Source organism: Triturus cristatus, chromosome 1_2 (genome assembly GCF_964204655.1).
Source record: "Triturus cristatus chromosome 1_2, aTriCri1.1, whole genome shotgun sequence".
NCBI lineage: Eukaryota > Metazoa > Chordata > Amphibia > Caudata > Salamandridae > Triturus > Triturus cristatus.
In genome coordinates this window covers 731,977,358-732,121,536 of record NC_140580.1, presented here as the reverse complement: position 1 = coordinate 732,121,536, position 144,179 = coordinate 731,977,358, and positions in this window count along the sequence as shown.

Below are 144,179 nucleotides of genomic sequence, written 5' to 3'. Positions count from 1 at the left end.
AATCGCTCCCTCCTCCGTCGTTAACTCCGGCACCACTCTATTGACACGCTCTTTTTTGTCCAACCAAGCTAACAGTTTCCCGGCCTTGTCCCCAACATCATACAGACGGCCCTGCTGCTCCCTGCCAAGGGTCCTGGCAGCATTCTCCACCAAATCCCTGTACTCCGACTGCTTCAAACTCAGATTATGCAGCATGTCCGCTTCCACCCCCTCCTCTAGGGTCTTTTCTAAAGCTGCAATCTCATCCTCAATCTGCACCACCTCGGCGTCCGTCCGTCCGTCGCTTGGCGGCCACCACCAGTGAGAGGGCCTCCCCTCTCAAAACGGTCTTAAACGCCTCCCATAGAGACACCGCCGAATCTACCGAATCCTGATTGTCCCGGAAATAGTGATCAACTGCCTTCAGCAGTGCCCTGCGCGTCTTGGGGTCACGAAAGTACCAGGGGTTAATAGGAGCAACCCTACCCCCTCCCACCCGGCCAATATCAAAGCGGACCCACACCGGGGAAATCTTGCCATTATTGATGTAGTGGTGACAGAGGAAAGCAAGGTACTGAATGTCTCTTAGGCAATGGTTTAATTAAGCCTGGTTTAGTACCAGGACCAGAGGCCGAAAGGATTTGGGCCACAACAGTTGTGTTGACCAGAGCATGTGCTGCATGTCAGTCTTAGGGAAAGACTGGGACCATTCACAATTTACAGAGACCAGGACAATGTAGTCCGCAGATAAGGGAAGACTCTGACAAGGCACTGGCACCAGCATGTACTGGCCCTGCTCCAGGCAAAGAGTGAGATACCCGGAACCAGACCAGCTGTTGGAGTCTGAGTCATTGGCAGAGCTGCAAGGTTAGCGGCTGACGAACCTATCCAGAGTAATTCCCAAGGCATAGATTAAGTGACCTTCATTTGTGGGACTTTGGAAGGAGGCCCAGCAGCAGATCAACAAAGGCGTGGTTTGAAGACACTGTGTTGGCTGGGAGGATGGCCTACTATATAAGAAGCTAGTGAGCTGGTGAATCCTAAGCCGGGTGCTAGCAAGATGCTAGGGGTTCCACTGTGTCACTGACCATCAAGTGTCCTTAATACGATGCTTGGGCATCAGAAAATCCTAGCAGAGGTTAGATCATCTGTTCATTAGGCTGGGCATGTGCAGAGATGTGAAGAGATTATGTAGAACCTGTCCTACTTGTCAGTTAAATATTAAGTCTGAAAGTAAGAACAAGACAAGATAAGCGCCTCTATCAATTCTCAAAATTCCATTTCAGTGGGTAGAAATAAGCCTTGTTGATCAATTTGCCCCAACCTCAGCATCAGTCAACAAGTATATCTTTGGGTGGATCGTCACCCCAGGTATCCTGAGGTGGTACTTTAAAGAGCATATGCAATGGGGGTAGGTAGGGCTCTCCTAGGGATCTTTTCTTTGGTTTGACTTTCTGAGGCAGTGATTTTTTGGTCAAGGAACCAATTCCATTTACTCTTATATGAGGAAGATGCTGGAGGAAGCTGGAGTAACACACTACTTCTCCATAGCTTACCATCCACAAACCAAAGGGTTAGTGGAGAACGTTAAATAAGACCGTTAAGAGCATGATAGTAACTCTACCAGAGGCCCACAGGAGGAAGATGGATCTTCTCCTGACATGTCTCTTATTCACTTACCAGGAGATTCCACAGAAAAGAGTGGGGTTCAGTCCGTTCAAACTTCGGTTTGGGCACCCAGTATGGGGCCGACTTACCTCAAGTCCTGAGTCACCTTAGAAGAAAGTGGTGGACTACTTGACTGGTCTCAGGAAGTTGATGGTGCAATACATGAGTCAGGAGAAGCAAACCCATCAGACTAGCCAAGAGCTGATAAAAGAATGGATGACCAGAAATCAACGCTATTTGCCCATTTGCTATTGAGCTTTGGAGGATAAATAGAGCGGGCCATATAGGATAGTGCAGAATGTATCTGAGGTGAACTGCTTACCTGACACAGGTGCCTCAAGAGAACCCAGGAGGGTGTTCCATGTGAACTGCTGAAGTCTTACCTCCAGAGAGATTACACAATAAACATCATGCTATCACAGACAAAGTTGAGGAAGGCAGTGAGCCTCTTCCTGATTTGTTCCAAAGTTGCACGAGGGATAGATGTGTGGAAGGGATACGTCTCAGCAGCAGAGAAAATTGATAGAATTCTTGGGATGATTTTCCCATCTGTTCTCGCTTACTCCAGGGTTGGCACATGTATGTTTCATGAAACTGACACAAGATAGTCTTCCTATCAAGAGTAAGACTTATCACATTCACAATTTGCACAATTTTACTTGCTCTTTGATGGACTGCTTCATTTGCACTTTGATGGACTGCTTCATTCATTGTCTTCAGGTAGTTTAAAACGGATAAGCAAATCTTCAATACATTACTGTGGTCTGCTATCACATTTGAAAAAATCTGTATATCATTTTTGGATGTCAAAATATATTTTTGTATCTTAAGTTAAAAAAAAGTTGCAATGAGTAATTTTGATTTCAGAAACTTGGGGTGAAAACTATGGAACCAAGTGCAAATTTAGTATTGGGAAAACATATTGGGGGGATCATTACTGCGATTTCACCAGCACTACGGTAACTATATGCATATATATCTATACTGTATCATTTTCGCGAAGCACAGATTGAAATGGATGTGAATACTAAGACTTATTTCATGTCTGTCCAAGTATCAGATTGCATCAAGGCAGGGGTGGTCAAGATGTTGGACTTGGTTGTGATTGAGCATTTGTGTAACCCTTAGGCCAGTCCAGTAGGGTTAATGACTATGCAAGGCTCCACAGACTTCCTCATTTGTGTAGACTAACATGGCCTTGAAAAAGTCACCAAAACTTGTGCACATCTGATCCCCATATCCGATGAGCTTGTGGACCAGCTGGGTTCTGCAAAGTACTTGACTTTCTTTGATCTGACCAGCAGATGCTGGCAGATCATGTTAGCATGAAATGCCAAGCAGAGCACCAGGGTAGTTATTCCAGCTTAATGTAATACCCTATGGGTTTCAAAATGCTCCTGCCTCTTTGCAGCACCTGTAGAACCTTGTTCTCGTTGGGTAAGAAGAATCCTGTATAGCCAACCTGGATGATATTGTGGCATTCACCAATTCATAAGAGGCACACCAGAGACCCCTAGAAAAGGTGTTGGTCTGGATATAGGGGCAAAGCTTACCATCAAGGCAACCAAGAGCTAGGTAAGGCAGTCCAATATAGTCTACACTGGGTATCAGTTGGGTCCCGGGAAGATTCTCCCACTAGATGGAAAGATCAATTTTGTGTTGGAGTGGGAAGTGCCTACTAGCCATATTGAAGTGAGAGCCTTCATAGAACTCACAGGTTACTACAAGAACTTTATAGCTAGCAGGGGACCACAGTGGCCCATTTGACAGCATTGACATCCAAGAAGTTGACATAGAAGGTCATTTGAACTGAAGAGTGTCAAAAGGCTTTTGAGGAACTGAAAACACTACGGGCCCGATTCACAGAACTAACTTAAGACAAAATCCTAAACTTACTACCATTTTCGTATTCACAGAAGGCACTTACTCATTTTGGTATTCACAGAAGACACTTACTCATTTCGGTATTCACAGAAGTTAGGAGTCCTAACTTTAGGACCCCTAAATGCCTTCTGTGAAAGTCTTAAAATTAGGATTTTTCTCAGTTTAGGAGTCCTAAAGTTAGGACTCCTAACTTTACTACTACTAAACTGAGAAAAATCCTAATTTTAAGGCTTTCGGTATTCACAGAAGGCGTTTAGGAGTCCTAAAGTTAGGAGTCCCAACTTTACTACTACTAAATTGAGAAAAATCCTAATTTTAAGGCTTTCGGTATTCACAGAAGGCATTTAGGAGTCCTAAAGTTAGGAGTCCTAACTATACTACTACAAAACTGAGAAAAATCCTAATTTTAAGACTTTCGGTATTCACAGAAGGCATTTAGGAGTCCTAAAGTTAGGACTCCTAACTTCTGTGAATACCGAAATGAGTAAGTGCCTTCTGTGAATACCAAAATTCGTAAGTGCCTTCTGTGAATACCAAAATGGTAGTACGTTTAGGATTTTGTCTTGTTAGTTCTGTGAATCGGGCCCTAAGGAACGCACCTGCATTGAAGGTTCTTGACTACAGACAACCCTTCACTGTACAGACAGATGACTCAGACAAAAGAGTTGGAGTGGAAGTGGCTGTGCTCAATGTCAAGAGGAGAGAATATCCAGTGCCCTTTTTTAGCTGTAGTGGAAAAACAACATTGTCAGTGATTGAGAAGTTCCACCCATATCTGTTTGGTACTAAGTTTGTGGTGCAGACAGAAAACATACCACCAATGGACGTATGGCAATGAAGGGTGAGAATCCCAAGTTGATGAGTTGGCCATTCTCATTGGAAGGCCTAAACTACGCAGTAGAGCATAATGATGAAATGAAGTACGAGAATGCCGATGGTTTTTCCCGCTGGTTGTGCAGCTCCGATGACCGGAATTCTTCAACTCCAACAGTGGAGTAAGTGTTGGGGTATCATGCTCTGTCTGGTGGTCGAGTGAAGTAATGCATCAACTCAAAGGATCTGGGTTTGAGCTCAATATCACAGATTTGAGTTATGAAGAGAATAATACAATGAGTACCAGTGAGTAACAGTAAACATCTCCTATTTCTGTGCCAAGACACACACATTATGTTATCCTTTGACAAATTATTTAACTTCTTTCAATGAGAGTATTTTTTAATTTGTGTATTCCATGAAGACCTTGCCACAAAATGTATATTTTATATTTAAGGATATGAGTGAAGAAAAGTTACCCCTGGAGAAAACACTTTAGGTTGGACATGGGAAGTGACAAGCAACAGTCCACCAGACACACAATGCAGGAGACTCAGACATAGAGACTTGAGTCCACAACGCTTCAAAAGATTACTCCTTCAATTTACCAGAGACTGTTCCCTGGTCCAAGACGCATTTCCTTAACCAAGACGACAGTTGCCACTAGCATGCACTGGTTTTCAATGGATCACTGGAAGGGAGGGGGAAGTGGTTCCAATGATAATGACCATATCTGTAACGGTTTGAGCTCTACCTCTGTTAATGTACCATGTACGAATTCCTTAGTGCTGATTGTTCAGTTGTATAAAATAAAAAATAAACTCCCCCCCCCAAAAAAAAAGAGTGGAGAAAAGTTGTACTTTTAGACATATTTTGTCCTGAACATTCATTTAAATTGCTACCCGTTTACAAAATAATATACAAAAGATAAACAGTTCCACCATTGTATTATTATATATATTATAGCAATCGGTGAACAATAACGATCAGCCAATTCCTTGTCCTTATTGCCTTCATGCAGGTCGCCGGTGATTTTCCCCTGTCTTACCATACACCAAATCTAGTTATATTAAAGCGTGTTGAAGGGCTATGCTTTAGTCCTTGTAAATGCTTTTTGAACATTGCCTGTGAATGCATGCTTCAAGATGCATGGATATCTTGCAATGGGTATTCTATTTAAGGAAACCAAGTCCAATGTTGCCACTGATGTGCATGCATGCATCAGTATGCAATGTGACAAGTGTCATAGAAATCTGCTCTCTTACTCTATACAGATGCAAGTCGTGAATCACTTTCTATACATTTACTGTAGGTTTTGGACTGTTTTGGATACCACCCTTTCTCTTTGAACAAGACGAATAAAAAACTTGCACATAATTCCCCCCGTTTATTGCAGCAGGGCAAGCAAAAAACCGATGGACTTGAATATATATCAGAGTAATAAAAAATCTACCTACTCTGTGCCAGTTCAAACAAGTGAACTCAGTGTCACCATAAACTAAGGACAAGGTCCTTAGTTTATAGTAACAGTCCCTAGTTTATGGTAACAGTGAATGTGTCTGAGCAGCTCTGGTATTTCCTATAATTACAGTTCACTTAGCTAGTTACGACACCGAAGTATCCAATCTTAAATATTTTGATTAAATGTTTATGGTCCTGAGTAGACAGGATTGGAGAAAGAAATGGTGGGAGATCTGTTGGGATGGCCCTTGGTACTATCATTCCATATCTGACTGCCATTGAGAGATGTAAATAAGCGGTCATAGTATGTAGCTAGTTAGGACCTGCAATTGTGGGCTAGATTATAGTTTTCCGATTAGCCAGCAGTATGTGGGAGATCACGTCAGTTATTCCTTGCCTGTTCAGTTATCGATGGGCAGTGAATGGGCTGGTAAGGTACTTGGTGATGGACAAGACTTGTAGCAGATATGTCTTGTGTGAGTGTAAGAGGATTAAGTAGTACAAGGAAGTTATTCTGCAGCCTAAATGAACTATATTAGACTGCTGACCGCTTTGTAATATATTATTATTAGTGTTGCTAGAAAAGTTGTATATGAATTGACATTACTTTATAATACCTAGGCAAGCAATAAGCCTTCCCTATCATCCACAGGCATTAACCAGAAGAATGTATGACATTACAACGCAAACATTTACAACGCATGTCTTTACAACGCAGTTTTTACATCGCAACATCCATTACAACGCATGTTTTTACAACGCATGCCATCACAACGCATTTTTAGAAACTACATTTACAATGCATTCCATTACAACGCATACCATTACAACACATTCCATTACAACACATTCCATTACATCGCATATTACTTTTGGTGCAACAGTAGTGTAGTGTTGGAAGGTGTAGGGGTAAAAATGACTATTCCCACTCCAGTGAATGCAACAGTAGGGTAAGTGTTGGATAGTGAAGGGGTAAAAATTACTATTCCCCATTACTTACCTTATAATGCGTTGTAATGGCATGCGTTGTAATGATATGCGTTGTAATGACATGCGTTGTAGTGACATGCGATGTAATGGCTGCGTTGTAATGGCATACGATATAAAGGATGTTGCTTTGTAATGACTGCGTTTTAAAGGTAGTGCGTAGTAATGACTGTGTTGCAAAGGTTGTTTCCCTAACCAGAATAGTGTTTTATCTTTGACGTTGAACTGCAGTCTTGTTTATGGATACTAAACCAAGCATTTTCTATATATCGACGATGTTCATATTACTGTAAGGGTTCAAAACTTGATTTAAAAAGTCCTGCATGATGACTCTCACCTTTCCAGCTAGGTGGCTGTTGTCCACTTTCGCCATTCTTGTTTCTTTTTAAAACAGTCTACTGTATTTTAGCTGTGCCTTCCCATGTCCTCTATTTTTTCTACACTTTAGATTTTGCTGCTGCTGTTTAGGACCTCTCTTCTACCACCTTCATATAGGCTCTCCGCATGTGGGAATCTATAGCCTCCGGCCTGGTCTTCAAAGCCACCAAAGAATTTTCTTTACTCCATTTGTCTGAGTAGTACCTCATAGTAAAGCAACATTTTCTTGCCCCAGACAGATTCTCAGCCTCATTGTTACTTGCTCCTTGCATCCATATTCCCTAATGATGCTATGATATTACCCAACACATTTTTTTCTTGTCCGTTTTTGATTCATTATGTTGACCAGAACAAGGAGAAAAAGGGAGAAATAACATGTTCACGATTAGGGGTTAGGCTACAGGATGGATCTGAGGAAAACAAAAATTTCCATGCCCTCCTCTGTTTATATTTAGTGTTCTAATTTAATCCTGGGTCTTATGCTATGTACTCATTTAGCCTTCTACCAGTGGAAGGTGAGTGAAACCATCTGGATTCCTGGTTGAAATACCCTGCACTCACAGAGTCTTCATTATCCCCTTATGTCCATGGCTCCACCTCCCTTCCCCTCCCCCTCGCCTAATTTGGCTCTGTCACAGGTCCAGTCATACCTCCACTAGCCTGCTCTGTCACTTGCACTGTAGAACCATAGTCTTTGATTATGCTATGCTGTGGTAAAAATCCTCTTCACGTTGAGTACTCTGTTGGCCATAAGTAGAAGAAAGAGGAAACAATAACATGCATCACATAAGGTGAGCCAAGAATGGATACTTGGATTGAGTCTGAAAAGGTATCTTGATGTCCTCTTCCCTTTAAAATTCACCATTCTGATTTACATATGTGTCTCATACCCTCTAAGCATTGAGCCTTTATCAAGTGCAAGGGAGTGGAGAAAGACACCATCTGGATGTTCCACTGGAATTTTATAACCGCTTTGCCTTTCTATGTCCCAGAGTACCCCAAAAAGAGCTGATTGTCTACCTGATGGTCTTTTTTACGATTGATGTAAAAGCTACTCTTCTGGGGTGCAAGCGATGGAGTCTCTTCTCCTATTTCGAGGGATAAGGTTGACCAAAGAACATCGGAAGAGTGATTTACTGTCTAAAGTGAAAGGGAGTCACAACGTTTGATAGAAAGGCTGCTCTAGTCTTCAGCACTACTTTGTCAGAAAGAAGGTGGTATAGGTGGCTGGACTGAAACAGCCTAAATCTCACTCATGCGATGAGCTGAGATGATCGCAATGAGAAATACTGTGTTCAATATCAGGTGACATAGGGATTCCGTGCAACAGGTCTAAAGAATACATATAAGGAAAATAAGGGACAAATCAAGGTTTCACGGTGGCATCGCAAAGGGTTTAGGAGGAAACATGTGGATCATACCTTTGAAAATCTCATCGCAACTGGTAATTTGAACCAGGGTGGATTGTCTGGCAAATGTAAAAAGGTCAAAGTGGTAACAAGTAACCTTTAACAGTGCCCACAGCAACTCTTTGCTTGGCCCAAAAAAAAAACAATAACACATTTGACAGTTTGGCCTGCAATTGGTCCGTGTTACTGGTGCTACACAAAGCCACAAATTTGTCCCAGTTTCTGGTGTAAATAGTTTTTGTCAAAGGCAGCCTGTCTGTCAGGATGACATCCTCTACTTTGGGAGGTAGATGCAGTCAACTGCTGCTGCTCAGTCTCCACGTTTAGAGGTGTAGATTGCCTAGGCACAGGTGCAAGACCCTGCCCTGTTGCTGTGACAGAAGATCCTCCCAAAGAAACAGGCTGATTGGAGGACATATGCGAATGCCCAGATGTTTTGGGTACCACACTCCCCTGGCCCAATCCAGAGCTGCTGGCATGACGTTGGCCTGGTTGATCCTAATCTTCTACAGAACTTGTGGCAAACAAGAGTCCTGTGCTCCACTCAAGTCCAAATGTGTCTCAGAGAGAGAGCCTCCTTGGCAACTCCCACATACAAAATTGTTGACATTCCATGTTCTCAGCTGTGGCAAATAGATTGAGCCAGGGTTCTCCCCATTGCTGGAAGATGTCATACACCATCTGCTGGTGTAGCTGCCATTCATGATCCACTAGGCGTCACCGGCTAAGCTTTTGTGCCCTAGAATTTAAAGATCCTGCCAGTTCATTCACAATCAGGGAAGTGCTCAGGCGATTCAGCCAGGTCCAGAGAAGCAGGCCTTGCCTGGTACAGAGTCCAATACCCCACCCCACCCTGCCTGATGCAATACCTAAAGGCAGTGGTGTTGTCCATGAGTACCTGAACCAGCTTCCCCTTGATGAGTGGCAGGTTGATGTAGGGGTAGGCCTTTTCCGGAGGTGATCTTGACCTCTCCCAGCCAACCTCCCAAACCCAGCTGTGACATGTCTGTCACCACCATAAGCTCTGGACTGACTGCAGCGAGCCCGCCTTAACCAGCTAGTAATTTAGGTTTGCGAATACCTAAGGGCTACTGGTGAGGCTGAAAGGGAGAACAGCAAACTGAAAATGATTGTGGCCTACCTTGTATCACAGGTAGCGCATGTGGGCCTACAGAACAGGGATATGGAAATAGGTATCCTGTAGGACTAATGCCACCAACCGCTCTCCTGTATCTAGGACAGATAAAACCTAGGTCAATGTGATCTTCTTGCATTTGTCCTTCTGGAGGAAGAAATTGAGAGGCTGAAGATCTAAAATAGGATGAAGGACTCTGCCATTTTTCAGTTCTTGGAAATACTGTGAGTAACACCCATTTCCGATCTCTGAGGCCAGAACTCTCTCTGTGATTTCTCTCCAAAAAAGCCTGAACTTTCTGTGGCAAAATGGACAAATTGTCCTTTGAAAGCTGTTGTAATGTGGGAAGAAGTCATAGCTGGATGAAATGGAATGGCAGGTTATAGCCTTTTTGGACTATCTGCAAGACCAACCTGTTGGATATTATGGCTCGCCACCTATGATGAAAATGGCTGATCCTGCCTCACACAGGGTGGTTGAATGCCTCCAAGAGCAAACTAAAGAAGCTTGTTGGCTGCTGCTAGAAGTGCTGTGTTTACGGTCCATGTGAGGCTGGACTACAAAAGACTGGCATGCCTGCTGTTGCGGTGGTGGGCCTTGACCATACCTGTAGGCAAAACCTTAAGCAATGCTTTGAAATGAGCAAACATATTGGTGATAATGCCTTGCCGTGTGGAGAGACCAAGTGAGTGTGAGGAAGCTCTACTTTTTTAAAAATAAATGTATCAAGGACCAAACCCTTTATGCCGAAAACCGGTTTCAGAATACAACATGAAAATTAACACAAAAAGTTCTGTGGGTCTTATTTACACCGTGGTCAGTAGCATATGTAGACATGTAAACACTCAAGACAACACTTTATGACGTTAACACAAAAGAAAATTTCACAGGCCTTGTCGTTTTTACAAAACTATATTCTCCTTAACATGTAAGAACACTTTTTGCTAGTCAAGACGGCTCAGTGCTCAAAAGTGCAAATGTTATGGCAATAGATCAAAAGTTTACAGAATCAGGATGAAAATGTATTCCAAGTGTTACAAATCTACACATGCTGATTCCTTGCAAGTTCAATGCTTCATATTAAACAATCCCTGAGCACTCTTTTTTTTAAAACCTTTATTTCTTCAAGAGTCTGGACACAGCTATTCAGCCGACAACCCGGAGGTTCGGCAGCTTCGATAGAGAAGGACAAAGAAGCGTCCACATTGCATTAAAGGAGCAGTGAAAAGATTCCATTTTTAAATAAACACAAACACACAACAAACCCCAGCAAGGCAAAAACACTGGATGCCCATGGTGAAAGCCCCCCAGGGGAGGCCGGACCCCGATCATCTAACAGTCACAGTACTGTGATAAGAGGAAGAAGGGGGACAGCAGAGGCCCAAGAAGTAAATTAATCATCACATCTTATATACTGAGCTGGAAAGAATGTCAAGAAGAAAGCTGTTCCTCGGGGGGATCCAAATCAGGGGCAAGACATATTCCCCCCCTGCATTGACTCCACCGCCCCCAGACGGCGCGCCACCCCCGAGGGCGGCCCCCAGCGCAACACGCTGTCCTCTCCCCGAGCACACCCCAATCCACACCCTCCCTCCACGCGGTCAACGCGGGGGGCCCCGCGGAGCCCCACAACCGCGCGACACCCCCCCCAGCGACCACGCCACCCAGAGCCACCCACTGGGCCTGCGCCGCACCGCGATCCGCGGGCCCCCAGACACCCAGGAGACAACACCGCGCCCCCGGCTGCACAGCAACGCCCGCCACCTCCCCCACCACCACACGGACTCCCCCCCAGAACCCCGCGACGACACCACACTCCCAGACGACACGCAGGAAAGCACCCACCACACCACACCCCCCCCCACACAGGCCCCCCCCAGAGAATCCCACACGAACCAGCCCTGGCCCCACCACATACACCCGACGCAGCACCCTGAGCCGCACCAGTCCCAGACGCGACGGGACCGCAACCCCCCCCGGGAGAGGAAACAGCAGACCGCCAACCCCCGCCACCCAACCCGAGTCCATCCCCAGTCCACTGGCCCCGCAGCCCCAGAAGCGCATCCGCCCGGACGTCCATCAACTTCCTGTAGATGAGCGAGACCGTGCTCCCAGGCACACGGCCACCAAGGATCCGGTCCCCCAAAGGAGAAGACCCAGGCACCCTCCCACCCCCCACCAGGACCGACCGGAGGGCACGACGCACCCGAACACAGCGGAAAAACTCGGAAGTCCCCAGCTCACACTCCCCCCGCAACTCTTCAAAGGACTTCACCCACCCCCCAATCAGCACATCTCCGACCCTGGAGACGCCGACCAGGTCCCATTCACCAAAACCCCCTGTATGCCAAAGCCCACCCAATCCTCCAGACCCAAACAGCGGGGCAGCGAGGGCGAGCCCACCCCTCCAGCCCAGCGAGCCAGCCGCCACCCTCCACACACGCACCGCCACCCCAGTGGGCCCCGCGAGGGACGAGCCCAAGGACCGCGAGCACAACGCCCCGCGACAGCTACCACCACGCAGCAACCACCCATCCATGGCAAAACCAGGGCTGAGGGCAGGGCCATAGAGACCATGATTAATCGCGCTCAGCTGGGTGGCCCAATAGTAGCGTCGGATGTCTGGAAGCGCAATACCCCCATCATACCATGGAAGCATCAACTTAGCGATTGCTATTCGCGGCCGCCCGTCCCACAACAACGTTCGTTGGAGGCTTTCGATCTCCCGAAAGTATTTGGCCGGTACCCAATCCAGAGTATTCTGCAGTGCGTAGAGGAACCGGGGAAGAGACATCATTTTGAACAATGCAGCGCGCCCAACGAGGGAGAGCGGCAGCCTCCGCCAGCCCTCTACATCCCGCCGCAGGCGCGCCAGGGGGGGAGCAGGTTCCTCTCATACCGCAAAGCGGAGTCCGTGGAGATAAAGATCCCCAGATACACGAAGCCCTGCTGAGCGATCTGGATTGAACAAGTTCGCGGGATCGGTGGAACCTCGCCACTCAGAACATATAAATACGATTTACTCCAGTTGATGACGAGACCCGAATTCCTACCGAAAGATGTAAGAACGTCACAGACCACTATCAGGGATTTCTTGGGCGAGGCAAGATACAACAGGATGTCGTCAGCATATAGCGAAATGCGGTCCTCGTGTTCGGGCGACCATCTAAGTCCCCGTATATCCGGGTTCCAGCGTATCCACGCCGCCAGTGGCTCAAGGGCAAGGGCGAACAACAATGGCGACAGGGGGCAACCTTGTCGAGTGCCCCTCCCAAGCTGAAACGGAGTCGACGCCCGACCATTTACCACCACACTCGCAAGGGGTCCCTCATACAGCAACCTCACCCAGCCCACAAAGCCACGGCCAAAGCCGAACCTGGCCAGCACAGCCCACAAACACGCCCACTCCACCGCACCAAAGGCCATCGCGGCATCGAGAGACGCCACAACGGCTGGTCCACACAGCGTGCCCGCCCCGGCGACCACGCCATGAAGGCGCCGAAGGTCCAACGCGGTGCCACGATGCGGAACAAAACCGGATTGATCAGGGTGGACCAGGTCCCCAAGCACCCCGATAAATCGGGCCGCAAGGACCCCAGCCAGAATCCTCGGCTCGGCGCCAAGAAGTGAGATAGGCCCACACGAGGCACACCCATCTCGGGGTCCACCCTCCCCGTGCACAACAACAACCGTCGCCAGTCGCTGATCCAACGGGAGGGTCCCACTCCCCCGCGCCTCCATGAACACGGCGCGCAGGTGAGGGGCAACCCCATCCGGAAACAGCCCACACAGGCCAACCGGTAAGCCACTCGGGCCCGAGGCACCGCCCGAGTCCAGCGCGCGGACAGCCCCCGCCACCCCATCGACCGCCACGTCTCCACCCAAATCGCCCCCATCCACATCGGAAAGACAGGGCAAAGCGACACCACGCAAGAGGCCACGCGAGTCCCCGGGCGGCCCACCCGACACCGAGGCACAAACCACAAAGAAACAGTCCGCGAAGCACCGCACAATCCTCTCAGGTTCCACAATCACCTCTCCCCCCTCTCCCGTCAACTCCGGCACTACTCTATTAACCCGTTCTTTTTTGTCCAGCCAAGCTAGGAGTTTCCCGGCCTTGTCACCAACATCATACAAACAGCCCTGCTGTTCCCTACTGAGGGTCTTAGCAGCATTCATCACCAGGTCCTTATACTCGGCTTGCTTCAAGCTCAGCTCATGCAGTGAGGCCTCTGTAACCTCTTCCTCTAGCGCTCCCTCCAAAGCCACGATCTCCTCCTCAACCTGCATAACCTCGCCATCTCTCCGCCGCTTGGCCGCCACTACAAGGGAGAGGGCTTCCCCTCGCAGCACGGTCTTAAATGCTTCCCACAGCGACACTGCCGAGTCCACGGATCCCTGATTATCCTTGAAATTTTTTGTAACTGTCTTCACCAGTGCGCTGCGCATCTTGGGGTCTCGAAAGTACCAAGGGTTAATAGGAGCCACTCTTCCCCTTCCCTCACGGCCAACATCCAGCCTGACCCACACTGGCGAATGGTCCGATATACCACGCGCCATGTGCCTGGCCTCGGACACCATTGAGGCATGCGCAGCCAGAGTGAGTAGGTAATCAATCCTAGAGAGGCTACCATGCGCTCCGGAGAGGAAGGTGTATTGGCGCTGTGTGGGGTGCCGGAGCCTCCAGCAGTCTATCAGGCCAAGAGTGTCAAGAAAGTCTGGAAGCCACTTCTGTGCCCCCCCTGTGTCTCTGGGCGGGTATCTAACCAGCAGCCCAGAGCCGACAGCATTGAAGTCACCCCCCACCACAAGCATACCCCCCGGGAGATCCAGCAAGGCCCTACCCAGATCTGTAAACGTGGAGGCCTGCAGGGCCGGCTGGACATAAACCGAAACCAAAACCAAAGTTCTTCCTTCCCACCGCCCCACCACCGCCACAAACCTCCCCCTATCGTCAACAATGGTGGAGTCCACCTCAAATGGTAGCGAGGCTCTGACTAGGATGCCCACACCCCTGGACCCAGAGGAAAATCCCGAATGTGCTATGAGTTTATAACCCTTCCTATTAAGAGCATAGCACGTGTTACCTATAAGGTGCGTCTCCTGCAGTAGGGCGACATCAGACAATGACCGTTTCAGGAATTGCAAAACAATCCCGCGCTTAATGCGATCCCCCAAACCATTAACATTCCAGCTAATAACACTTAAACCCCTACCCCCCATCCCCAAACGTAAGGAGGCCCACCCCACACCCGAAGAGCCACCATGGAACAGTCCTGAAAATAATCAATACGCCTTGCAGAAACAAACCCCCCAACAACAAACCCAAAATCCCAACTATCCTCCCCACCCTGCACCCCTGCTGCAGCTTACAAAGCCCCCCCAACTTGCAGTATGCCTGTCGCCCTACCAAACCCAAAATCTATAAAAAGTACCCTAAGGGAGGAAAGAGCTCCCCTCGTCCTCCCACAACCCTCCGTATTTACTGCATTCTGTTCAAGTCATTAACTAGAGTCAGATCGAGTCAGTCCGGTTCCGAAGACATCAACCTTGTTCATCCCGGCCACTGTCCCCGTCTGCGGCAGTGTCCTCTTCCGTCCGTCGTCGGGGCAGAGCGTCCAGCCATTCATCGGCCATGACAGGCGACTCAAAAAAGAATGTTCGGTCTTCGTACACCACACGTAGTCTGGCAGGGAAGAGCATGGCATATCTCAGTTCCCTCTCCCGAAGCCGCCTCTTCACCCCCAGGAAGCCCTGCCTCTGCCTCTGCACCTGCTGGGTGAAGTCAGGATAGAAATTCACCGAAGCGTTCTGGAAGGGGACCGGGCCCGTCACCCTCGATGCTTGCAGGATAGCGTCCCGATCTCGAAAATGAAAGAGCCGGGCGACAATCGGCCTCGGTGGGGCTCCCACCTTGGGCCTACCACCCGGCACTCTATGGGCCCTCTCAACTGCGAAAAACTTTCCAAGACCCTTAGGCTGCAGATGATTAAGCACCAAGTCCTCCACTAGCAGGTCTACAGAAGTCTCGTCCGAGGACTCCGGGACCCCGATAACGCGCACGTTGTTGCGCCTGGCCTGGCTCTCAAAGTCCTCCAGCCGACGGGCGGCGAGATCACTCGCGGTCCGCAACTTACGGACCTCGGTCTGTAGTTCCGAGACATCATCAGCGAGGCCCGTGGTCTTGAGGTCCAGGGTTTTAACTCGTTCGTTCGTTTTGCCCAAATCCGCGCGGATCAGATTAACGTCCACCAAGATGGCATCCACTTTGTGCGCCAGGGCATCAAACTGTCTCCCAATCGAAGTCTGCAGCCCTTCGAGCGCGCCCATGACATCCTGGAGCGAGAGCTCCGGGGCCAAGGGTGAGGCAGTCTTCTGTGCATCCGGCGACTGGCTCGGTCCACCCGGTGACCCCTTCTGCTGGGCGTAGCGGTCCATATTATTGGCCTGAGTATAGGCTCCCCGCCTGGTGGCCTTAGGCTTCAGCCGATCCACCTCTGCTTTGCCCGACATGGTTGGCTCAAGCAGGTCGGTTCAAACAAGACGACCCTCCTCCAGCGAAAGGAGGCAGGAGTGCGCAGTCCAAATGATAATAAAGCAGCCGGGAGCACTCCCTGGGCAGGGCCAACAAAGGGCGAGAAAGTGAAAGGATGAGGACCTCCGTACGGTAGTTCACACCTCGCCTGGCCGCTGTTGTTCAATTAGAGGTCGGGCATCCTGCCAACTCTAGCCCCTGGCATCCCTCGGAGATAGGCCTCAATCTTCCGCCATGCATAACTCCGGTTCCCGGTGGGCGATCCGACCGCGGGTGGCATCAATCGCCTCCCTGACAAGTCATATGCACGATGCCATGCATGCAAACAGGATTAGAGACAGAATAGTCGACGGAGGGCACGAGGGTCTCGGGAGCTCAAAGCTCACGCGGCCATCTTGGTCAAGCGCTAGGCTCCTCCTGCCCTGAGCACTCTTGATGTTTCAGTCCTTTCCTATGATTTTAAGCGTCTCATCAGGGCGCAAATTGCACCATCTATCTCATGTATCTAAGGGAATAAAAAAAAGACCTGTCAGACACTCCTTCACTGCTGTGCTCTGTTAAAGCAAAACATCCCAATCTATGTGTATGACCTACCTCCAACTTTGTGATAGGTACACTTCAAAATGGAGGTGCCCTCCGTGCCACAGTGATCATTCGCCGGATCCAAAACTGAAAAAGATAAGATACACAAAAATGGCAGTCAGTGCTCGTCCAAATTGGTGGCCAAGTTGTGTACACACTCAATGGCGAGAAATGATCTTCCAGTTTCGACCCTATTCTAAGCCAATGGCTGTTGAGTTGTATCACTAAAGATGTGTTTTGCCTGTCTGCTGAGGTAAATGGGTAACTTATGCAGTCCATAGTAAATAAGACACATTGTCTTTTTTCCATCTGGTGTCATCCACAACATATTGAACTCAAGGACACGTTTTTCACATGTTTTCAAAACCATGCACCCAAGCCTCATACAGACAGTTTTCAACAGCAAAGGCCATGACATCAAAATTGTAACTGCATGTCCACAGTCTAATGTTTGGCATACCTACCAATTTACAAGTCAATTTCACTTTGTGAAGAGGGAGCAGGTCCTTGGAGAGGGCGGTGTGAGAAGTTGGCCTGATGTATGATGTCACTAGTTCTAGTGTACACCTTATATCAGTCAAAACAACCCTTATAATGATTGGTTGTAAAGTCAACCTTATAGACCAGCTATCCTAGTGGTAGCATGGACAAGAGCAGTCTTAGGCTAAACTCTGAATGGCATGTGAAGCCAGCTGTGATACCATACATAATCCCTTGAATACCAAATGAAAGGACACCACAACAGATATATATATAAAATAAAGTGTATTTATTCTAGTCAAACCCTCAGCACTCTTTATGAGATTCGAGGTAAGTACAACACAGTCTTATTTAAGCATACATTAAGTCACACAGGTAAGTAATACAGTTAGGCCCTAGGGGCCACGCAAACCATATACTAAAGAAGTGGTATAAGGACCACTGTCACGGAAATAGGATAGGCCTAGACCTAGGGAATCGCTGGGGCTACACTATACTACCAACAGTTAGGAAGTGGGAGGCCCACGGGATTCAGGTGCAGAGTGGAAACACTCACGCGTAATGCGTAAAAGTCGATAGAATTACTAGCAGTTAGAAATTAACAGTTTAAGGACATTTCTGAAGCAGCTAGAGAGTCGAGACTCGGAAACTAGACCCTAGGATAGTCACTACCCTTGTGAGCACCGAAGTACCCAAGTTACCTAGCCCACAGGCCGCGGGTGCATAGGTGTGAACTTGCGTCGGGTTTCGTTGTGGACTTCTATGGATGCCTGAAGGAAAGTTGCTGACAGGCAGTCAGTGAAGAGTGTCCGGTGGATCCCAAGGCTGGGATCAAGAAGAGAGGATACCTGCAAGCAGAAGGGACAGAGTCAAGGTCACTAGCCAGTGACCACGTGGAACCAGGAAGGAACCAGGCGATGTCGTGAAGATTGCAGGTGAAGGGTGAAGCTTGTCGCTGCAGCCACGGGTACCAGGAGACGTCGAGGACGACCAGGACCAGGAGGCGAGCTGTCCCACGAAGGCTCTTGCTGTCGGTGGCGTCGAAGTCGAACTAGGACTCACCAAGCCTTGGCAAGCGGAACCCACGAAGAACAGAGGACTTGCTTCTGGTGCAGACCAGGAAGGTCTGGGGTGCTTCTCTTTTGCAAAGAAGCGGGAGCCAGTCTGGAGGAGCCAAACCAGCAGTGAAGATTTCAAGGTGTGTCGTCACAAAGGCCGCTAGCCAACGGGCAAGCAACCGGACAGACGCGGCAAGCAGGAAAATGCAGAAGGGCCCCACGCAGGTCTCGTGGAGTGTGGGGGGCTGATCTTCGGTGCAGATGGTGTTTGGGGTTGGGGCTTCTCAATCCCCGGTGCACAACTTCGAGGGTGCCTCAGAAGCTGCGCTGGAAGATACTCGCCACTTTTCCCAGGTAGCCGGTCCCACGTCTCTCGTCGCCTCCACGGATCTCAGCTCGGCTGTGGATGTGGATCAGGGTCGGAGAAGTCTGGAAGTCAAGGCTCTGGTCGGGCTCTGCAGTCAGTCCCTCGTAGAACTTCAGCAAAGCAAAGGGTAAGTCTCTTGATGGTGCCTGTTTGCACAGGGTAGCCACTCCTTGGCCACAAGGGAGATTCTTCAGTCTTCTTCTTTCGTCGAATGTCGAAGGTCCAGAGTTTCTGTTCAAGTTGCAGGTTCAGGATAATCTAATCTCCTGAGGCCCAGCTACCACACTTATACTAATCTGGGGGGCTGGGTTGCCTGCTAGGTCACGCCTTATGGGTGGGACCTGGGAGGGGGGTGGTTACACCCCCTTCCCTTTATCCAGTTTCGCGCCAGGACTGGGGCTGGTGTGCCCCAGCACCAGTTTGAACTGGACTATGCATGGGACACCTTGTGTGCCCCAGGCATGTCTCATTCCTTTCAGCCCTCCCTGCCCCAATACACTAAAGTCTGTCTGGGGAGGTGCTAGCACCTCCCCAAGCAGGAAACCTATTGTCCAAGCCTCCCTTGCCGGGATCACTCCTAGCAGCAGGAGGTCAGACTTGTGTCTGTGGCAACAGCATCCACTTTGTGATGCTGAGGCTTTGGTTAGAGTTAAACAGCAAAGTAGGATTTTAACATGTCTCTCCCTCTAGAAGGGGGGAATAATATCCTCATCACCAGAAATGGTATGGGGGTATTATTCCAAAGTGTTAGACACCTTACACGACATGTTTTGATAAAGCCAAACCATAGTTACCATAACCGTTTAAGATTATAAGGCACTTTAAGAGTATATGGTAGGCTACATCATAGAACAGCTATAAGGACATGGTTATGAAAGCTGCAGACAGGCTCGGCTCATGCTAGAGCACCATCTCACATGTTACCAAGCCCTCTGCCTCCAGGATTGTTAAGGCCTGCCATAGGAGTGGCTGATAGGTACACATGTGTCTATTTTAAGGGTAGATATAGGTATACTATATCTAAGCAAGGGGTGATTACACGACCTTGCCCCAGCTGAGTGATCAGCCAGTTGTGTCTGATTGGAAGGCCGGACCAGGGGTGGCATAATACATGCTGCAGCCCCTGGAAGGCCTAGGGTACACCTATGCCCTGGGTACCTAGGGTACACTGTACAGGGTCCAATAAGGTGATCCTTACCAATTGGGAATGTACCTAGGGTACATGGAGTCCATTTTAAAGAGAGAGCAGACAGCCTGAGACCCTGAATGGCAGGATCTCAGGCCAACTAAGTCAAAAAACCAGCTAGACACTAGGCAAAAAGTTGGGGGTAACCATAGTCAGATATCCACCTTCCTACACAACCCCCCCCCCCCCCAAACGAAAGGAGATAAGGCTGGCCTTGACAAGGTAAGCCTCTATTGCCTAAGTGGCCATATAAGGAAGAACCAGCACTGGCATGGTTCACTCCTGTCTCATGGTCCACTAAGCAATCCCTCACCCTAAAGGTATCATAGGGTCTCCACCATAGGGAATCTCCACCTTTGGTGTGTCTTTGCAAAGTAAAAGGCTAGTGTTGAGATGGAGTACTGAAGTGAGTGTCCTCAAAGTGAGGCCTCAGCTTCCTCCAATCATCCTCCACCATGGATGCCTTTCTTTCTTTCACTGAGTTGCACTGTGCTCTCAGGGTCAGCCTCTGGCTACCTAAAGCTGGAGGCTGGGTCCCTTTTGTGGGCTTACTGGAGGGACAGGTCAGGTTTGGGGCCCTAAGGTCCCATGTTTGCCTGTGCCCAACAGAATCCCTCTGGGGGAGGTCACTAACTACTAACTACCTGTAAAGGAGATCCCTCAGGAATGTTTTTAACCATCACCTGACTAGGGCTACTAGCCAGGCAATCCTCATTCTTTTGATGGGGGGGTTCTTGTGGACAGGGGCCCTCTTGGGGTCCACTGGCCTCCCTGACCTCTGCAGCCCTGGGCTGACTGAGGCAGGGTAGAGAGAGGTAGGCTACCTGCACCAGACTGGGTCCCACCTTGGAAGGGGCCACTGACATCAGAGGCTCTGCCAGGCCAGGCCTGGCTACCTCTGGGGCAGTTCCTTCACAAGGGGTGAGGTCAGATCCCTGAGGAGGCTGACCTTTTCCTAATGTCTGGGGAGAGGGAGACTTTTCTTCCTCCCCACTACTCTCTGTTTGTGTGGAGTGATCCATAGTTTCAGGCTTCACTACACCTATGTCAGTCTGAGTATGGGCTGAGACCATTACAGCCTTGCCAACCTTTTCAGGGAGGCACTCAGTTTGGGTTTGAGCTGTGACTGTCACAGCTCTGCCAGTCTCTACAGGGAAGTCTGTCTTGGCCTGGGCTGTGGCTACCACTGCCCTTCCAACCTTTTCAGGGAGGAAATCTACTTGGACAGGGGTTGTGGCTGGCACAACCCCACTACCCTTTTGTGAAAGGCCTGCCATTTTAGAATGGGTGTCTTGTTCAACTACAGCCCAAGCTGAGAGTTCTAAGTCATTCCCCAGTAAGCAGTCCACAGGCAAGGTTGGAGATACTGCCACCAATGTGAGAAGTTGGCCTGATGTATGATGTCACTAGTTCTAGTGTACACCTTATATCAGTCCAAACAACCCTTATGGTGATTGGTTGTAAAGTCAACCTTATAGACCAGCTATCCTAGTGGTAGCATGGACAAGAGCAGTCTTAGGCTAAACTCTGAATGGCATGTGAAGCCAGCTGTGATACCATATATAATCCCTTGAATACCAAATGAAAGGACACCACAACAGATATATATATATAAAATAAAGTGTATTTATTCTAGTCAAACCCTCAGCACTCTTTATGAGATTCGAGGTAAGTACAACACAGTCTTATTTAAGCATACATTAAGTCACACAGGTAAGTAATACAGTTAGGCCCTAGGGGCCACGCAAACCATATACTAAAGAAGTGGTATAAGGACCACTGTCACGGAAATAGGATAGGCCTAGGCCTAGGGAATCGCTGGGGCTACCCTATACTACTAACAGTTAGGAAGTGGGAGGCCCACGGGATTCAGGTGCAGAGTGGAAACACGCACGCGTAATGGGTAAAAGTCGATAGAATTACTAGCAGTTAGAAATTAACAGTTTAAGGACACTTCTGAAGCAGCTAGAGAGTCGAGACTCGGAAACTAGACCCTAGGATAGTCACTACCCTTGTGAGCACCGAAGTACCCAAGTTACCTAGCCCACAGGCTGCGGGTGCATAGGTGTGAACTTGCGTCGGGTTTCGTCGTGGACTTCTATGGATGCCTGAAGGAAAGTTGCTGACAGGCAGTCAGTGAAGAGTGTCCGGTGGATCCCAAGGCTGGGATCAAGAAGAGAGGATACCTGCAAGCAGAAGGGACAGAGTCAAGGTCACTAGCCAGTGACCAGGTGGAACCAGGAAGGAACCAGGCGATGTCGTGAAGATTGCAGGTGAAGGGTGAAGCTTGTCGCTGCAGCCACGGGTACCAGGAGACGTCGAGGACGACCAGGACCAGGAGGCGAGCTGTCCCACGAAGGCTCTTGCTGTCGGCGGCGTCGAAGTTGAACTAGAACTCACCAAGCCTTGGCAAGCGGAACCCACGAAGAACGGAGGACTTGCTTCTGGTGCAGACCAGGAAGGTCTGGGGTGCTTCTCTTTTGCAAAGAAGTGGGAGCCAGTTTGGAGGAGCCAAACCAGCAGTGAAGATTTCAAGGTGTGCCGTCACAAAGGCCGCTAGCCAACGGGCAAGCAACCGGACAGACGCGGCAAGCAGGAAAATGCAGAAGGGCCCCACGCAGGACTCGTGGAGTGTGGGGGGCTGATCTTCGGTGCAGATGGTGCTTGGGGTTGGGGCTTCTCAATCCCCGGTGCACAACTTCGAGGGTGCCTCAGAAGCTGCACTGGAAGATACTCGCCACTTTTCCCATGTAGCCGGTCCCACGTCTCTCGTCGCCTCCACGGATCTCAGCTCGGCTGTGGATGTGGGTCAGGGTCGGAGAAGTCTGGAAATCAAGGCTCTGGTCGGGCTCTGCAGTCGGTCCCTCGTAGAACTTCAGCAAAGCAAAGGGTAAGTCTCTTGATGGTGCCTGTTTGCACAGGGTAGCCACTCCTTGGCCACAAGGGAGATTCTTCAGTCTTCTTCTTTCGTCGAATGTCGAAGGTCCAGAGTTTCTGTTCAAGTTGCAGGTTCAGGATAATCTAATCTCCTGAGGCCCAGCTACCACACTTATACTAATCTGGGGGGCTGGGTTGCCTGCTAGGTCACGCCTTATGGGTGGGACCTGGGAGGGGGGTGGTTACACCCCCTTCCCTTTGTCCAGTTTCGCGCCAGGACTGGGGCTGGTGTGCCCCAGCACCGGTTTGAACTGGACTATGCATGGGACACCTTGTGTGCCCCAGGCATGTCTCATTCCTTTCAGCCCTCCGTGCCCCAATACACTAAAGTCTGTCTGGGGAGGTGCTAGCACCTCCCCAAGCAGGAAACCTATTGTCCAAGCCTCCCTTGCCGGGATCACTCCCAGCAGCAGGAGGTCAGACTTGTGTCTGTGGCAGCAGCATCCATTTTGTGATGCTGAGGCTTTGGTTAGAGTTAAATAGCAAAGTAGGATTTTAACATGTCTCTCCCTCTAGAAGGGGGGAATAATATCCTCATCACCAGAAATGGTATGGGGGTATTATTCCAAAGTGTTAGACACCTTACACGACATGTTTTGATAAAGCCAAACCATAGTTACCATAACCGTTTAAGATTATAAGGCACTTTAAGAGTATATGGTAGGCTATATCATAGAACAGCTATAATTACATGGTTCCGAAAGCTGCAGACAGGCTCAGCTCATGCTAGAGCACCATCTCACCTGTTACCAAGCACTCTGCCTCCACGATTGTTAAGGCCTGCCATAGGAGTGGCTGATAGGTACACATGTGTCTATTTTAAGGGTAGATATAGGTATACTATATCTAAGCAAGGGGTGATTACACGACCTTGCCCCAGCTGAGTGATCAGCCAGTTGTATCTGATTGGAAGGCCAGACCAGGGGTGGCATAATACATGCTGCAGCCCCTGGGAGGCCTAGGGTACACCTATGCCCTGGGTACCTAGGGTACACTGTACAGGGTCCAATAAGGTGATCCTTACCAATTGGGAATGTACCTAGGGTACATGGAGTCCATTTTAAAGAGAGAGCAGACAGCCTGAGACCCTGAATGGCAGGATCTCAGGCCAACTAAGTCGAAAAACCAGCTAGACACTAGGCAAAAAGTTGGGGGTAACCATAGTCAGATATCCACCTTCCTACAGGCGGGGCCTTGTGTCAATAGCTACCTAGGAGGTTATCTGCCGTCACCAAGCCCCTCCAAAAAGAAAACCAGAGAGTCAATTAGTCTGTCTCCAATGTCTAGGGTGTTTTCATGCCTTTAATGGCAATCGGCTATTTTCTTCTTTCGAAAACGAGCTGGAAGTCCACTGTTTACAGTAGTTTTCAGCTTGTTTGCTTTGCCACTGTTTGATTGCAGATCCTCACCGGACGACCTTGTGAAGGGAGCTGAAATCATGTGACACACAGTGGCACTGTGTGAGTTGACAGGTCTGGTATGGTGTGTGTAAGGAAATGCTGTTTTTGTATGGTTACCCCCAAAGTTTTGGACTGATGGTGATGGTATTAATACTTTGGGAGTGCACTGAGGCATGCTAACCAGGCCTCTGTGCCAGTTTCCTGACCTTGACATTTGTACAGTTGATTGGCTTATATCCAATTGGCATAAGCTAACAGGGCCTGTAGGTCAGAGGGTAACCCCAGAGACTGCATCACTGGTTGTGGCACTTTTGGTGTAACAAAAGTAAAACATGGCTGCCAGTCTGCCAATGTAGACTGGAGGGGCAGTTTTAAACTGCTAATTCAACTTTGCCTTTTAAAGCAATGGTAAAGCCCAATCCTCCTTGTTTTAATATATGTAAGTCACCCCATGTTATGATTAACAAGCCCTAAGGCTGGGTGCTGTATATTAGAAAGAGGAGCATGTACTCTTACATGTTCCAGCAGTAAAAATCTGCAATTGTCATTTTTGACATGCGAAAAATGCGTGTAGCCCCATTGGCAAGTGCAGAGTTACAAGCTGGCACCTCAGCCTTGCTAACTTCTGACTAGGACTACTAATGTTGATACTGTACTGTATCAAATAATGTGTTACATTAAGCCCAACTGGATGCCCAAGTCTGGATTAATGTAACTTGTTGCTGTGTGCAACTTTTGCAAAGTTGCCATTTTGTTGCCCAATGTCTCCTGTGCCTGTTTAAGGTTGCACACAGGGTCTGTCCCAAAGACAGCCTTCTGCCTCCCTGGGGAGGTGTGCAAACGACTTACAGGAAAGGACACAATAGAAGCCTGCATGTGTTAGCTCTCCTGGCAGGAAGCCACAACGGTGTTGGCCCAGAAGATGAGCTTCAAAGGGGAAGCTGTCTTTGAAGGGCAAATACCAAACACTTGGGAGAGGGCAAATAGCAAACATTATTATATAGGTAGACAGGCTGGCATTAGGGACAGACAGGGTAAACCAACTGACAAACAAGTTTTTCAGGTGCGTTGACTGCACCTGATGTACCTCCTGGTGACTACCAAAGGAAAAGATTGGGGAGAGGAGTTGACCTAAAGGCTAGGGCAGTCAACCTCAAATATGGGAAACCGAGTTCAAGTCTCTGCAAGGACGCGCAACATCCTGTGATTCTGAGCAAATCACTTTATCTCCCCGTGCCTAACAAAAATGAATGTGTCCTCATGTAATACAACTGGTGCTCGTGTAAAGCGCTCCCATGCCCTTTACCTTTGGGTCAAGTTTGCGCTATATAAAACTCTTTTTAAAAAAAAGTGACTGTGCCTGCTGTGTCCTGCTCATGGAGAAGTCGACTCTTGGGCCCAGCTGAAGCAAGAGACTCCAAGAGTCACTTGGCTGACCTTCTGTTTGCAGCATAGGGCCACAACAGCTGAAGAAGCCTACTACATAAAACCGTTTTTACCCAAAATTGCCTCTTACATAAGTGAATCAATAGACTTTATTAATTGTGTGGACGGAATTGAGTCTGATTCTGACAAACGCATCTAAGTCACATGTGACATTGAATCTTTATACCCAAATATTCCCCAAGAGGCCCTGTTTAAAATGCTAGCACTGCCACGGTTCCTCTATTTACTCCCAAATTGCCCATACGCTATCCCTGACTCATACTTTAACAGTATAGAAGCGGAGGTTCGGACACTGTTGTGGCATGGCGGGACACCACGTATTGCCCTAGGAAAATTGACGAAGGGGTGGTATGACGGGGCATCGCACTTCCGGACTTACGTCTTTACTATTGGGCATCACAATTGGTAGCAATTAACCACTGACTTTACAGTCCCCCGTCGAACCCGGCGTACGGACTAGAGCGATACCAGACTGGGCGTGAGGGGTATCTGGGAGCCCTATACATCAGACCCCTTAAGGGGAGATAACTGGGGCCAATGGCTCATACGACCTCCATTTGGCACTCAACTGCCAAACGCCTGGGCTGGCAGGGAAAATTGACAAAAGCAACGCCTCTATGGTCATCTCAGCAGCTAGGCCAACTATGCTATCAAACAGGGTTTGATAGTAGGGATACGATAGGGATCTCTACTGTAGGGGATCTTCTACGGAAAGGGAAAATATTTACTTTTAATTACTTTTAAAGACTTGCAGGTTAAGCACGTACTGGCATCTAGGGAGGTTTTTCGATATTTACAAATTCGACATGCGCTTAATATAGCTCTCAGGGATCTGACGACTATACCAGACGCGTCTCCTTTGGAGGATCGACTCCTGTCTGAACCTCTCCTGACCAAGGCCATTTCCCTTACGTATCATAAGCTATGTAACAACTTACCAGACCCCTTCCTGACCCTTAGAGATAAATGGCAATTAGACTTGGGACAACTCGAAGATGAGGACTGGCAAACTGCCCTGATGTCCCCTAGAGAGGCTGCTATTAACCATCGCTTTCGACTGATCCAACTGAAGGTTCTACACAGAACATACCTCACTGGGGTGACGTTAGCTAAGATAGGGACTAGGCATGATGCACTTTGCCTGCGTGGCTGTAACCAAATTGCCACATTTTATCATATACTGAGGGACTGCCCTTTCATACGCCACATATGGGAGCAAGCTACGAACAAGATGCAAGATGCACTGGGGAAACCACTTGTATTGACACCTTCATTGGGGATCCTGAACATTTGGGAAGCGACTGATCTCACGGACATAGAGCAACAATTCACCACTCTGGGATACACCTTGGTTAAAAAAGCCATTGCTATGAAATGGGGAGCCGCAGACAGACCGTTGCTGATAGGATGGGTGGCGGAAAAGGCTTGATGTATGGTAGCTGAAAAAGAGGTCCACAAAACCAGAGGATGCCCTAAAAAGTGGGACAAAAAATGGGGTGCCTGTAATGTCTACCGGGGGGAATTGTGCATCTCGCCAACAGTGGAATTGGAAATGTCACAAAGGAGGACCACTGAAATGTAATGTCTGATTGTAATGTTGCATACAATACTGCTTTTTCCTTTTTCAGAATTGTACAATGTATATCGCAATAACTTGCAAGTGACGATTGTTATGTTGTCAATAAAATTATTATTCTAAAAATATATATATATTCCCCAAGAACGTTCCCTCAATACTATGAAGAATACTCTAGAATCAGACAGCGCTGGGCAGATTCCCACAGAATTAATCCTACAACTCACAGAGATAGCCCTCACTGGGAACTATATTATTTTCAGGAAGGAGTCTTGTTTTTTAAAGGGCATAGCCATGGGGGCCTGCTTTACCCCTTGATATAGTGAATTTGGTAGTAGAGGAATTTGAGACTAAGATCACATGTCTGGGTAACCCATACAGATCCAGCATTATAATATGGGGACGGTACATTAATGATGTTATGAGAGGAGATTGGCTATCTTGGCGGCAAAACATTAAAATGGTCAGATATTTACTTCATTGTATTATAAACCTACTGAGAAAAATTCTCTAAGTACCATCCCAGTGCACTAAGAGACAATTTGCCTTTTAGGATCAGTAGGATATGTACCCACAGAAATGATTATTTCAAAGAGGCTGAACTAATAAGCAACAAATTGTTAGAAAGGCAATATCCTAGGAAGGTGGTGCAGAGAGCCCTCAAATGGGCTTCATATTGCCCTTGAGAATTCTTGTTGACTCCTAAAAAAAGGTCAGACAATAATGAGAGAATGATTATGCATCCACAAACAGCCATGCTAGCAACACTATACAAGAAACAATCAAAAGACACTGAAAGGCAGATTTACTAACTTCTGCTGTGACAGCTTTCTGGAGGAAAGGCAGGGCAGAGAAGAGAGCACGTCAAAAGGAAGCAGACCCCTAACTTAAACTTCAAAGACTCAGACTCAAAATCACATTTGGTGTCTAAAAAAGAACGATAAGAAGGGGAGTTCGAGGCCCCTCAAAATTGTCAACTGTCAAGCAACCAGTAGGTCTGTGCGAGGAGGAGAAGCTCTGCAGGACTTCTTCCTTTGACCTTTGATCAGCATTTCATCTGGTCAACGGGAGTATAGTATGGGAAAAGTTGTTGCGTATGAATATTCCAGTTGCATTGTAGGCAGTGTTAAAAGAACTACAACTACACCGAGAGAACTGGGCCAAGGTTGAGTTGGATTTAACTGGTGCCCTGCCAAGGAAAGGCCCAATTAATTATGGCTTGCAACAGGGTTGCGTTCTTGCCCCCACATTTTTTGCTCTATATCTGGCTGATTTACCATGTATCTTAAAAAATAAACACTCTTTCTCCCCTAAATTTGGGGGACACCACACACTGTGTTTATTGTATGCAGATGGCCTCATCATTCTTGGTGTGACTCATGAGAGACTTCAAAGAAAACTGAAAGCTTTTAATACATATTGCAAGGCAAATGATCTAATATTAAACAGATAGAAAACAAATATTTTGGTTATCTTGGTATGCTGCTTAACAAAAAATTGCACTGAAAAATTTACGTAGACTCTTCAAGAATTCGAGCACTTACATCTGTGGAAGGCTCAGAGAAACTTTAAAGGGGCTCTGGTGGGCCGTTATTTACACTGGTGATCACTGCCTATAAGGCTATGTGTTGGAAGGCGTTCCCCGGGGAGGCTGCGGAATGTGTTCCTGACCACCCTGAGGCCCACCTTTCCCAGAGTTAGGCCGAGCAAGAGTAGGGAGGCCCTTCCTGGAAGGGTCTCGCACCTAGGATCGCACACGCTACGCTTCTCTCTTCTTCGGATAGAGGGACACCACACAGTAAATCGTTGTAAGATAATACGCTTTTATCGGTGGTTATCAGGGATCAGGGATCTTTATGATCCGGCAGGCAGGTGCAGAATTAATGCCACAAGCGGTAGCGATCTTATGATGGAGGGAAAAAGGGGTAGCGGGACAGTCTTTCAATCAGTGTCTCTTGCGATCTCTGCCGATTCTCTTGGAGGAGCGGGCCGCGAGTCACTCAGCAGGCACCGGAGGGTCTTAGTTCAGGGAGCCGCGACGGCGTCAGCAGGGCTCAGGTGGTTCAGAGTTTGGGGAGCCGCGACCGCGTCAGCAGGGCTCAGATGGTTCAGAGTTCGGGGAGCCGCGACAGCGTCAGCAGGGCTCAGATGGTTCGGAGTTCGGGGAGCCGCGACAGCGTCAGCAGGGCTCAGATGGTTCAGAGTTCGGGGAGCCGCGACAGCGTCCGCAGGGCTCAGGTGGTTCGGAGTTCGGGTAGCGATCTTCTGTTCGGGGAGCGATCGAGCCGCGACCAAGTCCGCAGGCTCTCGTCAGTCCAGGTCTTCTCTGCCTCTCGTCCCCTCAGCACCCCTTGTTATACTCCCCCTCCTCTTTGAAGTCCGGAGTCCTCGCGGAGAGGGGTCTGGTCCTGGGGGGCGGTGTGTTGGGGTTTCCTGTCGCTCGGCCCCTTGATCTGTTCAGGTGTGTCCGGGAGGGACTCCAGACGCCCAGCAGGAGAGGCGCCTGCTCACCGGGGGCCTGGTGGTCGATCGAAACCTCCCTCGGGGAAGAGACCAGAGGTGTCACAGGGTCGGCGCCTCTCGGTCTGGTTTGGGGGGGGGGGGATTTCGTTCTCCCTCGGCCGGGCATGCGTGTTGGGGATCTGGTCGGCCCTCGGGATGTTGGTCCACGGGAGCCGGGAGGCCGTGCCCACGAGGTTCGGCGTGATTGTGGTGTAACTTGCTGGTCGGGAGGGCCCACGCCACGAGGCCGGTCTCACACGTGCCCCCCCCAGCTGAAAGGCGGGGAGAACTACCCATCCACTTGGGAGTTCTCCTCGCTGAAGCGGAAGAATCGGGACAGGCCGTCCGCGTTGGCGTGGTCAGTCCCGGGGCGATGTTCCACAGTGAAATCCATCCCCTGGAGAGAGATGGACCAGCGTAGCAGCTTGGGGTTTTCCCCTCGCATCTGCATCAACCACCGCAGGGGTCGATGATCTGTTTGTACTCGGAAGTGTGTTCCGAACAGGTAGGGCCGTAGCTTTTTGAGGGCCCAGACTACTGCGAACGTCTCTCGTTCAATTGTGCTCCACCGCTGTTCCAGGGGCAGTAACCTTCGGCTGATGAAGGCTATGGGCTGATCTATGCCTTTGTCGTCGTACTGTGAGAGGACTGCCCCGATGCCGTGTTCCGAGGCGTCCGTCTGGACCACAAACTCCTGGGCGTAGTCGGGTGCTTTGAGCACTGGAGCCGCGCACATTGCGGCCTTTAGGGTGTCGAACGCCTTCTGGCAGGAGGGAGTCCAGTGTATTTTCTTGGGGTGTTTTTTTGAGGTTAGTTCTGTGAGAGGGCCTGCGATGCTGCCATAGTTTTTAATAAACCTTCGGTAGTAGCCGGTGAGGCCCAGGAAGGCTCGGACTTCCGTTTGGGTTGTAGGGGGTTCCCAGGACAAGATGGCGTCGATCTTCGGCTGGAGGGGGGCGACCTGCCCACTCCCCACCTGGTGCCCCAGATAGGTTACGGAGCCGTGCCCAATTTGACATTTGCTAGCTTTGACGGTGAGGCCGGCTCGGCGCAGAGCCAGCAGGACTTGACGGAGGTGCTGGAGGTGCTCGGTCCATTGGGAGCTGAAGACCGCTATGTCGTCGAGGTATGCTGCGCTGAACCCCTCTAGTCCGGATAGGACCCTGTTCACCAGCCGCTGGAAGGTGGCCGGGGCATTTTTCATTCCGAACGGCATCACCCTAAAGCGGTAGTGCCCATCCGGGGTGGAGAAGGCGGAGCGCTCCTTGGCTCCCTCGGTGAGGGCAATCTGCCAGTACCCACTGGTCAGGTCGAAGGTGCTGAGGTAGCGGGCGGCCCCAAGGCGGTCAATGAGTTCGTCGGCACGGGGGATAGGGTGAGCGTCTGCTCGGGTGACCGAATTGAGGCCTCGGTAGTCCACGCAAAACCTCAGCTCGGGGGCAACACCCGGGGTAGTCGCTTTCGGAACCAGGACTACCGGGCTGGCCCAGGGGCTGTCGGAGGGTTCAATCACCCCGAGGTCTAACATCTTTGCCACCTCGGTCTGGATGCAGGTCCGGACCCGATCGGGGACCCGGTAGGCCCGATGTCTCACTGGCGGGCTGTCTCCGGTGTCCACGTCATGGACACACCAGCTGGTGACCCCGGGGGTCAGGGAGAAGAGATCCGCGAACTGCCCTAGTAGCTGGCGGCAGTCGTCGGTCTGTTGGGCCGTGAGGGCGGTCGACAGTCTCACTCCCTCCACGGATCCATCGGTTTCCTTTGCCCCCAGGGGGTCTGGAAGGGGCTCGGTGTCTTCTTCGGCCCCATCGTCAGTGGCCAGGAGTAGACTTAATTCGGTCCGTACAAAGTGGGGCTTGAGGCGGTTCACGTGGAGAACCCGGAGGGGGTTCCGCGGGGACTGCACATCGATGAGATATGTGACTTGGCTCTTCCGCTCGACCACCTTGAAGGGCCCAGTCCATTTATCTTGGAGAGCGCAGGGTCTCACCGGGGCCATGACCCAGACTTGTTGGCCCGGCTGAAACTCGACCAGCGTAGCATTCTGGTCATACCAGCACTTCATTTCTTCTTGACTGGCCTCGAGGTTTGCTTCTGCGAGTTCCCTGAATTTTCGGGTCTGGTTGCGGAGCGCCAAGATGTATCGGAACACGTCCGGAGGGGTCCCCCGGGGAGTTGTTTCCCACCCCTCCTTGACCAGGCTCAGGGGTCCTCGGACTGGGGGGGCCGTATAATAGTTCGAATGGGCTGAATCCCAGGGATTTTTGGGGAACCTCCCGGTAGGCGAACAGGAGACATGGGAGGAGGACGTCCCACCTCCGGCGTAGGGGTTCCTCGAAGCCCATGATCATTCCTTTCAGCGTTTTGTTAAGGCGCTCGACTAGTCCGTTTCCTTGGGGGTGGTACGGGGTGGTGAATTTGTACGATACTCCGCACTGCTGCCAGAGGGATTTCATATAACGGGAGATAAAGTTCGTACCCCGGTCACTCACGACTTCGCGGGGGAACCCCATGCGGGAGAAGATCCCCAGCAAGGCCCGGCCCACCACGGGGGCCGTCACGGTGCGGAGAGGGATGGCCTCGGGGTAACGGGTGGCATGATCCACTAGGACGAGGATGAACCGGTGGCCCTGGGCGGTCTTGGGGTCCAGCGGTCCCACAATGTCGATTCCTACCCGCTCAAAAGGGGTACTGACGACGGGGAAGGGCTGTAGCGGAGCCTTGCGCTTGCCCCCACTCTTTCCGCTGGCCTGGCACGTGGGGCTGGACTTGCAGTGGGCCTCCACATTTGCTCGCATCTTGGGCCAATAGAAGTGGGTGACGAGCCGTTGGTAGGTCTTATCTTGGCCTAAGTGTCCGGCCAGGGGTACATCATGGGCCAGGCCCAGGAGGAGACTTCGGAAGCGTAGGGGTACCACTAGTACCCGGGCCGATCCCAACTCGGCCGACTTCTGTTCGCTGTACAGGAGGCCGTCCTCCCAGTATACCCAGTGGGTGCCAGTCTGGTCGCCTGCTGCTTGGGCCTCGGCCTGTTGTCGGGGTCCGATGAGGGACGGGCAGGTGGATTGTTCTTGGCAGAATTCTTCACGGGAGGGGCCCCCTTCGCAGGGCCACTGGGCCAGTTCTGGCAGGTCCTCGAGGTGGGTCAGGGTTTCGGGGTCGGCAGGCACTGACCCTTCGTCGGGAGCGGTCGGCTCGTCCAGAAGGGGCTCGTTGGCCTCTGGTGGTGTATTCTGGATCTCGGGGGTGGTGGCGGTGTCTAGCGGCATGGGCTCTTCCCCCTCGGAGGGAGGCGCCCGGAGACTCATTGAGCTCGTGGTGGCGCATACCCACTCGGGGAGGCCCATCATCTCGAGGTGGGCTCTTCGTTCCACTTGTCCCCACGGGGAGTTCTCAAGGTCGTTGCCCAGGAGGCAGTCCACGGGCTGGGAGGTTCGGACCGCCACCTTTAACTTGCCGGTGACTCCCCCCCATTCGAAGGGGACTAGGGCCATCCGACAGAGGCTCTCGGAATTGTCTGAGGAGAGGACGGGGCAAAAGGCGCCAGGCAGGATCTGATCCTCGGAGATCAGGTGACAATGAACCGCCGTGACACTCGCCCCCGTGTCCCGGAGGCCCTCGATGCGGTGACCGTTGACCGTCACCTGCTGTCGGTACTTCTTCGTGTTGGCGGGCAGGGACGTTCCGGGGACCATCTCTCGATCCCCTAGGGAGACCAAGGCAATGGCGGCTGGTTCCCATTCTTCGGAGTCTTCTATCTCTTCCCCCAGGGCTACGGAGGCCATCTGTCGAGTCGGCGGGGTTGTTGTGGTGGACCGCTGGTACAGGGGACACTGGGGGTCGCTGGCATAGTGTCCGGTCTGTTGGGAGCGGAAGCAAGTGATCCTCACTCGGGGCCCCGGCCTCCCTGGTGGCCCGGTGCTGGCCGGAGGGGGAGCTGAAAAGGGCGGAGATTGTCCTCTGGGAGGGCTGAGCGGGGATCCCCCCGGAATCTCCCTTTGCCGGCCTTTATTCCCTCCGCCCCTCTGGCGGGGGGGTCCCTGACTGTGGCGACCGGAGTCCCCCACGGGGCCCCGGGAGGCCCGGGTGTTCACCCATCGGTCAGCCTCGACGGCCAGTTTTCGAGGGTCTGTGAGTTTGCTGTCCAGGAGATGCTGGCGCAGCTCTACGAAGCAATTCGCGGACAAGGGATCCCATGCGATTAGGTCGAACAGCTCCTCGAAGGTGGAGACCTTGCTGCCCTTGATCCATCCGTCCAAGGCCCGGCTGTAGAAGTTCACGTACTCCACCCAGGTGGTACCGGGTATCTTTTTGCAGTCTCTAAACCGTTGCCGGTACATTTCAGGGGTGAGCCCATATCTGGCTACTAGAGCCTCTTTCATGTGACTGTAGGAGTTCATTATGGTGGAGGGCAGGTCCAGCAGGGTATCTCTCCCCTCGCTCAGGAACCGGCCCCACAGCCAGGCCCCCCAGTCCTTCTGCGGGACTCGGTGGGAGGTCATGGCGACTTCGTAGGCCTTGAACCATTGCTGAATATCGTCGTTCTTATAGTATTCTTTCACCACATCCTTGGGGATGTGGACCTTTGATCCCACGGTGGAGGAGATGGGTTGGGTTTCTGAGGGTCGGGCCATCGCCTTCTTAGCCTTGAGCTCGATTTCTTTTAGGCTACGTTCGTGCTCTGGTTGGAGTTTTTTTTCGTCGTGTTCTCTCTGTCGTTTCTTTTCCTCTAGTTCTCCTTGTAGGCGTAACTGTTCCACCGCCAGTTTTTTCTCCGCCAGCTTTAGCTCTCCTTTGAATTTTAATTTTGCTAGTTCTAGTTCGTGGTTGCGATCTCTTTCTCGGTCCGCTAGTTCCTCTGGGGATAGGCCCCTCTCGGGGGCGCCGTTCCTCCCCGGGTTGCTTCGTGGTTCGTTGGGAGGTTCTCCTTCTGTTTGTGTCCGGGGAGTTTCTGCCTCGATCCAGGTTTTTAATGCCCCCTGGAAGTCCTCTTTCGTGCTTAGTCCGGTGGTAGCGATTCCAAAGTCTTTGCAAAATTGTTTCAGTTCTCGGTGTGTATACGATTCTAACTGGTCTTTTTGGAATGCCGTGCTCGGTTTGGTGCCTGCGGCACCTAGGGAAATTTCTCCTTCCATTCTTCTTGGTAGTGCGTACGTCGTCTACTGCACGATCTCTAGGTGTTGGCTCGGATCCCACCGCTGCCACCAAATGTTGGAAGGCGTTCCCCGGGGAGGCTGCGGAATGTGTTCCTGACCACCCTGAGGCCCACCTTTCCCAGAGTTAGGCCGAGCAAGAGTAGGGAGGCCCTTCCTGGAAGGGTCTCGCACCTAGGATCGCACATGCTACGCTTCTCTCTTCTTCGGATAGAGGGACACCACACAGTAAATCGTTGTAAGATAATACGCTTTTATCGGTGGTTATCAGGGATCTTTATGATCCGGCAGGCAGGTGCAGAATTAATGCCACAAGCGGTAGCGATCTTATGATGGAGGGAAAAAGGGGTAGCGGGACAGTCTTTCAATCAGTGTCTCTGCGAGGTATCCGGCGCCCAGCTCTCAATCCTCGAGCTGAGGAGATGTTGCTTCTCTCGGCGATCTCTGCCGATTCTCTTGGAGGAGCGGGCCGCGAGTCACTCAGCAGGCACCGGAGGGTCTTAGTTCAGGGAGCCGCGACGGCGTCAGCAGGGCTCAGGTGGTTCAGAGTTCGGGGAGCCGCGACCGCGTCAGCAGGGCTCAGATGGTTCAGAGTTCGGGGAGCCGCGACAGCGTCAGCAGGGCTCAGATGGTTCGGAGTTCGGGGAGCCGCGACAGCGTCAGCAGGGCTCAGATGGTTCAGAGTTCAGGGAGCCGCGACAGCGTCCGCAGGGCTCAGGTGGTTCGGAGTTTGGGTAGCGATCTTCTGTTTGGGGAGCGATCGAGCCGCAACGAAGTCCGCAGGCTCTCGTCAGTCCAGGTCTTCTCTGCCTCTCGTCCCCTCAGCACCCCTTGTTATACTCCCCCTCCTCTTTGAAGTCCGGAGTCCTCGCGGAGAGGGGTCTGGTCCCGGGGGGCGGTGTGTTGGGGTTTCCTGTCGCTCGGCCCCTTGATCTGTTCAGGTGTGTCCGGGAGGGACTCCAGATGCCCAGCAGGAGAGGCGCCCGCTCACCGGGGGCCTGGTGGTCGATCGAAACCTCCCTCGGGGAAGAGACCAGAGGTGTCACAGGGTCGGTGCCTCTCGGTCTGGTTTGGGGGGGGGTTTCGTTCTCTCTCGGCCGGGCATGCGTGTTGGGGATCTGGTCGGCCCTCGGGATGTTGGTCCACGAGAGCCGGGAGGCCGTGCCCACGAGGTTCGGCGTGATTGTGGTGTAACTTGCTGGTCGGGAGGGCCCACGCCACGAGGCCGGTCTCACACTATGGTTCCCACAAAAATGTTATACAGGCAGAGATTATCAGTTTGGGATTGAGATATGATTGGTACAAAATGAAGGGCAATTACCTTGAAAATCTGTAAGGCCTCCTTTTATCGACCATAGTGCAAGCAATCCGTGGTTTAACTTCCTCAAACAGTACAACTGCATATTTCATTTTTCGCTTCTGGCATTGATTGCAAATGTGTTCGAAAATAAAAGTATCAAAGTTGTGCGTGAAGGTAATCTGCCAGCGCGAGCTTTGTTGGGCAAGATACTTGAGGGGTCTCCTCAATGGTCTAGCCATCTTGCCAAAGGCAGAAGATTTTAAAACTTCTCCTCCTATACATTACACCAAAAAGGAATGATAGGAAAAATGTGCAATTAAATCCAGGGCCAGAGATTTGAGCTATCTCAACTTAAAGTGTTCCATTCAGTGGTTAAGAAACTCTTGGCAGGGCTGTACACCCTTCGCATTTCTTTCAGGGGTATTGAATCCAGTATGGCTAGAGAGCTCCTGAAATTTCAGATAGGATGACATCATACTCCTAGTTGACGGGAAGTGTTTGATAGATAAAGATCATAACTGCAGCTGTAGATTAAATATGAAAGCTACTAGTGTGCACATTTTAATCGATTTATTATACTTCATAGGAATTAGGCGTACATTCATAAGACCAGTTTTAATCAAGTATGGTGTAAAGGCGATATTGGAAGTATTAAGATTTTTATATGATAAGCAATTTTTAGATGTAACTTGTGCAATGGGTACGTTTTTAGCAGCTTTGATCAGATTAAGAAGTATGGGGAGTAGTATTGACTTGTGAAATTGTATTTTAATTAATGGTTTTAAATTTGAAGCTATGCGTAGTTTTGCTCATACTGTTTTTTTTGTGTTCAAATATTTTATTGTATTTGGATAAAAAGAAGTACAGTTTCAAATACAGCAGCGATACATAAAAATCAGAAATTGATGCATACAAGTTTCCATGGAAGTTTTTATTTTTTGTGTTTTATTTTCTCTGGTTTAACAGACTATTGTTTACATAAACTTGACTTTTTACTACTACTACTACTATTACTTGCTACCACCTGGAGTCAATATCAGTAACAGTTTGCATATCACAATATGTATTTTGATCCTCAATGTGTACCCCATACATAGAAAAACAGTTTTGCCCAAGGCGTACACTTTGGAGTTACAGTACCAGCACAAGGGTTCATTTATCTAGGCCTGTACATCTTGTGGCTGGATCTAAGTGTGTGGGCGTTCAGGGAGAGAGCCCTGTCTCCCACAGCCCCTTGGGCTGGCATTGAATAGCAGGGTTAGCCCGTCTTCCATTCATCTTGCTCATGCTGCTGTGAATCTCCCAGATCCCAGTCCATATATCAGCATGTAGCTGGCTTAGCAGCACGGCTTGTTGTCCCTCTTTTGTTATCGTGTGCATGTGAACGCCATTATCCCGTGACAATAAGGCACCTGCGTCAAGTATTTCCAAAAAAAGGAAAAATTCACTGTCCAATTTTGCAAAACCCAACCGCTCGTATATCAGAGCAAAAAACAAAACCCGCTAGCTGGCTTTCACGTAAATCATCAATTCCCATTCATTTTAATTTATATTTTTTAATATAGCTATCACATTGACTTACACCGCCACTAAAAAAAGTGTAATTTATAGCGCGAAGTTCATTCTGTAAACCGTAAAATGTTATGGGCATATCGGCTATTCTTACAAATGGCAAACACAAAAACATGCCAACGCAGCTGCCACTGTTATCCCATGAACTTTTACTTCCACTAAAAAGTCACATTCAAAATTTACTGTTTCATCTCCGAGACGTAAATCTGACACTGCTGCTACCTATGCGTTCAGCTCCGGGTTGCCGGAGAAAAAAAACCTGAAGTAACCTTTGCTGCGTTATTTATTGTTACTTCCCAGCACCATGGAAAATGAACTTTAAAAACTTCTGCTCCGATGGCAAAGGCGGACACAGAGAGAACCCGGGAATCAGCGGATCCATTGTGTGGTGCTGACAGAGGGATACTGTTACAACACACTTTAGCTGCCAACTTGCTGCAGTCACTCCATCCATCACGGTGGGCCGTTGGATCACGCGCCAGTGAAGCTCAGCCTGGCGTGTTATTTTAGACTGAGAGGACGGTGAGATAAACGGGGCATGAACCGGCCCCCTGGCAGGGGGTCGACCTCTGGCGCCCTCATTAAAGTGCCAATCAAAGAGAGTAATGGAAGGAGGCATGAAGGCCTGGCGCTGAGGCCTGCTGTTGCTCCGAGGCCTATCGACTACCTCGAGGCCTATCTACCGCTGCAGCTATGGAACCTGCCGCTGTACTCGGGCCCACTCCGGCTTATTTCATGCCTGTTGCTTTCTCGTGCGGATTGCTCCTTTCTCAAGCCTGCAGCTGGACCAACAGGCCTATTGATTCTCTCTCAAGCTGTTGCGGCCCTGGGTCTGCTGCCACTGTACTCTCCTCATACCTACCGCTGCTCTTTCAGGGGCATATCAGCAACAGACGGCGATAAATATCGTAAAGCGCGCTCTTAGCGCTTTCATATTTATCGCCGCCTATCGCTGGAATTTATCGCCCGGATAACGCGTTATCAACAACGCGTTTCTACAGGGCGATAAATAATCCAGCAAAAGCGGCGTTATGCGGGAATATCGCTGGAAATCCATATTAATATTATTATCGCCTGTCTTGATAATATGCCCCAAGATTCCTTCGCGGAAGAGAAATTGTTGCGATTTTTGGGCCTCTCCACCGTAGGAAGTTATCGAAATAAATGTTACATTAGACAAACTAAGGGGCATATCAGCAACAACCAGCGATAATTATCACTAAGCGCACTTTGCGCTAGGATAATTATCGCCGGCTAGCATGGATTTTTATCGCTGAGATAGCGTGCTATTAGCAACGCTTATCTCAAAAGCGATAAAAATCCTAGCGCTAACTGCCAAACGTGAGATTATCGCTGGAAACCCAGCGATAATCCCACGAAGTTTGGCGATAGCTTGCTGATAGGGCCTCACATACTTAGCCATGATATCCACCTTACATAGGATATCATGGCTAAGTCAGTTTCAAAGCAGGCGTAAGGAAAGTAGCGATAACAGAGGTTATCGCTACTTTTCTTGTCGCTATGCTGCTTTGCGTGAGGCTTGATAATAGGAGAAATGTCGCTTAGCGACATTTCTCCCGTTATCCTGGGGAGGAACGCCCACTTTGCATCTCATTAGAGATGCAACGATGGGCGTTAGGAATTCAGGCGCTAAGGCAAGGTTTCACGCGATAGCGTGACCTTGCTAATATAGCAATAAAATTATTGCCACTTTTCAGCCGAAAACGGCCGCAAAAGCGGCGATAATTTTATATCACCGCCTTGTAGATATGCCCCTAAACCCCGAGGCAGATTCGCAGCTGCTTATAGGTAAGTTTCATGGTGGCTTGGAAAATGGTTTCCACTGCTGCTCCTTATAGCCTTGGCGACAGGTGTGCTGATACAGAGGGGAATATTTATGAGCCCTTTGCGCTGCCGCGGTGTAACTTTTTCTGACGCTGCAGCGGCATAAAAAATTTGCCACGTTGCGCCATATTTATAAAGTGGCGCATCTAAGCAGATGTGCCACTTTGTAGAGCCTGCTCTACATTATACCTGTGTCAGGTATAATGTATGCAGGGTGGGCGTTACCCCGTAAAAAGGGTCGTAGAAGTTACGCCACTTCTAGGATATCACTGCATCAAAATCTTACGCCTGCCTCACAGCAGGCATAACACTGACGCAGGCGCCTTTAACATGGGACTTGTCCATGTGTAATGACCCATTGCTGGAGTATCGTCACTCCAGCAATGCACACATGAAGGCCGCGACCTGGCTGCGACCGAACCCAACGCACTTTGGCTCCAACTTTTGCAAACCCTCCAATCCACAGGAACTGCGCTAAACTATAATTCGGACAAACTTGACCTCCAAGTCGACCTTCTAAACTCACTTGCTGTGTACACTGCAGGGATTATTCCTGAGAGGAAAGAAAGAAAGAAAGGGAGAAGAACAATCTCTCAGAACGTGGAGAGTGCCTGGGCCAGAGTACAGGAACGGACAGTCGGCGGGACTGTTTACGTTGCCCTCACACACCCCCTAGAGGGTGTCATGCGTCATCATTGGGTGCTACTCCTCGTTTGGCTGGCGCTGCAATGCCCAATGGGTCCCCCGAAGAGTCGCTTTAGTGGAGATCTTTTACGAGGCTGCCGTTTCATGAATGCAAGTGAGGTGGCTAGTGACGTGGGGTGTAGAATGCAGGCTAAAACTGGGTATCATTGGGTAAAAAACACATTGTGGACACTTGTGATACAAACAAACAAACTTACATATGACGCATATTGGTGCCCCCAATTATTCATACCTCAAAAGATGCTTGTGACAGTAGGTACGAAAGCAATTGGTTAGTGATTAGGCAATATCGAGTTTTTTGCAGTGCGCCTCTTGACACCGCGCTCACACACAAACGTGTGGTGTCAGTTTTCAATGTGCAGTGCTATAGGGTCCAGAAAATGCATTGGAGCTAAAGTCATCGTGCTTACCTAGAGTTTGTCGGACTCCAGCATCATCAGGTGATGTGGAAGTGCCACGTTGTATGCGTGCTATCTGAAAGTTTACATCACAGTTAACATTGTGTCAATAATTGCAAAGAGAAAAGAAAGCGTTGGTCGGCCTGAAAGCCGACTCCTCGTGTACTCACAGTTTTGGCGTGCGGACAGCCCGTCTGCACCTACCCTGCATCTGAGTCCCCGGAATAGTCATCCCCGGGGGGCTGCCGCTTTTTAAGACTCGTTCTCTCCACAAGAGGCTAGAGCGCTAAACCGTCAGTCTGACGGTACTGCACATGTGCAGCGGCCATCTTGTAGTGGTCGGGGACATCGAGTCTGCTGGTTTGTGCATTGGGGAAAAGAGAGTAAAAGAAAGTATGAAAAAAGATAGTTTAAAGCCTCATATAAGTTAACCCCAGGGTACTACTAGGACAGCAAAGAGAGGGGGGGTTGATGTAATATGTATTATAAGGCGAGCCTTAATGATATATTGTAGGTCAAGTATGTATAAGATGTATTCAAGCAAATGTGGCTATTGGGGTGAGTAGGTCACACAAAAGGGTATCAACGGCTGGTCAGATGGAGCCCCCGGGCCAAATGGCCTTCCTCAGGCCCTGTACAAGGTGGACATCGAGTTGTGGGCCAAACATCCGGCACCCCTATTCTCCTACTGTTGGTCTAGTCAGCATACCCCAGAGTCTTGGCGTGGAGCCATCATCCATCTAATCTTTAAAGGGGGTAGGAGATCTGGCCCTAAAAACTATAGGATGATAGCCCTTTTGGACATTGAATCCAAATATTACGCGAGCCTGTTGTTAGAAAAGCTGTCGTCTTGGGCCACTGACAGTCACCTCTTACCCTTTAATCAGACTGGCTTTGTGGCAAAATCAGGGACCACAACAAACCTGCTTGCAGTCTCAGTACTGACGGAGAAAGCATCGACCACAAGAATGCCACTCCATTGGTGCTCTGTTGACCCTAAGGCGGCCTTCGACCGTGTGCCCAGGGGTCTTCTATGGCTTAAACTGCAGAAATAGGGGATCCCTCCTGCCCTCCTAAAGGCCATAAGTATAACATTGAGTGACGGATCCCACATTTCAAGGAAAATACAAACATCCTGTGGTGTAAAACAAGGGTGTGTGTTGGCACCCCTTCTTCTTAGCCTTTTCATCTCAGATTTACCACAGTCACTTGATGAAGTTAATTCCCACCCTCCAAAACTTGGCGGTATCTGCGTCAGCAATGTGTGATACGCAGACAATCTTGTCCTGCTTAGCCACACAAGGGTCGACTTGCAGAGGTTTCTTGACCAGCTGCTGCACTACACAACTTGCAACGAGCTGGAATTAAATCTATCAAAGACAAAGACAATTACCTTTGGGAAAAGGAAGCTGCAAAGTGGTGGGTGGCAATTCAACGGCAAAAACATTGAAAGCAACACCTTTTACAAATATCTGGGGGTTTGTATGGACTCAAGGGGCACTTTCTCCAAAAAGAAGGTAGTGGTCGGGGCAAAGGCTCTATCAATTGAAGTAGCACTAACAAAGCTTACAAGTCAGTTATGGAGCCCAAGTCTGCCCCCTCTTCTAACCATCATGAAAGCTAAAACCTCCAATTATTTATCCTATGGCCAGGAGATTTGCTGGGGAAAAACTCCTGTCTGGTGAACAAGATAATAACAAGAATCATCAAGCGAGTATGGATTCTACCAAAATCCTCATCCCCAGCTCAGATAAGACTTGAGTTCGGCCTTTTAGACCATTGAGGGGTTGGGGCAGGCACTTTTCTCAAGCTGTGCAACAAACCGTGCATTTCAAGCAAAGGAAGCCTGGGGGCTGTGCTGTGGCAAGAAAGATCAACCAGCCAAGTGGGACGAAAACACCGCTGCCACCTCGAACACTCATTGCAAATGCTGTCCCAGTAGGCCCTCAAAACGTACATTAAGAAAAGAGTCCGGTCCTGGTCTTTTCACTCTGATAGAGCACAAAGGGCAAAACGCAAACACGCCAGGATGGTTCTATCAGGGTTCAAGCCAGGGACCGTGGTGTCATATCTATCGTGCACCTATGCAGTAGCATGGAAAAAAAGATATTTGGCCTTCGGGATGGGTGAATGGCCTTTCTTGCTCCATATCCCAGATTGGCGCCGCTCAAACGACAATACAATGTGCAGGGGGTGTGGGTGTACTTCAGATTCGATTGAGCACGCGGCGTCTGTTTGCCCTGTCCTACTTAACGATCGAAGGATGCTGCTATGTGGCGAATGGAACAAACTTGGTGTTCGCTCTTGCCGCCAAGCCATCTTAACAGCCATGAACCCAGAGAACCCAATGCTCAATATCCGGTTCACTAAGTTCATCAAAGAGCGGGAAAAAGGTTAACGCAGTGGGAGTGCCAGTAATCAAATCTCCATCTCATTGCACTAGGTCGCTTCCCACTTAATATGCAGTTGTCGCCCCCTCTTCTCTGGACCAACTTGTTAGCGACCTTGTGTTGGTATACTGGCTGCTCACTTCACTTCATGGCCCGAGTTCCGCCGAGACTCCAGAGTCCCTTTCCTTCTCTATGCAGAGACCAGCCTCCTTTTAGATAGAGCCTTAAAGTGAGCAGATCTGAGAGTTGGACTTCTTTGGACTTGTGTCTTGTCCGTTTCTTTTACTGTGTTTTAACGAAATGGCCCCTTTTTAGTAATTAAGTTATTCTGTGCCTTTTGACACATATTTTATGCAGAAAACGCATGCAGTTCGGAAAATTATGAAAAATCAAATACGGTAGGTACCCCCTTGGCTTTATGTAATTATGCACCGTCAAACATTTTAACTTTTGCATCACAAATCTCTTTTTATAACATTTTATTATCAGAGTGTTTTTCTATTGTAAAGATTTTAATTAATCGAACAATAAAGTCTTCACCATTCTGGTGTCAAGGCAATCACTTCATCGCTGGAGTAGCGTCTCTTTTGCGACACACTCCAGCAATGCATCATTGCTGTGTCTACAGATACGTCAGAAATACTGACGTATCTGTAAATCCTTGCAACATGGAGCGCCGTACAGTAAATACGGCGCATCCATTGTGTTGCAAGGAGGGCTCACTGAAAAGTGTTGCATCGCTGTTTTCACACAGCGATGCAAGACTTTTCATAAATGAGGCCCTGAGTGTGGAAGCTCCTTCAGCACTGTCAACCAGTCCCTGAGATGGCGACCTCCTCTGGCCTGTGGTTTCAGTCTTGCCTTGCTTCCTGTGATTGGATCCCCACATCCATGAAGGTAGTCCCAGAAGCATTATTCCTCTCTAGCAAAAAATATATAATTGGGACCAGGCAACCCACAAATATGTTACAGAAGAAATTGTGGTAGTCGCTGTTCAGTTATGACCCTAATCCTGTTCAAGGATGCCTTATTGCGTAGCTCAGCAATGTTCCGTATTCTACTGAATGGTGTGCTGTGACGCAGTTTAATTGAAATACAATCCACTAAGCCCTGTTGTGCAGTTCACTCATGCCTTCTGGTGCAACTCAATTGGGTGCCACATTCAGCAGGTCTAGACAGTTACAATACAGCAAAAGCACATTGGCCCTTATTACGAGTTAAGGACTACATTCTGATCCCTGGCCAAACACATTCAAGCAGGGATCGATACTTACGAGTTGTGTGATAATGAACAGACCCTTGCAATTTTCCTGTGTTAAATTCTGGCAGGTCAAACCTGCTGAAATTTGTCATGGGAAAAGACACAAAAATAAAGGCAAAACATGAAAACATGCTGTGTTAAAAAATGATTCCCCATATTATGCCTCATTTTCCTGTTGAAAACTCAGAATTGGTGGTATTTACCACACTTGTTAAATACCTCACTTTGGGGTAGTGATATTGACCACATGTGGTGATATTATGCATGCCACTGCTTTGTTGTTCTGGAATTTCAGCTTCGTATATCCTGTGATGGAATTAAATCACATCTGTGTTCCAAGTTATTCAGATGCCCCATAACCACTGTTGATGCAGAAATGTTCAAAATATACTCGTCCAACCGCATCCTGCTTTTTTCATTATTCAGTAAAAATGACACAATTGGCAACCAGCAGCCCACAAGTAACATTAGAACTGCTGAATATTTCAGAAATGTTCTGTTTCATCAAGCAAAATCAGCTAGGCCTGGGAGGTCTATTTGGAAACAGAACTTTAGCATCTAGCCAGTGAACCTAGTGAATTAGTAGAGGAGGCTAAACCCTGGAGTACTGCTGGTCGTTTGTGGTGATCCAGCGGGTTACCAGCTAAAGATACACACAATCCACATACTCACCTGGGCCCATAAAAATTCATACATGAGCTAGTAAGTACCGCTGGGGTCAATTTATTGTGAATAATACCTGCTAGTTGAATTTACCTTACCAACTCTAACCAACCCTATCGTCCGTATATATTTTCTTCTGGTCAATAGACCTAGTTGTTAGCATTGTAGGTGAAACGTAATTAAAAGAAAAATACTTTAAATGACCACAGACTCAGGAGAGTTTTAAATGTTTATCTAGTAAATTTCATGTGAACCAAAAAATACAAAGTACAACTCGAACACTGTTTTCTTCAAGGAGGAAAATCAAATTAAGTCAGAAACTTCAAACTAAGTTATAATGATGACAGTACCTGAAAAGGGAGAAACAGAGAGAGCAGTACAATGACATACTACACAGAATTATAGTTACCTAGGATGGTGTGGAAACCAACCCCTTGGCCTAGGAGCTGGAATGGGTCCCCTGGGACAGGTCAGGAGACAAAGGTTCAGGACAGGATTCAGGACAGGATACTCTCTGATACTCTCTTCCTACTCGATTCTTCCGCGATCTTCTTCTAGCTCTTTACCTAACTCCCTCCTCGATTCTTCTGCAAAGTTCTTCTAATTATGCTTTGGCTCTAAGTTCTGAAGTTCAGTTCTGCTTTAGGATCTGCTCAATTCTCAGACAGCATCTCGGTCTCTCAGCATCACTGCATCTCGAGCTCGTGCATCTGCATCTGACAGTCTAACTAACTAAACTACCTCAATTATACTTTTCTAATGTAAAACACCACCCCTAATTGTTTCAACTTTATGAAACTCCTAATTCTGATTGGGGAAGCAAGGGATGGGATGATCATCACACCATGCTAAGTTTTAATATTTTGCTAAAGCTTATTGTTCTATGCTCCCGCCCATCAATTTATTTTTCCCAAGCTTTATTTCCCACCCGTATTCACATCTTAATCAATACAATGTATGCAATTTGGTGTAAAATCCTTTCCGTTCACAGGACATCATACTGGTTCCCAGGGTATGTTGCTGTTTTTATTTGGATGGCATTCAAGGCTTTGCATTGCGGCTCCTGGCTTGTTACTACTTCGCATGTGAAATAATCACATGGTGCACAAGCTTCAGTCCCACTCGGAGGCCCAAATACGAACTAATAGAGAGGTCAAAGAAAAAGAATATTGAAATCAAAAATAAACTATTTCACTGTATACCACCTATCTCTACTCTAATCCCATTTACTTATGAAAATCTTTCGCATTAGCATTTTAGTAAACTTGCATGGTTTAGTTTCAGCAAAGCATGTGCATTATCATGTGGGTTTCAAGCAGCCATTTTGAAAGCAACTGCGCAGCTGCAAAGATTTCCCTCTAAGCGATAGTACGTCATACTACGTAGATGCAGTAGACGCATGCGCAATACAGAATCCCGCGTTTAGCAGCCATATTTAGTGTCACTCGGGTTACTTGTTAGTAAAACACATAGGCAAGCTTCCCCTAGATTTAAATGTACGAACTGTAGTGCAGATTAGTATTTACAAAATACAATTATTATGGTGTTATGAGTTATTTGAGAGGATTGCATCCGAGCAAGTCTCTTTTATACAAGTCCTTGATCCATCAATCCCCTCGCTGATGGCATTTAATGCCATCACTAATTTCCCACCACCGAATCAGATGCCAACTTTAACACATCTCAATTCCTTCTTCAATCTTTCCAATTCTTTCTTTTTGTTATTGAACTGTAAATTCTTCATCTTTTTATATAGATCTCCTTTCATTTCCTCTAACTGTATCTCATTGTATTTTCTCTTCTTTCCCTTTTCGTTTACTGTATATCTCTTTCTTTTCTTGCAACATTTGAACCATGTTATTATTGCTAAAACTAATAGTGTTATTCCTAATATTGGTAGTATTATTTGACCTATTATACTATTACCTATGTTAGAAAACCAACCCCCTATGGTAGTAATACTATTTGTTAACTTCTTCCATACACTGTCAACTTCCAGTGGTTTCAAATCTTCCTCCAATTTCGTAATATTTTTAATATATTCTCCAATTTCGACACTTTTATCAGGAATGTAAGTGCAACAATGTTGCGCTTTCAGCAATTTACAGACTCTACCCTCTTTTGCCAATAATATATCAAGAGCAAGTCTATTTCGCAAAACCATAGATCTAATCATTAAGAACCCTCCAGCAGTATCAGTCGATATACGGTCAACCACTGTAGATAACTGACCAATTCTACGTGAGTTTAGAATTACTCCCACTGAAGGTATCATTGCAGTGAATAAATCACCTACTATTTCTGAAAATTAGCTCTCTTCATACGGGTTAGTTCCTTTGCGTCTTCATTGCTTCCAGTGATTTTCTTCACATGGTACACCTTTGGGAATACTATTCCAAAATAGCAACTCCTGTACCAATGATCAGGCAGCCTGAAATATGCTTTGTCCCCACATACGTAATAAATTCCAGGAAATACTGGATCTGTTCCACCTTTTAGTCCCCATCCCCCAATTACTAAAAAATTATGATCACAATCACTGGAACCAATAAATGCATTGTTATAGTCAGCATTTAATCTATGGAGGCAGATCTTCCCTTTCTTTTCAAAGTCCAGGGACATAGCAGTCTGAGTCTTGCCAGTTGTTTAAATATTTTCCTTCTCAGCCCACTGAGGTATCTGAGGTTTCGGTTCAGAAGCCCTTCTTTGGAAGTCCTGTCTCCTTTGCTCAATAAATTCTAAAATATATTTTCTTCTTCGCGTAATTTACGTGTTAAATTGTGCTTGTGTGCTTCAGCTATATCTATTGTTTTCATAGTTAGAAAATATTCTCCCATAAACTGTGCATCCTTAGTACTAAGAACTGGGTTCATGTTCTTTCGCATAGGAACCTCAGAAAAAATCACATCTATATTAGAATAATAATATTGTAAATTTCCTGTTCTATAAAACAAACTTGCTAAACTACTACAAGAAATACCATAGGTTAAGGGAATATGGTGATATGTTACACCTTCTGCTACTGATGCTGGTAATTTCATACACACATAACAATCACTAACTTCCATGGTGTCCATTGCATTAATACATTTGTGAATACATTTAAAGCAGTGTCATTATTCGTCACAGTGTGGTGTACATCTAACTCATCTGGTGCTCCTAAATCTACTCTATCTCATTCAGTCTTAGACTCATTTGGTGCTTCTAATACTACTCTATCTCCTTTAATGTTAGCTAACCTTTCATGCATGCTTGTGTTATTCTTTTCTTTTGTAACATCAAATAAGGAATGGCTACTGTTATTACTAACCAAATTCTAAGCACTAAAAATATACTACATATGCATACTCTACAACATCTTTGTATACAAGTTTGTTTCTGTTTTCCAGCAGCCCTATCATCAGCCATCTTGGGCTAAGAAGATTTCTCTTCTTTATTTCGAATTAATTTGAAATATACATTTCTTAGGGAATTTTCAGGTTGGTCTCACTTCTTCGGCAATCTGTTCTGCATTTATTTCTTCATCACTTTCTTCATTTAAATCTAAATTCTCGAAATCTTCAAGAATTACATAGGTCCATTCAGGACCCTTGACATTATTGTTCAATACTTTTAATCTTTGACTTCGTTGCTTGGGCTTTTCAGCAAATGTCCCAGACTGACTAGAAATTCCGTTTACTTGATCAGGATCTTCATTAATTGTTTTGAAATGATACTTTAACCTTTTCACACCACCCAGCCAGTTATCACCTCTTCTGACCCTTTTGCTTGTACTGCACTGTCACTGTCTTCGAGTGTTTTTTTATTTTCATTAAGTTGTGGCACAATTTGATCGTTTTCATTTTCAGAAACCCTCTCTGTCTGACCCTGTCCTTGGCTTATTTTTGCAATGTCCTTTTCTGCCTGGATGCGTTCTTCTTCCCTGGATTGACCCTGTTCAGGTTTTATTTCGTTTTTCTCTTCTTTTTCTACCTGAACTTGTTCTTCTTTTCCTGTCTGGTCCTGCTCAGGTCTTACTGCACTTTGGTTTTCTGCAGCCTGAACATGTTCTTCTAGACCTATCTGTCCCTCCTCAGACTCGTGAATGGTTTCATCCACCTCTGTCTGAGTAGATTGTTCTTTCCTTGTCTGATCCTCCTCAGGATCTCCAACAATTGTATTTTCACCTTCCTGAGCTTGTTCTTCTATACCTATCTGGTCCTCACTATTCTCCTGTCTTGCTAACCTGGTTTGGCTTCTTGTTCTCACAATTACTTCAGGTATGTCAACCACTGGTATCCAGTCATCCTGACTTGTGCTCGGTTGTTCTCAGTCAGCTACTTCACGACCTGATATTCTAGCTCCTTCAGCTGCACAACCTTATGCAGCCTCAACTGCTTGAGTCAGTTGGGGTCCTTTCTCATCAGGTGCTGGTACTCTCTTAGTGTGGCTTGCATGAATCCAATTTGGCAAGCCTGCACATTTCACTGCTGTTGTTGTAACTAATATAACCTGATGTGGTTTTCCCCACCTAGGTGCTAGGCACGACTCTCAAGTGTGATCCTTCACCACCACCCAGTCACCAGGATTCAGATCATGTGCTTGATTCGGCTGACTGGCAACTGCGTCTTCTCCAATTTGGTGTGAGATAGAACGCACTAGGTCAGTCAGTTCTTTGCAATAGTCCAATACCAAGTCATCAGATATATTCAACAGTTTGTGTCCTGGTATACATGCCTGCCTCATTGCTCTTCCTATGAGTATTTCATGGGGACTCAACCCTGTATTCCTGTCAGGAATGCTTCTAAGCCCCATCAGTACAAGAGGTAAAGCATCAGGCCACTCCAGTGGGGTGGATGCACATACCTTTGCCAGTCTCGTTTTTATAGTGCCATTCATTTGTTCTACCACTCCAGAAGCCTCTGGGCGATATGCACAGTGCAGTTTTTGTTCAATTTTAAATGCTTCACAGATTAGTCGAATTATATCATTATTGAAATGAGACCCTCTATCTGATTCCAAAGTTACTGGAAAACCGAACCGTGGAATCAGTTCTTTCAAAATTAGTTTGGCAACTGTTATACTGTCATTTCTTCTAATAGGGTATGCTTCCACCCACCGTGAAAATAAACAAACTATGACAGGTTTGTACTTCAAACCTCTGCAAAGTGGTAATTGAATAAAATCTAATTGTAGCCTTATAAATGGACCTTCTACTTTTCCAATTTTTCCTGTACTGACCAATGTTTTTCGACCTGGATTCATTTGTTGACAAATTAAGCATCTCTGGCATAGACTCCCTGCTACACTCCTAAACCTTGGGTTAAACCAATCCTGTCTAAAGAGTCTGATTATGGCATCCCTGCCTATGTGGGTGTCTCCGTGATACATCCTAGCAAATTGTGAAAGCATCCTGTCTGGCATTACTGGCCTGCCATCTAGGTAAACCCACACATCATCTTGTGACCTTTTTTCGCATCCTTCTTTCACCCATTCTTCCTTTTCTCTCAATTCTACCTCCTCTTGTAGTTGTCTTACTTCTTCCCATGTTTCCAATCCTGAGAGTAGCATACGTTGGCAGCTGATTCCACTTGTTTCAATTTTCTTGTTTACCGACAAATGATTTCTGGCACAGTATTGGGCAACCTGGTCAGCATACTTATTACCAGCTGTCACATAGTCATCTCCTGACTGATGTGCGGCACACTTGACCACTGCCACTTTTTTTGGCAATTGTATTGCTTCAAGCAGTTCTTTTACGAATTTTCCATTTTTAATTGGGGATCCTGAAGAAGTCAAGAAATCCCTCGGCATCCAGAGCTGGCCAAAATCATGCACAACCACGTAACCATACGTCTATCAGTCAAAATGGTTACTTTCCACTTTCCCCCAATTTTACATGCTTTAATCAAAGCCACTAATTTGGCTACTTGTGCAGATTTGACTCTTGGTAAATAGGATGCTTCAACTATTCCAGCCAATGTACACACAGCGTGAGCAGCACAGAGGGGCATATTTACAACGAGGCAATAAAAAATGATCGCCGCTTTAGCGGCCGTTTTCGGCCGAAAAGCGGCGATAATTTTATCGCTATATTAGCAAGGTCACGCTAACGCGTGAAACCTTGCTTTAGCGTGGGGATTTCTAACGCCCAGCTTTGCATCTCTAATGAGATGCAAAGTGGGCGTTCCTGACCTGACATGATAGGAGAAATGTCGCTAGGCGACATTTCTCCTATCATCAAACCCCACGCTATGAAGCATAGCGTCAGGAAAAGTAGCGATAACATCTGTTATCGCTACTTTCCTAACACCTGCTTCAGGACTGACTTAGCCATGATATCCTATGGAAGGTGGATATCATGGCTAAGTTTGTGAGTCCCTATCAACTAGCTAACGTGAGATTATCGCTGGGTTTCCAGCGATAATCTCACGTTAGCCAGTTAGCGCTAGGATTTTTATCGCCGATGAGATAAGCGTTGCTAATAGCACGCTATCTCAGCGATAAAAATCGGCGCTAGCCGGCGATAGTTATCCGAGCCCTAAGTGCGCTCAGCGATAATTATCGCCGGTAGTTGTTGATATGCCCCTTAGTCCTCCCTCCTAATGGTGCATACACGAGCTGTCTACAAATAGCTCATGTTCAGCATTCTTCAAGGGTTCTTCCTGTATGTCTGGACGGGTTTTGGTGCAAAGTTCAGTCACATCCAAACAGTCGTGCTCGACTTCATCTCTCACCTCTTCTCCGTATACATCTGGCAACAATGTAGCTGGGTTAAGAACAGTACACCCGACTATTGTCACAGTTTCAGCACCTAATATGATTCTTTCATACTTAGTCATCCGACAGGGGTAAGATATTGAGCTCGAGTTCTTGTCAACAGAATCTCAACTGAATGTGGAACATGCACCTTTACCGAATGTCCCATCACAATTGACTCGCTTTGTTCTAGACTTGTGTAGGTTCCAGCTACTGCTTTTAAACAACCAGGTAAAGCTGAGGCTACAGGGTCCCAAGTAGCAGAAAAATATACTACTGGTCGTTGCATCAAACCATGTCTCTGGGTTAAAACTGAAAGTGCACAACTGTTCCTTTCACAACAAAACAGTGCAAATTCTTTCGAGTAATCTGGCATACCTAAGGCAGGAGCTTCACACAGACACTTCCGTAATTTTACAAATGCTTCCATACTTTCATCATCCCATTCTATTGAATCTTTTGCTTGTTTCTTGGTCATGTGTATTAGGGGTTTGGCTCACAAGGAAAACCCTACAATCCACTGCCTACAGTATCCCACAACTCCAAGGAACATTCTTATTTCTCTCTGGGTTTCAGGCAATTTCATTTGTCTTATCATTTCTATTCTTTCGGGGGTCCCTTTCCTCACTCCACATTCTATTTGATGTCCAAGATATTTGACTCCAGGTCTGCAAAACTGCAATTTTTCAGGGGACTCTTTATGTCCACTATTAGCCAAATGATTTAACAAGGCAATTGAATCAGTAATACAGTCATCTCTTGTTTTTGACACGACCAATGGGTCATCGATATACTGCACCAGGACTGACTTCCTAGGCAGCACTAAAGTTTCAAGACACTTTTTCAAAATTTGGTTAAAAATTGGAGGACTTTCAGTACACCCTTGAGGAACACGATTCCAAACGAAAATACGATCCTCAAATTTGAAAGAAAACAAATACTGGCTATCAGGATGCAACGGAATGGAGAAGAAAGCGTGGCATAAATCAATTACAGTAAACCATCCTGCCTTCCATGGTATCTGGTACAAAATTATTGCTGGGTTAGGCACTACAGGGCAACATGGTACAACAATTTTGTTGATTTTTCGTGAATCTCGAACCACTCTATATTTCCCATTGGGTTTCTTAATGCCGATTATAGGTGAGTTGCATGGACTGCTCATTATTTCTTTTAGAATGCCTTGTTCAATCATTCAATCAATTTCTGCTGCAACACCAGCTTTAACATCGGGACTCATTTTATATTGTCGAGTTTTCGGATAGACTGCACCTTCCTTCACGGTTACCTTTACTGGATGTACATTTGCCATTAGCCCTACTTCTTTTCCTGTAAAATCCCACACATCTGGATTTACTGTCACTTTGACCTCATCTGGTAAATCGCCTTTTGTCATCAAAGAATACATCTTGTCTACTTCTGTGCCTTGTTTAGCTTGCATGATTTTATAGACTCCGTCTTCATCTGGGGTTCGAATTGCAACACCGTCCGGAGTCAAAAATATTGTGCAGTTCATTTTGCACAGTTGATCTCTGCCTAATACATTTACGAGACTGGAGTCACAAACCACGAATTTGTGCATTTCCCTGAAATTGCCAATGCGTAACTCCATAGGTTCTGTAATAGAAGTTCTAATCTGTGTGTTTGAAACGCCCACTACTTGGATTGCCTCTCCCGAGAGGGGTAGGTTTGGAATGTCTGCTGTTCTCACAGTAGAACGGGTAGCACCAGTGTCCAACAAAAAGGTAATTTATTTTCCTTATACTTTACCACCAATGTATGGACCTATCTGATCTACCGGTAAGGATGCGCCAAGTACGCACTCCTTTTCCTCCCCCCTCAGGCACCGTCATTGGTCACTGTCATCGAAATAAATATCATGTAAAAGACATTGTGACGTTACAGAATTTTTCTTACCACTTCCTCCTTGAAATCCGGTGTCCGTACTGTACTTGGCCTGGTTCACACAATTTGGCTTAGGGGAAGGTGACAACTGACTCTGTAGATTTACAACCTGCTGCGGTTGGCTCATTATCACCTCATTGTGCGTCTGTGGATTTAAATTTTAATTTGGGCCATTATTATTCTGAATGTTTTTACACTCGTTTTTCCAATGCCCCAAATTTTTCACACCCATGACAGGGAAACTTTTTCTTCGCCTCCTCTCTACTCATTCTTACCTTTAGTTTTCCCCCATTATTTTCACTTTGGCCTTGCCCTTTTCCTTGATTTCCTGTCTGACTATTTAGTTGGAGTTCCTGCTGTTCTGCTAGTTTTACTTGGGCCCACATCACCTTCTCTTCTAACTTTTTCCGTCTATTGTCAATTTCGTCTCCGCAGTACTTTGCGTATTTAAGTATATCGTCTATCGGGCTTGCTTGCCAACACAACATGTGTTGCCAAATCATATCTCCAATTTCTGGGTTTAACCCTGTCACAAATCGATACACAAAATGTCCCATATCTTTATCTCCGATATTCTCAAATCCACTATACTGCTTAAACACTTGCAGCAGTCGTTCATAATAAGTATGTACCGACTCATTTCTATGCTGGGTCGTTCTGTCTATCTTTATCCAATCTGTTTCTTTCAGAGGAATTTTCCTTTTCAAGAAAGTGATCACCTGGTGATATTTCTTCATTACCTCTTCTGAAGGGGCTCCTGTTTTCGCATCTCTCGGGTATTCCTCACTAGGCCAATCAACAGTAATTTTACATTCTGTCCACAATTCAGCAGGTACCACTATGTCAAATAAGCCGTCCAAATCTTTTAACTATACTTTAGAAACCTTCACAAATCTTTCAACTTACCTATACCATTCAACTGGCTTTTCTCTTAGCTTCGGGAAATCATTAGTAAATGATAAAATATCCTGTCTGGTCCATGGGACATGTACATATCCTCCTCCTGGTACCTCTCTCATTGGACACAATCTTTCTACCTTCCCTGTTCTCTTTCAACAAAAATTCAGAAGTTGTTCGATTGACATATGCTTCTTCCGTGTTTTTTCATCCATCTAGCTTTCCATTTGTCTAGATCACCCCATTTTTGTAAAATAGTCATTAATTCTTTAATTTGTAATTTTCTTCCGGACACATTCATTTTTTCTAAGTCCTTATCACTGAATTCTGCTTTGTATGGTTTCTGTAATACCTTGGATTTCCCTATTTCGATTCCCATTTCGGAGGCTAGATCTGTCAATTTCTCATGGAATACTCTTGTATTTCTAGTGATACTTCTACAAATGGACAGTAACTCTTCTTCACTGTAAGTATTTAGCCTGTCTAGTCCCACAATTCCAGCTATCATTTCTTCCAATTCCACTTTTAATTTCTAAATATCTAACATTTTCAGTGGCTGTTTTGGCTTGTCTATTCCCTGTGCCCACCTTTCTATTTCTTCTGGTGATACTATTGTGGCACTCTTGACTCCTGTTGAAGTCTCTATTTGTACTTCCTTTGAACTACTAGGTGTAACTCTTCTCGGGGTTTCATTTATCTGTCCTCTTATTGGTAAATCCATTAATGATATCACTGACTCACATTCACCGCCTTGGTCATCAATTATTATTTTCTCTTTTCTGGGTTCAATTACAGGTGTGGACATCTCTGGAGGTTTGAGGCAGATCACCTTATCCCCATACAATGGAACAACCGGACCTATAGTCACTGGTATAGTTAATGCATCGGGATGGGTACTCAATTGGGTTATTTTCTGTATTCATTTTTCTCTGTTCTTATTTATTGCATCTCTTACTTTTTCCTGAAGTGCCCTTCCATTCGTTGGGTCATGTATAACTTGTGGAACCAATGGCGTTCCCAAAACCGGGGCACTAGGAATAGTTCTACTGGCTTCATCTTGGTATGGCGGAGGGTTTTTCATTAAAATATCCTCCAAAAAATCAGCTTCTAATTCTCCACTACACCTGTCATCGTTAAATGTTTGGTTTTCTCAGTGCACTTGCCTCCTGACTGTTCCTCAGCCATCAGTACAGGATATAATCCTTCAGCCACCATCACTTGTCTCCATTGTTTCATCTGACTATCTCTTGTTTCGCGCGGCAGTCTAGGATAAAATCCTCCAAGGTTTCTGCTACTTCTGGATCTATCATGCTCAAATGCTTCAGTTTCCCATTCTTCTAATGCCTCATACTGAGTTAATCTAGGTCTGGGCTCTAATTCATTCATTCTTAATCTCAGATTATACAGAATTCTTCCATTAAACGTACTATGTTCTGGGAAAGCTAGCACTCCATCACTTTTCGTATATTCTATCCAATTGTCCAACCATACACAAGTACGATAGCCTCTTTCCATCATCATGTATGATGCAGGCGTTTTAGGGGGAGGGATAAGAATTCCCTCTCTAGTCTTAATAGGTTTATCCTTTTTAAAATATTTTAAAATTTTCTGCATAAATGTCATCTTCCAATTTTCTCCGTACATTTTTGTTGTCGATCATTTATATATACTGGGCTCTGTCAAATCCTAAATACCTTCTGTCTGGGCGATTCCCTATTAAAGTTGGATCATGTTTCCACATGCGAAATCCACTATCAATAATTATTATGGCTTCTATTTTTCTAAACAATCAAATGTTCGCTTTAACTTTAATAATTGACCAATACCAGCGCGGCTTCTATTCTTCCAACCAATCAAATTCCGTCTCAAATGTTCGCTTTTACTTTAATAATTGACCAATACCAGCACGGCTTCTATTCTTCCAACCAATCAAATTCTGTCTCACGCTATGCGTTTAGCCAATTCTAGCGCGGCTTTCTGTGACATCTGTATAACTCCTTACTACTGACCCCTCCTTTACAAATTTCGTGACAGTCACACACCCGCTGTTCCAACCAATCCCAGCGCGGCCCTCTGTGACGTCAGTGCAGCACTCGCAACTGACCCCTCCTTTACAAGGTAACACGAATGAGTTCTTTTCTTACAATTTACATGCAAATTTCATTAAATGACAACATAGAAACATTCGCTACTGTGTTTTCTTCTGCTAAAATCAGAAAATCGATGTACATTTGCTGCGAGTAAAACTTTTCCGCTTACTCTTCACACACTGCGAGTAAAACATTTCTGCTTAGCGAAGTCCTTGCTATCAATCACTCTCACTTATATACAAATTAATCCCTAAATCAGCACTGTCAGCCTTGCATAGCTTTTCAGCACTACCTTTAGCAAACGAGTAACCTCACTGCAGTGTGGTTTCCATTTACCACCCGCTATTCAATATTCCCGGGAATTTCCAGACAACATAGAACAAGATACAAAACGGGTTTGTTAATACATAATTAATCATTCAAATCTCAGTATTTAGACCTAACTAGCTAAAACTAACCGTAGCTCTGCTACCAGAAAAACTGATCCAGCGGGTTACCAGCTAAAGATACACACAATCCACATACTCACCTGGACCCATAAACATTAATTAATAAGCTAGTAAGTACCGCTGGGGTCAATTTATTGTGAATAATACCTGCAAGATGAATTTACCTAACCAACTCTTACCAACCCTTCTGTCTGTATATATTTTCCTCTGGTCAATGGACCTAATTGTTAGCATTGTAGGTGAAACGTCATTAAAAGAAAAATACTTTAAATGACCACAGACTTGGGATAGTTTTAAATGTTTATCTAGTAAATTTCATGTGAACCAAAGAATGCAAAGTACAACTCGAACACCGTTTTCTGCAAGGAGGAATATCAAATTAAGTCAGAAACTTTAGACTAAGTTATAATGATGACAGTACCTGAAAAGGGAGAAACAGAGAGAGCAGTACAATGACACACTACACAGAATTATAGTTACCTAGGATGGTGTGGAAACCAACCCCATGGCCTAGGAGCTGGAATGGGTTCCCTGGGACAGGTCAGGAGACAAAGGTTCAGGACAGGATAGGTGACCTCTTCTAGATCCGACGCCTGCGTCGCACCCCTCTCCGATACTCTCTTCCTACTCGATTCTTCCGCGATCTTCTTCTAGCTCTTTACCTCATTCCCTCCTAGATTCTTACACGATGTTCTTCTAATTTAGCTTTGTCTCTAAGTTCTGAAGTTCGGTTCTGCTTTAGGATCTGCTCAATTCTCGGACAGCATCTCGGCCTCTAAGCATCTCTGCATCTCGAGCTCGTGCATCTGCATCCGACAGTCTAACTAACTAAACTACCTCAATTATACTTTTCTAATGTTAAACATCACCCCTAATTGTTTCAACTTTATGAAACTCCTAATTCTGATTGGGCAAGCAAGGGGGAATGATCATCACACCATGCTAAGTTTTAATATTTTTCTAAAGCTTCTTGTTCTATATTCCCTCCCATCAATTTATTTTTCCCAAGCTTTATTTCCCACCCGTATTCCCATCTTAATCAATATAATGTATGCAATTTGGTGTAAAATCCTTTCCATTCAAAGGACATCATGCTGGTTCCCAGGGTAGGTTGCTGTTTTCTTTTGGATGGCATTCAACGCTTTGCATCGCGGCTCCTGGCTTGTTACTACTGCGCATGTGAAATAATCACATGGTACACATGCTTCAGTCCCACTCGGAGGCCCAAATACAAACTAATAGAGAGGTCAAAGAAAAAGAATATTAAAATAAAAAATAAATGATTTCACTGTATACCACCTATCTCTACTCTAATCACATTTACTTATAAAAATCATTCACATTAGCATTTTAGTAAACTTGCATGGTTTAGTTTCAGCAAAGTATGCGCATTATCATGTGGGTTTCAAGCGGCCATTTTAAAAGCAACTGCGCAGCTGGAAAGATTCCCCTCTAAGCGATAGTACTTCGTACTACGTAGATACAGTAGACGCATACGCAATACAGAATCCCGCGTTTAGCAGCCATCTTTAGTGTCACTCGGGTTACTTGTTAATAAAACACATAGGCAAGCTTCCCCTAGATTTAAATGTACGAACTGTAGTGCAGGTTAGTATTTACAAAACACAATTATTACGGTGTTATGAGTTATTTGAGAGGATTGCATCTGAGCAAATCTCTTTTATACGAGTCCTTGCTCCATCCGTGGTAGTATGGGGTCTGCAGCACATGGAGGTTGCACTCCTGCCCTCACGGAGATGACGCTTGTTTTGTGTGGACTGCAGCAGCATTCTTGCTTGGGACAAGGTTCGTGGGGCAGACTTGTTGATAAAGAACTGCACATCTGTACCACAAGACAGGCTTTCAGCAGTGGCAGTTGTGTCCTCCAAGCTGAGTCCCTCACAGTGGTGCCTTTGGGCATTTGCGGCCTCTGGGTCGATTAGAGCTGTTTGCTTCCACAGTGACAAGGCTTTCCTGGACTCACCATTAACACAAGTCTCGAGCCCGCAACAGGCTGCCAGGCAACAGGGGAACACAAACTCTGGACCAATCTTGATAGAGCTTACTCATGAACTGCACAGAGAAACTGGTGATCTCCACACAGTGGAATCCCTGGCTCACTGTGTTGGATCATCAGCTTTCTCTGGTTGACCCTCATACTGGGAACAAGCTGGGCTTCGCTTCCTAGATAGTCTCACCCCTTGTAAGTCTAAGCACACTCCTACCATCTCTCAGCAGGGAGGCAGGATTTAAGACTCTTTAGGCAGCTCCTCAGGCAGAAAGTGTTGACTTCAAGTGGTGTTGCTTCATCTTTGGGAGACTGGCTGTCAGGCAGACACCAACCCTATTTGCTCAGCAGATCTTTGAGCACTCTTTTGTGCACTCACATCGTGGGTCAATAAGAACTTGGTCCTGGAACAACGTGGTGTGGATTGGATCCCAATATTAAACACATTTTCCAGACTGGGGATGTGGCTCTATTGCCAAAGACTTCAGAACTGCTTTGAGTCTCAAATGTCATTTAAAGGCTGCTCTCCGGACAAAGTACTTGTGCAAAGTGATGGCTTACACAACAGGTAGCAGTATGAAATGACACCAAGAAGGAGTACCCAAAACATGGACGTACTGAAGTGGGAGTTCTCTGCATCTCACTGTCATCAGTATTTCTTAGCAAACACAAGGAGATGAAGGACAGAGCGCTAAAACGTTTCAGACACTCCCCCCAGTTAGATCTGGGTTGAAGCCATTATTATTCTGCACCTCACTTACCATCCCAGTGCAAATCAGTTTTGACAGTGTTCCTCATGGGAACAGTCCAGCCCGAACTGCCAAGCCAGGTCTTCCCTGGGTCAGAAACAAGCATCATGGGACTGGTTTCGGGGTAACACCCCTCATCAGCCAGGCTAGCTTTAATCCAGTGGTAAAGTGAGCAAGGGACCCACGTCTGGGCATACGCTGCCAACTTAGGGTGACCAAAGCAAAAACAAGGAGACAATGAAAGGAGCGCTGAAACTTTTCAGACACTAACCTCCATTTACTATTAGATCTGGGTTGAATCCATCATCGTTCTTTAGCTCACTTCGCAATTTAAGTTCTGACCCAGACATATACAAATCAGTCTTGACCCTGTTCCTCATGGGAACAGTCCAGGCTGAACTGCCAAGCCAGGTCTTCCCTGGACCAGAAACAAGCATCCTGGGACCGGTTTAGGGTAACACCCCTCATCAGCTAGGGTAGCTTGAATCCAGTGGCCAAATGAGTAAGGGACCCACGTCTGGGCATACCCTGCCGACTTAATGTGAACAAAGCAAGACAAGGAGACGATGAATGGAGCGCTGAAACGTTTCCGAAGCTCACCCCAGTCACTATTAGATCTGGGTTAAATCCACCATTGTTCTTTAGCCCACTTTGCCACCCAAGTCCAGACCAAGCCATATGCAAATCAGTCTTGACCCTGTTCCTCATGGGAACAGTCCAGCCTGAACTTCCAAGCCAGGTCTTCCCTGGGCCGGAAAAAAGCATCGTGGGACTGGTTTCGGGGTAACACCCCTCATAAGCCAGGCTAGTTTGAATCTAGTGGCAAAGTGAGGAAGGGACCCACTGCTGGGCATGCCCTGACAATTTAGGGCGAACAAATGAAACACAAGGAGATGATGAAAGGAGCGCTGAAGCTTTTCAGAGTCTCACCCCTAGTCACTATTAGATCTGGATTGAAACCATCATTGTTCTTTAGCTCACTTCGCCACCCCGGTTCAGACCCAGCCATATGTAAATCAGTCTTGACCCTGTTCCTCATGGGAACAGTCCAACTCGAATTGCCAAGCCAGTTCTTCCCTGGACCGTAAACAAGCATCCTGAGATCGGGTTTGGGGTAACAACTCTCATATGGCCCGGTACAGCCTAGACCCCCCTCTTCCTTTGACCTATAAACCCCCTGGGATTGCCCCCCTTCTTGGGTGCCAAAAGTTGCCCGCCTCTCGTTTTACCCCTAAGGCGACAAGTCAATCATCACAAGGGAATTTTTGGATTAGGGGGTCGGTAGAACCCCAGCCGTATTTATTACAAATTAAAATTTAAAAAACATTTTATACATTATGTACACAATACGCAAAAGTCCAGTGCATTACATTGATTACATTTGATAGGTACATATGTCTTGTTTGCTAACATTAACATATCTCTAATACATATACAGTCCTATCCGAATCTAAACATTAAATAATCAAAAAACATTCTCTTTCTGCGTATCCCTATTTGAGCCTACGGCAAGGTCAATGACTAGCCCCCAGATCCTGATCAAAACTATGCCCGCACTCCAACCAGAGTGCGCATATGCAAGGGGGCCCGTTCACCAGGGGCTCCTCCCCCCCGAGCACCCCCTACGCCCTGCAGATTAACTCCATAAGAGGCCCTTGCAAGTATGAGCAGATTACTAGCGCCCTTGTGTGCGTGCGGGGCGGCCAACTAGCCTACTGGAAAGCGTAACTCCCCTCCCCCGCACCCTTCCAGCTAACCGGCTGTAACTGCCCCTGGAGTTCCATGAGAGACCACTTGTCCCTCCCCCTTGGGCGACCCCCATAAAAGAATGGCACCACCCGGTAAGGACCTTACATTTAAGCTCACCAATTTAAGCTCACCAATCATGACCTTACAGCTGACCAAGAAAAAGCACTCTAAATACGACAAAAGCATTCTATAACATAAACGATGAACCTGAAAATATAAACAATACCCGTAAAAAGGAAAAAAACACTATAAACAACAACATTCGAAAAAACTCTGCTTTAGGGGATGGTGGGTGGGTGAAATTTAATTAAAGGCCCCTAGTGAGGCTAGCGGAGCTCTAAGTCAGCTGCGGGGCGGCGAGCAAAAGAGGATGATCTCGCCGCTCCGCAGCTTTTTATCCTCACTCGCTCGCCGGGAGCCGGTTCTAACCGGCTCCCGGCGTTCCGCTGACACGCGAACTGGAAGTAATCAAATCACATCCGGTTCACGAGCCAGCAGAACCAACCACAGAGCGAGGCGCACCAGCCATGCCACAAGTGTGCGCGGCCTGGCGCGCTGCCCCGTAGCATCATTCGGGGGCCGGCACGATCGCCATACATGCGGCGTGTCCGATGCCGGCCCCAGCCTTACTCTCAGCCAGGCTAGCTTGAATCCAGTGGCAGTGTGAGCAAGGGACCCACGTCTGGGCATACCCTGCCAACTTAGGGCAAACAAAAGGAGACAATGGACGAAGCGCTGAAACTTTTCAGACACTCACCCCCAGTCACTATTAGATCTGGATTAAATCCATCATCGTTTTTTTTAGCTGACTTCAAAACCCAAGTTCAGACCCAGCCATATGCAATTCAGTCTTGACCCTGTTCCTTATGGGAACAGACCAGCCCGGCTGTATTTATTGCACAGTAATAAGAGAGAGGCAACAGGGCAGACTTAGGCTAGAAAAGTCTTCAACTTGAAAAACAGCACAACTAATCAGCTGTGCTTTGCTAACAAGCAAGGTAGCCCTGTCTCCAGCTTCCCCACTTCATTGTCTGACTCTCCATCCTCCAGCTACAGGAATGCAGTTAGTCAACTCTCACTGTCAGGGGGAACCTGTCTTAATTCTACCTGTTGTACCATGCAATACCAGGGGCAACCAAAATGAATCCCACTTGCCCCATTATTCAAACTCACACAACAGACAAAGTCCTACTACCACACATGTGGCACACTTGCACTGCACATACATGCACATGAGATATCTTTGCAAGGTTCTGGGTTTCACATCACAGTGAAACATTACATGAAAAGGGTAACTAGACCTCTTTATCTCCGGCAGTCTTATTAGCATTTCAGTATGTTTCCACCACAACTCCTCCATGCCAAATACTCGGAGAGCATACAGTAGTCCAGTGCCTGCTATGAAAATTCTCTAGGTGTGCCCCTCTAGGTTACAGAACAGGTCCTGGACATTGCATTCTCAGCGACAGGCATAGGATGATGCACACACAACAGCTTAGTGCATTGCCGGAGTTAATATAAAATTTAAGGATACATATTCGCTTGCAGTGAAACACTTAGGGCAGGGGTACATGCCTGTTTACCATGCAAAGGATGTTCCTGTTCCCAAGGCTGTCCATTATTACCTTTTTAAGTTCCCTTGCCCAGTGGTAACTGGCACACTGCCCCTACCCACCCACTTCCTGGCATGGATCACTGACCCCCTCATAATGTGTACAACAACTGTGCTTACTGGCATCATCAAGCACCAGTTACACCAAAGTATAGCGTCTCAGCCTCCTCCCCTCAAACCTCCTAAGTAGACACATACCCTCTGTACCAGCATTCAGCCTCTGGCAGCCATAGTAGTTTCTAGCAGCTTCTGAGGTGCCTGTCTGATGCCGGACCTAAAGCACCAAACCCAAAGCTACTCTGCTCTGCTACGCTCATAAGCACATAGGTAAAATCGAACAAAATTCCATTCAAGTATAGAGTAAATGTGCAATGCAATGAGCTTTATGGGAGCAGCTGGGTCATCATCAGGCAGAATCGCTATATTACTATACTACATTTGCTGTAGAGCAAATGAAGTCACAATCTTCAATGAGTCCCATGCTCTATATAAGCCAGCATAGTTCACCATGTAACCTATCCGCTGCAGTCATCGGCTCCTGGAATTGAGGTATGGTCGTTCTGGGGGCAGCCCAGGAGTGGCAAAAATAAGCAATCAGCACTTAGGGTGAACCAGTGAGCACACCAGCCATCTCCAAATACTGCTCCATCTTTACATTTACATGGAGAGCATCTCAGAAGCAGGAAATCCTCGCAAAGCATGCCGCATTGTAAGAGCCCTCCTGCTACTGGCACACTTAGCATGATGCACTATTATTGTTTCTTTAGCAGTGGCTGGCACCGCAGATGGTGGAGCATGGGGTCCCACAGCACATAACCCTGGGGTAGATGAACTGTAGTAGGACTGGTTTCTACCAGAGCAGTGGGCATTAACAATATGGCCAGGGAGTCGCCGATGTCCCATGAGTACTTACCATTACCTAACCAACATCAATTTCAACAATGCCATGAATCCATTTCTTCTTTCTTTGGGTTAAGGGTCGTAAGACCCCTAGCCGTATTTATTATTTTCACATAAGAAACATTTTCCATAACATTTTACACAGTAACCTTATCATTTACATCTTGTTTACAGGTAAGACAGCCTTAACAGAGACTCTAGTACATGGGAATCACATAACCGTTCCAAGTGATATCAAGACTGGCTGTGTGCCCCTTCTTTTTACTTCCCCTCCATCCCAAAGTATGGGGGCCCTCCTTATGGGAAGGCCCCAACTTTCCTTTCCTGTACTGGGAGCTCTCCGGCCTCGGGAGTTCTTGTGCAGGGGGCCCGGCTGCCCTTAGGATACCTACCACGGGCACCCCCTACACACAGGTTCCTCATCCTCCAAGGGCTAGTGCTAGGTTGTGCCCAAATGCACATGCACAGGTAAGGATCGTATGTCAGCGGCCGCCCAGAAACCCCCTTGCCGCTACAACCTCTTTTCAACTTGATGGCAGCACCCCTTGAAGGGTCCAGGGACACTGATGTTATGTATGTATGTATGTTAGGTATAAAAAAACAATGCAGTAAAGGGCCCCAAAGTGACCTCCCCAATGTTGACCTCTCCCGCCACAGGTTAGCATAGTTTACGACTATCTGTCACTCCCTCTCTCAAACACAGTGCACGTCGGCCTAGCCAGGCCCGCAAATTTTCCAGAAACATTGCCTTACCTTCCTTTGACAGGTGCATTCCATCCTGTAATAAAAAACGCTCACCCCTGATGCACCCATGAGGTACGGGTGACAAACGAGCTGTCCTGAACAACTTACCCACGTTTCGGTTCAACCATTTCACGGACTAATTTATAGCTCTGACCGACTTACCACCTCTCCAACTCAACCTCGGGGACAATATTGGACCACGCAATTATTGCCTCTGGGAACTTCTTTGAGAGCCAACACATTTCAGAGACTCAAACAAGTCTCTCTGACCTAGCTCTGCCAAATTATTGCCTCCCAGATACATAATTATCACCCCTGGAAGTGTAAGCCTCTGGGGCAAGATTGAGTCCAATGCAGTTCTCCAGTGGACCAAGCGTAGCCCCCCTTGTCCGCAGTAAGTCAGCTGATATCCATCTTTCTTTGCACGCGATGCGTAGTCACCCGCAGAATAAAAACTCTTTGTTCGCCTCACATATGAGTGATCCAACACCAGCACATCTGTAATGCCTCTTGCTCCTGCGTAAGCCAGAGGTAATGAAGTATCTAGCGGCTGTATCCCTTTGACATCTCCTCCACCTGCCTTTACAGGAGAATATGGTAAGGAATGGGAAAATGGGAAAATTACACAAGAAGAAAACGGAACATTCACAACACGTTAAATCTCACATAGCACTTGTAGCAATGAGACTTCCATCTGCCTATCCTTTGAACTGCATCAAATCCCATACTTGCTGCAGCGGTCGCTGCGCCAATCCGAAATGAATGGGAACTGTATTCTGATGGATCCAAACCTGCTGACACAAAAGCCCTGCTGAGCACCTTGGTGTATTCAAACCTTGTGAGTGGTATCCCATCCTCATGTACAAAAAGAGGGCCTACCGTTCCTTGTGCCCGGTGAGCCATAAAGGTTTCCAGATTTACCAGTGGACAACAGTTATTCCCTAGGATGCGGTGCAGCAGTATGTGATCTCTCCTACCCACTTGACCAGTCTTAGAACGGATAATGGAGACTGCCAAGGAGCTATTTGGCCATTGAATGACTGTTCAGTGCAAACCAACCCTCATATCTTTTTTGTTCTTCGCTACCAGCTTGCCCACCCTCAATGCCCCATAAAATGTCAGGGAGACGCTGCCCCAAAAGGCGAATTTCATCGGATGAACTACAAACCTTGTCAAGACTGGCCTTGATATTTGTCAGTGTCGCTGTGCCTATGGGGCGCCTGGAGTCTTGTCTACACTCCTCTAAGTGCTGCCAGCCCTTCGGTGCCCTTTGCACCAGGAATGCCTTTGTCCCATCAGTGTGACCCAGCATTTTTGCAAAAAATTAAATATGTTGCTTGGCATAGGACACGGGTCGCCATTCCCCTCTCAAATAACCCAGGAATGAGATTACTGACACAGGTGAAAACCATCCCACCACCCCTTTTACTTCCTGGAACCTGCAATATGTTCAATATGCCCCCTTATAGGCACGCCTTGTCCTGGGCGCTAAACTGACTGCCACGAGGTCCGGTAGACTGGGGCACCAAGCTGCCATAGTTGCTCCGGGAACGGTGAGGGGAACTCCACTTCTTCTGGGTGGTGATACCTAAAAAGCTGCATCTTAAAACAAGATAAAGCATCTGCTGCATTGTTCAATACACCCAGCACATGTTTCGATCTGAAGTCAACATTTAATCTCAAGCATAGTAGTATGATTTCTTTCAATATTTGCAAGATCATTTTACACTTGGCAGCTTGCTGAATAATGCACTCCACCACTGCCATGTTATCAGACCAGAATACCACTGATTGATTGCGGAAATGTTCTGGCCATACCGTGAGGGCCACCAAGATGGGAAAGAGCGCAAGGTAACCAATGGCTGCAACCAGCCCAGATTCTACCCATACTCCTGGCCATCGCTGTGCACACCAAGCTTACCCTTAAATGGCACCAAAGCCTGTGCTGCCTGCTGCATCTGTAAAGAGACCCAACTCCTTATTGGTCTTCCAATGCCTTGGTGAAAGCTCAGACTTCTCCTGTGGGAGCCTGGATACACCTGCCCTGGAATCCAATTTTATCCCCAGGATTTGCATTGTGGTTGCCATTCCACAGGTCTTTGCTTGAGCAAGTGTTACCCAGAATACACCCATCAACTCCTGGAAGCACTGCAAAGCCCTCCCACACTCCTCTGTTCCAGGTGCACCAAAAATAAGAAGTCATCCAAATAATGACGTTCTCTACAGTGTCCTGATCTCTGTCTAAATACCTACTCCAAGAAGGTACTAAGCCTCTCAAAGTAAGCACAGGAGGCTGAACAGGCCCATGGGCATACATTTGTCAAAGTAGAAGGCACCCTAAAATTGAAAACTAAATAAATAAAAGTCCTTGGGGTGCACTGGAAGCATCATGCGCACAAGTTATCCTAATTTGGTAGCACGTCAACTGCCTACCCCCTCTCCACGCCCACCCCAGAGTTGGGAACCTCTCGGCTATGATAGCCTGGAAAATCGAGAAACTTCTGACCCAATTCATAATGGGCTCTTCTATCCTCTTTTTGTAAGGCTAATGCACGCACTCCCTGGAATGCGAGCATTCTTGCACCATTTGCTCTCTTCCCTGTCAGGTATATCTACAAATAACTCACATATATCTAGATAAGCACCTTTCCAGATCTTCTCCTTAATATCTGCATCCACGTGCCTGCCCAACTGGTCAGGCTATGAACGCTTGTCCCCAAACCCAAGCTTGGCAATGGCCACAACATATCTGTAGGCGTAGATTCCTTTAAGGGAGGTCGGAACCCAGCTGCTGCCGGTACTGTTTGCGCCCCACTACTTGTTTGCGAGGTGCCAGCTACTACTAACCCCTGCACTGCTGACACACCTATCACACCTGCCTGTCCTTGCATACCCATGCCATCAACATGTGCCACACGTGTCAGGTCACATTGATGGTTGCCCTGCCCTGTTTTTTATTGACATTTTTTAATTTTTATTGTTTTATCAGTCATTCAGAATCACAATAAAATCGTATCATCAGTTACACATCGCAGATTATTATCCTAAAAAATCCAAAATGTTCTTTCAAGGATAGAACATGTACACAAATAATTTCTTCCATTATTGTAAAAGAGCACCGTGTCTGGATATAACATCATTGTCCCAAGGAAATATATCATAACAGTTAACTCTTAACAACCAAGAGTCAAATAAAGGATACTCCCCCTCATACCATACACCCCAGGTCAGATAACGTATCTCTACACTATGTGTCGACTACACTCTCGGACTGTGGGTGTCCCTAGACGGCGCCGCCACCCCCAGGTCAGCTAGGTCTTCTTGAGTCACCGATATCTCTTGCGAGGAGGGACTTCTCTTATGGGAACTTCTGTGATCATGCTATACCAAGACCTCGCATCCTCTTCCAACTTTTCATCTCGCCTAACTCGCCTCATGCGGATTAGCTCCGCTGTAGCCCATTCCCGCAGGTCTTTATCCCAACTCTCTATCGTGGGGGCGTCAAGTTCATCCATTTGATTGCGATTCTCCGTTTGGCTAATACCAACCCCAACTGGGGGAACCTCCGTGTGAGTTTTTTCCCTTTAGGTCTAGGGAGGAGTCCCAAAAGTATCTCCTTAACGGAGTACGGCTGCATCCACCCAGTAATCTTTTGTAGGCTATCTAGCACCGACCTGCAGAACAACACCATTCCGAACAGTCCCAGGTCAAATGTAAGAAATGGGCATCCTTATAGCCACATTTGGGGCAGTGGTCAGGGCGATCCGGGAATATTTTATGTAGGACTTGTGGAGTTAGGTAAGTCTGATGGACAATGTTGTATTGGGTAAGCTTAAATCTGGTGTTGGAGCTGATTTGCTTGACCCCCTAATGTACCCGCTTCCTTTCCGAGTCTGTTAGAGGTTCATCTATTATTGTGTGCCATTAAGCATGTATTGGGAGGGGGTCAGTAGTAATTTTCCCCCTGAGCGCCCTATAGATGTGGGAAACCAGTCTGCGTCTCCCCGCCAATGTCGAGATAGCCTGTAGTGTAGCGGATATGGGCGGCTCCTGTGGAAACTTCGGCCACAATTCGCGGGCCACTGCTGAGATTTTCGCATATTGGAGATGCTGCCCCCTCCCCAACTCAAACGTAATTTCTGTCTTCCTGGTGAGGAACTGCTGGCCAGAATACAAATACCCCATCATAACACATCCTCCCACCTTCCATTTAGTAACAGACAAAGTGTGACTTATATGTTTGAACTATACCTCTGCCCACAGCGGAGCATCTGGGGCATAAGGCGCCCGTTTCACCACGGATTTGATTGTGGATTCCCATGTTATGGCCACATGTTGAACAATGTACGGGAGTCGTTCGGACACCCTTGAACCCACCATGGGGAGATCAGGGAGAGGAATCCCCCGATGAGTGCCCTTCAGTAACTGCTTCTCCAAGTTATCGTTTTCGTCAAGCCAGTGTATTGCATGCTGAAGCTGTGTTCCCATATAATAGAGACGCAGACGGGGGACCTCCAGTCCCCCTTGTTCCCATGTCCTCTGCAGTGTGTCTAATTTAACCCTTTTCCTTTTGGATCCCAATAGTAATTCCACCAGTAGGCGGTCTAATTGTCAAAAGTATGCCTGTGGTATGCAGTAAAGAGAGTTCTGTATGACATACAGACAGCGCGGAAGGATCACTAATTTTGTCAAGGCAACTCGACCCATCAGGGATAACGGTAAATTTCGCCAGAAAGCAACTGAATTGTGAATGCCCTTCACACACCTCCCAATATAACGCTCCGGGTAGGTAGCCTATGTGTGTACAAGCCAGATTCCTAGGTAACGTACTTCGTCTCTGACCCACCGCATTTCCACCATGGGCAGCTCACCCTTCTCCTTTTCTGCCAGGCTTCCCATGTGAAAGAGTTTAGACTTCCCCGGATTAAGACACAAACCCAATATTTCTCCAAAGCCAATCAGCTCCCTGAGGAGCACAGGTACTGCCTCATCCGGATGTTGAAGATACACCAGTGTGTCATCAGCATACATTGACACCAGATGGGTGGCAGTTCCCAACTGAATCCCCATCGCTCTTGCCCTTCCCTGTTTACAGTGGGATGACATCACTAGTTTTCCCTACGCTGGACCACCATGCCAGGCATCGCAGTCCGGGGCGTGGAAAATGCATAATTTCACTCATTTAGAGGGAAAAAACTCCTTGCGCATGAGGAACCTTTATTCTTTTTTTCTTTTGGAAAACAAATTCTTACTTTGGAAGTTTGATTCTAGAAAACAAAAAACTTTAGCAGCACGGTCGCATCAAGCACTGCACTAAGTTGGCTTGCGCAAGGAAGATTGTCTCTTTCAACACAGCAACGTTTTATCTCAAAAGTTGTTTTGTAGAATAATGAAGAGTGTTTGATGGGGACTTATGGGTGCCTGAGTGAAGCAAACACAAAGTACTGAAGAAGCCTCCAGGCATGGGAATCTGCCTCTGGACAGCTGAGGAATGATACTGATTAATCAGATCATTGAAACAGCTACTCCCAGTTGCTTCTTAACTTACACATGTTGCAGAGCTGTAGCAGCTTCAGCAGCACCTGTAGAAGGGGTCAAAATGGACAAACCTTCACACGGTTGGCTTGGTTGAGCAGGACCGGTCAATTGAGGGATTCTGTGGAGTGGCAAAAGCTATGAGAAAGCCAAATTATTGGCAAGGCCACAGAGGTTTCCCATTCCAATGAAGAGGCTCTGACACAGATCTTCGGTTTAGAGAAACTCTTTGTCACTTGTGAAGGTGAGTGAGCTTTAGTGATTGCCAAATAACCAAGGGCCTGATTACAATTTCGCAGACCGCCACCGCAAGGCCGTCAGCCCGATAGACAGAACATCGGTCCAGTGACATAGCTAGCCCTGTGGCCGTTTGTGGCGGACCCTGATTTTGCTGCCCCGTGTGGCCAGAGTGAAAAGCGAGATGTGAGGGGGAGTTTACTCACAAGATCTCCGGTTCGTTTGTCACCCGGTGGCCAATTGAAGAGCGGGGGGTGCCCGCCCGAGACTGCAGGTAAGAGCGGTGGGAGGCCGCTGTCCCCAAAACTCGTGCCGCCCGGGGCAGACCGACCCCCCCCTTGCAACGCCACTGCATCGGTCTGACCGCTGCATTTCAATACAGGTGGTCGAACCGCAGAGGTTGAGGGAAAAACCGCCGCCTTCGACAGGATCCAAGATTCTGTTGGGGCGGCGGTCGGAAATGTATCTCTACCATGGAGATGGGGTCTGCACAGGCACCACCGTAGGGATTACAATGTCCCTTTCTGACAGTCGTTTCTTGGAAGTCCGACTGCCATGGTGGCACTTTTACAGCTGCCAGCCCTGCAGGCGCATCATAATTGGGCGGTCGGACTGCCACCTGCCTGTTGGTTGGTCTCCTGACTGACATGATAGCAGGCGGTGGTCCGACCGCCCGCTCTCGTAATCGGCCCGCAAGTCACTAAAAATAGCACATGCATACATCTTCCAGCTCAGGTCCTTCTTTGTAGTTCGTGGGCAAATAACCTGTATGTGCACTGCAGTTTATATGCTGGTTCTTCTCTCTAGCTATCTTCCTGGGCCTCTAGCTACTAAATACAACAGCAAAGTATATTTTTTAAACAAGCAAATGTCTCCCAATTGCTTGAGTGAAAATGCAGAGGCTATTTCTCTTACCCTCAGTACACACTCTCTTTTTCTGTTGGAAACCAAGCAGCCAGGCCAATGATGTTAAAGACAGGCGGACACGCAGTCCTGCAGGCCTTTGTCAATGGTCAACACTGATGCCAAAATATTGAGCAAAGCCCTGGTCAAAAAATACTTAAAGTTTTTGGGACCCCTGTGCATGAGGACTAGTTTAGGTCATCATAAGACTCAAATGTTATGCTCTAACTAGTCTATTCATGATGGGTGGCACCATACTAGCACAATGCCACACATGGTCAGGCGGTTAGGGGTGCATTTGGAGATGAAAGTGAAAAGATCTCTCATGCGGCCCCCTTTCTCCAGGAATCGAGATGTATGGACATTATAGCCATTTACGAGCATAAGATGGGATATATCAGCAAGTTGATGGAAAGAGGGAGAAAGTAGCACCTTGGGAGAATGATACCCCTGGGGATACCTTTAATAGATACAGTAACGTTACTTGTGTATGTGGCACAAGATGGTGATCTCCTTTTTGCAGTGTTGGAGTCATTCTTTTTGGCTTATGTGCATAAACCCCTGCACATCTGTTCCTCTCCTGGACTAGCTAGTTCTAGACGTAATTTATGAGAGATCTGAAAATGTTAACTGGAAAAGGTAAACAAGCATTGGCAAAGCCAATAAATCACTGCAATGCCCGAGCTATTTTTTTTTTTTTTTGCAGAGTTTTATATAGCGCGAACTTGACACAAATCCAATCGGGTATCAGAGCGCTTTACATAGCACCAGTTACGTTACATGAGGACACACATGACACAGGACTATTGGCCTTGTCAGTGTGAATGTCTTTTAATCATGTTGTCTAGCAGCACAGCCAATGTTTGTTCGGTGGTGATAGGGTCTTGCTGAACAAATGTGGAAGAGAGCGTGAGAGACAGTTGAGGAGCTTTGAAGTGAAGCAAGGATGTGGCGTAACAGCCAGAGCTGCCTACAAGCAAACTGGGGAACCAGGTTTGAATCTCTGGGTCGGCTGAACAATTCGTGATTCTGGGCAAATCACTTACTCTTCCCCCTGCCTACGACAATGAATGTGTCAATGTGTAATGCAACTGGTGAACACTTAAAGCACTCCTGTACCATCGGCTGATGTGAGCACTATGGCAAGATGCAGGACAGAACAAGCACTCCAATACCAACGGATCGTGCAAAAAAAAAAAGCTGCTTAAAAACTGGGAGGATATGAACTAGTAAGTGGTTAAGTGACTTAAAAATGAATAGCTAGATAAAATAGATAGATGAAAGATAGCTAGATGGATAGATAGATAAAAGATAGATAGATATATAGATAGATAAAAGATGGATTGATACGTAGATAGATAGATAGATAGATACAAGATAGATAGTTTATACATAGATAACGGATAGATAGATAGATAGATAGATAGATAGATAGATAGATAGATAGATAGATAGATAGATAGATAGATAGATAGATAGATAGATAGATAGATAGATAGATAGATAATAGAGATAGACAGATAGATAAAAGATAGGTAGATCGATAGATAGACAGATAAATAAATAAAAGATAGATAGCTAGATAGATAAATTATAGATAAATAGAGAGATAGATAGAAAATAGGTAGAAAAAGATAGATAGGTAGAAAAAGATAGATAGATAGATAGATAGATAGATAGATAGATAGATAGATAGATAGATAGATAGATAGATAGATAGATAGATAGATGATGGATATCTAGATAGATAAAAGATAGACAGAAAAAAGATAGATAGAAAAAAGATGGATAGATAAAAGATGGGTAGCTAGACAGATAAACGATCAATAGATTGATAGATAGATATGTAAAAGATAGCTAAATAGACAGATGATAGACAGATACATAGATGATGAATAGCTGGTTAGATGAAAGATAGATAGAAAAAAATAGATAAAAGATGGAAAGATAATAGATAGATAGAAGATAGATAGATAGATAGATAGATAGATAAAAAACAGATAGATAGATAGATAGATAGATAGATAGATAGATAGATAGATAGATAAAAGACAGCTAAGTAGATCAAATATAGCTAGATAGTGAGATAAAAGATAGCCAGCTAACAGATAGATAATAGATAGATAGATAAAAGATAGATAGATAGAAAAAAGATAGATAGAAAGAAGATGGATAGATAAAAGATGGATAGCTAGACAGATAAACGATCGATAGATGGATAGAAGATAAATAGAAAGCTATGTAAAAGATAGCTAAATAGACAGACGATAGACAGATAGATAGATGATAAATAGCTAGATAGATAGAAGAAAATAGATAAAAGATGGATAGGTAATATATAGATAGAAGATAGATAGATAAAAGACAGATAGCTGATTGATAGATAGATAGATAGATAGATAGATAGATAGATAGATAGATAGATAGATAGATAGATAGATAGATAAAAGATATATGGGGAGTTTCTTATGCAGTGCTATATATATATTACGCTGTAATTGTCGAATTCAGTTTAAAATATGCTTCCCCAATGCCTCCCTTCAAAATTAAGGCTGAGTACATGTGTCTAGCATTACCTGACATAAAACTAGTAGTGAAACCGAGATGTACACAAATTAAATGTGATCCTGGGGGTTTCTCCGTCAAGCTCCATCCTTCCCCAGGTGCTGCTGCGCCTTCGCAGCGTACTCCCACGGGTGGAAAGGATCCACGCAGCTCAGTTCAGTCGAAGGCAGAAACTGAGAGGGAATGCCCTCAGTGTTTAGAAATGGGATCTTACAGAAAACAATGCTATTGCCTTGTACGGTATGTTTTTCCGTTGTCACATATTAAAGGGAAATGACCCAAGCTTGAAAATGTGTTGATCGATGTATAGTGGTGAAAACGAACATGCTCAAAAATAATGACATCTGAATCACCCAATTGCTGTTCAACTATGAAGATAGCAGTTGCCTGTTTAGAACGGATTCAAACTTATATGTGTCCTGAGTATGTTTTTTTTATTGAGACTCGAGAACAAAGAGTTTCCCTACGGTAAAAAAAAAGTGCAGAGTGAGTAACAGCAGAAAGGAAAGGAAAACTAGGTTTGTCCTGATCATTGTTCAACTGCTGGTGCTGGAGAGAGGATGTGGCGAAAGGCCCAGAGCTGCTGACTCTGGGGCTGGGAAACTATGTTCGAATCTCTGCGTCGGCTCAACATCCTGTGATTTTGGGAAAATCACTTAAACTCCTCGGGGTTACTAAGAAATAAATGTATCCTTGTGTAATGTATCTGGTGCTCATGTAAAGCGCTCAAAGCCTTTCGGGTTTAGTTAGCGCAAAAAAAAAAACTGCAAAAAAAAAACTAGCGGGAGATAGGGAGAAGATGCAACAACAAACAGTGAAAGAATGGGGAATGAGAGAGCAACATAGAGGGATTGCGAGAGGCAAAAAGAAATAACAAGACACCACAAGCATGAAACAAAGAACGGTGCGAGTAAAAATAGTAGCGCTTGTGAAAGCGCTATTAAAGTAATTAAAAAGTAGTTCCAAAACAATGCCTCAAAATGGCCCCTGCGTATGTTTAGCAGTAATTGGTTGCCGTTCCCGGGTAGGGATAAAGACGAGAAGAAGGGAACACATGCATGTCATAGGCAAATGGGGAGAACGAATAATGGAGGGACGAGGAAGCCAGCAAATTACAAGCCTGTGGGCGAGCTGAAGTCCACAAAGTACATACAACAGGTCTCTTTTTTTTCGAGACAGCACTGTCTAGAGCCGCGACTTGAAAACAGACTGTATGATTTGTTGTGTGACATTATATGGGGTACAAATTGCCTTTCTGTCTCTCCCGGCTGCCATCAGTTGACGTCTGCAGGAACTTCATGATGGTCAGATTCGGTCAAGTGCTGGTGAAAGTATCCAGATTAGAAGAGGCACTCAATTGTTAATGTAGCTCATCCTGTGATTGCGATGCATGTCTGCATTATCAGTAACACAAAGGGCAGATGCATGGCATAGAATTGCATATAGTGAGATGGCTTGGTCTAAATCTGGGCTACCTTTTGAATGTTCTAGTAAGGAAGATTAAGTACGCAGATTATTTTAACCTTGAAGAAGTTCTGGAAAAGGAATTACAATTCTTGGCTGGTCCGATGTTATAGATGCTTTTATTCAGAAATAGTGTTCAAATAAAGTTTCATCAATTAAATACCTGTGTGTATAGGACATCGCAATCATTATGGGACGACTTTGATATTGGACTTTTTTGTTTGCAATTACTGGATGAGTTCCATTAGGAATTGAGCGACTCTCCCAATGAGTACTAATTACCTGTTAAGTACTTTGGCAGCTTGCTGAAGGAAAAGAGCATCTAATAAATATTCAGAGGAATCACTAGGAGACTATGCTTCATCAAATATTGCTGCCTATTTGTAAGTTGATTTGGTGTTGGTAAAGGTAGTTGGAGGGGCATAGAGATGAGTACCCCAAAGTGATCCCTTATGCTGCCAGTTACCACACATATTGGAAAGGTTGTATGACTAAATATTGCCAACAAAACTATCAGCGACATAAATATTGCCCCAAAAAATACTTATAATATAAAATATATATTTAAAAAATTACAACTTGCGAATATAAAATAAAACATTATCACAAAAAAACAAACGTAACACTTAAAATATTAACATATTATTCAAATATAAATAATAAAAAAATAATTGTAATTACAAACACTAGGTATTAACACATTGTAAGAATATATAATAATATTAAAATAATAATTAAAAAATTACAACAAAAAAGAAATAATAAAAAATAATTTACACTAAACTAACTGAAAAAAATTAAAACAAAAATATATTAATGTATTTGTGAAAATCATATAAAAAATAGACTTGGAGGGGTCAATTTCACTGCATGCATTCCAACCTGAGCAGCAGTAGGGAATTTGGAGGGGGTCAGATATACTATTTCCACTCCAACCTGAGCAGCAGTAGGGAAAGTATTGGACTTCAGAGGGATAAAATTTACTATTCCTACTCCAACCTGAGCATCAGTAAAGAAAATGTAGGATTTTGGCAGGGTTGGGTTTACTATTCCCATATCGACCTGACCAAAAGTAGGGAAACTGTCGGATTTTGGAGGGGTCATGAATACTATTCCACTCCAGCGTAAGCAACTGTAGGAAAAATGTTAAACTTTGGAAAGCTCAGTTTCGATTTTCCCTTTCCTATATAAAATAAATGAAAATAAAACATGTTTCAATGAACATATAAAAAAAATTGCTTTAACAGTATATAATATATATAAATGATAAAAAAAAATAAAAAAAATAACACAGTTGGTCTGTGTAAACGTCATTTGCATTTTGATTCCATTCATGACAGCATACAGAATGGGGTAATGTGTTAGCCCACCTCAGCCATTGGCTGTCAAGTCCTGTGAATAACAGCATTTGCCTAATCACTGATGACTTTTGCTATTTCTTTCTCTCCCACAACAACATTTGCTGAGATTTTGCTATATAGATCTATGTGACCCAGTGGCAATTTCCTTCACACCCTTCCGGAAGCTTGTGAAACCTTGGCTAGCACCAGAGAAAACTTCTCCATTCTAGGCGATTTTTTAATCTCCATATGGACGAGCCAACAAATGCTGAAGTATCAGGATTTCTTCAAGATCTGATGGCCATCCAAATGACACAAAGGGTTACTTGACCCCACTTTTTCTGCGGACAAGTTGTTAAAAGTCTCAGAACCACTCCCTGTCACGTGTCTGACCATTTTCTGATTTCACTTACCTTGGAATACAGTCAAATGCCTTCAAAATTAAAACCAGGCAGCAGGAAGAACAGTGCTTGGTCTGAACTGCCTGTGGACCCGTAGAAACAGGCACTTAAAAACCCCAAACCCTTGCTTGGGTCTGACCCGTCATTAGCATATGACAAGTTTTTCCCAATGGTTAGAGTCCTTGCTGGATTCAGTGATCCCGATAACCTTTCACACCAGAACAGCTAAAGAGAAATCTTCTCCCTGGTAATCTTCCCACCTCCAACAACTTAAGCAAGTTTGTAAAAGAGCAGAAATGACTTGTAGGAGAGACTATAGAGAGGTAGCCAAACAGAAAAATCCGCACTAAATTAGAATTTAGCAGGCGAAAAAAAAAGTTCAAGCAGTATACTTTGAGGTAAAAATTAATGATGCTACTAATTCCCCTTGCGAAATGTTTTGTGTTGGGAAATCTCTTCTAGAGCTGTCTTCAGCAGGCTCTACTCTAGAAACTTCTTTTGCCCGATGTAATGACCTGGCAAACTTTACCAGAGAAAAATTTAGACCATCTACGACATGTTCCAAATGGCTCCCCAACCAGACATTGTCGGTCTTGGGGAACATGTGTTGACTCTTGATTGCCTCTCAGTTATTCTGTGCACAATTAAATCTGGCATTTCCAAGGACCCGATCTCCCCATCCATTCTTGCTAGAGGAGCTGAGGCAACTCTCCCCACCTTGCTGAAATTTGTGACTCTCTCGTGAACCACAATCATGGTCCCTGCGGCGTGGAAACAAGCCAAGGTTAAAACAATTTTGAAAAGCCCAACCTTGACCCCCTCGATCCTGGAAATTTTAACCCTATTTCTCTCCTGCCATGGGTAGGCAAAATACTTAAAACACACACTAATCTTTTGCTTTTTGAATTTTCAGTGAAACATGACTACCTACATCCCACGCCGACCGGATCCTGTCCCTTTCATGGCTCCAAGACGGTTCTCCTGGCTGTGGTAGAAGAAGTAAAAAAGCTTCCAGAGCTAGGAGGTTCGGCAGCAATTATCCACCTAGTTCTTAGTTAAGCCTTTGAGACCGTAAGCCATAACATTCTTGCGGATAGATTGCAAAGTGCTTAAATTGCGGGAAATGCTCTAATTTGGCTCATGTCCTTCTTGTAAATAGGACTTTCCAGATCTTTGAGGGGGATAGTGCACCAGCCAGTTTCCCACTTAATTGTGGAGAACCCCAAGGCTGCTCATTGAGCCCCACTTTGTTTAATCTATATATGAGACCTCTTGCTAACATCGTCCTCCCATTTGGGATTTCAAAAATGTCTTATGCAGACAATACGCAACTGGTCTTCTCTCTTTCCCAGCGTCACAGCTCAACTTCGCATTCATTAGGCCGTTGCCTTGAGATGGTTTCCAAAATGATGAAGAACTCCTGTCACAAATTAAACGGAGACAACACTGAGCTAATAATCCTTTTCAACAATCCCAATAGATCCCTTAATTTGGATTGGCCAAGCTGCCTATTAACCCCCCACCCCTCCCCCCCAGCTCCAAAACTAGCTTTAAAGAGCTTGGATATGTGGTTGGATCAATTGCTCAAATTAGACACTGAAGCTCGGCAACTTGCCACCATCTATTACGTTACGGTATGTTAAGGTTGTTGTGCAAATGCCTGCATCTTCTGCCTTTTAACTGTAAAAGGCTGTTAATCCAAGCACTTATCCTCTCTCGCTTGGACTGCGGCAACTCACTTTATCTGGGAGCACCCAAAGCCACAAAAAGAAAAAGCTGCAGATTTCACCGAATTTTGTTGCTCGGTTGCTGTACAATATTCCAAGACTCCAATTTGACCAGTCAGCCCTACGTTGCCTTTACTGGCTTCTTATGACCGAGAGGATTACATTTTAATCTCTCTGCAACACCCATAGGGAGTTCGGAATAAAGAGGCTTTGATTACCCACCAATTGCTATCTTTCTACAAACCCTGGAGATCCTATTTGGCTAAGATCCCTGTCATTAGGAACGCAAAATACAGAGGACGCATATTCTCATATAATGCTGTAAAACTGTGGAACAGTCTTCCACTTGCGTTTCAATCAATCAAAACAGAACTCCTTTTCTAGAAATCTTTGAAACCTTGGCTTTTCCGGAATGGGTCCCTGTAAACTTCTTCTTAGGGCTCAGTGAATGTTTCTGTGCCACACTAGCAGCACAGGGATGCAAACTGTAGCCATGCACTATATGAGTGCTATTAGAATATAATAGAACATGTGCACATCCACCTGCATATGAGCGTGGTTCAATGCCAGGGCTGGTGAACCAATCATTTAGTTTCCCATTTTCTCCTTCAAAAGGTTCTCATTCATCTATTTAATTATTTTCTTATTTTAATTCTTTAGAGCATACTCAGTCCCCCAAAAAGTGCTAACAGGTCACCGTGCTTGTCGCTCATTTAATCTGCAGTGTATCACATTCTGTACGCCAATTGCCTCTTAACAAGTCGGCCTCTTAGAATGGTATTATCAAGATGGTAGTATCAAGATCGTAAAACACAGTAAAGGTGCACCACCAGTAGTTACAATGAGAACAAATTTAAAAATACAATTTCAAAATATATGAAATTCTTCTTTTTATTCTTTTTTGTGCATTTTGTTCTAGTAATCTTGTATAAAAATATACCTCGGCAATGTTTACAGTAGAAACAGCCAACGCGTTTCGTCTATACCAATGAGGCTCATCTTTGTCGAATTTGTTATAGAGACCGGACGGAAGCACCTCTGTGGTCGACATCACTAATTCTGGTGCCCCTGTTTTTGAGATCTAAGAATGTATTTAAAAACAAAAAAAAATCTTTTTATTAACAATCATTGACATTCACATACAGTACTGAGAATTGGTAGGTATACTCACAGTGGGGACAAACAGTGATCATTAATAAAATATTACTTTCCAATGGAAGCTATGGGGTTGAGGCATCATCAAAGTCAATTCCCCAGGGTGGGCTACTAATATCCCCCCGGTAAGCGTTCCATGGGTCCCAAATTTTGGACCATTTTCGGGGGCAGCCGTGGGCCATGTAGACTGTTTTCTCCCTGTACATGCACCAATCAAGGTCTTTTTTCCAGTCAGCAATCGTAGGTGCATGCACAGCCCCCCAGAACTGTGCTATATTTCTTTTGGCTATCGTAAGCCCCAGGGTGACCCATTGTGTTTGGTGACTATTTAAATCAGTGGGTACCCAAATGTTGAGGAGGCATCTGCACGCCTCCGGGCGGAGTGAAATTGCTAGAAGCTCGCTGATTACTTCATGTATTTTTTGCCAATAGGATTGAATGTAGGTGCAGTCCCAAATGATGTGCATAAATGTGCCTAGCCGAGTGCATCCCCTCCTGCAGTTCCCCCTTCCAAGCACTCCCATATGCAACAGTTGGGGCCTCATCACATAAACCCTGTGGAGGATTTTGAGCTGTATCAGTCGCAGGCGCACTGGAATGGCTACTATTCTCGGGGAGGAAACCGCCTCCTGCCACTCCTCATCGTCCATTTTAATACCGTCACTCACCCATTTTTCCCGTAGTGTGTGGAGGGGGTTTTCCATGTTATTTATCAGTTTTTTATATATTAGGGAAATGGCTTTCTCTGGTATATGACCGTCGAGTATTCTGTCTTCTAAGGGAGAAGCATCAGGAGGGTAGGACCCCGCTGGATAGAGCGATCGAAGTCAGTGTCGTACCTGCGGGTAACGAAAGTGTTCCAAGTTCGCTAGCTCATATTGTTGCTGAAGTGTCGCAAATTACTTTATCTCACCCTTGACCCAGAGGTCCCGGACACGTGAGATCCCAATAAGTTCCCACTTATCAAATCCCTTTGATTTCCAAAGGTCACCCAGCCCCTGTGGGTCCCACAATGGCGTTGCTAGAGTGAGTCTCTTCCCCCAACCCAGCGATCTGTTGGCTGCGTGTCAGACGTCAGTAGAATGTTTAGTCGGGCCTGTAAGGGGATATCTACCTGGTTTTGAATATAGCACCCGATTAAAGGTCCCCCCCGGGGAGGAGCTATCTGTCCATATTATAGCTGGGGTCATCTGGTCGGCCATAAATACCGTGGTTGATCGCTGCAAGGTGCGTTGCCCAGTAATATTTTTTTATGTCTGGTAGGCTAATTCCACCATCATACCAGTTGAGGGTTAGTTTTTGCACCACTATTCGCGGTTTTCCGTCCCACAGGAGATCTCGCTGGAGCCCCTCAATTTCTTTAAAATATGAGTTGGGGACAGGGTCGAGTGAGTTCTGCAATGCGTATAAAAACCGGGGTAGCGACATCATTTTAAAAAGAGGTGCTTTGCCCAACAGCGAGAGAGGGAGCACCTTCCAGCTCGTTATATCTCGTTTGAGTCTGCAGCGGCGGGACCAGTTTACGGGTATAGCGGAGCGTACGGTCTAGGGAGATGTAAATTCCCAGGTATTTAAAACCGTCCGTTGCAATTTGTAGTGGGCAACCTCGCAGTGTTTGGGTGGGTCTCCCTTGAGGGCATAGAGAAGGGATTTCTGCCAGTTAATGCTGAATCCGGAGTACCTTCCAAATATAGCCAAGATGTCAAAAACAGCAATCAAGGTACAACAGAATGTCATCTGCATAAAGGGAGATACGATCTTCCCAGTCCGGAGACCATCGGAGTCCGCGGATGACTGGATCTTTCCTGATCCAGGCCGCAAGGGGCTTAAGGGCTAAGGCAAATAATAGGGGAGAGAGGGGGAACCCCTGGTGGGTCCCCTCGACTGAGTTGACAGGTGTCTGATTTTTTGTTGTTGACTACAACTTGTGCCATGAGTTCATGATATAGGAGGCGAACCCATTGTATAAAGCCCGGTCCAAACCCCATCTTCTCTAGTGTCGCGAAGAGATAGGACCATTCTAAGGTATTAAATGTTATGGTGGCATCCAATGAGATAATTACCGCCTGCTCTTGCATGTGGAGCGCTCTACCCAGAACACCCTGGACCCTGCATAGATTCAGCGCCATGTTTCTGTGTGGCATAAAGTCAGATTGGTCTTGATGTATTAGGTCCCCTATGATTTTCACCAACCGATTAGCCAATAATTTGGCCAGGATTTTGGGTTCTGAGTTTAGGAGTGAAATAGGGCGATACGATGCACACTCAGTCTTAGGTTTACCTTCTTCATGGATGGTAATAATAGAGGCTATTCTCTGGTTAATCGGCAACAGACTCCTTTTTCGACTATCTTCATACATAGCTTTTAGGTATGGTGCCAGTTTGTCGGGTCTTAGTTTGTACAATTCACTCAGGATACCGTTAGGACCCAACGCCTTGCCTGAGTGTAAAGTGCGTATTGCGAGAGCTATTTCATCTGAAGGCAGGGCGCTGTAAAGGAGTTGACGGTCTTCTGGCGAAAGTCTAGGGATAGAGATGTCTCTAAGGAGTTCAGTAGAGTCGTCCTCATTGTGCGGGGCTACAGAGGTGTAGGCGGTGAGGAAGTGTTCAGCAAATTGGTTAACAATGTCCTGCGGGTCCGTGAAGTGGGACATTCTGGCCTCCCGAAGCTCAGGGACCAGACTGCTGGCCCACTCTTTTTTGTCAAGCCAAGCAATTAGCTTCCCTGCCTTGTCACCCAAGTCATAGATTCTACCCAACCTGTCCCTCTCCAGGGTTTTGGCCTTCTCGGTCACTAACGCCCTATAACTATCTTGCTTAAGGCGAAATGCATGGTGCGTCTCAGGTGTGATGTCTGTCTCCATATCTTGTTCTAGCTGGTAAATCTCAGCCTCCGAAATTTCTTTATGGTTGTTCTTTTTTTCCCCCCCGAGATCAAAGACTGGGCTTGGCCTCGGATCACTGTCTTAAAGGCCTTCCACAATGTTTGAGGCGACTCCACCGTTCCCTCACTCTCCCTAAAAAAGTGGTCTATGGATTTGATCAGGTCTTTATGAATTTTGGGGTCCCGGAGATACCACGGATTAATGGGGGCAATCCTCCCCACTTGTGTGCGCCTGAGCACTATGTGTACCCAAAGCGGGGAGTGATCGGAGATTCCCCTAGCCAGGTGTCTAATTTCATGAATATATGTAATTTGTGGTCCAGGGACTATAATGTAGTCAAGTCGAGAGAGACTAGCATGTGCGCTGGAGTGAAACGTGTGTTGTATTTTATCGGGGTTATACGTCCTCCAGCCATCAACAAGTCCCATGGCCTCAAGAAAGTCAGGCAACCAGCGGGATGACTGTCCCAGCACACGGGGGGTGGGGGTGGGGGGTTGGCGATCTAGTGTGCCTGAGATTACAGAGTTGAAGTCTGGCAGTGCTAATAGGATGGCGCTTAGGTCTTTGAATGTAGTGGCTTGCAGACCCGGTGGAACATAGATTGACATGAGTGTAATGGTTTGGCCCTCCCAGGTGACCGTGACCCCAATGTACCTGCCCCGGTCATCAATCCAGGTGGAGGTTACCGTAAGAGGAATTGATTTCTTGATCATAATACCCACTCCATGTGAGCGAGACGTGAAGCCAGCATGGGCTATCATAGTGTATCCATATCTGTGCATTGCCTTGCATGAGTTCCCCACCAAGCGGGTTTCTTGAAGCATGACAATATCAGGTGTGAGTCGTTTAATGTGCTGGAGCACCCCATTACGTTTATCTTGTCCCCAAGCCCGTTAATATTCCAACTTAATAGTTCAGCATTTTTGTTCCACTGCGCACACATTTAAGCCTAGATACATTTCAGTGTCTTTTGTAACCAAATCAGCCTGTACTGTCAATGAAGAAAACTCACTCATAATCAAACAAGAACCCACAACCCCATGCAACCCCCAACCCAACTACCCCCCACCCTGTGTCCCTGCACTCTGGGCGTAGAACTGACCATTTAAACTTGCAGAGTGCCTGTCGCCCAACTGGGGAACTAAAGGAAGAAAAGTTGGGGTGCGACACCCGCCCCCTTGCCCTCCCCATTCTAATTACAGTTACATAGAACCCAGCCTACTAGCATGATGATCATCCAGTCGGATAGGGCCCCTGATTAGGACAGCCCCTTCAAGTCCCACAGATGTATACAGCACCGGCGGGGGTTCAGCCTTGGCAAAGGTGTAGTCGCCGATCATCGAGGCCAATCTCAGTCACCTTGCCAAACCTCTGAGCGGTCTCCATGGTTATGTTGCCCAGGATCACGGTCTACCTCGCTGTCCAGCCACTCAGAAGCAGCATCTGGTTGTTCGAAGAACCAAGTTTGTCCTCCTGTCTCCACTCTCAGTTTCGCCGGGAACAGCATTGCATATTTGAATCCACGGCCTCTGAGTTGCTTCTTCACCATTAGGAATGATCTTCTCTGCCTCTGTACCGGAGGGGGGGGGGCGGACATTCTGGCATTTTGAAGGATTACGTCTCTGCCTCTAAAGATTAATACTCTCGCTAGTAGAGGACGCGGAGGGACCCCCGGTCTCGGTCGACCTCCCGGGACTCTGTGCGCCATTTCTACTACAAAGAATTTGCTGAGTCCTTTAGGCTGCAGATGTTTCAGAATTAGGTCTTCCACGAAGAGGTCCGGTGATTGTCCCTCTGCCTTTTCAGGGACCCCCAATATATGAATGTTGTTTCTCCTGAGGTGCCCTTCATGATCATCCAGTTTATGCTCTGTAAATTTGCGAAACGCTTGGATATCGCGTACGTTTTCTTGAAGGTGCGACACATCTTCCACGAGACTCGCCGTGGTGATTTCAACCTGCTTGATCTTTTCAGTGGCCTTTGTGAGGTCGGCCCGAATTAGGTTGACCTCAATTGAGAGGGTGCCCATTTTGTGTTCCAAGGAGGTTCTAATTCCTGCAATGGCCTCCATGACGTCTTTTAATGTAAGTTCCTGGCTCTCCCCTCCGGGTTCACCCATCATCCGGCTCCTCAAGTGTGAGTCTTGGGGCGAGTCTTTGGGGATTGTGTAGCGGTCAAGTTGGTTCGAGTGAACCGTTTTGTGACCTCTCGGGCGGATATCTTTGACTTCTCTGAGGTTGCCATTTGGAGGGTTACTGGCCGCGACAAGCCTGACCCCCTCCCCTTCGAAGTGCAGCGCGGGCCGATGGGTGCAGTGTGGAGCGCCAACAGATTCGGGTCCCCCCGTCCGGCGGCCCAGTTATGTATGGTGGTGAGGTTTCACAACACCCGCTGAAGCAGTTTCCCCACTGGATCAGAGTCTCAAACCCACAGGGGGGTTTAGTCATGTGTGCGAGGCTCAGTGGGTGTAGCTCGGGTCCAGTCCTCCCCAAGGTCTTGTGGCCTGGGAGGGGTACGCGCGTCCTCTATCTGTGCCACCTCGCCGGGGGGCGGGGAAGGGCCACAATCACTTACCTGCCCGCTGCGGTGTGCGGGGGAGGGTGGGAGGTCGTTGTAACACCGACAAGGGGTGCCACTCCCCATTCCCCAACGTCGGCCCTGTGGTCCTCCTTGCCACCCCTGATTTCCTCGTTTGTGTAGGCAGATCTTCTCTGTGTCGGTCCCCAGGGACTTCGATTGTGGTCCAATCCGCAGATCGGCCTCAGCGGGGGCTCTTTTCATTGGGGGTTGACGATTCTTTGATCCATATTGACTTACTTGTTGTAGGATGACCGTTGTCGTGTTTAGGAAATTCACCGAAGGATATGAGCTCTGAATATATCTTTGCCCTGAAGAGCTATGAATGAAATGCTTTAGCTGTTTCTACTGCAAACATTGGCGACATTTCTTTTAAGGCAAGATTACAAGAACAAAAAAGCACAAAATAAGAATAAAAAGAATTTAATATATTTTGAAATTGAATTTGTAAATGTGTTCTTATTGTAATTACTGGTGGCGCCCATTTACTGTGTTTTACTATCTGAAATGTCCTTGTCTTAGGGCTGCACCTTGGCAGCAGGTGGTGATACTGTGTGCACACACAAAATCCAAATTATCCCATTAAGAAGTGATTAGGGACACAGGGTAGGTGTGGGGAACTGGGGTCCGCTGCCTATTTTGCATGTTTGGTATTATCACGATCGCCAACATGTTGATACTAAATGTAGCAGACCAGCTGGAACATTAAAATATTAATATACTGTGTACAACACAATTGCAAGATCGTCACCCACTGCTATATTTAATTGTATGTGTTATTGCAAGAATATGCCTGTCGCGTGGATGGCAGCATGTTTTATTTTCTACTTTTATTTCTTTACTTTATCTTGCATAGGTTGTTGAGTTTGTGTGTGTCGGTTTCAAAGTGGTTGTGCAAGTGGATGAATACAAGAACGACTAAGCGAGTGGGCGAATGGATATAAGGATGAATGACGGCATGCATGCATGACTTACTGATTGCCTAAATCCATCAGTGACTGAAGAGGCTCTTTAATTTATAAGCCAGATGTATTGGCATGCCAATTCTTGTTTTTTCCCCCACTGAAGCAGGCAACATATATACAACACATACAACAGCTGCTCAGACTTCCTAGCTTCCTTCACAGGAACAACTCAAACAAAACACACATACACAGCAGTGGGGGTTCTCATCACTCTAGTCTAGTACAATATTTTAAAGATGGAGAGAAACAAAACAAGCCGGCATCTAGGAACAGACATACTTTCTCTGGCTGTGCTACTATTTCAGGAACAAATTGACTATTTGCTACCCTGAAGAGCATACCAAGACCACCATTTTGTGGGTCACTTTTTAGTCTGCCTCGAGGAGCAATCATCTACGACAAAAAAAGAAAGCCTGCAGATGCCCCTCAGTGGGAAATTAAGATACTTTGTGGTGTTCAGTCATTTCAAAGAAGACAATTAGTCTTGGCATTAGTGCGAGTTCTTACCCTTTTGTTTCCCCAAACCAGGGTAGATGTATTTATACATCAAAGAGACGATTGTGGCCTCCCACAACTTTTAACTTCTTTTTACTACTAGATTTGACATCTGTTTACCTCCTTCTTTTCACCATTCCTCCCATGCCAACCACATTTACTAAAGTATTAATTAGTGATTTTTTGTTGTTTTCAGAAATCATTTCTTACGGACGAGTTTATCCTTTCTTTTAATTGGGTTTCAAGTGTATGAATTTTATTTCAGGGGAAAGCATTGAGATAAGTTAAATACTACCTATGGAGCTAGCAGGGTTGCTGAATTAAAAATTTAAAAAAACGTGCTGCCTAATAGCAATAAATCTAAACATTTACTCTAATACTAGACTAGGTGCAATAAAACTATGAAATCTCTGCTTGGGACATATTTGCAAGTCCCTAAAGCCACCTGAGGGTCACTTTTTCTGACGCTCCTGTGGCATTGCTGTTTACCTCATATTTACAAGGTAGCGCTAACGTGGGTTAGCGCCACCTTGTAGATATGCCCCTTTCTGCAGCAGTCCACTGCGGCAAAGGGGCGCGCAACGGGTGTTGCTGTGGCGTTCCACTGCAACAGCCATTGCTTTTTGACGCTGCCCCATATTTTCAAGGATAGGGCAGCACCAAAAACTAAGGCCAGGTAAAACCTGGTCTTAGAATGGCGATACAAGGAGAAATTATGAATTTCTCCTTGTATTTTTCTCTTTATGTGTGCTGCATTCTGCAGCACACATTCAAACAGCAAATCACCTTTAAAGATTGTATATGTGCAGGAAGATGTCCCTTCCTGCACATAGACAATCGCCCCTGCAGTGCAGGCACCCTTGCAACATGGCGGCTAGGGTGCCTACGCTTGCGCTAGGCAGTATTTTTAGTACCAGTGCTAGGGGAAGCAAAGGGGTGCGCCGAATTTTTGTAAATACAGTGCATGCCTGCATTTTGAAAATGGAGCGTGGCATTCCCAAATTTGGCGTTACACCACGCTCTGACATTTTCTTGTACATATCCCCCCTTGTGTCTTTATCAAGGGAAGAGCTTTTCACTTTAGTTTCTCTTCACCCAAAAAAGTGGCCATGGTGTTAATGGTATGTCTGTCTGGGCTATTCCATTAACGTTGATTTGTTTAGATGCATATCCCAGAATTTCGGACAGAATAAAAAGTCGGGGTTTTTTTAAACAAAAAAAGGAGCCACATATCTGTTGTACAAGTGTAAGCATCATTCCATGACAAGAAGATACAAGATAGATAAGGAAAGATCAGTTACTTTTCAGAAAGTTTTCAGAGCTGGCATCTGATGGAAATCTGGTGGCTTCTGGTTGAAACATCTGAAGACACATTTAAAAAAAAAAAAAACTTTATTGGGTTTTCGAAATCAATACAGTACAATTGATTACATCATGAGTGGCACAGTGTTCAAGAATATCCATTACATTGTGCATCAATTGTACCCCATACTGCATCTATATGTGTCTTTATATAGGGCAGTATATTAATTGCAAAAGGAATCATTTCATATGCAGTATTTGGGAATGTCGTCTGTTTTACAAATCCCATGAATTGGTGAACTTTTAAACTCCCTCCCCCCCTGCTGACGGCCGATAAAACAGCTGAAGATACTTAATAGTAACTAAGCACTGTAAATTAATTACTAAAGTTCTTATTTGAATCGCTTTTTCATTGAGTGGCTATCATACCACAAGCATAAATAGGTGTGACTTTCTAGGAGTTAGGCACACATAGCAGTAACAGCCGGCACGGCTCGAGGGCTGGGGGCGGGCCGCAGGAAGGGGGTGGTTCATAATTAAAAAATGTATTTTTTTAAACCTTCCTTTCCGCCGGGTACCACATCTTCGCAGCTCCTCCTCACCTGCTCTCGTGCCTCTGACAGGAACAGGAAGCAGGCAGCCAGGCTCCCACCCCTAAGGCAATCACAATCACAACGCTCCAATGGAGCGTTGTGATTGGTCTGAGTGCCATGACCCGGTGCTCTGCGAGGTGCTAGAGGGGTGGGCATGTTCTCCATGTAGGCTGCAATGCAGCCTGCATTGAGAAGGACAAAGTGCGCATGACTTGTTTGGGCGGCCTAAGAGGTCCGACCAAACAGTCTTTGCACACTCAGGAGTGGGCAAACCACTCCTTCCTCCCCAGCCCTGCTCGGAGAGCAGAGCAGCCACACCCACCGGCAAAGCAAACATAAAATGGTAATAACTAAAAGTTACTACCTTTTTATGTTTTGGCTTCTCGCACTGTGAGAAAACAGTGGGGCGAGGCCACTCCGCCATAGCGGAGGAGCCGCCCCTGCACATAAGTCACAGAAAAAAGCACTGGAATTGTGTTCTAAATCTCATGTATTCTCTATTACTCTTCTGTTTCCAGGCATGGATGTCAATTCACCAAAATGCCAGGGGTAACAGAAGTGACTTCACATCCCCGTTGACCTTTACTTTCACTCACACATACAAATGCTTACACATACAGATGCATATACATACACTCGTATTCACACACACACACTCTGCCTACACATACACACATTCACACATACACACTCTCTCTTACATAAACACACTCAAAACTGCAATCAAACACAACATACATACATTTAAAAGCATGTTTTTACTTACCTCAGCAGCTAGGGAGAGTTATATTCCAGCTATGTATACTCCATTTTCTTTTTTTTTTTTTATTAAACTAATAGTGAATAATGTAATATTATTCACTATTAGTATAATAAAAAAAAATACAAAAAACAAGGAGAGTGAAGCCCCCACTGACGTCAATAGGGCGAGCTGCTTTTGCTCCTGGTACAGATTTTTCCACTGCTGATGCTAGGGGTAGCAAAGCAGTGCCAGGTGTCACAAGCGCATGCCAGGGGTCACTGGAGCGACCCTGAACTAACCTTGTATGCATACTGTGCATGCATAAGGCTGGTACTCTCTCAATAATGCATGTGAAGCCAATGCTACTGATGAACTCAGGAAAGTTCTGAAAGTTGTACTAAGTTGGTAAACTCCAAATCTCAATGTACTTGCAAAACCAAAGGCAGGTACCAAAGCCTTTCCTCAAACAGGGAAAACAAATAAGTGATGGGTGGAATACTTGAATTAATCTCAACCATTGTTAATTGCTCAGGGACGCATTAAAGTCCATCATTATTTTTACCACAATGCCACCTCATACTGGAATCAGCCATGTGCAAACCAGCATTGGTCCTGATCCAGTCGAACGCATACAAAAAATACTGCAGTCCTTTTGCATAAGTCTTATACACCTTTGAATGTACTAGATTGAATTGCTGAATTTCATTATCTTTATATTTGTGTTGATTTTTTTTTTAATCCCACAAATCCCTTACCAACTTTAGGCGGCATGCTTCATTGTGGGAGTTTCTTATTCTGCAGTGTGTATTTTTCAGGTGGGCTCACCTTGAACGCTTTTGTGGGGAGTCTTTTTGGTACAGTTTTTTAAGGTCCCTTAGTCAAAATAGTTTCTAAGGAGGCAAAGATAAGTGTTATTGGGACTCTACAAAGCTCCTACAAATACAGTCGACTACATGCCGCAGCCCTTCCATAGAGCCTCTCTGGGCCAAGGGCTTTTTTAGGACCTAAATGACCCCCTGAAGACCCTACTTAATTCTCTGATCAAATTTTATCTCTAATGTGAGCACTCTCTTTCTCTCTCTCCCAGCGGCGGCTCCTCCGCTATGGCGGAGGATCGTTGCCCCCTGCCCGCAGAGGAAATTGAATTATTTTTTATAATAAAACGGTTATATTATCATTTTACTTCTCGTCAGTAGCCTTGGGAGCGGGGCCTTACTAGGAATGGTGGAAGAGTGGTGGGCACTGCTGTCAGTGCACACGTCGGTATGGCTGGTCGTCTTAGGACAGCCAAACCAACATGCACACTGACATCTCTCCAACCCAGCTGCGTTGCTAGGTAGACAACAAAAGCAGGCAGAGACTCCAGGCCCCCAATGGAGCGCAAAACCAGCCCACTCTTCTTAATCCAGACGCTGCTCTCATGGGTATTACCATCATGAGAGCATAGTCTAGATTCGCCGTAGGGGAGTGTAGGAGCCTTAGCCTGTGCCCGAGGAGCAGAAGAGTGGCGAGCGGCAGGTAAGTGTTTTTTTGTTTGTTTGTTTTGTTACTGGCTCACCACTTTTCCCCGACACCAGCCACTTACTTTTTTTTCCTCTGATGCTGCCCCTTAGAAAGTAAAGTAAAGCTCAATACCTCTCACCACATGTCATGTGAAGTATAGTGATATCTACTAGAAGCATGCACAGATTCCGGACGTTGTTCTTTCGCTTACCACAACTGATTCTATTATGAAAGGTATGAAGGCATCAGGGGCACTTTTAAAGTACAGCCTTTGGAGGTATTTCCTCTAATTATATGAGTAACTGTGTCAGTGCCAAGGGATGGATTTACTGATTTAGCCAAATGTTCACATATCTGGTTGTGCTGTCAAAAGAACGGGAAGTGAGAGGGGGTTGGAGGCAGCGAAGGCATGGGAAACATTAGTGGTGTTACTGAAGACTCCGCATACTGATGATGACCAGGATCCCGTGGGTGCAACTCCTGGAGAAACAAATTAGGGGGCATATTATCAAGAAACGGCATTAAGATTATCGACGCTTTAGCGGCAGAAAACTGCTGCTAAAGCCGGGATAATGGGCTTGATAATATGCCCTTGAGAATTCCAATAGAAGCCCATGTTCTGGTGTCAACATGGGCTTCTACTGGAATTCTCTGCAGCATATTATCAAGCCCATTATCGCCGCTTTAGCGGCAGTTTTCTGCCGCCAAAGCGGCGATAATGTTAACACCGTGCTTGATAATATGCCCCTAGTTTATCCCTGTGTACAGTAGGGTGTGGGGACCCAGACTTTGCGCATATTGCGCCACCGCCCTCATTGAGGGTTAGATCCCAAAGCACTGTTGTAGTTCCCTTTGGGTAGCTAGACTGTAGAAACCCCAGCCCGCAGATAAAATAACTGATTGTGACACGCCTGGTGAGAGGGATGGGTGGGGAGCAGCTTTAGAAGAGTGCAATTGTTTAGGGATAAGAGGTACTTCCGAAATGTGAGTCAAATGATTGTTGCATTGTACATTAATCGTAGGTCATGGGTAGAGAGGTGGGACTCCTACACATAATCAGTGATTCTGCTTATGTCACGCTTAGAAGCGATTTAGCTTATTCAAATGTATGTACTTTGACATAGTTTACTTCATAGAATGTACCTGTCCTGCTATGTAAAACTCAATAAAATGTGTTATAAAAAATGTATGTATATATATGGTTGTGCTGTCTCCTTTGCTTTCTGTTCTCTGCTCCCCATCCACCATGAACTGTTCACAAAACCAGTTGTTTTTATATCGTGTGTGCCAGGGGTTGGCATTTGATCCCCGAATGCATGTAGGGCATTATTTCGTAACATAAATAAACATAATGTCATCACGTGATGTCATAGCATTAAAGACACCAGGACTGCACATTCTCGATTGGCCAGAAGGCACTATACTGCAATCGTTTGTTTCTTTAGCATTTATGTAATTAGTAACACATTGTGGATATTCTAATCACATTGAGTTAGGTGTTAAAGATCATATACAGCAACATATGGATTTGTTCTATTGTTCCTATAACGTTGTCACTAGTCAGTGACCAGTCTGAATAGGTTTGGGTTTGGCGTATACCAGGGGCGCAATTAGACCCGAACTTGGGGGGTGTGGGGTCCGAAGACACCCAACCAGGGCCGGCTCGAGGGCTGGTGGCAGCTGTTACAACAGTCTTTTTTGGCGCTCCCTTCCCCATATCCTCCTTCTCCATGAATTCCCTCACTACCACTCTCCAACAGTGCACCTCATCTCTCCATAGCGTCTCTCTCATATACATTTCATTTTTTTTTTATATTGCTACTCATAGTTAATTCACACTCAGTTCCCGCAAAATACTGCTGTTTGCCTGCTTGCTGCCACCCGGTCCCAGGGGACTACATCGTCCAGCCAGCCCTCAGTCTTGCGGCGCTTGTCCACCAACGTCACAAGAGCGCCAGGAGGCGCTACAAAATCAGCGCGGGTTCCAGCAGCGCGGGTCCCGCGAAATACTGCTGTTTGCCTGCTTGCTGCCACACGGTCCCAGGGGACTACATCGTCCAGCCAGCCCTCAGTCTTGCGGCGCTTGTCTGCCAACGTCACAAGAGAGTGCCAGGAGGCGCTACAAAATCAGCGCGGGTCCCGCAAAATACTGCTGTTTGCCTGCTTGCTACCACACGGTCCCAGGGGACTACATCGTCAAGCCAGCTCTCAGTCTAGCGGCGTTTGTCCGCCAACATCACGAGAGAGCGCCAGGAGGCGCTACAAAATCAGGTGCAGGCTCCCGCAGTGTGGGGCGTGCGCAGGCGTGCCCGGGCTAAGGGCGGGCCCATCTGCACCCATCCGCGCCTGAATGAGGCTGAGCTGGGCCACCTCTCTTGGCTCGTCATTGGAACTTTTGTACTTATAGCTGTGCTTAGAGTTGTGCTGTCATTTACCAGTTGCTGATGCATGTTTGGGTAACACCTAATACCTTATCATCCAAAGGAGAGGAGAAGGTTGAGAGGTAACTCTTTTTAATACGCTCTTCAATTAGACATTTGTCCGTCAACCTGTATACTAATTGAAGGAACTGTGGAATTGTGGAGCGCATCCGATGAGCATCCGATGAGCCTGTAGATAGCGTTTGTATTTGCACTTTATTGCACTTGCCACTTTTGCACTATTTGCACAAAATCAACAAGAATTTTCCTAATCCCCTTAAAGCCAACGGACCTTGTAATCTTGGTTATATTCGCTTACACCAGTTACCAGTGACTTACACCAGTCACAGTGTTTTGTGCTGATACAGGGCATTGTTATTGCCATTCGTCCTGTATTTAACTTAATTTAGCAATCTAGCTAATTTTAAAATTGAAGGTTTTTCTCTCTGAATCTTTTGGGGATTGATTGTTGGGGTCAGAAATTAATAAAAAGGCTGTTAAGGGAAACCAATGCTCTGGACCTGTTGGGACCTTGGATGCTTTTTTAACAAGGGCGGAATCTGTGCTCTCTCATGAAATCAAGTTAACCGAAAGAAGGCTTTCTCTGGACTCACTAATTTTGCAGAAACGCTCCTCTTTAGGTGGAAGAAATTTAGCCATTGAGCAAATAAACCCCAGCCAATTGACAGGTGATCCTAGCTTGGTTATACCTCCAGTGGTGTCCCTGTCTCCACCTACTTCTGAACTCTATAATATAACTCAGGAACAACCAACGACTTCTCAAGTGGAGAACAATGAGCCAGCTCCAAAGTCAAGGAAAAGGAAGGGGGAGCACCAGTAAAGCAAAAATCACTTAAAAGGGCTTGCAACCCGAATTCTCTAGGAACCCAGGGTCAGGACTCAGGACTTGTACCACTACGAAGATCTATTAGATCTATCAATCAGGCTGGAACTATTAACCAATCCCAGGTGGGGGAAGGACAATAATTTTGATACTGATTTACTGAAAGGAATGGAGGTTATGGTGTCTGTACTTTTAAATGTTCTACTCCATAAACTAACCCAAATAGAGGAAAGGTTGTCATCTTTAGAGGCTCTACATCTTACAAATCAGGCTGCTCTTAATACCCTTGTGTTAAAAGATAAAGTCTGCCCAAATTTACAAACAGATAGAGAGCCCCTGATGCGCCTGTCGTTAATATGGGTAGCTCTGAACCTCATCCAGCAATAGGGCCGCTTACTGTTCTGCCGGATCATGTTCATGAATCAGATAAAAACTTAAGAACTGCTGTACAGAATATTTACTGTCAGAATAAGGCACATTGTAATACCAAGGGAACTGATTGTACTAGGTTATGTGGGGAACCTCAGTTATTTAATGGGACTACAGATACCAACCATAACGCTGATTGTTGTATTCCCCCTGCCCCTTTGGAGGGAACTTCACAACCTTCTATTTTGGGAAAGGGAGTTTCTCAGTATCTAGGTGAAATTGGAAAATCTAAAGGTAGGTTAGATCTTCCGCCTGCAGCCTGCCCATATGTTATAGTTCTAGTCAGTGCCCCAGAATTGAAAGCTAATCAAACAGAAACTACTGAGCAGCTAATACATAAATCCCAACATTGGCTGTCCAAAAACGTACGTGAAAATTGCAAAGCAATTAATATTATTATGGCCAGGAGGGTGTCTTGGGTGGAAAGAGCCCCAAAACCATTAAGGGAGATTGCATTGTACTGAACTTTGACAATCATCATATAGTGGGCGAGCTATTATTTGACCTACCAAGCATGCCATCATTGCACTTTCAAATGTTTGCCCTCCCTTTGTTTTTTTTCTATAAACCTTATTCTCCACCTCAGCTTCTTGTCCCTAGATCATATACTACTTGGAAGCCTTTTAATCATTTACCTAATCGTTCTCTTCTTCCCTCAGTCTCTCCCATCCCCATGAGGAATATATATGCTGTACTAGAAGGATTGTCTAGTTGTGATTGACTGGATGACCAGATTATACTACCTAATGGGGATGATGGTTTAGAATTACAGAAATGGTTTCCTTCGGTTACTCCCCCTTCTGTAATCCTACAAGGTTGAACAGGCTCTCAGTTGGACAACCTGGATTCATCTTAGATATATACTCCTTGTGAGAACCACCTAGGGTCTATAGCAGTCATGTCCTGGAACATTGCTGGCTGTAACCAAAAAAGGTCCAATATAGAATGGCTGTCCTTGTTGATAACTAAAGACCTGGTGTGTCTGCAAGAAACTTGGGAGATTGACCCAATATATGTGAACGGATATAGTTCTTTTTACACTCCTGCAATACCGTCATCCGTAGGTCGGGCAAAGGGTGGTTTACTGACCCTGCTCTCTAACGATTTTCCTCTTAAGGTGAAGTTATTTCTTAATATGTCACCCTTCTATCAAGTTATTTTAATAGAATATTCTGTGGTTTTTTGTTGGCTTCTTATTAATTTTTACAACAATAATTTTGGAATTAACCAGGCAGAGGTGTTGGCCCCATTAGAAAGAGATATTAATGTTGTGCAAGAAAAAGGCCACAAACCTTGTATTATCATTTGGCTTGGGGATTTTAATGCTCATCCCTGTGACAAGATTAATATTCCGGTGTGTGGAGTACAGGATGTTGAGGGGGAGAGTGTTCCTCATTTTAATCATACAGAGTACGGTAATGCTTTAAACCGACTGTTATCTATTAATAATCTTGAATTTTTAAACTCTTTTGAAGTTTTAACTGGTCAGTTAAGAGCTACCTTTTCACATTATTTTGTTTCTTCTAACCTTAATTATGTTTAGGTCTCATATTTAAGAAGAGGGCTTTTTACTTGTTTTAAGATTTATTTTTACTCTTATAGTGATCATGCTGCATTAACTTTTCTTGTTCACACTTCAAAGAAAAACAAGTCTGTTTTCAAACTTCCGGTAAACCCTGTGGTTGCAAGAAAGAATGGTATTGTTCTTAAGTGGGAAAGAGTGGACCCTAAAAGGTTTTTGGCCAATTTACTTTCTAACCGTTCTGGGGAGATAATGCACTGTTTAGACCCAGTTTTACCTGATTGTACGGTTCCGGCCTTTGAGCTTATACTATCTGATGTTAAAAACAATTTAATCCGTATTATACGTAACGATCAACAGAAAAAATGTAGCTGGTTTGATGAATGTGAAAAATCTTTAAGAAACCTTCACACAGCCTTGAAGTGCAATCCCCTCAATCCGCATTTAATCAAGTCCTTGCGCCACGTTTATAAGATAGCGAGGACTACTAGACTAAAATCCCTAAAGGAGGAATGGTGGGAAAATCTGAAGAAGGCCGCTATATTAAAAAGCTCACAGATGTCCTGGTCACTGATTAATGCACCGTTTTTAAAAGATCAGCAGACACTGACCACAGGCACCCATGTTGATCAGGCGGAATGTGTGATGCATTGTGAAGGCCTATTTGGAGTGGATGAGACTTTATCCACCCAGTCTTATCCTGAAATCTCAGGAGTGGCAGGGGGCGCTCTTAGTTTCACACTAGAAGAAGTGAAGTATGCTTTAAATCAGTGTAAAAGGGCAAAAGCACCAGGACCGGACGGAGTACCCATTCATTTGTTTTTGGAGAACCAAGATTTGTGGGCCCCGCTTTTAACAAATGTTTGTAATAAAATTGCTCAAACATGTGCCCCACCATCATGGAAAACAGTAATCGTTCCATTTATAAGAAGGGAGATAGGTCAATCCCAAAGAACTATAGACCCATCTCACTGATAGATTCGACTGCTAAGTTAATGGGTAGCCTTCTTTTAAATAGGTTGTAGGAATGGGCCTTGGATAAGAATATTATAATCCCGTGTCAGTTTGGTTTTAGAAGAGGGAAAGGCACTGTGGATCAGTGCCTGAACCTGAGCCTAATTATAGCGAAATATACAGTAGCTAAACAAGGCCATCTCTGCCTTGCCTTCATGGATCTGTCTGCAGCCTTTGACTGTGTGGCACAGTCTAGGCTGTGCAGATCATGGGGGCAATGGGGATTGACCCGAATATTATTAACATCATTCGTGACTTGTATTCAGGTGCTTCTGCCTGTGTCCGATATGGAAGGGGTGGTAAATGTACCAGAGATTTTAAAATCATTAGAGGTGTTAGGCAGGGGTGCGTTCTCGCCCCCTTTCCTATTCGCAATTTACACTAATGTAGAATTTGCTTTGATGGGATCTACTTCAGACGTCCCTTATATAAACTCCAAACCGATGTCAATACTATTGTATGCGGATGACGCAGTGCTCTTAGGACGTACTAGTAATGCACTGCGTCACTTAGTGTTGGACTACACGCAACACATGAACTCTCTGGATATGAAAGTTAATTACTCCAAGTCCTTTATCCTTGTTTACGGTCCGAAACTGCGGAAACAGCCCCAAATTATCACTGAAGGGGAAAATTTGGGAGTCGTTGACTCTTAATTATTTAGGGATCATGTTTGATCGACAAAATAACTGGCAAAACATGATTGTAAATAGAGCGATCCAGATGGAAAAGAATATTGGAGCATTAACTACATTTATTTAAAAAAAACTGTTTAAAACCTCTAGATGTCATAAAAACAGTGTATGAAGCAAAGACGGTGTCTGCTGCCACTTATGGAGCGACCGTCTGGGGAGTCAGAGAATGTACAAAACTCCAATCTATCGAAGATAATTTCCTTAAAAAGTTACTTTCATTGCCAAAGTCCTGCGCCAACTTTAAATGCCATATGGAACTGACAGCCCCTTATATTTCAGATAAAATTTCTCTGGCGCCAATATTAATGTGGCATTCAATATGGCAAAAGGAGACTCTCACACTGAGAAGAGATATTTAAAATGATGTCTTAAAACTAGACAGGGTGGGTAATATAACCTGGTTACGATATGTTGAATCTACCTTAAAAGCTAATGTGCTACATCACCTTTTTTTAGATCCTATAAATTGCTGTTCCATTTTCAAGAATGATTTGAAAGCTCAGTTACTATCTAATATACAAACTGGAAGGGAGACTCTAAATGTCAAGCTGTCAACAGTCAAATCACAATTAACCGTACCGAGTATCGCGCGAATGGAAAAAAAATCAATGTACCTAACTTTTGTTACTATCCTACAGAATAGGTATATCCTGATGAGATTCCGTTTAAATGATATCCCTCTAATGCTAGGTATCCCTGGCAATGTCTATGTTGCTTCCGATCTCCCATTTTGTACTTGTGATAATTAGTCAATACAGAATTATATGCATTTTTTGCTTTTTTGTAAACATTATCGTAATGAAAGGAAAAGGTTTATTATCCCCAGTATGCGTAAACATTTAAAACAATGTTGTGTGGCCTTTTACTATTTGCAGTTGCTGTCTGACCCCTTTACCTGTTTATCTGTGGCATTCTTTCTTTTAACTGCTCTTAAAAAGAGACGCTCAATCTGTTGAATCAATCTATTGCAATGTGCCCTTAATCAAGTATGAATTTTTATTATAAATTTGTATAATTATTGTATTTTAAAATTTAGTGTACTGTAATGATGTGGAATGATTTTATATGTAGTATACTTTTTATGCCTTCATTATGTTGGCGAAATAAAGTTATTCTGACTGACTGACTGAGACTCAGTTCTGTGAGCTGCATGGTACACGTTCTTTGCATCAGGCACATTAACCCTCCTTGCTACTTTACGATGAGTCAAAACTGCAAGTAGACAAGATACTGAACTCTCACTAGTAAGAACATTAATCACCAGAGTTATCTTGACATTTTCATTGCTGCCTGAAAACTACCTGATGCACAAGAAGTTCATGTGCTTTTTAACCAAATTTCTTTTTTAAACACAGCACCTGCAACCAAAGTCAAATCCAGGTGCAGCTGCACCATTCGCACCGCCCTAAAGACTAGTCCTGCTCCCAGCAATGGGGCAAGACAAGCGTTTCCAGAAATAGGGTGAGAGCTAACCTCATACCCATTATATGAAAAAAAGAGCACTGTAAGTGGTGGGGTGTGATACTTCCCCCAAATTCCAGCAAGCAAAACAAGTTAACAGATAGATTTATTGTAGAAGATTTAAGGGAGAGTAGACTTATCCCCAGAAATTTTTCAGAAACTTTTGGAATCAAATTTGCTAAAAAGCAGCAGTCCTTTATGGGCATTCATGAAAGATTCCAGTACTTTCATGATGCACCACGGAAGCTTGGCCTTTCCTAGAAGCAGATGTCGTTTTTTTCAAATGTCTTATGTCAGAAATTACTTCCACTATACAAAGGTCATCATTTTTTTTATGGGTGAGCCCTTTATGCCAAGTAGAACATTCAATATGACAGTGCCAGAAATTTACCATGGATACTTCAGCCATGATTACCTCTAAACAATCCCTCTGGTATACAAGGGTCAGCATTTTGCCATTGACACCCCCTATAAAATGAGTACAGAAAACCTTATGACAAGTTATCTCAAATATCAGTTCCAACATTTTGCTATGGTTCCACTCTATATGCTAAGGATTATGTGCATAATGTCAGGGCTTTCGGCCAGGTGTGGTGGCGCATGTTTTGTGTCCCTGCTGCTGGGTATGAGTGGACTAGCGGCTTTCGCAGACAGTTCAAGTCCCCACAGCCAAAGATGGTATCTGAATAGAAGCAAGTCAGGACCTTCAATTTGCCATAGTAACACCTCCCATTCATATTACATTAGTGTCCTTGCCCTCAGTATGCCAGACCAGCAGTATACTTGCATGCATAACACACATACACTGACCCACACACACACACACCTTCTCTCACACACACCTTCTCACTACATCTCTTGCACTCTTTGGTACATTTGTACTCTGTCACACACACACACACTGCCACTCACACTTCCATTAGTCAATCTGCTTTTACTGTGTTAGAAAAGCTTGCCCTGCTCCTTCTGCCATAACTGCCTTGCCTTTTAGTGAAGTTTAATAAAAACATTCTCCACACGCTATTCAAAAGTAATAATATATTGCCTTGTCAATCTTAGTTACACGTATGATGTGAATGAAAAGTACACTTCCGTAACTATATTTGATTTCATGTGTGAATTAAGCTTTTACAGTATTGGAAATGAACTAGTCCACGTTTTAACATGTAATATCACAGCATCCAACTGATCTTATGAAATGCTTGCCTTCTTCGACAACCATGGATTTTATCCAGTAACACTTTGCATTTTTGGTTTTTTGAGACCTAACTTAAAATGCAAAAAAAACTACATGTCCCACAATTAAACATTGTGGTGAATGGCAAGCCAGGAATGGATGAAGGTGACACACGATCCTCAATACATCACCTTACCTCAAAGCCTTAGCCCTAATCTCCCTCCGCATGCCATCCCACATTCTCAGTCCACCCTCCCCTCTTGCACCAGCCGTGTTGTTGCAGGTGGAATTAAGTAGGCATCTAGTACTACGGAAAGAGCAGGTATTCTGTCGGTGCCTTTGTATAAATATGTGTATATTCTTGAGAAAGTCATAAAAAGCAGGTCCAGTCCTCTTTTGATCTTTCACAGGTCCATTAGTTTTTGTAATGGGTGCCTGGAGATGCCACATTTGTCTGGCACGAGCTAGTGGGTGGGGTGACTTTGTGCCCCTCCTTAACCAAAGGGGGGGAAAGTTGCTTGGGCCTACCCTAACCACTTTTCAATACTTCCTGTTTCCTAAGTATAAACAGGGCCAAAATGCAATGTGTCAGGATAAATCCAAGGTGGCGAAAGTCTTCAGCCATACTCAACCTGGCCTCTAAGGGCTCGGTGTGTGTGGGGGGTTAGTGTATTATTGTAATCCTAGTGTCCTCCCACATCTAACACTAAAATCAAGTTTGGAGCAGGTGCTGTACCCATTACAAACCCAGAGACAGATGTTTGATAGGACAAAAGCAGGGTACTGCAGCAACCATACAGTGGGTACACAAGAACTGTCTCACCATAATGTTCTCTCCCATTTAAATGCACTCCAAGTGTTATATGTCAACCCAGCAGGCCTGTCGCGCAGGAGTACACACTCAAACAGGATGTGACACTGGAGTGTCAAAAAGGTTGCCTGCAGCCCCTTTCCTGCATATTCTGATGGAGTTCAGAGGAGTCATCTCTGTCCACTCTGGTCAGCCTATTGTGTGCTCCTGGGAGGCATTCCAAACCTTTCCATAGCTATTCAAATGATAATCCCTAGCTGGGACAAGATTGAAGCAAATGCAAATTAGCCTCAAGACACTTCCAAAGAGAAAAAAGGTAACTTTCCCCAAAAGTGACTTTTCCTTACTATTTATTACAAATCCAACTTCACTGTTGAACTGGGTGACTTTTTAATAGCAATTAAAAAAAATGTGAATTATTTTTCTAACTGGTTCCCTTCCCAAGATACAGTATTCATTTTTTAATCTGCACTATGGTTTTCTACATAGGACAGCTACGCCTGCCACATTAAAAAAAGCTTTTGGGCCATTGTCACTGTACGGACATTATAATATTAATTTTTACATGATCCACTTTTAAATTCCATACACGTTACCTTGTGAACTACAAGCATTACATAGGTTTTTACGTTTCAAAAGGGGTTTATTTTGGCAGGTCGCAGTGCACTGTTAAAAAATTGCACTGTTACAGTCAGGGTAAAATGGTAGGCCTGAAGCCATGTCTGCACTGCCCCAATAGTGGGTGGCACAATAAGTGCTGCAGTGCACTAGTGGCATTCAACTTCCGGGCCCTAGATACATTTTGTACCGTATACTACGGATTTATGGACAAATTAAATATATCAATTTGCTGTATGCCAATTAAGCTGTGCTTAAAGGTCAGGCCCAGGATTTTATCACTGGTAAGCATGGGTGAAAGTGAGCAGAGTTCTAAGGCCAGCAAAAATATAGGGCCCAGCAAAAGGTGACCACACAGAAAAGGCAGATTCCATACACAACCTTTAATCTGCAATTAATGTTTTCATTACCGCATTCTTAGACATACTCTTTTTTATAATAAAACTGTACATTTACTCCATCTCCATAGAGCACAGTAAAGCATTTATGTAATCTTATATATTTTAAACTCTGTTCTCTATTTGCTGTAAGTCATTGTGCCAGCATCCAGAATCCTCCATGCTATAATTTAATAAAATAAAGTCTCAAAAGTACATTTTGAACTGTGTGTGATTGCATTGTACAAAATATAATCTTTTTTTTGTTTGTTTGTTTTTATTCCACATTTTATTAGATTTTGTTTTTCTTCATTAAATACCTTCCATTACCAAACAAACAAATATATTAGATACATTAAATGTCACAATGCAGTCTAAGTTGGAAAGGCTGTTAAGGTTAAAATAGTAGTACCGTGTGTATCTAGCAGAATTACGTTCCTCATTGTGTCCATGCTTGGCACTCACTATTGTTCGGGCGTAGCCCTAAGTGGTCCAATTCTTATTGGATTTCAGCACTGCTGCAGTGTGATAAGAAGGTTGGTTAAATGCATCAATTAAACTAGCCTGTCCCTCCCTCCCTTCCCAAATTCGTCTGGCCCATCCCACATCAACTTTTTTGTCAGAGTGCTCCGCTAGCTGTACCCACTCCATCACCAAACATTTCAATACACATACGATGCGGTGTTAGAACAACAGGACCCGTGTGCCGTGAACAGTATAAGCTGGAAGGGGCAAGAACAGTGTGGCTTCAACTAATTAATATTTTTGGTTATGGATATTGACAACTGTGAAGAACCAGGCTAAATTAGGCCTGGCGGCGCAGGGTACGCCTGATATCTTCTGAGTTCGCCTTCCAAATGTACAGAGACACGGAACACTCTGTTGGCATAGGAACTTCAATTTATTAGCTGCAGCTAGGTACAGTTGTCCTAGAAGTACATCAGTGGTAGGTTCTCAGGAGACTGCCACTTCAATCCGTGGCTCACAGTCTTTTATAGCGCTTGAATCCCCTAAAGCAACAGCCCCCTCAATGTGCAATAAAAACAAACAAATCATCCACTAGCAAACATTCTTTGTACAAGATACAGGATAATAGGTAATAGAAATTCCTTCCCTAGGGTCGTGTTCTCTACCTGACCCTATAGGCCAGGTGGCATGAGCATTCCTAAGTTAAATTAATTTACAACAGGACATGTTTGCGTGTTGCAGGTGGTGATTCGTAAAACAATTGGAGAGGCAGAGAAGGATCACCAAGGGTCAATAGATGGTTATCACGGGAATTAGTTGCTTCGAGCCGGGTCTCAGAGAGACAGGAAAAGGTTGTTTAACATGTTACAGTACAGAGTATGAAAGAAACGCTACGAAGGTCGTAGGTGCCTGAGTGAGGGCAACATCTCAATGGTGTCAATACGCAAGATGGAGCCGTAATCAAATTTCCTCAGACCCTCCTTTTGCCATTACTCAGGCAAAAACACAGAGGCTGTTGTTAATCAGAATCGACTTCAATAGCCATGAAATATACAAGCTGTTGTTGCAGCATTATCTTTGTGTTCTCTGCTTTCTGGGATACAGGATTTGGAACACACAGGGTGGCGCAGAGCCCGCATATAGCGGGACCACATTGTAGGCAAAGGCAACATGAGAAGAGAATAGCCAAAGTCGCTCCGACAAAGGTAAGAATCTTCCATCCCCATGTAGACAGTAGTCCCCCAAACCATCCCATCAGAGACCAATTCCCTTCATCCTGGTGAACGGACTCAGCGATCTTATGTAGTTTAGAGATGGCTTGGTATACTGTAGGGGCGTTGTCTGGAATATAAATGCAACAGCTAGATCCGATCAATTTGCATACGCCCCCACGGTCAGCAAGAATAATATCTAATACCATCCTGTTCTGAAGCGTGACAAGGCGGTCAGCAACGAGTTCTGCAGTGAGATTACTCAAAGCTCCAGCTGTTTCATTGACAGTGGCTTCTACAGCTCGAATTAGTTGTCTTATGTCTCTACTGTTGGCTATTGGACCCCAGAATGGAAGAAGTCCTTTCAAGACATCCCAGACGTCTTGTCCTGACGTATCCTGGTCAGACGCTACCCTTCTTTTCTGTAAATGATGCTTGGCATCTGCTATATATGTAGGGGGCAACAACCAAGCGATATAACAAGTGCCTCAATTCCCACCATGCACTACACAAACCATTAAATGAAAAAGGAAGGGTAATGTATGGTATTCCAGTATTCACTGAACTTGGCAGAAGACCACAAACCCAACAGTTAGTCGCATTAGTAGCCAATTGATGTTGGTGTAGCATAGAAACAAATGTGTTGTTACGGAATTCACTCCTTCTCGACTCAACATGAGGGGGTAGAGCGACATGTGTATGCATTTCAACGGTAACTTTGGGAATAGGCTGCGTAAAAATTACATGTAGTCCCCATCCTATGCAAGACAATATAATACACATTAAAATCAATATTATTAAAGCCACTACAAAACGATTATGCAATAATTTACAATTCTTCGTGCTCATTGTATTTTGTCCATTCCCTTTTGAACAGTCATTTCCATCTCTAAATGTTGCCCGTGACGGGAGGTTGCTTCACTCAGCTGTGATTGTCTGTAGTTCTTTTATTTTCCTACAAGTCCCACAGGCCTAGAGCACACCTTGGGTCACAATTCTGAGACTACGATCACGGCCCTGCAACATGTGGAAATCGGGATAAAGACAAAGTCAATGAGGCACTATTGAGGTATTTTGTTCAGTCTGGGCCTCAAATCGTACCTCTGGGAACCAGGTACAGTTTGTTCTTGGAAAAGGAGATGTGGTTTAGTAGTGTCCAATTTCAATGCCGGTGGTATAGCTGCTTGGAGGACCTCGTCGTCGTCTTTCTCTGATCTGGCAAAGTCTAGGTGTGCATCGCTAAACAGTCCAAATCTTGGTATTCTTTCGCTTTCAGAATCGCCAATTGGGTTACGAACCCACTGATCATAAGGCAAAGGTAGGGGCACTTTCTTGCAATGTACCCCATGTACCCAGTTCTTTTTGCCGACCACCTTCACTGCAGTACGCGTCGTTAGAAGTACTTGACGAGGTTCTCTCCAGCGAGGTTCCAAGTTCTTCGACCTCTGGAAGTTTTTAATGCAGACCCAATCTCCGGGCCGTATGGTATGACCAGGATCCGTTGAAGCCTGAGGCAAAGTATCTTGTACCTGTTGGTGAAGGACACGTAACTTAGTGGTGAGATCATGCAAATAGTCAATTAACAATGGATGCTCTATCTCAGAGTATTTCTTTGGCCTTGGGACTCCCCAAACATTTGCAGGGTGTCCAAACACAACCTCATAAGGACTAAGCCCCATACGGGAATGGGTGGTTGTTCTGGTGGATAAGAGAGCCAAGGGCAAGGCATCAGGCCAAGCAAGACCCGTGCTGACTTGTATTTTCGCGAGTTTAAGCTTAAGAGTGCCATTATAGCATTCCACCAAACCTGCTGACTGAGGATGGTTTGCTGCGTGGAACTTTTGTTTAATGCCAAGGCCTGTACATACTTTCTGCATGATCTGACCCACAAATTCACTTCCGTTGTCACTCCAAATAATTCTGGGTAACCCAAATCTCGGCAGAAACTGGATAGAGCAGTATTATCTTTCAGGGGATAGGCCATCGGGAGAAGGCACATACCACAACAAGAACATACTTCAGATTGTTACATCGTTCCGTGTGAATGTAATCTATTTGCAAAACCTCAAAAGGGTACGTTGGGGGAGCAAAGTGGCCTGCCAATGTTGGTGTTCCCTTCCCCGGGTTATGCATCAAGCATATAATACAATGCTTAACCAGATTGTCTGCACATTTAGGGATCCCCACATTCTGCCATACCGGAGCCAGAAGTTTGCATATACCTTTTGTGCTAATGTGGGCTGGACCATGTGCCATGGTAACTACTGGGAGTACATAAGCATCTGGTAACAACCAGCGTTGATGTTCCGACAAGTCTGTCCAGCACCCTGTCACATCCAACCTTCCTATACTCTCTTTCCACGTACTCAATTCTTTCTCTGTGGCTTCTGCCTGGATCATTTTCACACTGTCCATAGTATTCTCACACATCCCATCTAGCAGAGCCCACAACATACATGCGGCTTGTAGTGTCTTTAGCTGTCTCTTTCGCTATCTGGTCTGCGAAAGCATTTCCTTGACCTACATCAGTAATTTTCTTATGTGCACTACACTTCACAATTGCTATCTGAGTGGGCAAGGTAAGTGATTCAAGAAGGTCATTTACCAATTGGCCATGCTGTATCTTAGTGCCATGGGATGTGAGAAACCCTCTTTCCTTCCACAGGCGGCCAAAACTATGGGCCACTCCAAACGCATACTGACTATCAGTATACACATTCAACCTTTTTCCTTCAGCCAACACACAAGCTCTAGTCAGTGCTATTAATTCAGCTGCCTGGGCTGAATTATGTATAATACGTTGCTGTTTCCACAACAGTGTACAAGGTAGTGACTGCATAGGCTGAGGTCGTTTCACCATTGGGAAGCTTAAAACAAGAACCGTCCACCCATAGGATCCCATCCGGGTCTGGGAGTGGAGTATCCTTTAAATCAACTCTGCCTCTTGTCTCTTCCTCCGGGCGGAGGAAGCAATCATGCTGCTCCTGAGTACCATTTTCTACTGGAATTGGCAGCAATGTTGCCGGGTTCAGGGCATTACATCGCTTAATGTGTATGTGGCTAGCCAAGAGCGTCAGTTCGTACCCCGAAAGGCGGGCACTCGTGAGGTGTTGAGTCTTTGTTCTATTTAGGAGGGTGTCTACTGGAATGGAATGGAATGGAAAATACATTTGTATAGCGCAGCTATCACTCCAAGGAGCATCTTGGCGCTTGGTGCCAACCTAGGTGGAACATGTTGGCTAACTGATGTCGTTCGAAGGGTCCTGTACACTTTATACTAGGGCTTTACAGGCGGTGTCTGTAAGGGAGAAAACCCAGGTCTTCAGGGCTTTCCTGAAGAGCCTTTCTGTTGAGATTTGCTGAAGCTGTGGTGGCAGTTTGTTCCACGCCCTGGAACCAATGACAGCCAGGGATTTCCCACCCTTATTGGTGAGCCTAAATTTAGGGGTCACTAGTAGGTTTTGATTGAAGGACCTTAGGCTACGCGCAGGCAGATAGCGTCTGAAGCCATTCGACAGATACCTGGGCCCCTGTAAGTGAAAGGCTCTAAAAGTGATAACCAGGATTTTGAATAAGATACGCTTATGTATTGGTAACCAATGAAGGGCATTGAGTGCAGCCGAAGCAGATGACTTCCTAGGCCAGCCAAGGACCAGGCGGGCGGTTGCGTGCTGGACCATCTGCAGTCTGTGGAGCACGGATATATTTGCTCCTGCATACAGGCTATTGCAGTAGTCCAGTCTAGATGTTATGAGTACAACCGCTACCGTTTTTCTTGCTGGGAGGGGGAGGAGGTCAAAAAACTTTCTGAGGGTTCTGATGATGTGAAAACAGGTGCCGGCCACGACCACTGCTTGTTGCTTAAATGACAGAGCATCATCAAACTTAATGCCTAAGTTACGGGCAGAGGAGATGGTGTTTGGAGGAGCTTCGGCATCTTCAGGCCACCACTGTTTGGGCGAGAACAGATTTTGTGGACCGAAAGGCAAGATTTCGGTTTTCCCCGAATTACATTTGAGGTGGTTGCACTTCATCCACTCGAAAGTAGCAGTGAGGCAGTTTTTGAGGTTTTCTTCAGCTCCAGGCAGCTCTCTGTCCAGCACCAGGATGAGCTGTGTATCATCGGCGTATGATATTGTGCTGATCTGATAGGAGGAAATAAGCTCAATCAGGGGGACCATGTATAGATTGAAAAGTACAGGGCTCAGACTAGAGCCCTGAGGGACCCCTGCGCTGATATATTTTTCCTCAGAGCTGAATTCCCCTAGTACAGTGACTTGACGTCTTTGGCCAAGAACATTTTTGAACCATGTCAGCACTACCTCTCTTATCCCTGAGTTAAATAGACGGTCACTCAGGATAGTGTGCGAGACCGTGTCGAAGGCCGCCGACAGATCAAGTAAGATCAGGACGGCCTTCTTCCCTTGGTCCATGTCCGTTCGCAGGGTCTCTGCCGTGAATAGAAGGGCGGATTCGGTTGAGTGTTTGGCCCTGAAGCCAGATTGGTTGGCATGCAGGATTTTATTTTCTTCCAGAAATTTTGTGAGTTGTTTGTTGACAAATGCTTCAGTCAGTTTAAACAACAGAGGGAGCAGCGAAATGGGACGTAGGTTGGAGAGGATAGTCGGATCAGACAGGGGTTTCTTTTGGAGGGGCTTGATGGCTGCTAGTTTCCATTCGCTAGGGATTTCAGCCGAGGAGAGTGAGGAATTGATAATGCTGTTGATGATGGAGTTCACCTCGTTAACCAAGGCTTGTAGGAACGAAGGGGGGCAGGGGTCGAAAGGAGATCCGGATTTACTCAATAGAATGGCCTGATGAGACTCCTCTAAGGACATGGGGTCAAATGCGTTAAAGCAGGGCATATTGGTGTTTTCCTTGATTGACTCCCTCCTTTCAGTTTCTGAGGCGGTCAGTATCGGTTTTGGAAAGTCCTTGACGATGTCTAGGATTTTCTTTTCAAAGTAGTTGGCAATGGAGTTACAGATGGGCAAGGATGGTGGGATTTCCTGTGAGAGGGCTCTGGGGTTGGTGAAACTATTTACGATCTTAAAGATTTCTTTCTGTCCATTATCAGAAGAGGAAATCGCCTCTAGGAAATAGGCTTTTTTTGCCAGCTTAATTGAAGCATGGTACTGCCTCCGGGCTGCTTTATAGATGTTACAATCGTTGGCCTCATAGTTTCTACGCCACCTTCGTTCCAACGTTCTAACTTCGCCTAATTCCACTTTTAACGCTTGTGAGAACCATGCGGCACTCTTTTTATTGTTCATACCGCGTGAATTATTTTTTGAGCTCGTTGGATCTGAGGGCTTGCTAAGTGACATGATCCATTCACAGAACAGCTGGTTGTCTGTCGAGGTGTGGCCAGTTAGTGTGGGTTTGCTCTTTATTGCTTTCCCTAAGAGATCTGGCTGGGTAAGTGATATTTTCCAGTCAGGTTTGGAACTCCTGGTTATTTTCCTAGTGGTTTTCCTTGGAGCATTGTTTCCCAGTGACAGGTCAAATGGGACAAATTTATGATCTGACCAGGTTTGGATGCTAGGGGGTTTGATCGTCAAAGCGTCTGAGTTGGAGCAAATACAGTCTAGTATGTGGCCTGCGGTATGAGTAGGTTCCTGCGTCATCAGTTTAAGGCCGAGGACGCTGATTATGTCCATGAAACAGGCTACCCCTGGTCCTTCCGGGGAGTCTAGATGGAGATTGAGATCTCCAAGCAGCGTAAAGTGAGCAAATCTGAGCGTGAGCTTGCTCAGAACATCACCAATGCTTTCCAGGAAATCTTTGGGTTGGCCCGGGGGACGGTACACCAGGGCACCGGAGAACGTAAAAGAATCATGGATATTTAAACAGAAGGCCATGGCCTCTGCACCCTTGATATCTGGTAGCTCATACGTGGTACATTTCATGGTGTCACGATAGATGATGGCCAGCCCTCCTCCCCGTTTCTTCTGCCTATCCAGATGTTGAATTAAGAAGCCTTGCGTGGGGGGCGTGGCTAGGCGCCGATGTGAATGGCCGCCTGATCCCGGAGCTCCGCCGGGACCGTAGATGTCCCATTGAAATCCGGACCTAATCCGCGCCGTGGGGAGCCCCCGTGGAACCCCCCCGGCTCCCCCTGACCAAGTGCCCGTAGGGGCGGCTCGGTGGCCCCAGGTGACGCCCACACGACCGGGGTGGGTGGCTGCGGAGATCGACGGCGGCCGGACGCCTGACTCCGGAACTCTGCAGCGGCTCCTGAGGATACGTGAGGCCCCGGCGAGGGCCTACGCGCTGACGCGCACAAAGCAGCGCGGTTGGTAAAAAGCGGCTGACGTCGCGGATCGGAGCCGGAAAGCATCGGCTGCACCGGAGCAGTTGTGGATCGCGACTGGGGCCGCGACGGACTACTTCCCTGGCCGTGTGGAGGGCGCCATTTATCGACCGAAAGGGAGCGGAGGAAGGCCTGTAGCCGAGGGACGCCCTGCCCTGCCCTCCGGTGAGACTTCGGAGCGCGCCTTTGATTGCGCGCCGCCTGGCTGTGAGGATAGACGGCAGCTCTACCCTTCCTCGGACCCGACTGGTGGCGACGGGGACCCTCTTCCCCCTGTCGCTCCCTGGCAGACTACCTTAAGCTCCAGCCTCTGGCCATCGACCCAATCCGTAGCCGGGGGCGCCTGGGCGCTGTGGAGGGGGCCCCTGGCTGTCCTTGAGAAGGAGCACGCCCGTGACTGGGGCTGCGGAGGAGTGGTCCCCGGGCAGAGGAGGGGACGCTAATTTGGGGCCACAGCCGAGCAGTAGGTTGTCTGCTGCCTGGGAGCGCCCGGCCCACACACCCTGTAAAGCCGCAGCCGCGACTGGAACTGCACACCGCCTGGCTGACCCGGAGCGAGACGGGGTACTGAGCGGATCCTGGGCCTCTCTGGTGGCGGCGGAGATCTCCTTCCTCTTTTAACCCCGGGGCGCAAGCGGGGCCCAGGGGCTGTGACTGTGAGCGCTGATCGGACCGCGGGACGCCTCGGAGCTGCGGAGGGCGGTGCCGCCTGCGGCCCGCAGGGTGCCCGGCCCGCCATGCGACCCAAGAGCGGAGCCGCAACTCAGGCCAACAAGCTAGACCAATACACAGTAGTCAAGGCGCCACCTCCGGCGGAGAGGGCCCCGAAGGACGACGCGGACCCCGCGGACCCTTCCCTGAAGTCCATCATGGCTGCGATTCAGACCCTGGGCACGAACTTGGAAACCAAGATGGATAAGATCACTATCGAAGTGGCCCTGCTACGAGCGGACCTCGGGAAAACTACTGACCGGTCCAAGACTAATGAAGTCGATATTAAGGCCCTACAGGACTCGGAGAAGCGACTTGAGGGACGGGTGAACGAACTAATACACCAGCACCGCCTTATGGCCCTGCGGCTCGATGATCAGGAAGGGAGGGCTCGGAGAAGTAATATCCGCGTCGTGGGTGTGGCGGAAGGCCTTGAAGGAGATAGTGTGGAGCTATTCCTGGAGGATCTGATCCTACGGCATCTTAAACCCAAGCGTCTCTCGAAACTCTTCACCATTGAGCGGGCGCACAGGGCCCCTATCCCACGACCCAAGCCTGGAGCCATGCCACGTACGATCATTGCCAAAATCCTGAATTTCCGGGACCGAGACGCAATACTTCAGGCGGCGAGACAGCACGGTGACCTGCGATATGAGGGGGCCACAATCCGATTCTTTCCCGACTTCACGCTCCAGGTCCAGCGGGAAAGGCGCTCCTTCCAAGGGGTTAAGTTGGCGCTCCGCGAACGTGGGATCAAATATATGATGTTTTTCCCCGCCAAACTGAAGGTCATCACCGGTGGGAGATCCCTCTTTTTCACCACGCCGGATGCGGTGCAGGAGTGGCTGGATGGGGGAGAGGCGACGCAGGACTCCCGTGGTGGCGAATTACAGCGGCAAGAAGCGGACCAGCCCGTCATGGAATCGGCGTCAGGCCGGCCCGAGGGTGGTGCGCCGAGTCAGCGGTCCTGGCGTTCCAGGTCCAACAGTCCCCGCTGGGGCTCGTCCAGAGAAGGGACGCCGCGCTGAGGCCTTGAGTAATAGCGCTGAAGATACCAGACAGTATGTATACCTCACGTGCCTCTATTTTGAGACTTGTTAATAACTCTGGGGTGCCTTGGCCGCCTCACTGCCTACATGGGTGACTTCCCTCTATGGGTGACTCCGTAATAAGGGGGTTGCACGAACTGGGACACTACGGAAGGGCGACCACAGGGGTCTAGCCCACGAACTTCCCAAGTTGAGTTTCTCGGTGGGTTCACCGGGGGGGGGTGGGGCGACAGGCGCTCTGCTAATTGGGGTGGTGGGCAGTTCTAGACCCGCGGAGCAGGGGGCAGGGTGGGGGGAGTTGGGTTTGAGTGGGGGAGCTGGGAGGTTGGGGCCAGCCCCGGGAGGGAGGGAGTTCAACGTCAGATTTGTTGGGACTGTTGTTATATGTTTGATTTACTATTGGGGGGTGGGACTCAGGGAGGGGTGGGAGTTGGGGATCCTTTACGATCACGCACATTGCTATCACACGACGGTTGCCCGGGTGGTGGGACAAGACACCCTCTTACGACACGGCCATGACTAGACGGTGGGAAAAAAGCCTCAAGATTCTCAGCTGGAACGTCAACGGTCTAGGGGACAAACTCAAGCGTACTATAGTACTACAGTTCCTTAAACGGCACCAGCCAGACGTGGTGCTTCTGCAGGAAACCCACCTGTTGGGGAATGTCTGTCACGCTCTAAATAGATATGGGTACACTCTAGTAGTGCACTCCGGTTTCACCACTGGATCGCGAGGAGTAGGTATACTCCTGCGCCGCTCCCTGCCTCTCCACGTAGACACCACCAAGACCGACCCGCAGGGCCGCTTCGCGGCAGTGTCGGGGCGCTGGGAGGGCCAGGCGCTCAATCTCCTTTCAGTCTATATCCCCCCAGGCCTACAGGCCCGGGCCTTCGAAGACCTGGGCTCACTCCTACTATCGCTACCCGATGGTCGGCTCGTTCTGGGAGGGGACCTGAATGCTGTGGCATCGGGAACACAAGACAGATTGCCACCTAGAGACCTGCCCCAGGGGCAACGGTGGCTGCCGGACTTCCTCGAGTCCTTCGGACTGACGGACGTCTGGCGCCTACTCCACCCCACTGACAGTAGCTTCAGTTTCTTCTCCGGCGCACACCACTCCTTCTCGCGGCTGGACTACGTCCTCACCCTGCTCCAGCACGACATGGCGATCTTAGAGGCTGAACTCCTACCCCGGGGTATTTCCGATCATTCACCGCTCCTTGCACAGATTATATTCGGGAATAGACGGGAGGGCTGCACTGCGCCCATTAATCCCTGGCACCTAAAACACGAGGTCACTAGTAAACACATATCCACCTCAATCTCGCGCTACTTTATGGAGAACGATGGGTCGGTCGCCTCCCCTGCCACCCTGTGGGAGGCGTTTAAGACTGTGGTGCGAGGCGAGGCTCTGTCGGCTATCGCGGCTCGGCGCCGGGAACGTAGCCAGCAGACCGTAGCGCTAGAGGAGCAACTCGGGGAACTTGAAAGGGAGGCACCGACCAGCGGCGACCGGGAACTCAGGCACACGATGCAGCTAAAGGCGGCGGAGTACAGAGAGCTGGTGTCTCAGGAGGCCCAGACGGTGGCTCGTCATAGGATCGGCAGGATATATGACCAGGGCGATAAAGCCGGGAAACTTATCGCCTGGCTTGAGCGGAAACAACAAGCCAGCAGGGTGGTGCCGGAGTTGCGCACCGACTCGGGGAGAGTGCTCACGGAACCCCGGGAAATAGTACAACAGTTCGCTGACTACTACCGGCAGGTGTACAGGCGAGAGTCGGACAGGCCGGAGGAGGACTCCATGGACCTCCTCGCGGACATACGACTGCCTACTCTCTCGGACACGGATCGGGAGGCTCTTGACAGCCCGCTCACCGAGACTGAGCTCCAGCAGGCGATCGGTAACCTCCGTCCTGGTAAAGCGCTCGGACCGAACGGCATACCTATAGAGCTCTACAAACTCCAGCCAGACGTCACCAGTAGGCACCTCAAACTCATGTTCGATAGCTGTAAAACACAAGGGCGGCTGCCCCGGGACCAGCGGTTGGCGACCATAGTCGCGATTCCGAAAGAAGGTAAACCTAAAGACGCTTGCGCATCATACAGACCCATCTCGCTTCTAAACGCGGAACCTAAAATACTTGCCAAAACGCTGGCCAACCGGCTCAAGCCGGTGCTCTCGTCGCTAATACACCCTGACCAATCGGGATTCATGCCCCACCGCAACACGGCCCTCAATATCAGAAGACTGCTTGGGGTGCTGGGGCAGTGCCACAGTCTGCAAGAGGACGCGGTGGTGGTCTCGTTGGATGCCACTATGGCCTTCGACACCCTAGAGTGGCCCTACATGTTCGCAGTTCTGCGCAAGCTGGGCTTTGGACCCCAGTTTATCGCTTGGGTGCGTCTACTCTACGCGGAACCCCTGGCGCAGGTGCTTGTAAATAATAAGGTGTCTGAAGTATTCAAGCTGGCCAGAGGAACTCGACAGGGCTGTCCCCTGTCCCCCCTCCTATTCGCCCTCTCCCTTGAACCGCTCGCGGCCTGGATAAGACAGGTGGCCACCGTGCAGGGCATAACATGGACGGAGGGATGGGAGGATAAGATATCTTTATATGCCGACGACATACTTCTTTACCTCTCAAAGCCGCGCGGGTCATTGATCGCGGCGCTGAATATATTGGACAGTTTCGGCCGCAATTCTGGCTTCCGAGTCAACTGGGCCAAATCGCATTTATACGTCCTCCGTGGGGATCCTCCCAGGCTCCCTGCCTCTTGCCCTATTCGGGTGGCGGAGGACGGGTTTAAATATCTCGGAGTATATATTACCCTCGATAAAGCTCTGCTCTACGAACATAACCTCAAGCCGCCGCTCCTTCGGCTTCAACGGGAGGCGAAGTCCTGGCAGCATCTGCCCCTGTCATTGCTGGGCAGGGCAGCCCTATTTAAGATGCTCTCGCTCCCGCGGTTTCTATATGCGCTTCAAAATTACCCACACCTGGTCCCAAACAGCTACTTTCTGGCAATCGAAGCGGCGCTCCGCGAACTCTTATGGGCCGGGCAGCCACGAATCTCACTGGCCAAACTAACACTGGGGTGGTACGACGGCGGCATCGCTCTCCCCGACATTCGTAAGTACTACTGGGCGGCCCACCTAGCCGCAATCAACCAGGGGACTTACGGGGACGGGAATGACCCGGCTTACGGGATGGATAGATGGCTACTGCCCGGAGGCAATTACGAAATAGCGCTCTACTCCAGGCGGGGGGCGCGCACACTCACCGGCCCGACGCTGCACTCGGTACAGCTGTGGCACATCGCGCAGAAAAAGCTCGGATGGTCCGGAGTCCTCACGATGGCCACGCCACTATGGGCCTCGGACGCGTTGGGTAACCTGCGGCGCACCAAAGGATTCCGTGAGTGGGACCTTATCGGCATCTCTCAAATCAAAGATATGTGGGGACCCACCGGGGTCCGCTCATTCGCCCAAATGCAGGAAGCCTACGAATTGGCAGATGCCGAACATTATAGATACTGGCAGGTGCGCCACTCATTGCAGGCAAATATCCCACCGGCGGTCAAGCTGCCGCCAGCCTCCCCGCTCGAGGATAGATTACTTGACGGGCTCCTCGCGGAACATGCCATATCCCTCACCTATAAAAAGCTTATTAACAACCCCCCAGACCTGCTCCTCCCCCTCAGAGACAAGTGGATCGCTGAAGGGCTGGAAATAGATGACGAGGAGTGGACGCACGCTTTGGCCTCTCCGCGTGAGGTCGCGATATCGGCCAGATTGCGGCTCATCCAATTGAAGATCCTGCACAGAGTTTATATATCCTGCACTAGATTGCATATGATGGGCAGGGCTGACACAACGCTATGTAGGAGGGGGTGCGGGGGTGTTGGAACCTTTTTCCACGTGCTGTGGGACTGCCCCAAGATTCAGAGGTACTGGAGGAGGGTGGTGCGGGAGATGGAAGAGGTGTGGGAGGTGGGGATACGCCCGGAGGCCAAGAGGTGCCTCCTCAACATTTGGGAACCAACTGACCTGTCGCCAAAAGGGAGGATCTGGGTTACACTTGGGCAAATGATAGCAAAACGGAATATTGCCAGGCTCTGGGGTAGTGCTGTTCCACCGAAACTTTCCGACTGGGCCAGCGACATGGACTGGTGCATGCTGCACGAAAAGACAGTGTATGTGGCTAGGGGGTGCCCGCGCAAGTGGATCGAGGTATGGTCCAAGTGGAATGACTTTAGGGGAGGAATCTGCGAGCCTCCCTCCACTGTGCAGGATGATCCGGGAGACGTTTAGACCCGTCTCACCGCAACTTATGGAGCTGGAGAGGGGATGGAGAGCGCTGGCCCGCCAAGGGCGCATATAAAAACGCAGTGCTGATCGACGTTTCGGGGGGGGGGGGGGAGTCGGTAAATCCCTGCACTGTATACCTCCTGGCAATCTGCCTTCTGCCGTGATTGTTTGCTAAGTATGAGACGAATAACACTCTTTCTCACCTCACGGTACCTGTGCATTCCGTAACGCCGCCGTACCTCCGGGTTGACGGCATAGGGCTGTGTGATCAGATATTCATCCAAATGTGTTTTTCGCGGCCGGCCCGATGGGTTGTTGGCTCTTGGCTGTGTATCGTAAAAGCTCAATAAAGGTTTTCAAAACACCAAAAAAAAAAAAAAAAAAAAAAAAGCCTTGCGTGAGGGCCACTGCTATATCCGGATTGCACCAGGCCTTTAGCCAGGTTTCTGTGATAAGGAGCCAATCTAAATCCCCCTCCATGATCAGGTCATGAATGTGTAGAGCATTCTTGCACAGAGACCTAGCGTTAATGAGCCCCCCTTGCAGGACAATAGGCCGCGGTTTATCATTGGGTGCTGGCTCTGGGGCAAATGTAGCTTTACAGTGCTGACAGCCGACTGGGCCTACCCATGTGTCAGGGTTCAGAACATTGTAACAATGTATAGAGTGATTATTGAGAGAAAGTATGAATTCCCTGGATCTATATTTTGGGGAGTGGTATGCCTGGCCCCTGGTGCCTCCCTGGCGCTGACGGGCGCAGACAGGCAGGACTCTGGCACGACTCCGGCGCGGACCCGGCGCGACCGCTGCTCGCGTCCGCTGCACGGAGGCATGCCCTTCCTCTTTTATGTTGTCCACTGGGAAGCGTCTGACGCTTTCCCTAACCTAAGATGGCCGCCGCGGTTTAGATCTCGCCCGGGGATGGAGAAATGTCCTCAGCGCCTGAGTCGGCTGGGACGGACCCGGTAAGTGTGAGAATACGAGGGTGGGGAGGTGCTGAGACCGCGCTGAGAGGTCCAAGCAGAGCGGGGGGATAACAAAGTGTGAAGTGCAAATTTGAAAGGCTTAGTGAGTCAAGCCGATCGTTACACACAGCATTAAAATACAAGTATATTTGTATCAAGCTGATCACTACAACAATTTTTAAAATAACGCTTAGTAGATCAAGCTGGTCGAGCTAAGTAGGCAAAGCAGTTTTAAAATACAAGGAACATAAAATGTTTACAAAGTAGCACAGCAACCTCCCGGCATCCACCTCAGGAGGGATTCGAACACACAGTGAGGAAAGCCTGACTCGGGTGCCTCTTTTATGCTGTCCACTGGGAAGTGTCTGACGGTTTCCCCAACCTAAGATGGACGCCGCGGTTTAGATCTCACCCGGGGATGGAGAAATGTCCTCAGCGCCTGAGTCGGCTGGGACGGACCCGGTAAGTGTGAGAATACGAGGGTGGGGAGGCGCTGAGACCGCGCTGAGAGGTCCAAGCAGAGCGGGGGGATAACAAAGTGTGAAGTGCAAATTTGAAAGGCTTAGTGAGTCAAGCCGATCGTTACACACAGCATTAAAATACAAGTATATTTGTATCAAGCTGATCACTACAACAATTTTTAAAATAACGCTTAGTAGATCAAGCTGGCCGAGCTAAGTAGGCAAAGCAGTTTTAAAATACAAGGAACATAACATTTTTACAAAGTAGCACAACAACCTCCCGGCTTCCGCCTCAGGAGGGATTCGAACACACAGTGCATGCGGCACCATGACAATGAGGGTATTATCTAATACCAATCCAGCAGACTGGCGAATGGAAACTGCTGCTGCTGCTGCTGTAGCCCTCAAACAGCTAGGTAATGCCTTGGCCACTGGATCTAACGTGGCCGAAAAATAGGCACAGGGACGTTGCTTGTCCCCAAATCGTTGCGTTAAAACTGATAATGCGCAACCTTCTTTCTCATGAACATAGAGTGTGAAAGGCTTACTGTAATCAGGAGTTCCTAACACAGGAGCAGAGCACAAGGCAGTACGTAAATCAGTGAAACTTTTCTGACATTCCGCAGTCCATGGGAGAGGGTGCGGTGTATCTTTAAGAGTAAGTGCCAACAAGGGTTTCGCCAGAAGGGAAAAATTGGGGATCCATTGTCTACAATAAGAGGTAATACCTAAAAAGGCACGCACCTCTTTTTGCGTACATGGAATAGGCATTTGGGCAATTGCTTGGATACGTTCTGGGGTCAATCGCCGTCCCTCCTTTGACAAGAGATGACCTAGATAGGTAACCTCTTGGCAGCAATATTGCAATTTAGATGGTGAAACCTTGTGGTGGTGGTCAGATAAGTGGCGTAACAGTGAAATGGTAGCCTTTTTACAAGTGTCCTCAGAATCTGCTGCAACCAACAGGTCATCCACATATTGAATGAGAGTGGCCCCTGGTGGTAAAGACATAGTATCGAGCTGTGATTTTAATGCTTGACTATAAATGGAGGGGCTCTCGCAATAACCTTGAGGAGCCCGCTTGAACCGGAAGCTTCGGCCTGCTAAGGAGAAGCCAAAAATATCCCTACTTTCCTCAGCAATGGGAATGCTGAAGAAAGCATTTTTGAGGTCAATGACCGAAAACCAGGAAGCTGAGGCGGGTATCATTGTCAACAGGGCATTAATATCCGGGACAACCGGGAATTGAGGTACTACAATCTTGTTGACCTCTCTGAGATCAATCACAAAACGATAGACAGGTGGCTGAGAGGGGTTGGTTCGTTTAAAAACAGGCAGAACAGGGCTATTGCATACATTTCCCATAGTCTCTTCAACCACACCATTTTGTACCAAATCATGAACTATAGTCAAAAGAGCCTTTTCGCCGTCACTGGAAATTCTATACTGTGGAATGCGAGGAAATTTAATATTAGGCTTGAGGGTTACAATGTAGGGCGGAATCCGCAGGAGGCCCACATCATTGGGGCCGGTGGCCCAGAGGGTGGCGGGAAGAGATCGTATTTCGGGGGGAGCTGGTCTTTAGAAAAGTACATCGGTGAGGTCAATTTCTTACCTAAGGTAAGACGTACACCAGAAGGGGAACAGTGTAATGTCGCATACAATCTCTTCAATAAATCCAAGCCCAACAAATTTTCACCACAACCAGTTGTTAAAAGGAGCGGGACCTCCAATTTGTAAGGACTTATTGAAATGGGCAAAGGGCGTGAAACTGGGTTTTGAACTGGGGCGCCAGAAAAACCTAAAGAAACATTCGTACAGCCAGACAAAGGTGCCCCAGGGAGTTTAGAGTGAATCATAGAGCTCTTCGTCGCACCAGTGTCTAATAGGAATGGCTCTGTAACACCTAGTGCTACCACATCAACATAAGGCCCGCTTTGTTATGTTATGTTATGTTGTTATGTTAGCCGGATTTATAAAGCGCAACAGCTGCCTCGGCTAAGAGGCGTCCCGGCGCTAAGCAACGGCAGAGCAAAACAAGGAAAAGAAATAAAGAGACCTACAGGGAGGGGAACAAAAAGGTCTTAATAGCTTTCCTAAACTGGAGGAAATTGGTGAGCTCCCGAATGTGAACCGGCAGGGAGTTCCACAACAGGGCCGCTCTATGCCGGAAGGAGCGTCCACCGGCGCGAACTTTCCTGACCCGAGGAACCGTGACTAGACATTGTCCTATAGAGCGAAGAGTTCGCCTAGGGATATACGGTTAAAGAAGATCAGATAAAATGCAAGGGGAGGCCAGCTTCAGAATTTTAAAGGCAAAGCAAAGTGCCTTAAACTCGATACGCCTGGCCACCGGCAGCCAATGAAGCCGTCGAATGGCACTAGTCACTGAGCAGGGTCTGCGTAAGCCCAGGATGGATCTGACAGCCGCATTCTGGACTCTCTGAAGCCGCTGTATCTCAGACTTATTAACTCCTAAATACAGCGAGCAGGCGTAGTCAAGCCTCGACAAAATCAAGGCCTGGACGACGGTCTGCCAGGTAGAGGCATCAAAAAAGGCCAGGATGGGCTTCAGACCACGAAGAAATCCAAAACAAGTGCCAGCCACCTTCTTTGTCTGAACCACATAGTTGAGTGTGCTGTCCATCCAAACCCCCAAGTTCTTTACTACCGGCTTAGGGTTGGTGCCACACCCAAACTAGCAGGCCACCAGCGGTCGCTCCAGTACTCATGGTTTCCCCCCCACCAATAACACCTCCGATTTGTTAGAGTTTAGCTGTAAACAGTTGGCAGTCATCCACTCGGCAACGGCAGAGAGGTCGCCCTGAAATTTTCTGGCGTCCTCCTCGTGGTCGCTCGAGAGGGCCAAAACCAACTGCATGTCGTCGGCGTAGGAAACCATGGTCAGCCCCCTACTCCTTGCCACCTCCGCCAGAGGTTGAACGTAAAGATTAAAGAGCAGAGGGCTCAGGGACGAGCCCTGTGGGACCCCCTGACCAATAGGGAAGATGCCAGAGGCAAAAGGGGGGGCGACTACCTGAAAGGTCCTGTCAGCCAAGAAGGAGGACAGCCAACCAAGAGCTGTACCAGAGATCCCGGCCTCAGAGAGGCGCTTCAACAGGATTGCATGAGATACAGTATCGAACGCGGCACTGAGATCCAGCAAGATCAGTGCCGACATCTGCCCTGCATCCAAAGCTGCCCAGAGATGTTCAGTGACGGCCAGAAGAGCAGACTCCGTACTGTGGCCGGGTCGGAAGCCATTTTGGGACACATCAAACCTCTGATGAGCTGTAAAAAAAATCTGTGAGGAGAGAGGTAATGTATGCCTCTGTGATTTTAGCAGCCCAGGGAAGCAAAGAGATGGGGCGGAAGCTGTCGGGCTTCCGAGGGTCTAAAGAGGGTTTTTTGAGTAAAGGGAGGACCTTGGCCTGTTTCCAAGCCATAGGCACAACTGCCTCACGCAAAGATCCATTGATTACTTCTTCTAGAGGATAAATGATAGAAGGTAGTATTCTTTTAAATTGATCAGGCTTCAAGGGATCAGACAGAGATCCTGATTTGACCTTATCGCAGAGTGTCAGAAGCACTTCTTGGGTGATAGAAGGAAAAAATTCAAGAGACCCGTGATTGGAGTTGCTAAAGGGCTCAGAAAGGCCTAGAGGGACCGTAGGAAAGTTATGATAGATAGCCTTAACTTTCTCAATGAAAAAATTAGCCAAATCTTCACACTGTAAGTTGGAAGAGATCCCTGCGCCTACATCATTCTTCTGAGTCTTGAGCCCTGTCACTATTGAGAAGATGGTCTTAGCTGGATTAGGGCTGGCCCGAATCTGTTGGGAATAAAAGGCCGCACGTTCTACATGAAGGGCCCTATGATAGCGCTTTATAGCTGCGCGATACAGTGCCTTAGAGGCAGGGTCATAATCCCGACGCCAGGCTCTCTCCAACCTCTTACCCTGCTTGCGCAGGCCAGCCAGCTTAGCATTATACCAAGGATTGGGCTTCTTGACCAGATTCCTCGTGGGCCTAGCGGGTATAAGAGCGTTCAGAGATTGTAGGATCCAATCTGAAAAGATGGAATAAGCCTCATTCGGATCAGCCGGAAAGACCGGCGAGGTTGCTGCAAGATGATCTTGAAAGTGCTCCCAGCTCAGTTGATCCCAAGGACGCTTGATAGACGAGGTATTTACTGGTGTACATATAGGCCGGATATCGTAAATCACCATAGTGACTAGAAAGTGGTCTGACCAGTCTATAGGGTCTGGAACAAGAACCTCAGACGATAAAATGTTTGTGAAAATGGGATCAAGTAGATGTCCGGCCACATGAGTGGGGCCGGGAACCCGTTGCACAAGCTGACAGGCCATAAGGTCTGCCAGGAACGATGCTATAGTTGGGTCAAGAACATCTTCTAGGTGTAAATTAAGGTCGCCTATAATAGAGAAATTAGGGGCATTAACTGCTAAGGTGCTAAGTACGTCAGGTAGGGTAGCGTGGAACTCTGTAGAAGGACCTGGGGGGCGGTAAATCAATAATCCTGACATTGTATAATTACAATTAAAAGCTAATTTAAAAGAAGCGCACTCACAGTCGGCGACAGTCTGTTCAATAAAAGTGCAGGAAAACTTAGATTTAAAAATAACTGCAATGCCACCTCCTCTCCTGGGTCTGTTAAGTGCATGCATCGCGTAGCCTACCGGGAGAGCAAGCACCCGCTCCGTCACTGTATCCTCCGAGAGCCAAGTCTCAGTAAGGAACAGAACGTCAGGTGACCTGTCCTCCAGGAGACAATAAACATCAGTGAAGTGTTTAACTAGCGAACGACAGTTCAACAAACAGACCCGCACCGAGGAACGGGGCGTGGAGTTGCTAGATTTGCCCAGAGCTACGGGTGAAAAGCCACAGTACGTACATCTAAGAGGGCCTTCAAGGTCAACCGGCCGGGGCTGGAGGCACCTTACCACCTGCTTCCCCATAGCACACAGCTCAGACCGGGAGTATACATGCCTTGGTCTTAGCGGACTGTCAACAAGATCTACGACCGGCACCGAGCCGGCGCGGACGGGCGCAGACGGGCTTGCCTTTGGCGCGCCTTCGGCGTGCCCGCTGCACGGCCGGATACCTATCCTGCTTTTGAAGATAGCCCCCAGGAAGCGGAAGTGCGGTGGGGGGGAGGAGCCACGTCTCTGTACCGGACTGACAATCCGCCGAACCCAGAACTAAAGTACCGGGCAGAGGGGCAGAGCGAAGTGTCAGGGAAAACAGATGCGTGCACTGGAACTGATACTACTCCCTTAGTTTGTCCATGGCTGTCCTAGCTAGATTGGGAATTCTGGCTCTCATCCCCGGTATAATAATCATCATTGTAATAGTTGGTAGACTGAACATTTTGCTGATCAAAATAATTTGTGGAGTTTCCAGGGGGCATGGAACGTTGGTTATTAGGCGGCGTACCCCGTCCTCTACCTCTGGGTGCTGACTGATAACCACCCCGGCCTTGTGACCTGGGAATGCTGCTCGTACGCTGTAACAAAACCGGGCAATTATACTTTAAATGGCCTTCTTCTTTACAGTAGGCGCATTGATTCTGGCTCAGTGGGGGTCGGGGAACAAAAGGCCCAGGCCTCTGCAACTGTCTCTGAAATTGTGGAGGTGGCTGATATTCACGTTGGGCAGGGCGAGGAGGATAAGCTTGTTGCAAAAGAACTTTACCCACACACGTTGAAAGTGAGCAGGTATAAGACGATTACCACCCTGAGCTGCAACCTCCTCTCTCCACACTGGGGGAACCTCTCTCATAGGATAGTGTTTTAATTTTCGCCTAATAGAGGAATGGCGTTTTGGCAAATACCGGCAAGCAAACATCATTCTAAATGTGACAAGCGTCCTTACCGCATCCTCAACCTCTGCGCCCACAATCAGCCCTTTATCAAACTCGCCTGAATATATACCCTGAGGGGCTGGTCCCAATCCCATATCCTCCCATTCTTGACCTAAAATGTTACACATAGTATCAAAAACCTATCTCTGCGTTGGTGCCTCCCACTGTTGAAAGGTGACCATAATGTCTTGCACACTATACTGGGGGCCATTCGTGATCCACCTTCGGGCAAGGAGATCTAACACTTCCCGTTCATCTGGACCTGGGAGCTGACTACGAGTTTGTCTACGAGGAGGAACAGGGGTCATTTGAAGTGTCCCAAAGAGAGGGGACAAAAGGCCAGATTTCTTACGCCAACAGAGGTCCGTCTAATGTCTCGCAATACCAATCACCAAGGGAGCCAAAGCGTGGCGGCAGTCAGGGCAGCAGGTCTTCGCAGCCGTTGGAAAGGAGAAGCCACACTGTAAAAACCTTCGGTCCACTTACGATATGCAGGGGTCGATCACGTGGTGCGCGTCCTCCGGAATTTCCTTGCGGGGCTCCTCATGATCCTCGGGCTGGACCCACGACCTCTGAAGCTGCCTCACAGAGAGCACCATTTGAAGAACCAGGCTGAATTAGGCCTGGCGGCGCAGGGTACGCCTGATATCTTCTGAGTTCGCCTTACAAATGTACAGAGACACGGAACACTCTGTTGGCATAGGAACTTCAATTTATTAGCTGCAGCTAGGTACAGTTGTCCTAGAAGTACATCAGTGGTAGGTTCTCAGGAGACTGCCACTTCAATCCGTGGCTCACAGTCTTTTATAGCGCTTGAATCCCCTAAAGCAACAACCCCCTCAATGTGCAATAAAAACAAACAAATCATCCACTAGCAAACATTCTTTGTACAAGATACAGGATAATAGCTAATAGAAATTCCTTCCCTAGGGTCGTGTTCTCTACCTGACCCTATAAGCCAGGTGGCATGAGCATTCCTAAGTTAAATTAATTTACAACAGGACGTGTTTGCGTGTTGCAGGTGGTGATTCGTAAAACAATTGGAGAGGCAGAGAAGGATCACCAAGGGTCAATAGATGGTTATCACGGGAATTAGTTGCTTCGAGCCGGGTCTCAGAATGTACTTTGCTCAGAGATACAGGAAAAGGTTGTTTAACATGTTACAGTACAGAGTATGAAAGAAACGCTACGAAGGTCGTCGGTGCCTGAGTGAGGGCAACATCACAATGGTGTCAATACGCAAGATGGAGCCGTAATCAAATTTCCTGAACTGAAAGAAATCAATTGCCATTGTTACCATACTTTAGGACTTGAGTATAACAAATGGGGTGACCCGTAAAGCCACTGGACCCGGATAAACAATGATACAGAAAAAACGGTCAGAGTGGACAAGTATTTTTCGGATTTCATAAAAGATCGAGCTTAAATCAAATGCATTAAGTAGTTCAGATGTCCCTACAAAAACAGGTAAATACTTGGGATTTAATTTTTCATCACAGATATAGAATGAAACAAAACATAATAATAGGTTATTAATCCTCATTTGTACACATTGGTGCTCAGAAAAAGAGGGGAGGGGGAGTGAGTGCTCAGTGAGAGTTGATTATGTGCGGGTACGGAAAGCTAATGTGGTTCAAAAAAATCCAAATCTTAAGAACCAATCCGCCTTTTTGTTTGGCAACAAAAACATATAATTATATACATAACATTCTAGGCACAGATAAACATGTCTTTGTTGCCTATGTTTGATGAAAATAAAAGGTGTGTCAACGTTTCGACCCCTGTTGTCATAAAGGTAGCGTCATCCTTATTGGGGGTCTTCATCAGGACTCAGAGAAATAGTGAAGTAGGGGAGGGAGCAACTACAAGTAAACAGGCTTGGAGTTAGGTGATGTCAAAAAATGAAACAAAACTAAATTTTTAAAGGGTATTCAGGGGTAGTTACCATTTAGTAACAGCATGTGGTATCTGGCTGTCCTTAGAAGATGAGGGACCGTAAGCTCCTAATAAAAGATCAGATTGGGAGACGTCAGGCCAAAAAAGGGATGACTAACAGCAGTAGAACAAAAATGATCAATTTGCATTCCAACTCACTGGCGAAAATTAGTAGAATATGCTGGTGCCACACGTACACCTCAGTAGCCAGTCGTGGTTGCTTAGTAACCTGCAGAATATGAGAAAGACCAAGAGATGCTTCAAACCAGCACAGGTCACAATGTCAATCAAAATAGCAAATTACAAAACTCGATAGACATATAGGAACAGAGGGCAAGGGCCTGCTAGGGACCGGCACCTCAGGGCTGAGAGCACTGAAACTGAAGTGGTTATGTGTTCCTCGTGTCAGTAATACAATATACCAAAGACCTCAATAAGGTCCTGGAAATCAGGAAAAACTCAGGATATTAGAGCGTACTGGATTAGGAAAAAGTGACAAGACCAAGTCTCAAAACATGTTGCATTGGAATAAGCCTGCGGCAAAATACAGTTATGGAGGAAAACATAAGGGGGCTCCATCAGCGCGAAAGGAAGTTCAAATACTAGGAGCGGTCGCCGTGTTGGATTGCCAACATGGAACGTGCAACAATGACAAACAAACAAAAAATGTGCGTGCAATAGAAGGGCAAATATCACGTCCCTTGTGATGATTGTAGGATTTAAACGTATTGTGTGCCCCCGTTATGTGATGACATACTGATTGTAACATGCCGGAACCACAAGGAAAGAAAAACGCATGCTAAAACTGAAGCTAGATAGAAATTAAATCAAACGCTGGGTGTTAAAGCATCACAGAGACAAATGGGTTGTGACCCAATGGCTCGAATGTTAACAGAGAAATCTGCCCCAAACAAAAACGCATCGAGTTAAACTATAAACCAAAAAATAATAATAACGAGCACAAAGTTACAAGACTCACCGCCGGCGGCTCCAGGTACGCTTGGAATGGCAGCCCGGCCCCGACCGCCGTAGCGGTGTCTATTTGAAGGAGTATTTGACACGTGCACGTCAGATTACGTTGTGTGAAAGGCGCTAGATGCAGGCTGTATTTTATTTGTTTTGCAGCTTTTATATAGCGCGAACTCGACCCGAAAGTATTGGAGCGCTGTACCTGAGCACCCTATTTACTTTACATATTCAGGCTCGGAGAGATTAAGTGATTTGCCCAGAATCACAGGCTGTGGACGCGACCCCGAGGCTCGAACCCTGGTTTCCTGCACCAAAGTCGGCAGTTTAAGCAGACGGACCACATCCTCTCCCCTAATATTTAAATGATGGAGAACATGGTAGAAAGACGGGCTGTGCTAATGAGACGGGTCTGTGATAAACTACTAGATGGAACTAGAACAAGCATTTGCAATGCAATAGGTCTCGCATTATAAAAGTGTGAGCAGCTGGCATTGCTAATAATAATGCAACACTAGCTATTGGCTTTGGAAATGATAAATAAATGCCATTATGTGTTTGTTTTATAAAATAGATTAAAAAAGGCATTGTCATGAACAATGCCAATAGCTTAAACTTTTGCAAATGCGAGACTTATTGCATTGCAAATGCTTGTTCTGTGTGCAGCCCTAATTTCCTTTCCTCTGCGTGGGTAAAGACAAGCCAGCCATCTGTTCTGGGAACGTGGTCCTACGTAAACATGTCACCTTGCAGTCAACGTGGCGCTGGCTGGTTCCTGAAGAGCTCTTCTTAGGAAAGCACTCGCTGCTTCTTTAAATGACCAACTTCTTTTCTGCTAATTTTTATAGGTTTAGGGACGTTTCGTAAGAAATACTGTTCTTGTATATTTTTCTCTTTCGAGTTATTGAACCTATTATTATTCAGAGATCTAGGCAAACGTGTACAGACTAATGGAGAATTATGTACTTGGAAGCATCAGTGCTTTAAATGGAAAAAAAAATAAATGCAGGCACTAAATAAATGTAACAGAAGGGGCGAAGCTAAGGGCGTGGCTTGGAGACAAGCAGTTAATTTGATATGTTCTTGGTGTGAAACGGTGCACAATTACGCAGCAACAGTTCTGCTATTTGTAGAGCATTCTTTTTGTCTATGTATTTGTTGTTAAATGCATATAATTGCACAAACATTGCAATGCACACACATTTTTATATTCACTGAATACCAGCGTATGCCCAGGACATTTGACAAACCATGGAAATATTTCTTGATTAAAATATTTTCCCTGATCTTTAAGGTGGAAATGTCCCTGGTTAGCTCAAAAAGGCACACAAACCCACACTCTCAGATATTCACCAAGTGGTATGCAAGCAAAATAAGCATACACAGATAAAAGCACAGATACTCACCCAATTATATGCGTTTCCACACAAGCCGGTACAGAAAAACGAAAGGAACAGAGGGCAGAAAGGCACGAAAAATGAGTGGCACAGAGGGCAGAAGGGCACAAAAAAACGAGTGGAACAGAGGGCAGAAAGGCACAAAAAAAAAAAGAGGGAAACGAGTGGAACAGAGGACAGAAAGGCACAAAAAAAGAGTGGAAAACGAGTGGCACAGAGGGCAGAAAGGCACAAAAAAGAGTGGCGCAGAAGGGCACAAAAGACGAGAGGAGCTGAGGGCAGAAAGGCACACAAAAAACGAGTGGAACAGAGGGCAGAAGGGCACAAAAACGAGTGGAACAGAGGGCAGAAGGGCACAAAAACGAGTGGAACAGAGGGCAGAAGGGCACAAAAACGAGAGGAGCAGAGGGCAGAAAGGAACAAAAAAAGAGGGAAAACGAGTGTAACAGAGGACAGAAAGGCACAAAAAGAGGGAAAACGAGTGGAACAGAGGGCAGAAAGGCACAAAAAACGAGGAAAAACGAGTGGCACAGAACAAGAGCGCACTGAAGCTGACGAGGAGGGAGTGGGAGGGGGGAGTGGGGGCGGGCGCAGTGGTGCGGGCCGCAGTTGTAAAAGGCAGGGAGAGGGTGAGATTGAGGAAGGGAAAGATAGGGATCAAAGGAAAAAACAAGGGGGTGGCAAATGGTGTGCACTTTGATGTCCTCAGTGGCCCCGCGGCTCACTGAGGACATCAAAGCAAGTGATCAGGCAGTGCTTTTCAGGCTGCCAAATGGTGCGCGCGCCCAGGGCACATGCACTGTATTTGGAGGCCTGAAAAGCACTGTTTGCACTTCCAAAACTCGCTTACTATAAGTCTCGCCAGAGCAGCGCTAAAGCGCTGTATTAGACGAGACCTAAAAATGTAGAATGTGAACAAAACGAAGAATTATATCTGGAGAATAATATATATGTTGACTCTGGTGGCACGAAAAATCCTGAATGGGGAATAGGTGCATGCTAAATCGGTGGGCATGAGAATGAGAGATGTCAGAGTCGGCTTGATTGTACAATATAAGGCACAAAAAAACTAATGTCACACTGCAAAAGATTATTTTGTATGCCGATCCTGGGGTCAAGCAAATTTCGAATGAGAAATGGATTCATGATAGCTCGTGGGACATAAAAAAAGGGAGTCAGAGTAGGGCTGATTGCACATTTTAAGGCACATTTACCAAGAACCGCCTGTATGCTGTAAACAATACATGTAAATGATGTTGAGGAGATATTGAGTGTCCTAAGGAAAGGCGCACAATATAAACATAACAATTCATTAGATCACGGATATCATGAGAAATAACCACATTAGGAAAATATGGTACATGAGTTCTGGGGAATGTAGATTTTAAATAGGTCAGTGTGTCTGAGGAAGAAATAGGAAAAATCCTCACAAATGACATCATATGTAAAGACCTGCAGTGTTCTATGTACTAATCCCTAAACAAAATGGACAATTGGGCATGTGTAGCATCTAACTCATTCAAACCATCTCTAACTGAATCGAAAAGGTCCATCCACTTACATTTGCGAATGTTCAGTATTGAGGCTAAATCACCTCCCCTTGGCCCCAATGTAATTTTCTCCAAAACCACCCATTTCATGGATTCAGGTTGGTGATTGTATGCTTTGAAATGGTCAACCAATGGGGCCCCCGCAGTGTTACATCGAATCCTGCTGCAGTGCTGGACTATGCGTGCCTTTATTTTCTGTCTGGTTTGTCCAACGTAGATCAGGCCGCATGGACATAGGATTGCGTACTGCATGGACTGAGTCCTGAAGAAGACCCCCCAATAAGGATGAAGCTACCTTTATGACAACAGGGGTCGAAACGTTGACACACCTTTTATTTTCATCAAACATAGGCAAAAGAGACATGTTTATCTGTGCCTAGAATGTTATGTATATAATTATATGTTTTTGTTGCCAAACAAAAAGGCGGACTGGTGCTTAAGATTTGGATGTTTTTGAACCACATTAGCTTTCCGTACCCGCACATAATCACTCAACTATCCCTGAGCACTCACTCCCCCTCCCCTCTTTTTCTGAGCACCAATGTGTACAAATGAGGATTAATATCCTTTTATTATGTTTTGTTTCATTCTATATCTGTGATGAAAAATTAAATCACAAGCATTTACCTGTTTTTTGTAGTGACGTCTGAACTTCTTAATGCATTTGATTTAAGTTCGATCTTTTATGAAATCCGAAAAATACTTGACCTCTGTGAATTTTTTTCCGTACCATACTTTTGGACTAGGCCCAAATAGAGAATAGATATGAGTTGTTCTTGCATCTGTGTTGATTATGGTATAAAAGCCATTATGTAGTCAGAACATCTCCTGCTGTCTCCGACGGGCAGAGTGGCAATAGCCAAAATGCTGGTGCTGCCTAAGTTGTTATATTATTTCTCAGTGCTTCTGATATATCTGCCCAGACTTTTTTGTGGACAATGTCCCTTGCACTGGAATATGTTCGAAAGGGGCTAAAATTTCAATCTAAAGTATACACAGTCTAACTACTTGCATCAGACACATTTTACCCCTGCACAGATCGATCGTATATTATCGGGGGCTGCCCCCAAATGCCCACGATAGCCCCGCCCAGAGGCAAACCTTTATCAGATGGTGTGGGCCTGTCCGGAGAGAGAACACTTCTGGTCCAAGGCATTGTCACTACTACCTGAACTCACAGGCCGGACTCTTGTTTTAGGTCCCTTGCCCTATCTATAGGGAATTATGCACGCATGAGCAAGAACAAATACTCCATTAAACTTATAGACCTAGGTGTGTTCTGCTGCAACGTCAGATAGCGATGGCCTGGAAATCGCTGGCTACCCCTTCGATTCTGCACTAGTTATATGACCTTGGTAAGTGGCCTGCTGCTGCGATTGCAACCAGGTAATTGCTACCAAGCTAACAGGGAGAAGCACCACAGCAAGGTGCATGGATACATCTTTGGAGGGATTTTCTGTGAATTTTGATGAGCGACAGCTATGAGAATCCAGATGCTCTCCCTCCCTGGAGACAACTGTGTTCAAGAGACTTTGTGATGCATCAAGGAAAACATTGAACTACACTGCTGTGCCCCCCCACCTCCCAAGATAGGAACTACAATATGAGATACCATTTCCCTCATTAGACACTCTATGGTGAACCTCACATATATGCGGAGAGAATAGGCAGGCGGACTTTTTCACTCCTGGGTAAAACGCTGGGTTTGCCCCTAAAAACCGGCCTATAGAGTTTTCTAGCTTTGGTTGGGTATTATCGCTTCATTTGTTTTTTTCTTCAATTCATTAATGTGGATTCTGGAGGAGACTTCTAGGCCACCTTTTGTTGCTTTTATCTGTTGGATGATGTACTGCTGTTTCTAATGACCAATGTTGAGAATTGTCTGTTTTTCTACTGTCAAATACGGGCCAATTCAGAATGTGCTGTGTCATTCATGGATGTTGTAACCATCTAAAGTAATGTGGCCTCTGCTTGTTTCTATGAACAAGTTATGTGTTCAATAAGGAAACACTGGTTAAACATTTTTTGTCAGAACATAACTAAAGGCAAAACAGTTTCAATAAATCTGATTTGATTTGATTTAGTTTTTATAAAGCGCTTACAATTAATTGCCCTGAGGCATCTTGGCGCTTCCCATGACAGAAAAGAACCAAAAAGCCAGAAACATCAACATTCCCAGAAAACCAACATCACTCAAAGATCCAGGGAGAACAGACAGGTATTTTGTTATTTCCTGAACCTAAGCAGGGAAGTAGCATATTTCAGTTCCCAAGGGAGGCGATTTCCAATAAAAAGCTGTGCACCGTACAAGACTCCAACCACACCAGGTCGATTATCTGTCCAGGGGAATACACAGATCTCGAGCCGAACTTGAGTGGAGAATCCTATTTGGTAAATACCATCTAATCCTATCCCTAAGGTACATCTGACCTTGACGTTGCAGGGACTTATATGCTGCGCATAGTCCCTTAAAAATAATACTTTACTAACTGGCAACCAATGAAGACCGCTGATGGCTTGAGAAACAGAGTCAAATCTAGGAATCTTTATGATGAGTCGAGCTGCCGCATTTTGAACAGTCTGCAACATTTTCAAATATTTCTTTGTAGATCAGAGTAGAGACCATTGCAATAGTCTATACTTGAAAGAGCTATTGCTATGTGTTATAAAATGAAGTTCATACTCCGTTGAGAGGAAAATTGGTTTATTGACAGATCTCAAAACGCCTAGCCTGGCGCCCCTCAGCTCCACATCCGCACATTCTAAGATGCGTTCCCAGTCATCTTCTAAGACTGTACCAAAAAGGACAGGGGGGGGGGGGTAGGAAGGTACCAACACGGGAGGTGACCAAAGGGGTGAAGGGAGGTTATAACACACCTCCTTTCCCAAGGAAAGAAAAAACAAGAGAAGGGGAAAGAGAGGAGGGAGAGAAGACAAAGGAAAGGAGAGATATGTTGAACTCAGAAAGGTAATACATAGGCAAAGCGCCACAGAACATCATAATTCATACCGATCAAATATGAAGTAACAATGTATAAAAACAGTAACTCCCATGAAAGTTATTTCTTGACATAATCTCCATGCCATATGGGTGATCTCACACTCCTGTCACTGTGCTTGACTACAGGATTTCTGTCTTGTATTCTGTTCTTCACATCCGACTTGTTGCCATTACTCTGCTCTGAATATGGAACTAATCTATACTTACTCCACATTTTCTCATCAGACATAGTAACTACATTTCTCTTGACATCCTTTATTCTAGCCGGACCATAATATCTATTGTACCTTTTGGCACCAACTGGGGAGGTCTTTTAACAAAAGCTAATTGACCTGCTTTCCATTCACGTGACTTGGCTCCCCATCTACGATCATAAGCCTGTTTGTACTTATTCTGGTTGCACTCAATTCTTTCCCTGGTTGAAATGTCATCTCTTGCAAAAGAGCTGTCTTCAAATAACCAAATGGGTGTAAGTTTTGATCCTGATTTGCGTCCCCTTAGAAGACAAAAAGGAGAGTAACCTGTAACACTGTTGGGAGTTTAGTGCATACTTTCCTTAGATTGTGGTTATGTTCTTCTTCATCTGCTCCATACCTAGGATGTCATCTTGGAAACAGATGGATTTCTCCAAATCCTTAAGGACATGCTGCATTATTCTCTGAAAAGTGGCTGCGGCTGAGGCTAACCCAAACGGCATTCTTAAAAATTTGTAGGTGCCAAAAGGCGTGGTGAATGCTGTGAGGATTTGGGATTCTGGGTGTAACGCCACTTGATGGTATGCCGATGTAAGGTCTAGTACCGAAAAAAACTTGGCATTGTTTATTACAGACAACATTTCATTTATTTTGGGAAGTGGGTACCTGTCTACCCAAATATTTGCATTGAGACTCCTGAGGTCCACACACATGCGAATCTCATTACTCTCTTTTTTTGAAGTAATAACAATGGGGGTTAACCATTCTGAACTTTCTACTGTCTGAATAATGCCCAAACCCTCTAGTTTCTCCAACTCTTTTTTTAGTGGTTCCCACATTACCAATGGAATAGACCTGGTTTTATGGGTAACTGGGACAGCATCTTTTTTGAGCTTGATTTTATGCATATAGTTTTTTAACAAACCTACTCTTTCAGTAAACACTTCTGGAAATTCGTTACATACCTCCTTTCCTCTTAGCGATCTATCAACCAACATTACCTGTTCTGTATTATTGGGGTCAAGCCTGATTCCCAACTCTTTCTGGTATTTCCACCGCAGTAAATTACTGCCTTTTTTAGTAATGTAAATTTTGCCACAAGTATGTCTATCTTTAAAAGTGATACACATTTTCACCATTCCTACTAGGGGAATAGGATCTTTGTTGTACCCTCCTGGATGTACATTAGGATCATTTAACATATATTCACTTTCCTTAAACATACTTTGAAAAGTTTTTTCCTCTATGAGGGTGTACGGGGAACAGGAATCAGCAAAGGCCTTGACCACTTTTGCATCCAGTTGTATCTCACATATGGAATAACTAATTGTCTCATCATCACTGTGTACCTGAAATATAAACTTGTTGTCTCCAACTTCTGTGGCTTGATCGTAAACATGTACACTTTTTCCTACATCTTTGGAGTTACATACTTTAGAAAAATGTCCCACTCTGTTACATTTCCTGCACTGAACTCCTCTAGCAGGACACTTTGGGAAGTTGGCAAGATGATTAGTATTACCGCATCTGTAACATTTGAAATTTTCTTTCTTAAGTTTAGTTTTAGCAACATTACTTTTATACCCAACTTTTAAAATCTCATCCTCTTCTTTAACTTCATTAACCTGTTTCTCTTCTGATGCTAACTCTTTACTACTTTTCATTTTTTTGACGCAATAAGCTGTGTGCTCTATACTTTTCACTATAGCCACAGCTTCATCTAACTCTGGACTAAGGGTTAACAACCTCTCTTGTACCTTGTGATCATTGGTGCAATGAACCAATTGATCTCTGATGAGCGAATCGGTAAGTGCACCAAATTCACAAGTGGCAGAGAGTCCCCTCAAGGTGGTTATGTATGATGTTACTTTTTCATTTTTTCCTTGTGCCCTCTAAAAAAACTTATGGCGTTCCAAAACAACATTTACCTTATCTTTGAAATGAGCACCTAATTTCCTTAGGGTGGTTGTGAAAACATCCACATCACCATCACCATCCTCATCCCCAGTATCAGCAAGGTCTTCATACATTTTTCTCCCATGTGTGCCCAAATTATGCAGTAATATGTGTTGTTTCCTGACTGGGGAAAACTTTTCACCTCCTATCGCAGTTAAATATGAATGAAGCATTTTAACCCACCTATCCCATGGGATTTCTGGCTCCCCTTCATCATTTAGAAATGGAGGCGTTTGATTCATGGTTGTAATAGACATTTGACAATATAAAAATAACTAGGCAATTAAGGTAAAAACACAATAGACCAAAAGGCAGTATGTGCCAGCGATTATACACCAAATTTAGGAAAAAACATGAAGCACTGTACACCAGCGAGAATTTAGAGTACTTGAAGCTCAGTGTAGTATAGACAAAATATACGTCTTGAACCACAATATCTGCGCTTCAGGAAGCTGCTAAAAACACATCTTTCCCTAGCTTCCATGCCCCCTCCCTGTTTTGATTTCCCACCCTTCCTCTCTTTTGCTCTTAGCTCCCGGGCCTCAGATTTGTTGAATTAGGGTTTTTAGCGCTGGGATACCTCCGGGTGACTATGCGCTTTATAAAAAATAAATAAATAAATAAAAATAAAAATAGCAGAACAATGGCTGCACCAAGAAAAACTGAGTCTGTTAGCGTGAAGTATTAATTGAGGAGAGACACTGCAGGCAAGCTGTGCCTATCAGCGTCTGGATGCACTTACTTGTAGAAAAAGAAAGGTCCTTCCAATCGCTGTGCTTTATAAAAGATGAAACATACCCATAAGGAAGTTCCACCAGATCCAGCTGTGAAAGTGATGCACACCAGGATAACACTGTGCACTCCAAAAACATGAGTATAAACAAATGTCAGCACTGCAACCACGGCCCTGGTAAAACCGCGCTGAAAATAGAGCACTGCAAAGAAAGATGTGAAGAAGAAGAAAGGACGCTTCCTCCGATGAAACGCAGGGTCTGGCGCTACTCACAAGTTGAGGAATTTTCAGCGCGAAACCCACATGCGCTGAATCAGAACACTACCTTCTTGGAAACGTGGTGCGTGAGGAAACGACACTCCCAAAAGATGACTGGAACAAAGACTCCTCCCCACGCTCATAGAATGCTTCCTCCACTACTTCGAAGAAAACAATGATATGAGGAGACGCTGCACAACAGAGTCCGACGCTGCTCAAATGAAATGAGGATATTCACGCAATAGCGACATGCTCTGATGCGAGACACTACCTCAAGGAAGCGGGAAGACGTGAGAGGACGGCAATGCAGGGAGGCAGAATACGAGAGCTCCTCCAAACACTCCCTGAGAGAAACACGGTCACCAAAAAGGACGCTGCAAAACCGGAGTACACGAAAGAAACTCCTTCGCTGAAGAGTGATGAGGAGAAGAACACTGCTGGTCAAAGATAGTACTGCCCACGGAGAAAACTCGTCCAAAAGGTAGGAGAATTCTTAAGATAGGACGCCAAACTGACTGGCTGGCAAAGGTAAACAGGGGTGAGATTTGTTGCTGTCCCCTGCACAGCTCCCTTCCAGTCGTCGCCAAATTGTTATAAAATGAAGTTCATACTCCATTGGGAGGAAAATTAGTTTATTGACAAATCTCAAAATGCCTAGCCTAAGTTACCAGAACGAGGGATAATTTCCAAACAAAATGACCTCTGCTTTTGTTGAATTCAATTTTAAACAGTTCTGGTCCATCCAACGGCCAACTGCCACCATCTAGTTTTTAAAAATCCTACTCAAATTCGGGCCTTTATCCAATAGGGATACCACAATTTGGGTATCATTGGGGTATGAAACCAGTGATAACCTAAATGACCTGATTAGAAAGGCTAAGGGGGTTACATATGGATTGAAAAGGGTTGGGCTCAGAGATGAGCCCTGAGGTACCCCACAAGGCAGAGAATAAGATTCAGATGTAAAGCCCTTGAAGACAACTGATTGCATACGGCCAGTCAGAAAAGACTTCAGCAACTGTAGTGCTGCACCCTTAATCCCCAAGTGTTCCAGGCAATTGATCAGGATATTATGGTTAACTGTATCGAAGGCCGCAGATAGATCCAATAGGATAAGAGCAGCATTGCCTCCCTTATCCACTGCAGCCCTGATCTCTTCCATAGCTACTATAAGGGCAGTTTATGTACTGAAACCACTCCGAAAACCACACTGAGTTATTCTTGTGTGAGGGGAGCCATGGATTGTTGGACAGTGAAATGGCAGGGAATAAGGAATGCTGCCCCATAAAGAGTGATGGAGTCTCCTCCAGGCCCAGCAGGTGGTGGATAGGGTCTGGATATCGGTTGAATTGACGGGGATACCCTATGGTAACATCAATGGAAGTTACAGTTGCCCCCCTTGATCCCATTTGGGTTTGAGATAGGGTATGCAGGTATCTGGGTAATATCAGCGATGTGAGTACTGGCATTGTGTGGCAAGATAGTAGAGAAAGAAGTCAGGGACACCAAGCTCACCATGCTCGTAAGGTAGAGTCAGGATGTAAGTCATTCTTTAGGTAGGCCTAGCTCATAGGACAGACCTTTTGGGATCTTCTACCTTTATATTTCACTTTTCTTAACAGACCTCCATGGCTGGAGTTTCCCCACTCTCCCCAGCATGGCAGGGCCCTGCCTGACCTCCACGGGCGACAACTACTACACCGTTGTCTATCCTCCTAATCTCTCTGAAACCACCACTAAATCCTTCAAACACACCATCCTGAAAAGTCATCCCGAGACCCTGGTCTCTGATCTGCGATTCAGCGCGGACAAGGGCACCGTCATTAATGACCTCATCTTCTACTCCAGGAAAACATCTTTATGGTGCAAAGCCTTCTCTAACCTCCTTAAGGTACACAAAGCCAGGAACATTACATACGGCAATAAACTCCCGATCGCACCGTCCGCAAACCTGTGAGCTGACCTTACCATCACCTTATACAAGAACGGCATCATCCTGATACATGCTCCACCCAATGACCTCACTAAATTTGCGGACCTCTTCACCCTCCTTAAAAAATATGTGCATGAACCTCCTCCGTCCACGCTCCCCCCGCACCATCCCTCGCCCAATCCGCCAAGGGTGCCTAGCCTTTCACAAACCACCCGTGCTAGGGATCACGTCACTGATCGACCTAGCCCCACTACTATGCCACCTACACATGCCAACCGCTGCGGCCTATACCACTGACCCCAGGCCTGCCAGCTCCCTCCTCTCTCATGGCTACTGAAACTCCCCCTAGGGCTCATGTCCCTAGCCGTACTAGCCCCTCTACCATGCTACCAGCACATGCCAACAGAAGCTTCCACAAACCTTGAACCTCCTGCCCGCAAAATCGTCCCTCCCATATGGTTATTGAAACTCCTGCAAGGGCTCACGACACTGGTCGACCTAGCCTCACCACTAGGTTACCAGCTTCCATACCATCGGCCCCCTGCCCGCAAGAGCTTCCCTCTTATAGGGATATCAATAGTCTCCACCGCAGAGCTACCGAACTAACCCTGAGCATCCACAACTCCATTCTGGATCTAAAGAACCTCCTGCACCTCACCGAACTCTCCTTCTCGAATCTCAGGCTCTCGCAGAACTCTACCCCGTCCCCCTACTCCGAGCCCCTCCTTCACCCATTACCGGTATCCCTGAGACACCTGCGCCCCCGCCAGCAGCCTTGCCACCTCTCAGAGGAGGAAGTTCTGGCCCTCCTCCTTACCTGCAATCCTACCCCTGTCATTCCTAGCCCTCTAGACCTCATGGAGGAAGAAGTTGTAGACCTCCTCATTAGCTACGAATCTGCCCTGACAACCCCATGCCCCTCAGACCTGAGTGATGAACACCCTATCCGCACGGTTGCAACCAACCCCAACAGATCAGCTACCCTCTGCAACAGAGGAGTGGCTGATAGCAACCTAGCGCTAGTACCCATCTCTGCCACTACTCACGACTCACACTCTGACCCCCTACTATCCGGCCTCCTAATTAACTGCTGCTCAGCAGTAAAGCATGCCTCTGATGTTGCCAATCTCATCCTGAGCCAAAAATCGGACTTAGCGATCTTGACTGAATCTTGGCTCAATGACTCCTCATCGCCCTGCCTAGACCTCTTAGTCCCGACCCAATTACAACATCGTAAGGCTGGACAGGCAAAAAAAAAAAGAGGGAGGCATCACCTGCATCTACCGCTCTAATCTCCTTGTTACTGAATTTCTGGCTGATCCTTCAGACTCCTGCGAATACCTTGCACTCTCCATTTGGAACAACACCACCCAACTGTGCAGACTGCACATCTTTTACCACCCCCCAGGCAAGATTGACACCTTCACTGACCACCTCATGGAAATCATCACAGCCAAGGCTTCCCCTAACTCTAATGACATATTCCTTGGCGACTTCAACTTGTACTGGAACGACCCCAAGGACCCTCAGGTCAGTGCCATCAAAGACTTCATGACCGACCAAGCCCTTACCCAAGCCTGTTCACTCCCTACTCACTCGAAAGGCACCACTATAGACTGGATCATCGATAAGGAAGCAGCGGTTAAACTTATCTCTATAGACCCATGTGATTGGTCTGACCACCACGCTGTCTCCTTCCTTCTGCCTGGACACCACAATCCGTGATTCCCAAACGATGGATTAGAGACACCAAGAACCTTGATCACGGGAAATTGGCTGCATGCCGTGAGACTGACCTCCCCCTTCCCCCTCATTTCACTTCGGTCAACAACCTCACTGATCATTATTCCTCAACTATATCCGACATTCTCGATGACCTTGATCCGCTAAAACTAAAAAGAACCCAGATCAAAGACAGGAATCCCTGGTTCAACGGATCCCTCAACAAAGAGAGGAGATCCCTTCGGCAGACAGAACTAACTGGAAACAGCATCCGTCAGCAGCCCATCTAAAACTTCTCCGCCAGGCCAGAAATTCCTACAATAGGAAAATCCTTAACTTGAAAAAAGAATTCTTCAGAACAGAACTAGAGAACACCAAGAATAAACCTTGCAAGCTATTCGATTTGTTCAAACACCAAACCAACAAACTAGCTAAAACCTCCCAAAAAAATCCTAAATCTCTAATATCATGCGAGGAATTTTCCTCCTTCTTCTGTAACAAAATCGCTGCCCTAGGAAACTAACTTAAATCTGCAACTTTCTCCCAAACTCCGTCGGCTCTACCTCTTCTCTCCGCGCTGCCCTCCCAGACTTCACCCAAAAACCAAGCGATCTGGTCCAACTTTAAAGTTTATGACGAACACTCTGTCTCGAAAATTCTATCCTCCTTAAACAGAACAATCACTTCAATGATCCTCTTCCCTTGAACTGCCTAGCCGCCTTTCAGGCTATCATCCCTTCTTGGACTGAAATAATTAACGCTTCCCTCCTACAGGGTTTGATACCTGATTCTGTTAAAGCCGGCCAAGTCGTCCCCATCTTAAAAAAACCTTCGCTGGATCCTGCTTCCCCCCACAACTATAGACCTATATCTAACATCCCACTCCTAGCCAAAGTTCTGGAGAAATGTGTTCAACATCAGCTGAGCCTACACATCACCAACTTCCACCTACTAGACCACTTCCAATCCGGGTTCAGACCTGGACACAGCACGGAAACCACCCTCCTCCACATCGTGGATGATGCGCTCCAAGCCCTTGACCAAGGCAAAACCTGTCTCCTAATCCTCTTAGACCTATCCTTGGCTTTCGATACGGTTAACCACGAAACACTCCTTGAACGCCTCAAACTCAGGATGGGTTTGGATGGTAACGTTCTTGAATGGTTTAGGTCCTTCCTTCAGAATCGCTCACAGAGAGTCCTAATCAATGGTAACTGTGAGAAGTTGGCCTGGTATATGATGTTCACTAGTTAAAGTGACCACCTTGTACCATGCCAAGCAACCCTTATGGTGTGGTTGTAAGTCAACCTTTTCGGACTAGCTGCCTAGTGGTAGCGTAGGCTAAGCAGTCTTTGAGGCTAAACTCGTTAAAGCGTGTTAAGCAAGCTGTTTTACCATATGTAACCCCCCTTTATACCAATGAAAGGACACCACACAGATATATATTCAAAATATATATGTATTTATTACTCAAAGTATCCCCTAGACTCTTTATGAGCACAGGAGCACAAATCGTTAAACAAGAAAGTATTACAATATACAGAAGTTGCACTTTATATGGATAGGCCCTGGTGGCCGATCAAACCATATACTAAAATAGTGGTATAAGTACCACGACTAGGAAAGGGAAAAGGCCTACGGCCTCTAGAATCGCTGGGCCTACAAGGAGCTAACTTCAGTTAGTGACCAGGAGGTCCACGGGTCGCGTGTGCAGTGAGGAAAGTTACACGCGGACTCCCATAGGTTTTCAATGGGTGCGTAAAAGTTCAAAAGTTACTGCTAGAAGGGTCTTCTGGATGGACTACGAACTTAAGACTTAAAACACAGACACTAGAGATGTTTCTCTACACTTGGGCACCGGAGTGCCAGCTTTACCTCACCCACAGAAAGCGGGTACATAGGTCTCGAAGTGCGTCGGGTTTCGTCTATCTGTTCAATGGAGCCTGGTGACAAAGATGCTGCAGGCGGTCGGTCCAGAAGAGATGCGGTGGATCCAAGGGTGGATCGGAGTTGTAGAAGACCTGAAAGCAGAGGGGACAGTGTTCACAGTCACTAGCCAGTGACCGGCGTGGCACCAGGTGGGTACCAGGCGATGTCGGGTGCAAACAGGTGATGAAGCAAAGCTTGTCTCCGCAGCCACGTGGTCCCTGAAGGTCGGCGACGTCCAGGAGTCGGTACACGAGCTGTGCTATGCAGGCTCTCACTGTCGGCGGTGTCGGCGACTCAAAGGAAGCAAACAAGCTTTGGCAAAAGCAGGAGTAGCAGGAATTGAAGAAAGCTGATTACTCTGACCAGCAAGGTCAGAGGGGCTGCTCCTTTGGAGGGAAGCAGGGGCCAGTCTGGAGCACCCAGACCAGCATCGTAGTTTTCAAAGTTAGTCGCCAAAATGGCCACTAGCCAACGGGCCAGGGACCGGGCAGGCGCGTCAAGATGCAAAGTGCAGAGGGGCCCCACGCAGATCGTGGAGATGCTGGAGGGCTCACCTTTGGTGCAGATCAGGTGTTGGGCTTCTCAGGACCCAAAGCACAACTTGGAGGGAGCCTCTGTTGTCGCACTTGCAGCTTGTCGAGTGTCTTTTCAAGAGTGCTGGCTCCACGTGTCTCGGTGCCTCCACGGGTTCCTTCTTTGCAGGGACTGTGGATCGGGTGGCGAGAGGTCTGGAGGTCCAGGTCTTGTCGGTCTCTGGGCTCGGGCTCCGGCAGGAGGCGGCGGCAAAGCAGACGTTGAGTTGCTGGATGGTGCTTGCGTTAGCAAGATGGTCACTCCCTGACCATAAGGGAGATTTCCTTCTGTCCTCTGTGCAGCAGAGCGTCGAAGTTCCCGTCTTCTTCTTTGTAGTAAGTTGATTCCAGGATGTCTGAAGTCTTAGGACACAGCTCCTACCTTTAAGCGGGTTCTAGGGGCCGGACTACCTGCTAGGTCCCTCCCTAAGGGTGGGACCAGGAAGGGGGGTGGTTACACCCCCAATCCTTTGTCCAGCTCGCCCCAGGTCCGTCCGGAGGTGGTGTGCCCCAGGACCGGTTTGAACTGGCATATGCACCGAGGCTCCTTGTGAGCCTCAGGCATGTCTGATTCTTTTCAAGCCCTACCTGACCAATACACAAAATCCTGTCTGGGGTGGTGCTCGCACCTCCCCTGGCAGGAAACCCTTTGTCCACGTCTCCCAAGCTGGAAGGACTCCCAGCAGCAGGAGGGCAGACTTGTGTCTGTGGTGGCAGCATCCATTTTGTGGAGCTGAGGCTATGTCTGATTTTACCCGGGTTTCAGGTTCTGTACATGTCGTGTCCCTCTAGAAGGGTGGAATGCTAACCCCGTCGCCAGAATTGGCGAGGGGTTAGTATTCCAATTCGTATGACACCTTACTCGACATGTTTTGATAAAGCCAAACCAAAGATAGCATTTAACCGCGAGGTTCATAATGCACTTAAGAGTATATGGTATGGCGATATCTGGAAACGGTAGAAGGAAGTTGTTCCGACCACTGCAGACAGGCTCAGCTCATGCCAGAGCACCATCTCACATGGAACCAAGCACTCTGCCTTCAGGATTGTTAAGGCCTGCCATAGGAGTGACTTATAGGTTAACATGTGTTCCATTTAAGGTTAGGTATAGGTATACTACACCTAAGTAAGACGTGGTTACACCAACTTACCCCAGCTGGGTGATCAGCCAGTTGTGTCAAATTGCTAGGCCAGGCCAGGGGTGGAACAATACATGCTTCAGCCCCTGGTAGGCCTTAGATACACCAATGCCCTGGGTACCTAGTGTACACTGGTACAGGGGCTCACAGGGTGATCCAATTCCAATTGGTTATGCACCTATAGTGCATAGTGTCAATTTAGTAGAGAGAACAGCAGGCTGGGGGTCTGATTAGCAGGCCCACAGCCTCAATATGTCAAAAACCAGTGAAGCAAAAAGCAAAAATTTGGGGTGACCATAGGATAGCAGACCCTACTCTCCTACACAACCCCCCCCCCCAAACGCAGGGACATTAAACTAGCCTTGACCAGTCTCATCTTCATGTCCTAAGTGGAAGTACCTGGAGAGACCATCTGCATTCCCATGGTCTGTACCTGGCCGGTGCTCCACTGTAAAGTCCATCCCCTGTAGGGAAATGGACCACCGAAGCAGTTTGGGGTTTTCACCCTTCATCTGATTTAGCCACAAGAGGGGCTTATGGTCGGTCTGAATCTTGAAGTGAGTGCAAAACAAGTATGGCCTCAGCTTCTTCAGGGCCCACACCACAGCAAAGGCCTCCCTCTCAATAGCTGACCAATTCTTCTCCCTGGGGGTCAACCTTCTGCTAATAAAAGCAATGGGTTTGTCTTGACCATCTACATTAAGTTGTGACAGCACTGCTCCCACACCCAACTCAGAAGCATCTGTTTGGACAATAAACTCTTTGGAGTAGTCAGGACTTTTCAGGATAGGTGCAGAGCACATGGCCTTCTTCAGGTCATCAAATGCCTTTTGACAGCTTACTGTCCACTGAAC